General features: G+C 50.8%; 2 protein-coding genes across 8 annotated transcripts; one reads left to right on the plus strand and one right to left on the minus strand.

The window, feature by feature from the left end:
- Positions 1-806: 806 nt before the first annotated feature.
- On the plus strand, positions 807-29,511 carry TMEM106C (transmembrane protein 106C). 5 transcript variants are annotated; one of them, XR_012642819.1, is made up of 10 exons: positions 860-911; positions 1,662-1,870; positions 2,731-2,794; positions 3,975-4,134; positions 4,224-4,364; positions 6,275-6,324; positions 6,663-6,716; positions 15,931-16,032; positions 22,812-22,879; positions 29,430-29,511. XR_012642819.1 is itself a non-coding variant. In XM_074980276.1 (8 exons), exons 2-8 carry the CDS (start codon positions 1,690-1,692, stop codon positions 10,140-10,142), a joined length of 810 nt encoding a protein of 269 aa, XP_074836377.1. In that variant the 5' UTR covers positions 807-855; positions 1,662-1,689; the 3' UTR covers positions 10,143-11,773. The 5 variants fall into 5 exon arrangements, 3 of the variants coding, with proteins under 3 accessions (XP_074836377.1, XP_074836378.1, XP_074836376.1); XR_012642818.1 differs by lacking the exon at positions 29,430-29,511 and having other exon boundaries at positions 22,812-23,617; XM_074980276.1 differs by lacking the exons at positions 860-911; positions 15,931-16,032; positions 22,812-22,879; positions 29,430-29,511 and adding exons at positions 807-855; positions 9,983-11,773.
- COL2A1 (collagen type II alpha 1 chain) lies at positions 15,178-89,949 on the minus strand. 3 transcript variants are annotated; one of them, XM_074980273.1, is made up of 55 exons: positions 89,812-89,949; positions 88,130-88,225; positions 83,330-83,536; positions 81,550-81,566; positions 80,654-80,686; positions 80,487-80,519; positions 80,335-80,388; positions 79,547-79,648; positions 77,461-77,538; positions 76,610-76,654; positions 76,453-76,506; positions 72,336-72,389; positions 71,511-71,564; positions 70,249-70,302; positions 70,103-70,156; positions 67,659-67,703; positions 64,938-64,991; positions 59,281-59,325; positions 58,489-58,542; positions 56,006-56,104; positions 55,065-55,109; positions 54,740-54,838; positions 53,754-53,807; positions 52,109-52,216; positions 51,661-51,714; positions 50,361-50,459; positions 49,308-49,361; positions 48,224-48,322; positions 47,153-47,206; positions 46,475-46,528; positions 45,278-45,331; positions 44,405-44,458; positions 43,650-43,694; positions 42,432-42,530; positions 41,575-41,682; positions 40,817-40,870; positions 39,745-39,798; positions 38,481-38,534; positions 37,719-37,772; positions 37,440-37,547; positions 36,341-36,394; positions 35,923-35,976; positions 34,848-35,009; positions 34,646-34,753; positions 31,271-31,378; positions 30,034-30,087; positions 29,401-29,508; positions 26,905-26,958; positions 26,438-26,545; positions 26,002-26,055; positions 25,390-25,497; positions 24,354-24,642; positions 23,643-23,830; positions 18,439-18,681; positions 15,178-16,071 (listed from the first exon to the last, which is right to left on the minus strand). In XM_074980273.1, exons 2-55 carry the CDS (start codon positions 88,221-88,223, stop codon positions 15,925-15,927), a joined length of 4,473 nt encoding a protein of 1,490 aa, XP_074836374.1. In that variant the 5' UTR covers positions 88,224-88,225; positions 89,812-89,949; the 3' UTR covers positions 15,178-15,924. The 3 variants fall into 3 exon arrangements, with proteins under 3 accessions (XP_074836374.1, XP_074836373.1, XP_074836375.1); XM_074980272.1 differs by lacking the exon at positions 89,812-89,949 and having other exon boundaries at positions 88,130-88,362; XM_074980274.1 differs by lacking the exons at positions 83,330-83,536; positions 89,812-89,949 and having other exon boundaries at positions 88,130-88,362.
- Positions 89,950-139,336: the final 49,387 nt, after the last annotated feature.

Below are 139,336 nucleotides of genomic sequence, written 5' to 3' on the forward strand. Positions count from 1 at the left end.
GGAGTCTGCTCGGGGGTGAGCGACTGCACAAGGAGCAAGGGTCAGCAGTGACCTGGGGACAGGGAGGAGGAGGATCAAGCTGCGCTCTTGAGCCCGCCTCGGGGACTCTCCGAAGGCGACGGCATCACTCGCTGCATTCTGCGGGCAAAGTGACGTCCTGGGTCCAGGGAGCAGCAGGCAGCGCTGCCACGCAAGGCCCATAAGCGGGGGTGCGGGGCAGACCCGCAACGTGGAAACACGCCCCCTTCCCACTCACCCCAGGGCTTCCGCCCCTAAGCCCCGAGAGAGCGGCCTAAACGCACAGAGCGCATGCGCGCAGACACGCCCAGACCACGGCGCTTACGCCGGCACGTGCGCGATGACATCGGCCCCGCAGAGCGCCCTTCCCTTTTGGCGCGTGCGGAGGAAGCGCGGGACGGGGCGCAGGCGCATGCGTCCTGAGTGGGTCCCGCCCCGCAAAAAACACGCCCGCCTGGTGCGCATGCGCACAGTGAGGGCCCCACCCAGGCGCGGTTTGCCGTTACTGAGGGGAGGAACCGTCGCAACGCCCCTTCCCCTGGATTTTAATTACCTTGGCCCCGCCCTTTTGCGTCGCGCGTGCGCACCGTGCTTCGGGCGGGGGCTGGAAAAAGGGGCGGGTCAATGGGCATGGCGCGGCCTCATTTTCGCATTCTGTGCTCATGCGTACCATGGCTACCTCCCACCCACTTCTTTCCTGGGAGGGGCGGAGCTTCCCTTTGGGCCCCGCCCCCTCACGGCACGTCCAACGGCGTGAGAGCCCCCATAGTGACGCAAGCGTGAGAGGGCGCATGCGCAGTTCGGGGAGCTAGTTTGTCAGGGAGCGAGTTGACATAGGTGCGATGGGTCGAGCTGGGGTCTCTGAGGCAGCGGCTAAAAGGATGAATAATGGGGTGGGAGCCTGGGGGCCGTGACCTGAGGGGGGGGTGGGATGATGGGTGGGATAAGGGGGAGGTGTCTGAGGGGGCGGGGTAATGCGTGCGTGTGTGTGTGTGAGAGAGAGAGAGAGAGAGAGAGAGAGAGAGAGGGTGGTGAGATAATGTGTGTGTGTGTGTGAGGGGATGGGGGTGAGATAATGGGTGTGTGGGGGGGTGGGATAATGGGTGTGTGTGTGGGGGGGGTGGGATAATGGGGTGAGGGTGGGGTTTGTAAGAGTGGGGAGTTCTAGAAGCACTGTGAGAGGGTGTGCAGGTAATGGGGGGGCGGGGGTTCCTGGGGTTGGCCCTCAAAGGAGGGGTGGCAGGGTGGCCTTGCGGGGAAGGGAGAAAAGAGGTGGAATTGTGGGAACTTGTCTGTGGGGGGGTGTATCTTTCAGGATTGATGTAAGCAAAGCAGGTGGCATTAGATATCTTGCCTGGAGGATACTAGGGGGAATTTGGCCCTTTCAAGTGTGAGAGAGATCTGTGGAGGGTATTTTTCTTGCTTGAGAGAGTGGGTGAACAGGCAGAGGGGATTTTTGGGGGAATAGTCTTTAAGGAGGACTTTGTCATATGTGGATAGGAGAAGGCATACAGGGGTTGGGGGTAGGTCAGAGGGGATGAAGAGCAGCTTGCTCCTTTCTGCAGAAGTCAGGTAATCCAACAGGCAGGTCTAGAAGTCCTGTCTGATGACAAGCATTTATCTTATCACCACTTTTCTCCTAGGACATGCAGCAATACTTCACCTGTTGATATGGGCTGTCCACTTTCTCTCAGTGGTAATGCCTCTTCCAGGCAAAGAAGAGAGAATGATGAGGACTTGCTAGACAGCAGAGACCGTGAGGAAGACATTGCCAAGTTTCCATATGTAGAGTTCACAGGTCGGGACAGCATCACCTGCCCAACTTGTCAAGGCACTGGCTGTATTCCCACAGGTGACTCTGTCTATATTGAAACTTAAATCCTAAAGGGCGAGAAACCTACCTTATTTAGTAAATCTCCTGTTCATTTCAGGATCTGGTTCAAAATTTCCCTCTTGCACTTCAGAAGATATTTGAGAGTGAATTTGGCTGCCCTTGCTTGTTTCTCTTGTTCTGCTGCTGTTTGACTTAATGAACAATGGATGATTTAGGGTTATAATAATTGTAGGAAGTGGCCATGGATGATGGGTGTTTAACCTTAAGCATTTGAGTGAATTTCTCATATTAAACAGAAAAAGCTATTGAAGGAAAAATCTTTACATTCATCTCCTGTCTCCTAACCAGTTCCCAATAGAAAACCTGGATCTCTTCCCAAAACCTAAGCTCCTAAACAGTGTTTTTGAGATACCTGACTAACAAAGAAGATATTTCTTGGCCTAGGTGGTCTCACTATGGTGCCATCTGTCCCATGGTGTTCATCTCTTAGGCAAAGAAGCAATGAAACTATTTATCCAAGCCTCGACAGCTGGTAGCAGTGATGTTTTTATTGGGCACGACAGGAAGAAATGTGCTTTTCTAGACTATCTTGAGAGAGCATCAGTGCTTTTTTTGTGCTGGTACTTGACATTACTGAGTACCAGCACCTCAGCCAGCTGCAGCCATGGGGTTGGCTGAAGGTGGGGGTGGGCAGCCAGCTGAGTACTGGCTCCTCTTTTTTTAAAAATAAGAGGCACTGGAGAGCATGATTTTGAAATACTTGCCTGGAAACCTTTAGCACCTTTGATCATTTCTAATGCCCTCCGTTTTAAGGAGCACAATGCACAGTGACTTTGCAGAAGGTAGTACTGACAAAACTTTTTCCTTTCGTCTTCTAGAACAGGTAAATGAGTTAGTAGCGCTAATACCATACAGTGACCAGAGGCTACGTCCCCAGAGAACGTAAGTAGAGGCATTTGTTAAGACTCCTTTAGTTTGTTGTCTTTCTCATGAAGAATAAATGCAACTGCCCCTCATTTGGTGATTGGTTGTACTGCCACAACTAACTATTGCACTGACTCTGCATTTCTTTCTGTATTGCGGTTCATGTTCTAGTTAAATATAAGATAATACCATCAAATACACCTTTAGTGGTAACTAAATATTTCCCATTGACTGCCACTCTTGGAGTATGTGTGAATGCAATAGTTACTTAACCCCATGCACTTTCATATGTGTTTAAAAGAAACTCTGGCTTATTGACATCAGAAGTGCCAGACTTAAACAATAAAGGAGGGGGAATGACTCTGTAAATGCCACGTTTACATTTTTTGGTACACTCAATTCCTGTCTTTTTAATAAAATGTCTCAGTTGAAAGGGCTTTCAGTTCTTGATTTGAACCATTTAGATGTGTGATCCGATTAAGTGCTATTCTTACATGAATAACATTAAAAATTTGTGATATGTTTCTCCAGAGAAGCTCAGGTGCATTGTCTGATACTGGGGGAGGGTTTTATGTGTAACACTTGCTATTTTTCCAGGGAATCCTTTGTTGTTTCAGTCTTTTTGCCTTCTGGTTTTTAGGTAGTTTTCAGATAGCTGGAACTTCATTAGAAATAGCTGATGATCTAGTCTCTCATTGTACAGGAAGAAACACTGCCTATTGGGTGTAAACAGACACGCCAGGACTTGGAGAGGGAGAAGTGGGATAGTTCAATGGTTAGAGTACTAATCTAGGATTTGGAAGATGAGTTTATTTCCAAAATCTCCCACATACTTCCTCTTTGACCATGGGCATGTCACTTAACATCTCTGCACCTTGGTTCTCCATATATAAAATAGGAATGGTAGCTCTGCACTACAGTATGGGGTATTGTGTGGGAAAATACACTAAAGACTGTGCAGTGCTCAAATACTGTGTTTATGGAGACCATACAAGTAGCTTAGCTTCGTGTTTTCTTCATGACCGCTGCATACACTTGTTAAGCAACTGGGTCGCTTGTCCCTCTGTCTTAGATAATAGGGATAATATGCTTTGTACCAGCCGCAGAGCCTTCAACAGTTCCTATTTGGAGATTACCAATTTACAATCACATGTGCTCTATTAAGGCAAAGTGTGTAAAATAATCACATCTGTTGCAGGAAGTTCTACGTTTTGCTGTCTGTTCTGCTCTGCCTCCTGATTTCAGGACTAGTGGTTTTCTTCCTGTTTCCACACTCAGTCCTTGTGGATGATGAGGGCATCAAAGTGGTTCAAGTGTGGTTTGACCAGAAAAACTCCATTGTCATTCTTGCCATCACGGTAAAGTTCTGTGTAATCCCTTGAGTGAATTTGCTGCTGAACTCTGGAGAAATCAGATTCTTATGTATTGTCTGTCTTTTGTGATACAGACCACCCTGAAGATTAGAAACTCCAATTTCTATTCTGTTGCAGTAGCCAGCATAGCCAGCCAGGTGCAGTACATGAACACAGTGGTTGGAACCCAGCAGATTACCAATGTGTCCCACATTCAGCCGCTGAGCGACAAACTGGTAAGAGAGCCTTCTTGAGTACACACATCACATCTCATAGAGCTGGAAGGGACCTTGGGAGGTCATTGAGGCCAGTCCCCTGCCCTCTTGGCAGGACCGAGCACCATCCCTTATGGAAATGTTTGTTAATCTATTTGCCCCAGACCCCTAAATGGCCTTGTCAGGGATTGAATTCTCAACCCTGGGTTTAGCAGGCTAATCCCTCCTAGGGGGAGGGATAGCTTAGTGGTTTGAGTATTGGCATGTTAAACCCAGGGTTGTGAGTTCAATCCCTGATGGAGCCATCTAGGGATCTGAAGCAGATACATTTGAGGGGGGTGGAAAAAGATGGTGCTTGGCCCTTCTAGGAGGGCAAGGGACTGGACTCAGTGACCTCCCAAGGTTCCTTCCAGTTCTCTGAGACGTATACCTCCATTTATTTATTTATTTATTTTATGTGAGTGTGAATTGGGCTTTAAGCTGTAGAGACCACTGAGCATCCCATACTGCTGGCCATGCTAGCCTTTGGAAGTGACCCACAGCCAGACGGCTCCATCTGAGAAAGTTAGATGACTTATGGGGGAGGTGTCCTGTGCTAATGAGCGGGACGTTCTGCACAAAGAGACATTCTTCCTTCTTCTTCTTCTTTTCCCCCCTCTTTTTCCTGTTTCTGCAGTAACCGTATGGGGCTGATGGCTATGTTAAAGTGCAAATAAGAAGATAGTCACATTTCTGACCAGTTCCTTGTGAGGCTAAAACAACCTATAATCAGGAAAGAAAAAGCAAGATGAGTTAATAGGAATGCCGGGTCTACAGTACATATATTGATAAACACTGAAAAGTTGATGTAGTAACAGAGAGATAGCCGTGCTAGTCTATGTACTATCAAAACAAAAAAGCAGTCCAGCAGCACTTTAAAGACTAACAAAATAATTTATTAGGTGATGATTTTTTGTGGGACAGACCCCCCCACACTTACCGCTGTGATCTGAAGAAGTGGGTCTGTCCCACGAAAGCTCATCACTTATTAAATTATTTTGTTAATTTTTAAAGTGCTACTGGACTGCTTTTTTGTTTTGAAACGTTGATGGTGGCTTTAAAATGACTGAAGTTGAACTGGTCTTTTGAAAGGTTAACAAAGTAGGTGGGATGGAGCACTGAGAGTCTGGACAGTTGAGTCAACAAGTAATTGGAAAACACTAATATTGGGATCTAAAAGTCTTAGCGTTTGCCAAGTGATACAGCAATGGCCAACACCATCCAACCATGTACAACCTTTGGAACCAATACAAAGAAGTGTTATGCCAAAACTGAATCTCCTGTTCAGCTCTGGCAAAACTGTTGGACTCCAGGGGAAAATTTTTGAACTCCAGGGGGAAAAAGCTGAAAACAGAAGTTCTGGTGCGGGTAAATAGAGCTGATTTGTGAAGATTAAAAGAAGTGGTTTGAGTCCCGTGTGGTAGGTTGGTAGACAAATTTCTCCCTCTTCTAGACATTCACAGCATTGAGAGATTCATCAAAGTTGGTCAAATGAGATTATAATTTGAAGTATTGGGATAAAGCTAAACAAGGCCGAATCTAGGCTTGGAGGGAAACTTTCCTAACACACTGATGTGCTGATTAACCATCTGTGTTATGGCACCACTCTACCCAAGTCAAGAATCTCAGTTTACAGCACTGCTGGGTCCTGTCCCAAGGCAAATATTAACTGTGGTTACTCTGTTTCCTGACTCAGTGATAGTTGTGTGGATTAAGCTTTGGTGAAATAGTCTCCTTGAAACTGGAATCTCTTGTAGCTGTACTGAACAAAAGTACTGGAGATCATAATGAATAGGGAAGATGGACTTGGTCTGATAAAAATGGAAGTAGCCTTTAGTAGCTTCTGATTTGTTTATAATGTTTACTGAGCGTGGCCTTCCTTGTCTTTCCAGGTGAATTTCACTGTGAAATCAGAGATGGGTGGACCTTTCTCCTATGTGTAGTAAGGATTATTTATTGTTTATTTTCACGGTGCAGTCAAAGAATCTGCTTAATCTGGAAAGAAGTGAGAGCAACTGAGTCCTGTAGCTTTATTAAAAGAGTTCCTCATGATCAAAAATATAAGACCTGACAGGTCATTTACAGCACACTTTTCAAATATTGAAACAAACAACAACAAAAATATATTCTGGACAATTCAGTCAGATGAGACTCAGTGCAAAAAAAGGAGAGTTCTAGGATGCCTATGATTTTTTTTTTAAGTGCCTTCTAAAGTTTGTTATGAATCAAATTTGTTTGTCTTCTTCTTCTAATCTGTCTTTCTGTGTTGGTCTCTTACAGTTTCTTTTGTACGTTACCCAAAGTCAAGGTGCATAACATAGCAATCTTCATGAGGTATGTAATTTTCATATGCTCTACTGCATTCTGACTGGAATTGCAGTGATAAACTGCTAGCCTTATCTTAGACTTGAGTTCCTCCTCCACCAATGACATAGCAGGGACTCCAGTTTGGACTGCGGTCGTTTGCTCTGTGTAGTTCTTCCCAAATGTGCAGATTTCATTGTCAGGGTTTGATGTTTTAAGATACCAGTTTCCTTTTGGCTTTCACTGACATCTTTCATACTTTTTTTTCTATAGGTTTTCTGGGGTATCATTTACAGGTGGTATCTTTAAGTTTTTTGTTTAGCTGGACTATTTCTGTTGTAGTAAGTCTTTATCTGAGTGTGTCACAAACTGAACAGCAGAAGAGGAAGCTCTCTTGTTCAGGCTTGGTAACAGTGCAAAAGTTAAACCTATAGCATTACATACAAATTCCTTCTGATAAGTATCCCAAACTAGTTCCATGTGCCAGAGTCTGGCCGGTTGCTAGGAGATATGGGTGTCTAAAGTGTGGGTCCCTGTATGTAGAAGAGGACAGCTACTGTGGAGTAGGAAGTATGTCAAAGCAGATGATGAAGAAAGGAAACTTTCAGTGTCTACCATCATGTTACTTTGACTCTAGATGACCATCATGGAAATCTGTATGCTAGAAATGTATTCGTAGGACCGGAATGTACCTTGAGAGATCATTGAGGTCAGTCCCCTACACTCAGCAGGGCCAAGCACCATCTACACCACCTCTGAAAGGTGTTTGTTAAGAGCAGGTTAGAAAGTCTCCAGTGATTTGGATTCCACAAGCTCCTGGGGCAATTTATCCAAGTGGTTAACCACCTGACAGGAATTTTTCCTTAATGTTCAGCCTAAAACCCCCTTGCTGCAATTTTAGCCCCTTGCGTCTTGTCTTATCTTCAGGCATTAAGAAGAATAATTGTTGTCATCCTCCTCCTTGTAACAACCTATTAGATACTGGAAAATGGTTATGTCCCCTCTGTCTTCTTTCCAGATTAAACAAACCCAAATCTATGAATCCTTCTGTGTAGGTCATGGAGTTTCTTTAGACCTTTATTCAATTTTGTTGCTCTTCTTTGGATTTTTTTTTCTAGTTTCTCCACATCTTTCCTGAAATGTGACACCCAGAACTGGACACACTCTTCTAGCTGAGGCCTGAGTAGAAAAGAGGAATTACTACTTAAAACATTCCTACTAATGCATTGTGGAATGATTTTTTTTGTGCAACAGACATGTGACACTGTTAATTCATATTTAGCTTGTGGTCCAGGATGACCTTAGATCCCTTTCTGCAGTATTCCTTCCCTAGGCTGCCATTTTCTGTTTTGTATGTGTGCAACTGATTGTTCCTTTCTAAGTGGGATACTTTGCAGTTGTTTTCATTTAATGTCATCCTATGTACCTCAGGCCATTTCTCCAGTTTGTTCAGATAATTTTGGATTACATTTCTATCTTCTAGAGTACTTGCAACCCCCTCCTTTGTAAGTGTACTCTGCTGTTATCTAGATCATTGATGAAAATGTTGAACAGAATTGAACCCTGAACTGATTCCTGTGAACCCCATTTGTTATGCCCTTCCAGTATGACTGTGAACCACTGATAACTACTTCTTGGGTAGGGTTATCCTACCAGTTGTGCACCTACCTTACAGTAACTCCATCTAGGATGTATTTCCCGAGCTTGCTAATGAGAAGGCCATGCAAAACTATCAAATACCTTTCTGAAGCTTAGACATAGAATATCAATCTCTTCTGCTCCCTTCTTTCCTCCACCCCATCCATCCACAAAGCTTTCTTGACAGGTAATAAGATATCAGGTTGGTTTGACATGATTTGTTTGTGACACATCCGTGCCAACTATTTATCTTCCACGTTTGCAACTTGATTCCTGACTTATTTGCCCCATTACCTTTAGCAAATCTCACTCAGCTGTTATGAGTGCAGGTTGAATCTCTCTAATCTGGAACTCTCTCTCATGCGGTAACATCCATAATCCAGCATGATTTTTGTTAGATGACCACTTAACAATGGGTATGGCCAAGTTTCCCACGGTCCTATGAAGTGAGTTTACTGTAGCCAGTCCTGGCTGTCAATGTTCTGTGCTGTTTATCTCTAATTTATCACTAAATGGCTGTGTCTACACGAGCCAAAAACTTCAAAATGGCCATGCAAATGGCCATTTCGAAGCTTACTAATGAAGCGCTGAAATACATATTCAGCGCCTCATTAGCATGCGGGCGGCCGCGGCACTTCAAAATTGACGTGGCTCGCTGCCGCGCAGCTCATCCAGACGGGGCTCCTTTTCGAAAGGACCCCTCCTACTTCGAAGTCCCCTTATTCCTATGAGCAGATGGGAATAAGGGGACTTTGAAGTAGGCGGGGTCCTTTTGAAAAGGAGCCCCATCTGGACGAGCCGGGTCAATTTCGAAGTGCCGCGGCCGCCCGCATGCTAATGAGGTGCTGAATATGTATTTCAGCACTTCATTAGTAAGCTTCGAAATGGCCATTTCGAAGTTTTTGGCTAGTGTAGACAGACATAGCCAATGTCTACGAGCCTGGTAAGTAGTGGAAGTGTTGGTCAATGTTGTTTAACAGCATTACCTCCCATGGTTCAGCAAATTTGTTTGGCGCCAGTCTAGAGAGGTTCAGCCTGAATTTTGATTGACTGCAGAAGGGCTATTTAGGCAAGTAAGGGCTGCATGAATGAACCCTGTCTGCAGACAAAGAAAAACTGTGTAATACAGAAGTTGGGTAGGTTTTAATAAACAAATGGGCATATTTCCTCCTCTGTTCCATTAGCAGCAGTGAGGTCTATTCGTTTTGCCTTCTGTATAGCAGTGATTGCCATGTGAGTCTTTTTGGCATGGGCAGCATGAGCTCACTTTTGACTAGTGCATAGTCTGGTGTGGATTATTGCTTCTAAAAGTGAGTGTACTTTCAGGAGTCTGCTGGCCCCACCAGTGGTTAAGAATCAGAATAGTTAAAAATTAATTGTATAAGTTAGAAAATCTGATGCACACACACACAAGCAAATTCAGATAAAGAGGAAAATAAATCAACAAACTAATTAATAATCCTTCCTTATCTCCATTTATGTACCACCGTGGGTTATGTGTCCAAGATAGTCTGCAGGTTCTGAGAGGAAGAGGATAATTAAAAAAACAGTGCCACTCCCATTGCTTTCCAATCATTTCTTCTCCTGCTGTCTTCACATTTTAATAGGACAAATTTATTTAATTCACTTATCTGATCTAAACTGAATCTCTCTTTCAGGACATCAGTGAAAATATCATATATCGGTCATGTAACACAGAGCTCCTTGGAAACATATCACTATGTAGATTGTGGCGCTAATTCCACAGTTGTCCAGGCTCCTCGAGCTGTATCCTCCCCACCTACTCCAAATAGTGTAACCAAAGAGAAGATGCTCTGAATACATCTTAGTCAACTGATCCTACTCTTGAGGAAGTGATCGTGCAGACTGACTTTCATCATTAACTATATACCTGCAGGCAGGATCACACTTAACTTTTTTTTAAATGGAATTAAAGGGATCATTGCTCTCCATGGAGAAACTTGGAGTCAACAGGAGGTGTCTGGAAAGTATATGGCTTTTCATATTAATACATATGCAAACTGACTGCACTGATTACTTTTGGGCATCAATTTGAGAGCATGTCTGCTTATGATCCAATCTGATCCTCTCCAAAACATGCCAAATGCATAACAGTTGCAAAGATTTGCTTAGAATTTAACCCAGAAGAAATCAAAGGACTGTTTTAAAAAAAATCTTTCAGTGGAAAGACATATTGAAATACAAAGAAGGCTTCAGACTCATTGCTTTGGGATAATGCTGGGGGTTGAATTTTGCTGCTGCTTGGTTGGACTGTGCTCTATGTATTTTGTCCTTTTTGGACAAACACACTGTTTCAGTGAAACTCTTTTTGCCCCTTCTTGGCAAGATGGCGCTCATGTTTATTCCCTGAAGATGAAACTTGTGACCAATGCTTGATGAGAAAATAACAGGAGCTAACCAGCATATGTTCTCTGTGAGGGGCTGGTTTGCTTACTGACCATGTTACCTGAGCGTGTCCATTCATAGTATATCAAAACCTTATGTTGGTGACAGTTGTTTTAATAGATGCACCACTTCAATGGAACTGATTTCTTCGTATGGGCTACGTGGCTCTTGGTCCCTTTACCTGTATGCATTGCTATGAAGCTTCTCCTCTAGGTATATGTTGTATTTAAAGGCTGTGAGTTCTGACGTGAAGATGGGGAGTCTGTAACAAAGCAGTTAATCTGTGCATTTGCTGCTTTCTTTTAGCAGAAAGACTGTACCAGTTTGTAAGGACCACTATTTTAGAACAGCATTTTTGATACTTCTGTACATTTAAAGGAAGGGATTTAAAGATCATACATTTTCCTTGTGTAGCTTCTCGAGGCATTGGCTCATGGGGATTTAGCTGGTGTGCAGACTTGAGCCGATTTAACTTAATGGGAGTTGCCTATCTCAAATGCTCCTTTTAAATGTACAGTTTGTAGTTTAGTATGTATAATGGCCGGTTATCCCTGGTACAGAAGGCTAAGCACAATATATTTTAGTTTTAAATTCCTCTCTTCATACAAAGGTCAGTGATTCCATAGGCTCCTTCTGCACCAGACTCTTGCACGTCATGAATTCGGGGCTGTTAAATTCACTGTAATTCAACTCTGGGTCCCCACTTCTAAGGACTAAGTCAACTGGCAGCTTTCTCTATTTTAGAGGCAGTATGCTAGTGGAGTCTAAATTTGGAAAGGAAACTGATATCTCAGAATATTTTGTTGATGATAAAAGCTTGTTTGTTCTGACGTGAAGTAGAAAATGAACATTATTTTAAGGAAATGTTGTTGCTATTTTATAGAATTGCACTTTACTGGCAGAATTTTTAGAACTGAATCTTGAGTAGCAAATAAAAACCTGAGATTTATGTCTAAGAAGTGTTGTTTGAATGGAGTCATGCCTGGCTCTTTTCTTCTCCAGCATTTCTGTCCTGGGTCTTGAATGCTTTGTACTAACTGGCCTGATGTACCACTTTCTATTTCTCAGTTGACTGCTTTACATATTAGCAATCTGCAACACTAGCTGACTTGTATTACAGTAGAGGCTGGTGTCCTGAGGTGTGGATATGGGCCCCAGCAGGCACCACCTGTACAATCTCCTAAAGAGGGCTTAGGGCAATCTTTTACCACTCGAGGTGAGGCTGAGTTTTATGTTGGAGACAGGCTATACCTGCCTAGTCTGGTGTTCTTGCTCCTTACTCTAAAGCGTCTAGTGTAGCCCCCTGTCAGAGGCAGGATACTAGATTAAAAATGGACTGCTGGCTCTGGGTGTGGAGTCAGCAGCTCAGAGGGAACCCCCAGGTATGCGGGGCCGGCAACAGTTTACTCAGTAACTGAAACAGATAAGCTTGATGCATGTTGGTTAACCAACAAAATCTTACATCCCAACCTCCCACACCACTGAACTAACTGAAATATAGCACACTGTATAGCCCAGAGTGCCCTATGCCCTGCAGGTCAGGAAAATGTAAAGGAGACACTAAACACACAGCAGTTAGGACACCACACTGCCTACACTACAGGAAGCCTAAAGCCACACTTCCGCTGGTTGATTTTCCAGGGTTTTGTTTCGCGCATCCACAAAATGGCGCTTTCCAGGGTCAGAGTCGACCCCAGAACTCCATGTGAGCGGCAAGTGTACACCACCATTGTAGTCAACCACAATTGGTGTAGCTAAATTTTGTGTATCAGTGGTTAACTTCTATATCTAGTATAGATGTAGCTGAAGATGTGGAAGGACCATAACCCATTCCTGACATCTGTATCCTGAATCATTAGAAGGCATTCCACAGATGCAGCAGCTGCTACCTTTGGTCTACCCCTACCAAATGGATATTTCAGATACAGTATGCTCTGAATATGTGCCGGGGCTTGATCAAAATTGTATTCCTCTCCTGACATGGCAAGTCCAGAAGTGCCAGGTCTCAACCCTGGCACAAATCTTAATTTGTCTAACAATCATAAAAATGTTCAGGTTATGGGATCTAATGACAGTTCCCTCTTCCTAGCTGACTGATTCTGTCTCAAACCCCTGATGCACCTTCCAGCTACAATTACTGTCCTCTTTCCTCAGAATGTCAAAGGAGGCAAACCTATAATTTTCACCCACATTTGAGTCAGTGGGAAATTCCAAAGTTAGGGATGATTTTAGTGCTATCAACTTTCCCCCGCAGGCAGTAATTGAGGCTGATTAGTGGCTACAGGGTGGACCAAATTCTTCTCTTACATAGAGTTAGAAACACTTTTCATCTTTATCAGGAGGAACTCTTAAGTAGATCATGTTTTTCTGCATATCCCAGTTGGGCTTCAAGTTAGTAAAACTAGCTTAAACCATGACTTAAAAGCGAATTTTGGGTTCATATTTTCCTTCTCATTCCCAGGTGAGTAGTGTTCAGCCTCTAAACCAGCATGGGACCTACCTGATGGACTCTTGGTTCTTTTCTTGGCTGTGCCTGCTTGATGACTTTGGGCAAGTCATGTCCCCTTAGTGCCTCTCTCATTATTTTTAGGGATGTGGAAAGATCCTGTTCTCTTTTGTAAAGTGCTTTGAGAAATATTAAGTACAAGCGAGATGATACATCACTTGAGCTTTGTTGGTATAGGAGTAGCTAGAATCTACCTGCAGAGTTGTATATGATGTCAACATATGAGGCTAGCATAGCCCTTAACCCGTGCTAATTAAGTAGAACTCTCTCCCCAGCAAGGGCCTAGTCCACTGTGGAGTTCTTTAACTCCAAGTCTTTGCTTCATAGCTTTGATAGCCAAGTCTTTGCTATCAAGCCTTGTAAAGACCTCTTACTATGTTTGCTGACTTCACTGGGAGCCATTGTGTTTGTTTTTCTCTGGCTATGCATACACACCTCACTTGATGCCTTCAGATTTACTATCTGTAAGCAGTCTTGGTGTCTGGGTGCTGACATGTGGTTGTTTCTCCCATGGGGGCCTATTCCTTGGGGATCTGTATTAGAAGCATTTGGCATTTTAAAATGTCTTTAGAAATATATATTTTAAATCTTCCAAGCTGGCATTTTCAGTTTTCTTTTGAGAACAATTTAAGGCCCTGTCCTGTTAGGATGTATTAATCTGTATAACTTAACTCAGAACTAGCCATATTAAGATTGGTGCAGTATCACTAAGCCCAAATATTCAACAGTCATGAGTCTGGTCTTGAAAAATCATGGGACTTAAATACATTTTGGTGGGGTTTTTTTTGCTACCCTTCTGAGTTTTGTGCATTTAGTTTTCATATTCTTTATAGCTGTAAGTTATGTACAGGTTTAAAAAAGTGTCTCATGTACTCCCTGGAGTCCAGGAGCTGGCTTGTTGAGAGACACCCAAAAACTTCAGACTCGTTATTGAAAAAGTGTTCAGTGGCAACACAATTATGCAGGCAGGCTAAGCAGATTTGTAAAGCCATGCAACAGGAGTAGACTTGTTTATAGGGAGGGGGTGCGAGAGGGGATATCTCAGCTACAGGTATTTTTCTTCCAATTAGCAAACGCATTGCTTGGAAGGAAACTTGTTTTAATTAAATCATGAAATGAGAGCCATTTCAATTAATATTTTTAATTAAAAATTTTTATTTGTGTTGGCTTGTTTTGTCATGAAAGAACCCAGATATGATAAAACATCATTAACAAAGATTACATTGTAGGGCAGCAATTAATACAAATAAAATCAAATTTCACCAAAGGTGTCTTTTTAATAGGAAAAGCAGTCTGTCTTTAGTGGCGGGGGGTGGGGGGAGTGAAGTGCCGGGGAGAGAGATGGGCTGAGAGAGACAGTGGAGCAGAGTAGTTTCACAAGCTGTGTGCGTGGGGGGATGGCGGGGGGGGTTGGTCTCTATCGTGCTTCAGACTGGCATTGCAAAATGTCTATTTTACACATACGAAGTAGTGTAATACATAATTCCTTGGTTTCAGTTTGTTCCAGTCTTCATGGCCCCAGAGGGTCATTTGAAAGCAAGGCACTCTTGTAGATGGGGTGGGGTAGGATTAACAAGAGGTTGGGGTGCGGGACCAATCCACATGCTTAGTTTTGGAAATAAATGTTAAGAAACTTTAACTCGCTAGTGCCCAAGACCTTATTATGGCAAATGTTGTCATGTATATCCCATTCACTTGACAGCTACTGCAATACCAATTATATAAGACTTAGGGAAGATGTAACACAACTTGTCAGAGCAGGCTGTGTTAAGCTTGGCCTCCTTGGGCCGTTACTAGGTTCCCCCGCCTCTCTAAAACTTCCCACTAAACCTGCCACAGACAAGAAGGAGCACATGCCCAGAAGTCGCTTACTCAGCACCATTACCTTGTAGAATTATGATTTCCTTTGTGGAAATCTCACCGCTTCGGTGTTGTCTGCTCTTGTGATCAGTTTCAAGATTTTTTCCTTTTTTTTTTTTTTTTTCGTTTTTAAATTTTTTTTTAAATTTTTCTTTTTCTTTTTTTTTTTTGTGTGAGGTAGCTTAAAACCAGGGAAGTTTGAGATCAGATCCTAAAACTTCCTGTATCTTGGTTTGGAAAAAAAAATAAAATTAGCAAACTGAGAAAGGGATAAAGGGAAGGTGTTAGAAATGCTGGAAATTCCTATGGATAGAGACCCAAAAAAAAGAGAAACCGCTCAAATCAACGTGTACTTTCCAACAAAGTTTTTTATATCAATTGATGTTAAAAAATACAGACTTGCTTTACAATAATAGCACCATTTTTGATGTATTTTACACAGTACTCCTGCTGATGATGATAAACACGGGATGGGGAGAAAGATTGGTTACATCTGTATTTGGGACATCCATTTTGTAAGGAGGGGCCTTCATACCTGCCAGTTAGATTCCCACCTCCAGCTGACCCAACAGAGGCCTTACAGGAAGACAATAAATAAATAACACTGATTTTTATTTCGCAGTTGCCCAGTGATGGCTTTAGAAATAGACAATAGTCCAAAATGTAAGCGTGTGGATGTATGGCAATTTGGGGATTGAGTCACCCATTCAGTGCAGAAGTCATACAAGTGATTGGAAAGTACTCAGGTCCTTGGGGAGGGGGTTTGAATTGTTTTGGCTTTTTTTAATGGAATTGGACTGGATTTTTTTTTTAAAGTTTTTTTTCTTTTTACAGGAAGCAGACTGGCCCGATGTCAACACCAAACTCCTGATCAGCGCCACCAATGTCCATAGGTGCAATATCAATGATGGGCAGGCGTGAGGTCTTCTGTGATCGGTATTCAATGACAGTCTTGCCCCATTTGCCAGTGTGTTTCTGGGGACAGGAAACAAGAACAGAGATTACTAGATGTTGCCAGTGCCAGCGAAACATGCCTCTTCAGAACAGATTCCCAGTCTGGGGTAGAGTTAGAATTTCATATCCATGTTCTCAGGGGGTGTCTACGCTATGGGGACTCTTACAACACCAGCATAAGCAGGAGTGTAACATAATAGATTTCCTGGCGAGGAGGCACCATAGCGATAATCTGATCAGACCTCCTGTGTAGCACAAGCCCTAGAACTTCTCCCAAAATAATTCCTAGAGCAGATCAGCTAGTAGAAACAGACACCCTGGATTTAACAATTGTCAGTGATGGAGAATTCACCCCCCAGCCCCCTGCTGGTAAGTTGTTTCTTTGCTTGATAGCTGTCAGGATTAGAAAGAGGATATATACTCGCTACGGGAACAGCCCCTCCCCAGGTGGCAGGAGCTAAGCCAAGAGAGCTACAGCCTGTGGGCGTGTGGATTGGGCACACTCCAATGTGAGAGCTGTGTGGCCTTAAATTTTAAGTGTAGACTAGGCTTCAGCGATTTGTAGGGCCGGACACTCATGCAAGTTCATGTGAGTAAGCTTTTAAAGTGGGTCAGCTGGCATGAAATAGCGGCGTGAACACCCTTCTTCAGAATTCCTTTGAGCTTAATTCACCGTGGAAGTGAATTACTCTGATCACAGCAGTCGACACTACAGAGCCAATGCCAGCATCACTCCCTAGCACAGATGGCGTTATTCTGAGAGGAGGAAGAGTTCTCCTGGTATAGATGCATCTTCTCCCCGAACAATCTTAACTGTGTTGGTGGAATATCATATCTCCCAGTGTAGCTATAGCATAAGGGATTGTTAGTTTCACACCCCCACCAGGGTTCTCACTATTTTTTTCATGTATGGGTGGGATAAATTTTGTTATGTGCACCACAGCATGGGAGGAGGTGCACCACTAGGAGAAACGTGCTGGTGGCTGTGGGTGCTCTGCTAATCAGCGGGGGTGGGGCACCTGACTCTCTGCAGGGTGGCTACACAGTCAGATTACAGGAATTATAGATAGGCTGTTATCTATTTTAAATGCAGGCCATGTCTATTACCCATAGACTGTGTCTGGGCAAGGCCTAGCCCAGGGAAGGGGAACCTCTTCTGGGTGGGGGGGGGCACTGACCCACAGAAAAATGAGTGGGGTGGGGGCTACATAATTGAGAAGCAGAAAACCAGCCCAAACCCCTCACTTGACTAACAAAGAAGGTCAGTTCCCTCACACACCAGCCTCAGAGCCTGGGGGGGCCAGGGAATACATTTTGTGGGGCCCTCTAGGCTCTGGGGTGGAGCCAAACATCAGGGGTTTAGTGTGGGGGGGTGCTGGGAAGTGGGCTTGGGGTGCAGAGTCTGGGAAAGAGGGAGGGTACAGGAGAGGGCTGAGGATTGGGGGACCTGGGTCGGAGGTGGGTGCAGGAGTGGGTTGGGGTGGGCAATCTGGGCAGGAATGGGGTACAGCAATGGGCTATGAGTGGGTGCTCTGGGGAGGGAGTGGGGTGCAGGACTGGGCTGTAGGTGGGGTTCTAATCAGCAGGGGATGCAGGAGAGGAGTGGGGGTGTGGGTAGGAGGGAACAGCAGGAGCGGGCTGGAAATGTGGGGCCTGGGTGGGAGAAAGGGTGCAGGAGGGTTTGGGGTGCAGGGTCTGGATGGGTGGGGTTGGGGAGTCAGGGCGGGAATGAGGGTCTGGGCGGGCATGGGCGCAAGTTGTGTTGAGGGGCATGGAGTCTGGGTGATGGGAATGCTCACCGGTGTGTCACCCCAGGATTCACACAGCTCTGCACCCCCCACCCCATCCCCTACTCCCAGGCACCACCCTCTGATGTTCTGATGAACACCTCCAGGTGCTGCTACTGCTGCTGCCTTTCCCACTTCCCTTTCCCTGGCTGTGGGGATGACAGCCCCCCACCCCTCGACAGAGCTCACAGGCTGGATCTGGCCCTGGCTTGTCTGCCTCCAGACCTCAAAGCTCAGGGCTCTACCTGCCCCACCATTCTGCAGTCCAGATGCTAGGGTGGGGAACCCTGAGCCTCATGGTCAGGCAAGACCACAGGCTGGGAGTTCCCCACCCCTGGCCTAACATCATAGGTCCCCAATTTCCAAGAGGGGCATACGGACACCTGAGTTTTAATGTCCCGGAAACTGAGATGCACCAAATCACTGCTTTTGAAACTTTTCCCCCTAAAACACCCCAGTACCTTAGTTGCCCCATAAAATGGGGATAATGGCACCAAAGGAGCCTAGCTCACTATGAGGCATAATTAACTGATTTCTATAGCTCACTTTGCAGCCGCCTTACTGTATAAATCCTAAGCATCAGTAACTTCTGTCAGCTTACCGTGCAGCCATCTGCCAAGGCACTGTATGTGAATCTGCTGTTGCCTTCGGCTCTGATCTCAACATCATTGGATCCCTGTATCAGGATGGCTTTCTTCAGGTTGCCAGATGCCTCGTCCATGTAAGCAATGCTGTTCTTGCAGTGGTAGGTGAGGTTCTGGGAGCCTTCAGTGGACAGGAGGCGCAGGAAGGTCATCTGGATGTTGGCAGTGTTAGGGGCCAGGTTGTCATCTCCATAGCTAAACTGGAAGGGAAGAACCGAGGGGGTTAGTGAGTCTGGGTAGCAAAGGCTGTCAGCTTGGAAGGTGGAGCCAATCTCAGAACCATATTGAAGACAACCTCATTTCCCACTGTCTTTCAAGTGTGCTTGAGTAAGTATCTTCCCTGGGCTCCTGTGAAAACCTCAGCATGGTTAAGAAGAAATTCAGAAAGTTGCCATGAACTACAGAATCCGCATCCCACTGTTAACACATTCTAACGTCTGAAGGCACCTCAGCTCTAAGGGCCTTTGTGCTAACTGAGACTGAAAACTAAGCATAGAATCATAGAACACTAGGACTGGAAGGGACCTCAAGAGGCCATCGAGTCCAGCCCCCTGCCCCAATGGCAGGACCAAGTACTATCTAAACCATCCCTGACAGACATCTATCTAACCTGTTCTTAAATATCTCCAGCAATGGAGATTCCACAACCTCCCTTGGCAATTTATTCCACTGTTTGACCACCCTGACAGTTAGGAACTTTTTCCTAATGTCCAACCTAAACCTCCCTTGCTGCAGTTTAAGCCCATTGCCTCTTGTTCTATCCTCAGAGGCCAAGAAGAACAAGTTTTCTCCTTCCTCCTTATGACTCCCTTTTAGATACCTGAAAACTGCTATCATGTCTCCCCTCCATGTTCTCTTTTCCAAACTAAACAAGCCCAGTTCTTTCAACCTTTTTTCATAGGTCATATTCTCTAGACCTTTAATCATTCTTGTTGCTCTTTTCTGGACCCTCTCTAGTTTCTCCACATCTTTTTTGAACTGCGGTGCCCAGAACTAGACACAATACTCCAGCTGAGACCTAACCAGCGCAGAGTAGAGCGGAAGAATGACTTCTCGTGTCTTGTTCACAACACACCTGTTAATGCATCCCAGAATCATGTTTGCTTTTTTTCCAACAGCATCACACTGTTGACTCATATTTAGCTTGTGGTCCACTATAATCCCTAGCTCCCTTTCTGCTGTAGTCATTCCTAGACAGTCTCTCCTCATTCTATATGTGTGAAACTGATTGTTCCTTCCCAAGTGGAGCACTTTGCATTTGTCCTTATTAAACTTCATCCTGTTTACTGCAGACCATTTCTCCAATTTATCCAGATCATTTTGAATTATGACCCTATCCTCCAAAGCAGTTGCAACCCCTCCCAACTTGGTATCATCTGCAAACTTAATAAGTGTACTTTCTATGCCAATATCTAAATCATTGATGAAGACATTGAACAGAACCGGTCCTAACACAGACCCCTGCGGAACCCCACTTGTTATACTTTTCCAGCAGGATTGAGAACCATTAAGAACTACTCTCTGGGTACGGTTATCCAGCCAGTTATGCACCCACCTTATAGTAGCCTCATCTAAATTGTATTTGCCTAGTTTTTTTGATAAGACTATCATGAGAGACTGTATCAAGTGCTTTACTGAAGTCTAGGTATACCACATCTACTGCTTCTCCCCTATCCACAAGGCTTGTTATCCTATCAAATAAAGCTATCAGATTAGTTTGACAAGATTTATTCATTACAAACCCATGCTGGCTGTTTCCTCTTACCTTACCACTTTCCAAGTGCTTGCAGATGATTTCCTTAATTACCTGTTCCATTATCTTTTCTGGCACTGAAGTTAAGCTGAGTGGCCTGTAGTTTCCTGGGTTATTCTTATTCCCCTTTTTATAGATGGGCACTATATTTGCCCTTTTCCAGTCTTCTGGAATCTCTCCTGTCTCCCATGATTTTCCAAAGATGATAGATAAAAGCTCAGATACCTTCTCTATCAGCTCCTTGAGTACTCTAGGGTGCATTTCATCAGGCCCTGGTGACTTGCAAACATCTAATTTTCCTAAGTGATTTTTAACTTGTTCTTTTTTTATTTCAACTGCTAATCCTACCCGTTTCCCACTAGCATTCACTATGTTGGGCATTCCTTCATCAGCCTTCTCAGTGAAGACCGAAACAAAGAAGTCATTAAGCATCTCTGCCATTTCCAAGTTCCCTGTTACTGTTTCTCCCTCCTCACCGAGCAATGGCCCTACCCTGTCCCTGGGCTTCCTCTTGTTTTTAATATATTTGTAAAAAGCCTTCTTGTTTCCCTTTATGCCTGTAGCTAGTTTGAGCTCATTTTGTGCCTTAGCCCTTCTAATCTTTCTCCTGCATTCTTGTGTTGTTTGTCTATATTCATCCTTTGTAATTCTTCCTTGTTTCCATTTTTTTTATACAATTCCTTTTTTTATTTTGAGATCTTGCAAGCTCTCCTGGTTAAGCCAAGGCGCTCTTTTTCCATATTTTCTATCTTTCCTACACAGTGGGATAGCTTGCTTTTGGGCCCTTAATAATGTCCCTTTGAAAAACTGCCAGCTCTCCTCCGCTGTTTTTCCCCTCAGTTTTGCTTCCCATGGGACCTTACCTACCAGCTCTCTGAGTTTATCAAAATCTGCCTTCCTGAAATCCATTATCTCTATTTTGCTGTTTTCTGTTCTACCCTTCCTCAGGATTGTGAACTCTATGATTTCATGATCACCTTCACCCAAGCTGCCTTCCACCTTCAAGTTCTCTACCAATTCTTCCCTAGTTGTTAAAATCAAATCTAAAAGCATGGAAAAGTCAAAATGCTCTTGTTACAAATGAGTAGGGCATGGCTCATTTTAATTATGAGGCTTGATCTCAGAAGCAGCCATGGCAAAGTTACACTCAAGTAGAAAGTTGCTATAAAAATTTCCCACAAAAATGAGCTTATTCCTAATAGCTGGGCTACAGTATAAAGCACCAGATTGACAAAGGGATTTAGATGCATAGCTCCTACTGAAATACCTTATAAAGCTGACCCCGTCATGTTCTGCTACTAACTGGCATGTGTAAGAAAAACTCCTTTGCAGATTCTACTCTACTTACCAATTTCCTCCCCCATTCCCAAAGTTAGTATGTCTGTTTATGTCAGTGTGTGAGAAATGTATTGATTTTTTCAGAAACAGGTTGGCAAATTTCTCCAGGTGTTTTGGAGTGGAGGAGGGCTGGGCGGGGGAAAAGAGAATTGAAATTTTGATGACAATTTCCACTGAGGTCCAACTGAAATGTCAACCTGTAAGCTGAGCACTTGGGTGGCTGCCCAGCTGATCAGTAGAGTGTTTATGGCCACCCGCAGTGGACAGCATGTGTTTCTATTGATGGAACACATCTCATGCATCGGCGCATATAAAATTTATTCTGCCCAGGGATGGAAAAAATTAGAGGGAACACTGGTCTCAGGCCTCAGAGAAGTAGCTGTGTTAGGCTGTATCTTTGAGAACAAGAAGTCCTGTGGCACCTTACAGACTAATAGATATTTTGGAGAATGAGCTTTCATGGGCAAAGACCCACTTCATGCATCTGATGAAGCGGGTCTTTGCCCATGAAAGCTTATGCTCCGAAATATCTGTTAGTCTATAAGGTGCCACAGTACTTCTTGTTGGTTTCAAGGCTGTATTTTTAAAGGCCAGTAATTTAGGGGGAGGAGGGCCTTGATTTTTATGGGGTGCCCAAGTTGACATCTTAAAGAAGATTGATTTTTCAAAAGGCAAGTGCTCAAGATTCCTTGAGAATCAGGTCCCTGGGGGTGAGGAGGGCTTTCAGGCTGAACCTCTAAAATCACCACTCACTTTGCAAAATGTAGGGTGTGTCGTCACAGGGCTCCCTCCCCTGTACTTAATGAAAATTGGCTTATGAATCTGAAAGTCTGAATATGCAGAACTCGAAGATGCTTTATGCAGAGCAGGTCATGTGACATACCAACTTTACAGTTACAGTATCCTCAATCTGTATGTCCTATTTTTGTGCATGTATAACTCTTGTTTGTAAAGTTAGAAATATGAAATGTGGCTCTGTCTAAATACACTAATGAGGGCCGTTACTATGCCCAGGAACCTGAATAGATGGGTGATTAAGTCAATGACCTGTGAATAGAGTTCTTTGTCCTCTGTAAGTCCAAACTGTGGCTGGTCCTAGAAAGAAATATGCAACCTGGAGGTGGAGTCCATCTTGAACCTGGTATTTTTCCCTGGGGATGGGGAGCATGGAGCAATGGGTTCCTGCCCTGTGGGGAAGCCCACTTAAGCAACGGGAAATAATCAGTCTTTCATCTTCAGCTGATCTTGGGAACTGCCTGGCACACCCTAAGAGGATACCAAGAACTTCCAAGAAGCTGTAGACCCAAGTGAGAATAAATTCTAATTTGTAGCTTTTTACCTGAGGTAAGAACCATTATTGAGGGTAAGAATTTGCACTTAAGCTTCTTAGTGGATTGGCTCTAGCCAAGTGTTCTTGTTTATTTTTATTTCATAACTTACTTTGATCTGATGATTTTCACTTAAACCTTACACTTTGTACTTAATAAAATGCTTTTGTTTATTATAACATACAATACAAATAACTGTTACCTGGTCTGGGGGTGGTGATGGGGAGAAGCAACCACTGTGGATCTCTCTCTCTCATTGATAAAGTGGGCATACCTTGTGAGCTTTCACTGTAAAACTTTTACACAGGATAAGATGGATTTGTTTGAGGTTTTGGTCCCTTTTGAGTGTTGATTTTCTAGGTGCTAAGCCCTTAGAGCTGAGTCCTGCCAGAGCTGAATTAGTTCTGTGTCTGTTGCTCTCCAGAGGGTGGTAACCCCAACTCTGTGCCTTGTTGGGCAGGAGGACCAGAGGATCTGGCCCAGCAGGACAAGGTGGTGGGAAGCCCCAGGAGCAGGAAGGCAGGCGGCAGTGGCCTAATTAGCACACTGTGGGGGAAACCCAAAGGGACTTCTGTGATTCACCCCATCACACCTACTAAATACAACGTGAAACTGGATATAGAGATAAAGAAAAGGCCTGTTTCTTCAAAGAGACAATAGATCTCTCATCCTGCCCCTAAACTGAACTCCCAACAGAGGTCAGCTCCATGGTTGGTTTGAAACATTAACCACAGGTACTCACGTGGAAACCACCGTTGATGGTTTCTCCAAACCAGATATGCTTCTTCTCCTTGGTCTTGCTGGTCCACCAGTTCTTCTTGGGAATGCTGGATGGTTTGGGATACACACATGTTTCTCCAGTCTCCATGTTACAGAAAACCTTAATGGCATCCAAGGTACAGCCCTGGTTAGGGTCGATCCAGTAGTCGCCTGCAATGGTGGAAACATGGGAGGTTAGCATCTCGGAGCTCTGGGCGCAGTTAGCACTGACGGATTCAGCAGGGGGCTGTGACAGCAGGGTGAAGGGTAGAGGGTTGGTCAGGAATCAGGTACATCAACCAAGCTGCATGTTGGAGGTGAGCCCAGGAATAGAATAGCAGCCATGCTATAGGTATGGGGTGAGATGCACAAGCATTGTGTGTGCGTGGAGAGCCCAGGGTTGGAATAGCAGGTGAGCACTGCGTGCGTCAGGAGTGAGGTGCCCTGGGAGAGAAACTTAGCAGGGAGATCTCCAGTGGAAGAGAAGAGGAGCAGGGGGGTGGGACCTGAGGTCGTCGACAGAGTGGTGGGTGGGGAACTGTGCACCGCCCCCTGCCCGGACAATGCCAGAAGGGTCGGTATTTCAGAGGAGGCTGGCAGGGAAGGATTCAGAAGCTTAACCACCCCTGTTCCCTCCTGGCTCTTGTGCTGCAAGTTCCCATGCTCAGCGCGCAACCATCTGCCTGGCACTCACCGCTCTTCCAGTCGGGGTGGCAGAGTTTAAGGTCACGGCAGGTCCGGGCGGGGTTCTTCTTGGAGCCCTCGGGGCTGCGGATGCTTTCGATCTGGTTGTTGAGGGATTTCAGAGTGGCATCGACCTCGACGTCATGTTGGCGCAGGTCACTAGAGGCCTCGTCAGCTCGCATGTAGCGCATGGGGTCAGGACCTTTCTCAACCTGGCCCAACCCAGCAAAGGCTGACATGTCAATGCCAGGACCTGGGGGGCCGGGTGGTCCAGGGGGGCCAGGGTTTCCAGGGGGACCCTGCAAGGGGAGGGGAAAAAGATGATCCTTGTTTAGAATTCAGAGCCGATCTCCATGCTGCTGCTGTTCCCATTAACGCCCCCTCTCGCCATATTCCCCCATCAGGTTCAGCAAAGGGTAAGTCGTTGAGCTGATAAATGGATTCACCAGTCTCCTGATGCTTCTCGGCTAGGAGATTTAACCAGCAATAATAGCTGCAGAGATTAGATTGGGACGAGGGAGTCACAGTTGGGGGCGGGGAACTGAGATGACAGAGCCCCTTGTGACCAGGTTAGGGACACAGAGACGCTGAGGGAGAGAGATAGATAGTGGGGGGGATGGCGTTGCTGGGGGCAGAGTGGAGTGACAGAACCAATTAGCGGGATGATGGCACAAGTTGAAAATAGAGCCACCAGGTGTGAAGCGGGGTGACGGAGTTGGGAATAGTGGAATCGCTTGGGGTAGATTAGGATGATGGAGCTGCTCAGGGTAGACTGGAGAGACTGAACTACTCAGGATGGGGGTGTGGGGTGGGGAGATTATAATTGATGGAGCTGGAGCTGTCCAGCGTGCTGGAACCATGCAGGGCGGCTTAGGGTGATAGTCACACAGTACAAATGACATCAAGGTGTGTAAAGGGTCCTGCAGCTGTTTCACAGGAAAGGCCAAGCCTTTGGTGGAGCATGGGGCTATGAGATGCCCCCTTGGCCAGCGGGTCTGAATCCTTAAGGCCCAGGCTGGCAGCTCTGCTGGGGGCATGGTACTTACAGCAGGTCCAGTTTCGCCACTACGACCGCGAGGACCAGGAGGACCAATGGGACCAGGCATGCCGTTCGAACCATCTTTGCCAGAGGGACCAACAGGGCCTGGGGGACCCTAGGAAAGATTCACAAGGAGGAGTTGAGAGACAGGCTGTGCACGAATCACATTGCAAACTCAAAGGGCTCCGTGCGCTAATGAGGCAGCCAGGCTAATTCATATAATCATGCATTGGGCACCTAGGAATTTCTGTCCTCCCTCTGCTACATGCCATGGCCACTGAGAACTCAAGTGCTAAGGAGAATCTCCATCAGCTTTTAGCACTACAGGGGCAGTGACACATAGAACAGCAATTCTGATTCCATCCAGCATAGGGAATGTGTGTGTATGCACATCTCATGACCTGACATGGGGAGTATAAATTTCTTCATCCAAGTTACTAAAATCTCCCTTGAATTTCTTCTCCTCAAAGCTTGACTGGGGACTACAACCCAACGTCCTTTTCCCCAGTAATATTATCGTTTGCGGTTTGCTCAGCTTGGCTAAGCAAGTGACTATGACGTTTCACTTGAACCTGCACCACGCTCTCCTCCCCTCCTGCACTCCGGAAACTGGACTTACCCTGGGACCAGAAGGACCAGAAGGACCAGTAGCACCTTGATCTCCAGATGGACCCTGAAAGGGGGTGGAAACAGAACCAAATGGTCATATCTCAGCAGCTGGACAGCTTCCAGCTGGGGACAGGCAATCTCCTGGCCAGCCTCAGGATTTTGAATGGTGAATTTTGAACGAGCAGCCCAATTCCATGTGAGGCTTGGCCCAGTGGTGACCCTCTCCCCACCCAGTCATGCCAAGAGAAGCTGTCAGCTTCTCACGTGCCCCAAGGCCAGAATTGAATTGTCCAGATAAGAGCAGGATTCTGCTCATGTGGCCGAGGCAGGACACAGCCCATTGCCCCAGCATCCATCCTGCAGATCACCCCTGGTGCAGCACGTTCTCTCCAGAGCCCCATGTCGTGAGCTCAGGCAGAGGATGAGGCCCTGCTGCTGAAACTTACGGGAGGTCCTGGAAGACCCTGCAGACCAGTGAAGCCTCGGTGACCCTTCAGACCTCTCTCGCCAGCCTCTCCAGCTTCACCCTTGTCTCCGCGAGGACCCTGAGGACCCTGAGAGGGGGTGAAAGAGAAGAGTTTTTAGCCTGGAGCAGGAAAAGTCAAAGGCCAGGGCATGGGCCAGTCCATCAGGCCCGGCGCACTACGTGGAGACACAACATGCAACACAATCCAGTCCAGCCGGCCAGGCATAACACGGGCCATAATGTAGAGTGCCCGCATGAACATGCCACAAGCCCAGAATGCATCCCATGCAGCTGGATGCAATGCCAAGGCTGCACATCCCACAGGAATTCCAGGGAGAAATTCCCCTCCCACCGATATACAGCAGCTGGATTTCTAGAGGTGCTGAGCACCTGCGACAGACAACAGTGGAATCAGTAGACAACATATTCTTCGTGAGGATGACTTACCGGCATGCCACGTGCGCCTGCAGGGCCGGCGGGACCCATGGGTCCTTGTGGGCCCTAGAAAAAGGTAAAGGTTGGTTAGAGGCATCGTAACAACCCTTTGAATGAGTCATCCATGCCGAGGCACTAACGTACATAAACCAGTGGACGGGAGGGGACTTTAACCTCCCCAGAAAACCATTCCTGACTTGCAAGTTGTCATGCTGAAGCCAAATAACTTCAAAACCAGATTGCAACATGGACCTGCCAAACTGAAGTGGGCATGCAAATTTGACACTAGACAGCCCTCTCCTGATGGAGACACGGGACGGCTCTCTTGTTACGAAAATAGAAGTCCCGTGGCACCTTACAGACTAACAGATTTATCAGAGCATTTCATGGGCAGGGGGTTGGGGTGCAGAGGATGGGAGGGGGTGGGGGGTGCAGAAAGGATGCTGGCCTAGGGGAAGGCTGTAGGAGGGGGTGAAAGGTCTGGGAGGGAGTTGGTGTGTGGGAGGGGATGGGGTGAGGCTCTGATGAGGCACTTTCCAAGCAGCTTCTGGCCAGCTGCACTCTCAGGCAGGATTCCCTGCCTGCCAGAAGCCTCAGCCTACTGGCTGTTTCATGTGGTTCTCTGCACTTGGGGGTGAGAGGGCAGAGCTCCACATGCTGCCCCCCACCCCCCAGCAAAAATCTCTCAGCTCCCCCTGGGCAGAAACCAGCCAATGGGAGCTCAGAAATTGTGGTGCACTGCTCCAGCTCCCTGAAAAAAATCTCAGCTCCTGTTGGCCAGTTCCTGACCACTAGGAGCTGAGAGATTTTGCTGGGGGCAGGGCCAGCATGCAAAGCTCTCCCCCTTCTGCAATGCAGAGGGACACAGGGAGCAGCCAGCTGCTTTGAGTGGAGATGCTCCCTATCATAGAGGCGGACTGCAGGCTGGATTAAAAGGCCTGATGGGCCAAATGCAGCCCACGGGCCATATGTTGCCTGTCCCTGTTCTAGACTGTGATCAAGTCACCCCTCATCCTTCCCGCTGTGGAGCTAAGCAGACCAAGCTCCTTGTTGCTATCCCTATATGGCAGGTATTTTTAATCCTTTATTTATTCTTGTGGCTCTTCTCTGAGCCCTTCTCAATTTAGCAACATCCTTGAATTGTGGACTCCAGAAATGGACCTGGGATTCCCGCAGCACTCAAAGTAGTGCAAAACCAGCAATAAAATAAATCACTTTGCTTCTACTTGAGCATCCCTGGGTTACACACCCAAGGATCACATTAGTCCTTCTAGGTGAGAACTTCAGAACTTCTCAGGGCATCTGTCCACCCCATGAATTACCCTGGAAAAGTCATGGGAATTGAGCGTCCATATGTGCCCATGTGGCTTTGATCAGATCTCGGGTTTTTTATAGAGCTGGCTGCATCCCCCTGGCTGGGGGTGATCATTTCACCACCTTTTCTGCCTGGGATGAAGGTGATTTTTTTCTGATTTATTCATTATTTGAAATTTTGCAAACAGTTCTCACTTCTACACCTGGTTTGACAGCTGCTTACAGGGAAGACACCAAACCTGCTGCTGGAGTTGTGGCAATTGGGCACCCGGACCACCTAGTACTGGATCCCTGATACCACAATGTTGCCCTTGGAATTGCGAATCAGAAACCCATTTTCTGAGCAGATTCTTCTGCTGACACAGGTGGTTCCAGCCTAGCCAGCAAAACCATTTGCTGCAATGGTCACAGACAGCAAGTGGAATAGGGGACAGCCATATGGAATGTCCAGCCCACCTGAGCTCTATGCTTCATCCCGACAGCAAAACCCTGGGCTCCACTGACTCAATGACACATGCAGATTTCAGTCCCTGGAGAAAATCACCATCGCTGTTGTACAAGCAAAATCACTAGTCCACTGACTCTGAATGATACTTTAAATGCTCTTAAATCAGGGCATTGATGCTGCACGATCACACTATCTGAGGCTGGGTCTATGCTAGGCAAAGTAAGTCGACTGCAGATGTGCAATTCCAGCTACAGCAATTGTGTGACTAGAACAGACGTATCTGCACTCGGCTTATTTGGCCGTCCCTGTCGAAGAAGGTTCACAGGAGAAACTCTCCGGTCAACGTCCCTTACTCTTTGCATCTCGCGAGGAGCACAGGGCTTGACTGTGACCCAAGAGGTCGATTTCATGCTCCCTTACTAGACACAGGAAATTGAACCCCAGAAGATCAACCCTGAGTGGGTTGATCTGGGCTAGTGTAGACAGAGCCTTGGACATACTGAGAGCATTGCCTCTGGGTGGCGCTGCTGAATACTTAGACTTCTTCCTATACGCTAGATGGTTCTCCTGAATATTCAGCTGCCTTCTGTACACTGGAGGGTGCTCGTGAAAACTTGGAGCTCTGACACTGCTCTGGGTAGTACCCTCAAATACCCAGCACTTTTTCTGTACTGTCTGGACCACCAACCTTCCCCCGTGAGACCATTCACCCTTTGCTGCCTGCCTTTGTGGCAAGGAACACTTACAGAGTCTCCTCTGTCTCCCTGTTTGCCAGTTGGCCCAACAGGACCCGTGGAGCCAGGAGGGCCAGGAGCACCAGGAGAACCAACCGGACCAGTCTCACCTCGATCACCCTGCCAGGAGACACAGACACGGCTGTTAAGGTCAAGGCACGCTCCTTGCTTTGTTGCTGGAGGCTGAGCTGCCATTTAAGGACATCACTGTTCCCTCCTACCCTGGTTCCAGAGGACATTTCTGACCTGTGTTCTGCTGGGACAGGTGAGTGGCAAAGCACTAAGGAAAGGTCTGGACGGGCCAATGAGTGCCTTTGTGCAACATGAAACTGCCCCCCCCCCCCATGGCTGGACCATGGAAGCAGCCTGGCAGGGGCTCATTCAGCTACTGGCAAAGCACAGGTTCACTTCTGTGCAAACGCAGGGTCAAGTCGCCATCCTAGGCATAGGCCCCACCTGGCCCTGCTCCCAGCAGCCACCACCTCCCAGAACATGGCATACAATGCAGCCTTGACGCTGCTCCATGGGACCTCTTACTGTGGCATCTTATAAGACACCTAAGCCCTATGTCCCTGCTCAGGAGAATAGAGATGGGGGCAAGGGGCCCTAAGATCTCGGTTGAAAACTCTCTTTTGCCAAGCTCACCTTCACACCAGCTGCCCCATCTCTGCCAGGGGGGCCGTCAGATCCAGGGGTGCCCTGGGAATGAGAAGAGGAGAAGGTGATTCCTTGAATGCCTGTAAAGGGTTAAACCCAGAGTGAGTGGGTTCTCTGTGAGAGGCAGCCTGGTGAGCCAGTGGGAGAAAAGATGTTTCGTTTGAATTGAAGCAGTTGCCTTCTGAGAGAGTCTTTGTGTGCGGCTGAAGCAGAGAGACAAAGACCAAGCTGACTGATCTTAAGCAGGCTTAATCCAGTAAATATCCTGGCCACATCATAATCAGCATGTAGATATGTAAGTAGAATGGAAATGTTTAGTTAGATGCAATCAGGTTATCTTTATTTTGGATTTGGTGTGGGACTTTCTGGGCTGGTTGATGTATTTTTCCCCTGTACTCGAACTTCAAAGCTGAATCCCAGGGGGAAGTAAATCTCTGTGCTCTAATCCTGATGTTTTTAGTTGTTTTGTTATACTCAGTAACCAAGTATTCTTATTTACTTCCTTGGTACGTTTCATCTTTTGTTTTGCTCAAACATTACTTTTTTTTAAGGCAATTATTTAATTCCTGTGCCGTTGAGGACTGCCTGCCTAAATGCATACCTAGGCCAAAAGGTCAGCTATCAGATTACAGTTTAATTTCTTCTCTTTGTTTCCAAGTCTCCCACAAGGGAGGGGTGAAGCTTGGGGTTACTCCACAGGGAGATATCCAAGTGTGCCTTCCTGGCTTTTAAGGGGATTTCTCACTTGGTGGCGGCAGCAGTTCCCCACCAGGGTTAGAGAACTTGTAACCTTGGGGAGCCTTTTTTAAGTGGTGCCTATTATTTGTAAGGGTTTTGCTGGCCCCCACTTTCTGCACGCGGAGTGCCAGAGTGGGGATTAGCCCTGACAGATGTGAGCAGACCAGACAAAGGCGCTGGCAGCTGGTGGAACAAAGCTTCCCATGCAAGGCTTCTGTGAGTTCTAGGACCGGACAACAAGGAACCAGGGCATGAGGACTAGTGGGGTCACGTTCCTGGCCCTCCCCCCGAGGAGAGGGATCTGGGTTACACTGGGGAAAGGGAATCCATACACTCCAACAGGCAGCCATCACCAGAAGAATGGGATGAGGTTGAAGCATTAGAAGTGGCACTGATTCACACCCCAGCCTGGGGGCTCTTAGACTGTGAAACTGCATCTTCCTTTGTTGCCAGGCTGTCATTACTCTGAGCCAGTTTTGTTGCTTACCTCGCGTCCAGGTTCACCGGGAGGACCAGTCAGACCTGGGGGACCCACAGGACCAGGTGGTCCTCTGTCACCAGCACCTCCAGGGGCTCCTTGTTTGCCAGGTTCACCCTAAAACAGAAACAATCCAAGTGAGCTGATTCCCTCACAGCACAGGGGTCACTTTGGCACAGTCACTGTCTTGACAATTAACCCCACCCAGATCAGGATTATAAGGCCACGTCTACGTTACCTGGAAGATCAACCCACTCAGAATTGATCTTCCGGGGTTCGATTTCGCGTGCCTGTTAGGCACACAGGAAATCGACCTATCAGGGGTCGGCAGTTGACCTCTTGTACCCATTCCTCAGTGAGGATGGCCAGGTAAGTCAATTGCACATAAGTCAGATCTAGCTATGCAATTGCCATAGTTAGAATTGTGTCTCTGCAATTGACTCACTTTCCTAGTGTAGCCCAAGCCGAAGAAAGCCCAAAGCTAACCCCGTGAATTTCTGACCCAACTCAACCATTGACCTCAGTGGGCTTTGGAGCTGGCCCGAGCATCCTGCCTGCCTGAAAGTTTGCAAAGAGGTTCTCCTGCTGGAGAATGGTTTATTCTCAGGCCAGCCACTTGTGAAATCGGCCACTTAAGACAATGGCTGGCACTGCCCTGCCAATGGAGAGGCTCCCTTGTTTCGGCCGGTGTGTCTCTTGTGACATGGACTCCAAAGATGCTGCGTTCAGTAAGCCTCAGGGAGCCTCTGGGCCCAGGGTTGTGTGGAATAGGAGCTGTTGGAAATAGTCCATCGAAGTAGGTTTTTGGCCAGTGGAAACAATCAAAGGACATGCTGGAGACACACGTGAAAAAGTGCAGCATCCGTGTCAACACTTGGGAGAACCTTGCGCCCAGGTCCATCCCCAGTGGAGAATGGTAATCCATGAGGGAGGGGATGGGGAGCAATTGGAAAGGTCCCACCGCAGTGCAGACGAGAAGAGGCAGAAGAAAACAGCATCAAAAACTGTTCCACGCCCCTCCAACAGCTCCCAAGACCAGCCCCTTCTGTGATAAGACCTGCGGCTCCAGAATCAGGCTGGGCAGCCATCAGTGCACTCACAAACAGGAGGGTGACAGGAAGCCGCCATCCTCCTCGTTATCGAGTGACCGCCAAGAAGGGGTTTTGGACACAAAATTGGGGGTTTTAATGCAACAGCTTCATTCACCAAAACTGTTTTTGGCAGAAAAATCTGAATTTTCCCTCAAAAAACTGAAAGTCTGTCAGAGAGTGCAACAGCGAGTGGGGGGAGCAGCTGGCTTTTTTCCCCACTGCCTCTAATAGCGTTCAGTGTTGATGCTGAGGGGGGCAACTGAATTTAACACAGATCAGACCCAGAGGGGTGCTGAGCGTTGCTGGGGCACTCTTAACTTCCTCCCATGGCTTCTCAGGACTCAGCACCTTCCTGATCAGACCCTGGACAAACGTAACATGCAGGAGCTGTGTGAAAGCTCAGCCAAGATACAGTCAGATTCTCCACTGATTGGCACCTTGTGGCCAGGCAAGCTGCGTGCAAAGTGTAACTGTTGTGAGTTAGTGCGTTGCACGGGTGTTGGTGACAGCACCAGGAGCCAGGCAATGGAGAATGGGGGCCTCTAACATAATGGTGATCCCCATACAACTAATGGCTTGTCTGCACGTGGAGTAACCCTGCAGTGATCAATCCACTGGCCTTTGATTTATTGGGTCTGCTTAGACAAGATAAATTAACCTCTGAGCTCTCTCCCGTCGACTCCAATGCTCCACCAGGAAAAGTAGTCAGAGTCGATGGGAGAGCAGCCCCCATCGACTTGGAAGACACCGTCGTTAAGTACATTGATTTCAGCTGTGCTATTCACATAGCTGAAGTTGCGTAGATTAGCTCAACGTGTGTGTGCGCGTGTGCGTGCGTGCATGTGTATACATGTGCTAAAAGCTGGTGAGGTTTAGAACAGAAGTGTGTCCAGGTTTTAAAAATATGCATAAAACCATAAGAACAGCCATACTGGGTCAGACCAAAGGTCCAGCTGGCCCTCGAGCCTGTCTTCTGATGGTGGCCAATGCCAGGTACCCCAGCGGTAATGAACAGACCAGGTAATCATCATGTAATCTGTTGCCCATTCCCAGCTTCTGGCACACAGGGGCTAGGGACACCGTTCCTGCCTATCCTGGCTAATAGCCATTGATGGACCTATCCTCGATGAATCCACATATATCTGTGCTATAAGCCCAGTCCTAGACACTTCTAGGCATGGAGCTGACAAATGCAGATGAGGTGAAATTCAACACAAAGCCTAGGGACCATTCCAGATGTTCGCAAGCTCCACACAAGGATGAGAGTGGTGCACAAATTTTGCGTTATCCCTCAGCACAGGGGTGAATTTCCTCCCTGGTGTGTTAGTGAGTCAGTTTTTCATCAGCTCTCTTCCCCAGAGCTCATCCCAGACTTAAAATCTCCATGGTTCACAAGGAGGTGGGGATGCAGGGCAGAGTTAAGGATGTTTGTGGGACCTTCATGCTGAATTTTCTGATTTATCAGTGTTGAATTGTTTTAAGCTCCACAGTGCTAATAAGGTTGTTTTTGGTTTAAAATTCCCTCTCATCTCAATGTGTTTTTCTTACCCAAGGCTTCCTGACTTGGGAATCATGAACACATCTAGACATTTCATGATCAACCTCCCTTTCTTTATGGCTCTGTAGCAGAGCTGTCTCCCAGCATTATCTCATGTCACAAGGCCTCTGCCTCAGCTGGCTGCTCTGCCGAACAGGCATGATGTGGGTTTACAGGAAACAAATTAATGCTGAACTCACGATACCCAGCCAGGTGAGTAAAGCTCCTAATTATAGCCCGTCACAAAGATCTGAGGCAAACATTACCGAAATTAGACCCCTGGTGAGATTACCTGGGTTAAGTCAGTGACAACTTCCTTGTCTGAAGTGGCCCGCAACGGACACAACCGCCCGTTTATTATGGCCCACTGGGCCCTGATTGGCCTGTGCCTACTTCTGGCCTTTCTAGGAGCCTGGCGCTGCAGTTCTCACTGGTTTTGCCATCATGAGAGGCCTCTCTAGGCAACACCTGGCGGAGGGCTCTTCCCTTCCAGCAGGTCACCTTTTTTAGGGAAGGGTGCACCATGGTGGCAGAGAGCAAGACATGTCTGAGATGCTCCTCCACAGGCTGACGGTAAGGTAGGAACCCAGAACCATGGCTCTGCCCCAACCCTCTCACTTAACTCTCTCAGCACACGCATTTCATTTCACCTCTACAGAGAAACAAGCTGTACAAAGCCACTGCAGCTGCAGGGCACCAGGGACTTGATGAGCTTGGGTTCGACTGGCTTTGATGTTGCAAGGTAAAGCTACTTACCGAGGGGCCGGGCAGCCCTGGGAAGCCTCTTTCACCGCGCTGGCCGGGAAGACCAACAATACCTCGCTGCCCAGCCAAACCCTGAGGACCAGGTGGCCCATCGGGACCCTGGAAAACACAGACACAGGTAAAATCCAGTAGAGGCTGCGCTAGGAAATCACTGATGTGCAGTCAGGGACAGGCAGCGCGCGTGAAAACTTACAGGTGGGCCATCTTCTCCAGACTCTCCCTTCTCACCAGGGGGACCGGCAGGGCCTTGGAGACCAGGGTCACCAGCACGGCCTGGGGGGCCCCCATCACCACGGGCACCCTTGGGACCATCTTTGCCAGAAGCACCTGGTGGGCCAGGTGGGCCTGGGTTACCCTGGAAGAGAAGCATGAGGACTTTTAGTGAGAACAGAGAAAGTTCCTCTCCCTTGTAGCAAAGGCCAAGGAATAATTTTTATCTTCTCATCCATCAGTGAAGAGCTGTGAGGGGCCAGAGACCATTTGGTTCTCAGAGAATCCTGCCTGTTCGAGCTCTCACCACAAGACTCGCCAGCCCCTACATCTTCCCCTCCCATCTCATCACAATGGCTAACCATCTCAAAGTGAGGTCAATCCATCCCCAAACCAAAGGATAGCTAGTCCTGTCTTCAGTAGAGACCCTCCTGCTGTTGAGAGCACAAAGGACCAGGGAGCCTCATCTGGTCCCAGCAGCACATTGGTCTGGGGGAAAAAAGCCTCCAAAGTTATTAAAAGCTACGAAAGGGCAGAATCTCCCTGGTTCATCTGCTAGAAGTGTGGGTAGCTCTTTTGGTCAGTCCCTTGGTTCTCTTTGGAGCAGCGTGCTGGAGCTATAACAAACCAAGAGCACAGCAACAGCCAGCCCAGGTCAGATCAGAGGGTCCATCTCTACTGCAGTGTGACCTGTGCCAGCTGTGTTAGAGGGAGGCACATGAAGCCCTGCAGTAGGTTGCGAGGAACAAAGCTGCCCCTAGGAATGGGCCATCTGACCAGCCTTCCTTTCAACTTTTGCCATCTGCGTGCAGAATAAATTTTGTTACGTGCCCCAACGTCTGTGCGGAGGCACCACGAATAGAAACTCAGGCTGCTGGCTGTGGGCGCTCTGCTAATCAGCTGGGCGACATCTGAATTTCTCCTGAGCGGCCGCCCAAGAGCTCAGCTTACAGGGAACACTGCATCTATCCCTCTCCTGGACAGAGGCTGGCTTGTGCCCCATCGCCCTTTCAACACCCTGCCAAGGTGAAACCAAGGCTGGATACTGATGGACTTACGTTAGGGCCAGGAGGGCCGACACGTCCTGCAGCGCCGGGGAATCCGGTAGCTCCCTGGATGAGGGGAGAAATAGAAGCGTAAGCAGAGCGGCCCCTCCCGGAGAGGGGTGCGGTTCCCCACTGATAGCAGCCTGAGCTCTACAGGCCAAACGGTAGCTTCGTCCCAGAGAGGGCTGGCATGCAATGGAGCATTGCACAGTCCGGAGCTGGCGGAACGCACCGCTCAGTGAGTCAGTGCAAATGGCTGGCCAGCCAGCTGGGCCCAGGAGGCCGAGTCCTTCAAGACGACCGTGAGGATGGCTCTGCTTCTTTGCTGCCAACACAGGCCCAACCAGAACCCTTGCACAGCCCAAAGGAAGGAGCTGTACTGGGTTCTTGGTGCCCGTCTCCAAGCGGCCGAATGGCTGGAGATGCTTACCGGTGGTCCCTGTGCACCTCGAGCTCCCTTAGGACCAGTCACACCAGTGGGACCCTAAGAAATAAAGAGAGGCAGCTTAGTTCCTTCATGGACGCCAGGAAATCCACCCTGGGACTGGCCCTTTCTTCCAATGGGTGGGTATTTATCCTACACGGGGACAGGAGTAGCAGCTAGCCCCCCACCCACATGGTGCCTTCCTCCCTGCACCCAGCCCTGTCCCCTCTAGCGGTGGTTACGTGGGTGGGTGTGCGGCAGGTTGCAGCTGTGCATCCTCTAGAGGGCGCCCTTCACAGCTGGGCGTTTCAGGATGGTGTCGCCCATCAGAGGGGGAGGAAATAGACCTGGCTGAAACATCCCTAGGGAACATGTACAATGGGGAAGAGGACCTTGCTTGTGAGGGGGGCTCCAGGAGGAGGGCATTTTCCAGCCCCTCCAGCCCACAAGCTCCCAGAGGGCTTCGTGGCTGCAGCAGCCCTGCTGCCCTTTCTCCAGAAGTGGGAAAAGTACCCCCAAAGTTACTTGAGTAAAAGTGCAGCTGCTTTCACTTCTGGATACTTGAGTACAATCTTGATGTGACGTGTGTGTGCGCGCGCACGCATGGGTGTACTTTTACTCAAGTAGTTTTCCAGAGGGACACCAGTGACTTGTACTTCAGTACACTCCCCCCTCCCGCCCTGCAGCAGTGTGTTCACTCAAGTAACTTGCTGGGTACTTTTCCCACCTCTGCCTTTCTCCCTGGGGTGTGCCTGTCTCTGAGCCACTGGCTGGAATCTGGCCCCCTCTTTCCAGAGCCGGCTGCAGGGGGTTAGTCCAAACACCAAGGGCCTTTGCATCAGCCATGTCACACACTGATGAGAGGACTCAGCGTTGCTCCATGGACGCCAATGGAGTGCTGCAGACGAAACCAGCCCAGGACCTGCCCCTGTGCGTTACTAACCGCCGGGGGATTAAGAAAAGTCCATCTGAATCATGGAGCTTTCGGGTCGTGGACAAATTGTAGGTTCTGGTCGTTCAGGCCAGAGGAAAGGGCCTGCCCTATATTGTAGCTCCTCTTTGCAGTGGAGCTATGGGGGGAGGATCAGAGCTTTGGTTTACCAACCTGTGGGCCAGGGGCACCGGAAGGGCCCTGTGGGCCCGGGGCTCCAGCATCTCCCTTCTGGCCAGATTCTCCTTGTTCACCTTTTGCGCCGGGTTGGCCATCAGCGCCCTGCATCGGGGAGGGAAGAAAGAGCAACGAGGGTGAGCTGTGACCACGCTGGGAGATGGGTGCACAGGGCCAGGCACGCAGCACCATTGGCACTGTGAGGACAGGCACATCAAGGGGCAGGAGAGCGCGGGAGGCCAGACTACAAGGGTCAGCAAATGCAGCTGTACTCACGGGAGGTCCAGCAAATCCTGCAGGGCCAGGGGCTCCAGGTTCACCACGATCACCCTGAAACAGAAACGCCTGGTGATTAAATGGGGGCTCTGGGTACATGCAGGCAACATCCCAACCTGGGCACCAATGCTATGGGGCAGAGGGCATCCTTGGGCTTCGAAGTCTGTACAGCACCTAGCACCATGGTTCTCAAGCTCGTCCATTTTAGCATGACGCTACACCCCACCCCTTCAATTTGAACGCTTGGGTGGCTGCCCAGGAGAGATTCAGGTGCAGCTGATTAGCAGAGCACCCCCCAGCCAGCAGCGTGTGTTTCTATAGGTGGTGCACATCTGTATATGCCTTGGTGCACATAACAAAACTTATTCTGCCCAGTGATGAAAAAAAATTAGAGCCTCTCCCATCAGCTGGACCCCCAATGCCTATTCAGTAGGATGCTCATGACCCCTCGACCCCTGTTTGTGACCTCCACAAACTGGAGGTTGCCACCCCCGCCTGGCCAAGCACAAGGGCTGCTATCATCCCCATCTATCAGAGTGACATTGGCAAGAATGGGGAAGCTGGCGAGTGCCCTTGGGGTGGTCTCTGAATGGAGAGGAGCCCAGCGTTGGGTATCAGCAAACCAAAGCCAGGAAACCCAGGGCCATTAACATCCAACCCTGCATTGCGACCCTGCTGACCCTGGTATGAGCAACAGGCACAGCCTGGACCCAAGAGAACCCAAATGCCCATGCAAAGGAAATCTGTGGGCATCACACTTACCGGGGCACCGCGGGCGCCAGCAGCACCAGATGGTCCTGGGGGACCCGATTCACCCTAGACAGGAAGCAAGAAGAAAGATGTAGAAGCTACGGCAGGCCAGAAGCTGTAGCTCACCTGGGACTCTACCCAGCCTTGTCCAGGAGTCTAGGGGCAGCCCAGAACCTGGAACTGGTCCCAGTGCAAACAACCGGAGATTTCAGAGCATGGGACACGGGCTAATTGCTGGGGAATGGAGCAGAGGTGTGGGGGAGTGGGTGGGTTGGAGCAGAGACTCCTCATAGCTCCAGTATCTCAGAAACATGTAGATTTTAAAGGCAGGCAGGACCTTCGCATGCATCTAACGTGACCCCATCACCACCACCAGGGACTGCACTGAGCCCAGAACTTGTGCTGGGGCCTAGACAAGGATCGATCTGTTCCTTCTGCAATGCACGAATATGGCGTGAAATTTCCTCCTGCAAGCTTGGCTGTGCCCAGATCAGCTGGCCCCTCCCCAAAGGTCGGGAGAGCACACTCCTCTCTACCCACCACCCTGAAAATGTGGGGAGGCTGCTCAGGAGGAAATGTCTCTCATTGCACCCGTGACACACCCCTGTCAACCTCTCCCCTGACACCCTGAATCTGCCCCATGTGCTGTATCCTCCTCCCATCTAGACCCCAGCATGCACCCTGAGCCCCTTCATCCCAGAACCCCAGAACCCCAATGCCCCCCAGCTCCTTTGGGGCTCCAATTTCCTTTCCTAGCACTAAACTCCCCCCCATTTCCAGAGCCTTAGTCTACCACCCACATTCTGCCCATCCCTGAGCCCACTCCCATCACTGTGTTCTTCCAGCCTCCAAAGCCCTGCCCAGATTTCAAGCTCCACTGACATGCTCAAGCCACTCCTCCAGCTCCAAGCCCCACCCACACTCCCAAAGTCCAGCCCCCTCTAGCTTTCCCAGGCCACTTGTTCCCCCATATCCCTCCCATATTATAATGTATTGGCCGCCTCCCCCCTTGCACTGGCTCAGCAACTCCGCCTACAAGCCACAGCCCCATCCACAGCCCAGTGACCCTCCCGGCTGGGCCATGTCACTTGCAGGGTGCCTGGCTCCGCTGACCCGGTCTACACACAGCTAGGGAAGACACGGAGAAGTGCAGACTTCTGCCACTGAGAGGCTGGGAAATCCATGGGGTCTGAGCAGCTCAGGGTGCCTCCTCTCCCTTGTTGCACTGAGCCCCACTGCACCCTTCCAGGCGCAATGCAGAGCTCCTGGTTCTTACCTTCTCGCCGTTGGGACCAGCGGGGCCGGGGGGACCGATTGGACCTGTCAAACCCTGGGAAGAGGGAGAGGAGGGTGAGCAGATAGCGGTGAAAAGAAGCTGCTGCCCATGTGTGCTGAACACAGCCCAGCATGAACCTGGGGCTGGGTTAGTATTAGAGACTGAACCCAGAGTTTCTGGGGCATTGGCTGCTTTGCAGCACAAGCCTCCAAGCTGCGGATCGGTTTGAAAGAAGCCAGGGAGTAACAACCTTCTATCTGCTACAGCCAGACAGCTTCAACCCAACCAGTGTTGTTACCTCCCAACTGCTACCTAGATACAGCTTTGCCCGGCTACTGCCTGACTTCTCTACTGCTACAGCTCTCTGCCTACTATGCTGCTACAGTCAGACTGCTACAACCTGACTGCTGCAGCCCAACTAACATTGCTACAGCCTGACTGCTACTTAGACACAACTCTGCCTGCCTGCAACCTAGCTACAGCTCTCTGCCTACTACTCGACTACAGCTTGTCTGCTACTCTCCTAGCTTGACGGCTGCACAGCAACTACCTGCTATGCTGCTACAGCCGGACTGGGACAGCTGTCTTCTCCTTCACTACAGCTTGTCTGGTGCCCACCTAGCTTGACTGCTACATGGCTACTGCCTGTTATGTTGCTACAGTGAGGCTGCTGCAGCTTTCTGCCTGCTGCACTGCTGCAGCTCCTTGCCTGTTGCACTGCTCCAGCATTCTGATTGCGAATCAGCTCTTGGCCTGCAATCCTGTTACCGCCTGCCTCCCTGCAACAGTTCTGTCCGACTGCTACAGCTCTTTGACAGCTGTTACGCTGCAATGATTCTATGCCCAGCCAGGACAGCTTTCCGACTGCTGCACCGTGACAGCTTGTTCCCTGTCTGCTGTACTGCTCTGCTGGCCTCTTCACAGTCGCAGCCGTCTGCCTGACCTTTATGCTGCCCTGCAGATTATATTCCCCGTGTTATCTGCTCGCATAGCTAGACAGGCAGCCAGCCGGGAGGGTGCATGTTAACTCAGTCACCGGGACGGGCTAAGTAACATCTTGCCCTCTACTCACTCTTCCGCCATCCTTGCCGGGAGCCCCTTCTGGGCCTTTCTCACCAACGTCACCCTGTGGGAGGACACCAGAGAGAAGTCACCACACAGCCACTAGTGCGGCTGTAGCATCCCAGGGCAACTGTGCCCGTAAGCCCCTCCCCCACCCCAATCCGGCGAGGACAGCAAAGAGGTCCCAGGGAAGCCAAGGGCCAACCGGGGCTTGTACTGTTAGATCAGCAGATGGTCTCTTCTGCGCTGCACGGCACACAAACGCTTAGCGCCAGGGACCACAGCCCATCTGCCTTCCCGTGTGTCACAGGCCGCCCGTCACCTGGTGCTCTGCACCCAGTGACCAGAAGTAGAGCCCGGGATCACAGCACACAGGAGGTCAAACTACCACATGGCACAGGCCGGGCATAGGTGGGACTGAAATAGCAGAGAGCTTCCAAAGCTCTGATGGAAGCAGCTGATCTTGTGTCTTCTGGTCTGCGCTCTCTACACGAAGGTCGACATCCCCGAGGCCAAATACAGTCAGTGGTGGAGAGGTTCCCTCTCCCGCATCCCCCCAGCTGGCCCCTTCTTTGCACGAATGTGGCTGGATCCCTTAGCTCCACTGAAATCAATGGGGACAGTCCCCAGTGTCTATGGATCAGCATCATTACGTGGAAATGCTGACGCCCTCCATCGCGGTGGCCAGCTGGGAACCCAGCCTCACCTTGGTGCCTGTCTGGCCTGTGAAGTGCCCGACCCCTCTAGTCCCGGGAAGGCGCTACTCACCCTGTCTCCCTTTGGTCCAGCAATACCAGCTGCTCCCCTCTCGCCTGGCATCCCCTGCAGACCTGGGGGACCTTGGGCACCATTTGGGCCGGCAGGACCAGTTGCACCCTAGAGAGGAGAAGCACAGCTGGGTCACCGAGCGGCCGCATGCGTCTGGGCTCTGAGGGAGCTCCTGTCCCCCATCACTAGGCTCGGGGGGTGGTGGGAGTTGTCAGGATTCTCCACATTTCTCACACCGTGACCCTCTGGCCACCCCGGGAAGGGCCAGGCAGTCGCAACACTGACGTCATTCCTGGCCTCCAAGCTGAGATCTCATGGAGTGGAATTCCAGCTGCAGTGACAAGGTCCTTTCCCGCTGGCTGAGCTAACAAAGAAGGTGGACACACCTACTGCCCCCTTTAAGGGCAGCTGCAGGGGAGGGGCTGGGTGGGGGAAGCTACGCTCTGGGGGATGCGGCTGGGCCTGGAGGTAGGCCTCCCTCGTGTGCTGAGCTGCACTATTACAACACGCTGCTCTGTTCCAGGCTAGGCCAGGCCCCACCCTGGGGGGTACCTTCTCCCAAAGGGCAGAGCAGATGATTCAGTGTCCAGCCTTTGGGGGCCTTTCACATATGATTCCCACAAAGCTGCTGGGTCAGTTATCCTGGCCCACTCAAAGGGTAAGCTCTCATTCTGGTATGATGCTGCCCTGGGTGGGGATTGAACCCTGGGCCTCTGGAGGGGAGCCCCTGAGCCTTCCCAGCCAGAGCTAATAGCCCAGCTCTTGTAGGAGGCAGCAGCAGGTGGCAAAAGCTTTTATATGACCCAGCCCCTAGAGAGAGACAAAAAGCAGCTGGGTTACACAAGGGGACCCCCTACCTTGGGCCCATCGGTGCCAGGAGTTCCGGGCAGCCCTCGAGGGCCCTGGAGACCTTGGGAGCCTGGAGTGCCACGTTCACCTGGGAAGCCGCGTTCACCCTGGCATGGAAAGAGACATGGTTCAGGATTAGTCACAGCTGGGGACTGGCCAGGGCAATTAAAGGGCCAACGCAGTTATATCACACAGTGTCTCTCAGCAATGGTGTCCCATTACAACTGGGTTGTTGGTGCTGGCCTCTGCGTTCCACCCCAGAGGGGGTTGCATATCAACACCAGGTAAATGGTCTCTAGCAGCTGCCTGTGAGATGCTCTGGGATCACCTGGAGGGTGCTCTAGAAATGCCAGGAGTTAAACTGGGCACTCAAAGGTGGAGGCACCAAACCAGAGAGGTGGCTTTTGATCAGTTTGCCGCCAGCACCCTGGGGAGCTGGTTAGTGATGCTGTGGAGCTCAGGGCAGACGTTAGCAGTGATGCAATGATTTCCAGGGCTGCAATGGGTGATGGACCAAGAACAACAGCCTGGTCTTCGTGTTCTGTGTTTGTACCGTGTCTAGCATGATAGGGATCCAGCGCCATCCCTGGAGTGCCTGGGCACTACTGTGATACACCTCATAACTGATGTACAGCACCTGGCTCAATGGCGCCTTGTTCCATGAGTAGGGCTCCTGGGCGCTACCATAATACACCTAATAACTACTGTACAGCGCCTAGCACAACGGGGGGGTCTTCTCCCATGGCTAGGGTTCCTAGGCACGGCTGTAGTACACCTAATAACTAATGTACAGCACCTAGTACGATAGAGGTCTGATCCATGACTGGAGCTCCTAGGCATTACCATAATACACCTAATGACTAAGGTACAGCACCAAACACGGGGAAGTCCAGCGCCTCCCTTGGGTGCCTGAGCACTACCGTAATACTCTTAATAACTAAGCAGCGCTTAACACGATGGGGTCGTCTTCCATGCTGGGGGCTCCTAAGCGATACTGTAATGCGTGTAATAAGTACCAATAATAATGTACAGCACCTAGCTCAAAAAGTGTCCCCGTTAATGACCGGGGCTCCAGGCGCTATCATTGCGAATCTAGCAAACACTGTACAGCACTGAGCGCAAGAGTCCCCTGCCCCATGATGGGTGCTGGTGCTGCCGTAACCCACCTAATAAACAAATAATAAAAACCCAGCTGCTGAGCTTCCCACTCCGTGACCCGTACTTACCCTGGGACCCACGAGGCCAGGGGTGCCAGCTTCACCGGGGACACCCTACAGAGGCAAGAAGGGGGAGAAGGCAATTAGAGTCAGACCGGGCAAGAGAGCTCCCTTCTCAAGCCACAGGAGCACGACGGCCGTGCCTGCTTGCTCCAGTCTGCCCTGGGGGTGGCCAGAGGGGACTGGCTGCCATTTGATTCTGACTGGGAGGACTGGGCGGATGTGCAAATTGGTGGCCACATGCGAGCAGTGCTGGTTTCCAGCTAGTAGCTTCCAGGCGATGCAAAAGGAGCGGTGTTCCCTGTAAGCTCAGCGCGTGGGCAGCCGCCCGGTGCCGCCCAGCTGATTACCAAAGCGCCCCCCCCCCCGCAGACAGCCTGTGTTCTACATGACCCAGCCACTCGGGGGAGACAAAGAGCCACTGGGTTACACAAGGGGACCTACAGTGGTGCACATCTGCACATGCCTTGGCGCACGCAACAAAATTTATTCTGCCCCAAGAGGGAAAAATTTGGAGAGGGCACTGGCGGGGGACAGTCTGGGTCTGATGCATCGCAGGAACTGTCTGACTCCCAGGGTGGCCCCGAGATGGGGAGCACTGGGGAAGCGGAGCACAGGGAGCCTGAAAGCCCAAATCTGAGTGACCTACGGGCTTTGTCATTGACTGGCATTTCCCCACAGGGTGGCTTGAACCTCCCTGGCCTAGTGCTGGCACCTGGGGATGGGCAATGAGGCGCTCTGAGGACTTTAGGGTCTGAACTCACCTGATCTCCTGGCTTGCCACCTTCACCTGGAGGGCCTGGGGGGCCAGGGAGGCCCTGGAAAGAAGCAATGCAAAGAGATTAGCAGTGATCATTGGTTTCTCCTGCCCATGCTGCATTACAGACCTGGGTCTGTGGGACCCAGGCCTGTGGGGTCTGTGTTTCCACACCTGTCTTTGAGCACTGCTGCTGCATGAGAAACCTGGGTTTGCAACTGCAGAGCTGTGCTAATGCCTCCGCACTGTACTACACAGATCTTCTGACCCAGGCCTGCGCCTGGAGCTGCGTCCACACTGCAAAATGACCCTCCACCCTGCCTGGGGGGCAGGGCAGAGCCCAGGTCCTGCTGGCATGCCAGGCCTGGCATCCCAGCAGGACCTGGGCTCTGCCCCACCCCGAGTAGGGTCCTAGGACCCAGGAGCTTGCTGCCCTGAATCAGATGGATTTGTGTGTAGGCAGGAGTGAGGGATTGGGTTCAAACTGGAGTCACACCCAGGCTTAGTGTGCAGTGTGGACGTAGCCTCCGTCTCTGGGCTGTGTGGGCCTTGCTCAGCATGACCCAGCCACTAGGGGGAGACAAAGAGCCACTGGGTTACACAAGGGGACGTACCTTGGTGCACATGAGGAAATGCCTTGGTGCACATAACAAAATTTATTCTGCCCCAGAGGGAAAAACAGGGGAGGGGAGAAGGGGGACAAAGGGCCCAGCTGGGATCTTATCTGGCATCAGCTCCCGGAATCAGCCATCCTGCCAACACCAAGGCTGATGCTACAGCCTCCAGTGGAGAGACACTGCAGGCTACAGTTCCTGGCTGTTTAGGCTGTGGAGCTGGGTGTGGGGAAGGTATTTATAGGCGTGACCAGTCTCCTACTCACCTGGAAGCCAGAAGGGCCTGGAGAGCCCTGCTCACCTCTCTCTCCAGCAGGCCCCTGCAGAAGGAAGGGAGAACAGTGAGCATAAGCTACACCCAGTCCCAAGCCCAGATGTAGGATCCAAGGAGGCCCCCTTCCCCAGATGCAACCCCTTGAAGTTCCCCTATGTTAGCCCAACCAGGCCCCCGCCAGCAAAGAATTCTAACCCCAGAGCGACCTCTGGGGGCCACAGGTGGGTTCTACATTCCAACCAGATTCCCTCTCAACCTCCATCCCACCCCTGCTACAGGGAGAAGTGTGGACTGTTAACTGGCTGAGCAGGTATGCTATCCCAATGTTTCTCCAGGGGAGTACGTGTCCCCTTGGGGGTACCCCGAGGTCTTCCAGGGGTACATCAACTCCTCTAGCTATTTGCCTAGTGTTAGAACAGGCTACATAACAACTCGAGTAAAATCAGCACAATCTAGAAGTTCATTCAGACAATGACTTGTTTCTATCGCTTCATTTGCCTTATGCTGAAGTGTTAGGCACAGTATTTCTATTCCAACTCATTGACTGGATAATAAGTTGGTAGAAAGTCAGCAAGTTTTGGGGTGTTTTCGGCTGCTTTTGTAAGTAAGTCGTTTTTAAGTGAGGTGTAACTTGGGGTCAGCAAAACAAATCTGACTCCTGCAAAGGGTCCAGTAATCTGGACAGGTTGAATGGCACTTGTTTCAAGACCTCAGATTACCTTCGGACCATGTGTCTTAGCCGGTGGCATGTGTGCCCTTAGGGGGCCCGTGAGAGAAGTCTGGGGGTACTTGTAATTTTTTTGGAAAAGGGGTACTTTATTAAAAAAAAAAAAAGTTGAGAAATGCTGTGCTATAGGGTCTCCATATGGTAAATGAGACACGGGGAAGATCCCCGGGCTGGGTGAACTGGGAAAGGATCTTCCAGTCTGGGACAGGAGCAGGCTCCCTGAGTTTGCAGTACCTGGGCCAGTGGCAGGGCCTCCCAGCTTGGATAGGAGGAAACCCCCCAAACTAGTGTAATGGGGTCACCCCAGTGTGGATGGTTCTACAGGATACAAGTGCCTGTCAGGCGTCCTGCCCAGGTCCATCCCTGGATTATGACTGGAGACCAGCCTGGGTGATAAACCTCTAGCCCCCCCCACGTTCCCCACACTGATTTCTATATACTGAGGAAGCAGCAGGTACTCACGGCAGGTCCTGGTGGGCCAGCAGCTCCAGTCTCACCATCTTTGCCAGGAAGACCCTAGAGAGAAAAGACCCCCAGCCCCAGGACATTGCTCAGTGACACCTTTTTGGCTTCCAGGCTGCTGTGCTTTTAAAATTCCCCTCCCCATCCCTAGGGCCTCATGAACTTTCTCTGTCCCTGTTGCAACTGATTAGGCAGCAGTAGATTTGTCCATCTGCCCATTTATCCAACTGTCTGTCTGTCCAGCTGGGGTCTCACCTGGTCCCCCATATCACTAGGGCTTCGACGCACCCACCAAACTCCGAAAAATCAAAATGCTGCTCCCTGAGCGAGGAAGATGCCGAGTCCAGTACCTGGGGCAGCTCAGATGAGTCCCATAAGCTATATGACCCTCTTTCCTTGCATACAATGGAGCTCCTGATGCTGCCTGACCAGGTGAGACCCCTCCAAAAACAAGAGCTCTCTGCCAGCCAGGGGCAAAATCAGAAGGGAATCTCCCAGGAGTAATGTGGGGAACCCTGTAAGGGGGGATATATAAAGCCAGACTGGAGAGTCCCCCCATTACAGGTGCAATGGGGAAGCTCCCTTCAAAACAGACCAGAAGGAGTCTCTGATTCTGAGTTGCAGCAGTCTACAGGGGGGTTTTAATAGTGGGGGTGCAGGGGAGACAAACCCACTTACTCTCAGACCAGGGGCACCAGGCAGTCCCTTCTCTCCAGCTTTACCGGGTTCGCCCTAGGAGGAAAGGGAACACCCAGTGAATGAACAAGGCCCCCATGTCTGCAGGATGCAGTAGGTCACCTCTGCTAGCCGGTCCCTGCTTCTCTGCAGTGGCTCCTCAGCCTGACATTTTTTAGCTTGGAAAAAAGACCATTAAGGGGGGATACGATAGAGGGATATAAAACCATGACTGGTGAGGGGAAAATAAATAAGGAACTGTTATTTACTCCTTCTCACAACACAAGAACCAGGGGTCACCAAGTGAAATGAATGGGCAGCAGGTTTAAAACAAAGAATAGGAAATACTGTTTTCACGCAATGCACAGCTAACCTGCGGAACGCTTGCCAGAGAATGTCGTGAAGGCCAAAACTATAGTAGAGTTTAAAGAAGAACTAGATAAATTCATGGGGGTAGGTCCGTCAATGGCGATGGGCCAGGATGGGCCTGGAGGGTGGCCCTCGCCTCTGTTTGCAAGAGGCTGGAAATGGGCGACAGGGAACTGATCACTTGATGGTTCCCTGTTTGGTTCATTCCCTCCAGGGCACCTGGTGTTGGCCACTGTCGGAAACCAGGACACTGGCCTGGGTGGGCCTCTGGTCTGACCCAGTCTGGCTGTTGTGATCACATAAGCTGGCATCATGTAAGTGCGGTCCATGGAGTCGGGGCTAGCCCAGCCCTGGCCCAGCTAAGAAGCAGAACTGAAGAAATGGCAGCTTCACGGGGCACCTGGACGGCTTGGCACCCAAGGTCCTTTCTGCTCCAGGCCTCTCGTTCCTCCTGTGTCGTTCACAGCCTGATGCCTGACCCGGTGGTGAAGCTTACGACGCACTGCCCGAGGCCCAGGGCTGTGCATGTGTATACGGACCAGAGAGATGGACAGCAGGGTACATGGGCCTCAGAGGGCATGAAAATTCAAGGTGAGCCTGGGAAGCTTCTGCTATTGTAAGAACCTCGCCCTCCACACCTCCACCCTGGGCCGCACTGCCTGGGAGGGAGCACTGGAGGGTCCCACTGCAGGAACATGTACTTACGTTGGCTCCCTTAGGCCCTGGGAACCCCATGACGCCGGGCTGCCCGCGAACACCTTGTGGGCCAGGCGGGCCGGGGCGGCCGTCCTCACCAGGAGCGCCCTGCAGGGAGGCACAGAGGTTGGCACGTGAGCCGACGAGCTCCCCGTGGTGCTGCCGCTAGGAACCGGCGCCTCAGTGCCGGCAAGAGCGCGGGGTATCTCGACGGCAGGGGCGTGCCGCACTGCCGGCTTCGTTCCCGACCCCCAGCAAAGCACCCGCTGCTGAATCGAGGCCGTGCTGTTCCCTGTGCTACTGGGCACTGCCCTGGCCCCAGGGGGGCAGATTGCCAGGCGGCATTTCGAAAGTGCCCTGGGCACGCACCACGCACCCCTCCAATGCACCTGCTAACGCACGGCGTTAATGCGTCTCACCCCCAATGTCGCCCAAAGCACTGCACCCACTTACGAACCCCTCCCCCATCACAGCCCCTGCCCAGCACCCCCAAAGCCCCACACCCATGACCCATCCCCTCCCCCATCACAGCCCCCGCCCAGCACCCCCAAAGCCCCACACCCATGTAACATCCCCTCCCCATCACAGCCCCTGCCCAGCACCCCCAAAGCCCCACACCCATGACCCATCCCCTCCCCCATCACAGCCCCCGCCCAGCACCCCCAAAGCCCCACACCCATGTAACATCCCCTCCCCATCACAGCCCCCATCACTGCCCAGGCACTGCACCTGCTTCTTATCCCCCCGTCACAGCCCCCGCCCAGCACCCCCAAAGCCCCACACCCACTTAACGTCTATACCTCACACGCAGCCCCAGCCCAGCAGCCTGTCCATCATGGCCCCAAGCCAAACACCCCAAAAGCACTTAATAGCTTTTCCCCAATTACAGTCCCTACGCAGTATCACCCCTTTAATTCACCTCCAAATTGCAATAACCCCCAATGTCCAGTATGCGCACCCAGAAGCTGAGGGCCTGGCTAGTACCTCCCAAAACTCAGCAGCCAGCTCCTACCCCCTCCCCCAGCCTCCCCACCGCCGTAATTCAGTGTCCCCCACAGAGCCAAGCCCCAGCAGGGCCAGGAGCCTCACTTACCGAAGGGCCGACCTTGCCTTGAGGACCAGCATCACCCGGGCGGCCAGTGAGACCCTGTGTGCGGTGGAGAGGAGACCGGGTGTTAGGGTATTCCCGTGCGTCCCTGCTCACTGCTCTAGCTCTGCATTGGGGGTGCCTGTTTACTGGCCCTCAGGAGGCCCCAAAACAGCTGCTGGGTTGTCACCTGCACTGTTGGCCGTGGAGTTGCCTCTGCAGCGCCCTCCATAGCAGGGCCCTGATCGCAGCTGTGGGACCATCTCCCACGGTGTGTCTGGGCACCTGGGTCTGTTAGGTGCTACTGGACCCCAGAGGAAAAGAACTGAGCCTTTGTCATGTCAGGTGTGGGAATTATTCCCATGGCAGGGGCGCAGGTGGTGGATTCTCCATCCCTTGAGGTTTTTAAGTCCCGGCTGGACAAGGTCCTGGCTGGGATGACTTAGTGGAGGTTGATCCTGGTTGAAGCAGGGGGCTGGACTAGATGACCTCCTGAGGTCCCTTCCATTCTGTGGGAGTCTCAGTGGGGGAAGGGAAATCCCTCAATTCTTTGGCACAGTCAGTGTCCCTCTGTCGGTCCGCCCCATGTGGATCAGCCTCACCAATCAGTTACCCTAAAAACCCTGGAGGTTTGTTAAGTCCCGGCTTGACAAGGTCTTGGCTGGGATGACTTAGTGGGGGTTGATCCTGGTTGAAGCAGGGGGCTGGACTTGACGACCTCCTGAGGTCCCTTCCAGCCCTAGGGCTCTTGATATAAAAACACGACCGAGCTAAACCAGGTCCATTAGCCATGGGGCAGTAACAGAACCAACAGGCCTCATGCGGCCCAGCTCCTCTAAGAACCCCCGAATGAACGTCACCTATACAAAACCTTGCAAGTGGCTCCTCTGCTAATGATGCTGAGGGCGCTGTAGCGGCATGGACACTGGAACTTGGGGTTCCACTTCCCCTCCCCTGCACCCCCCATAATATCTCTTTCTCCCAACATCTTAACCCTTGCGGTCCCAGTTGCCGAGGCAACTTGGCTGGGAGCTGCTACCGCCTCCCCTTCATTCTCACCCTGGCGCCGGGCAGACCGGGTTCTCCAGGACGTCCGGGATCACCAGTGGCTCCTTTGGGCCCGCCAAGGCCGGCAGGACCACGCTCGCCAGGGGCACCCTGTGCAGGCATAAGGAAGACACGCGCATGAACCAACCCGGTTGGAGGGAGCAGGCAGCTGCACCATGACCAGTCTGGCTAGGCACAGGCTCGCTGACTGAAGAGGCCTTAGCGTGTGATTGCACAGGGGCCCAAATCAAGGAGGCTGAGGGCAGGTCTACACTTTCTCCTCTCAACCTCCCACTGCGGGGACGCCAGCAAAAATCGACTGAAAACTGCCGACTCCAGCTATGCGATTTTCATAACTGGACTTGTGTATCCTGAGGGGGGATTTGATAGCAGCCTCCAACTTCCCGAAGGGGGGCTCAAAAAGGGATGGAAAGAGGCTGTTCTCAGTGGTGACAGACGGCAGAACAAGGAGCAATGGTCTGAAGTCACAGAAGAAGAGGAGCAGGTTGGATATTAGGAAAAACTACTTCCCCAGGAGGGTGGTGAAGCACTGGAATGTGTTACCTAGAGAGGTGGTGGAATCTCCATCCCTAGAGGTTTTTAGGTCCTGGCTGGGATGACTTAGTTGGGGTTGATCCTGCTTGGGGCAGGGGCTGGACTCAATGACCTTTTGAGGTCCCTTCCAGCTCTGTGATTCTGTCCTAGATCGACATTTTTTCCCCCTAGTGTAGACCTGGCCTCAGGCTGCTGTAAGTTGGGTCGATCCCTGTGCAAAGGTGCACCAGCTCCCTAAGGACTGAGCCAGCCCAATCCAGGCTCTAAAGGCACTTGGGTGTTGAGTGAACAGGTCTCACTACCGTAGGTTTCCCCCTGCTGTAGCCTCCAATCCCCGCTCCTCTCCCAAACCCTCTACTTCAGAACCAAGAGAGCAGGGCAGGCTGGGAAATGGAGTCCACCGGGCAGCCCCGTGGCAATCTTACCTAGGAGCAAGGCATGCTGGGAAAGTAGGGCATATATAAACCCCAGCCAGGGGCTGAGAAGGGCAGGACACTGACTGTGCAGCTCTCTTCAGATAGAGCCCTGTGCCTTATGTGAGGGTCATCTGGTTTTTGCTCAGGAGCAGGTTGAGGGGCAGACCTCCTTCTGGGTGGATTGCACCAGACCCCAGGGCAGGGTGTCCCTCTGCCTGTAAATTCCAGCCTTTTCAGTCCAGCCAGTCAACCACCTCTCCTGAGTCCATGGCAGGCGACCTCTAGCTCGTGTGCGACCCACCGGATTCTGCCGAGTGAAGTGGGGTGGTGGTTTGACTCACCTTGGGCCCGGCCAGACCATCCTGACCTGGGAAGCCGCGGTTTCCAGGGGATCCCTAGGAAGGAGACAACAAGCACAGTCAGGGTGGCACCAAGGAATTCGGTGCCACGTGAGTCTAGGTGCCGTCCACTAGTTTCCTGGTACTGGCTGGGACCAGCGGAGCGAAACCCGCCCCAGCCCCACAGCTGAGCTCACACTGAAGTGGGAGTCCCAGGGCATGTGTGTGTGTTACACCCTGAGTCCCGTGTAGCGGACGAGCTGTGGACGTCAGAGGCTTGTACCACGATGGGCTGCTGATCCTGCAGGTCATCCACCTTTCCACCCCGGCCAGTCCCCTGTGTACCCCAGGGTTTGCGCCGTGGTGACTGTGACCAGTTTTCTCTGTTCCGTTCCAGGCCGCCAAGCCAGGGGCTGCCTCCAGCATCGGCCATGATGCTGTTCTCACTTACTCTCTCTCCAGGGGGCCCAATGGGCCCAGCTGCGCCGGGCTCCCCACGGGCTCCTCTCTTGCCTTCTTCGCCAGCTGGGCCGGGTGCTCCCTGCGGCCCTGCAGGGCCCTGTGGGGCGACACAAGGAAAGCATGCATTAGGCTTCCCCATCCTCTAGCACAGTGCAAGCACTGGCTGAGGTGTTTGCACTGCAGGAAGGCAGTGTTGCCTAGTGGGTAGGGCCTGTCCCTCAGAGCCAGGTGACCAGGATTCTATGCCCAGCTTTGCTGTGTGACTTTGAGCAAGCTGCGTCCATTGCTTCTACTACCCTCGGTCTGTTATTCCTATTGCAAGCTCCCCAAGGGAGAGACGACCTGTACAGCCCCGAGCACCCCGATCTCAGATCTTGTTTAATAATAGCTGCCCAGAAGAGGTCAAGGAAGGAGTCCAGCCAGATCCACCTCTCAGGCCGTTCTCCCTTCCTGTCTCCTTCTGGGAGGGCAGAGCGCAGATCTCAAGGGTTTGTGACTGGCAATCAGCCCCAGGGTCCTGCAGGGTGGGCCAGATCCTGGGCCCGTGTAAAGCGGAGGAGCTGGCCCCATGGTATTTAGGCTGGTCAGTGAGCAGTGGGAGAATCTTCTTGGCCTCACGAAAGAGGCAGAGGCGAAATACAACAGCAATGGCTGGCCCAGGGGCCAGGCAGAGGAAAGGCTCTTTAAACACGGGACAGCTTCTCTCTGTTGCAAAGCGAGCCGGGAAGCAGGAAGAGGTGCACCAGAGAGGACTACCCCAGCAGGGCCAAGGGATGGCCTCCCAACTATTCCCAGGGAAGGCAGCACGTCCTGGTGGCCAGAGCGCTGGACTAAAGCTCAGGAGTCTGTTCTGGGCTCTGCAGACGACGTCAGGCAATCCACTTCCTCTCTGTTTCCTCCTGCACTTGTTAGGACGCCAGTTCTTTGGGGTGGTATCTCCCTGCCGCTCACATTAAGACAACGCAGGGTTGGCCAGCCGACGGCTGGGGAGCCCCATGCAGCAATCTGAGCCATTAAACGCAGCTCCTCCTTGGACCCACGGGCCGGGAGCACTGTCTGCCGCTCGGCACGTGCGCCCAGCGCCGGGTGGGAGAATCACACGGTGGCAGCGGCTCCGGTGGATCACTGGCATCAAATTAGAGCGGGGGCTGGGGGCGGAGGGGGGGGTTAAGGGGGCCTGGCTTTGGGGGAGGGGTGGAGGTTAGAGTTGGGGGCTGGGGGTGCCTGGCTCTGGGGGAGGGGGAGGGCATTGAGCCTCTTGTTATACACTTATTTGTATCAATCCATCACTCAATACAAATAAATGTACAATTTGTGGCTCTGTGCCCTCTGTCCCTGGCGCCTCCTCCCGAGCTGGTTGGCCACCTCTGAGATAATGGCACAGGACGGGGCACAAGGCCCATGTGCCTACTGGCCCCGACGGGAGAGAGCAGGTCAGGGGGGATCCCGGCTCTGTTAGCGCCCAGGGCGTGGGAGGGGAAGGTGCTCAGCCCAGAGAACCGCAGGGTTAGTGCCGGGGGCACCTGGGGGCCCAGCTGCACACTGCTGGGCTGGTGCTGAGCGGCCCCAGGACCACGCATGGCGGAACGACTCAGCCCAGAGAGCACTTCCAGGCTGGCTCGCTGGACACTCACCGTTTCACCTTTGGGCCCTTGTTCGCCCTTGAAGCCTGCGACGCCAGGGTCTCCCTGCGGAGAAAGGGACAGCCTGACTCTTCGTCCCAGGGCACCAGCGCTCGTCGGAGCTCTGCCCGTGTGCCCATCCGGGGACGTTACTTGCATCGCCGCAGGCCACAACCACGGCTCACGGGAGGGCTTGGGAGCAGGCTGTGGTGTGGGGGAGGGGCTGGCACTGGGGGCAGGCTGTGGAGCGGGGGAGGGGTTGGCACTGGGGGCAGGCTGTGGAGCGGGGGAGGGGTTGGCACTGGGGGCAGGCTGTGGAGTGGAGGAGAGGTTGGCACCGGGGGCAGGCTGTGGAGTGGAGGAGAGGTTGGCACCGGGGGCAGGCTGTGGAGTGGGGGAGGGGTTGGCACTGGGGGCAGGCTGTGGAGCGGGGGAGGGGTTGGCACCGGGGGCAGGCTGTGGAGTGGGGGAGGGGTTGGCACTGGGGGCAGGCTGTGGAGCGGGGGAGGGGTTGGCACTGGGGGCAGGCTGTGGAGCGGGGGAGGGGTTGGCACCGGGGGCAGGCTGTGGAGCGGGGGAGGGGTTGGCACCGGGGGCAGGCTGTGGAGTGGAGGAGAGGTTGGCACCGGGGGCAGGCTGTGGAGTGGGGGAGGGGTTGGCACCGGGGGCAGGCTGTGGAGTGGGGGAGAGGTTGGCACTGGGGGCAGGCTGTGGCGTGGGGGAGGGGTTGGCACTGGGGGCAGGCTGTGGAGTGAGGGAGGGGTTGGCACCGGGGGCAGGCTGTGGAGTGGGGGAGGGCTTGGCACTGGGGGCAGGCTGTGGAGTGGGGGAGGGGTTGGCACCGGGGGCAGGGTGTGGCGTGGAGGAGGGGTTGGCACTGGAAGGAGGCCGGTGGGAGCAGCCCCCGGGGTGGCTGTGGTGTATGGAAGAGGGATGTAGCATTTCTTCATGCTCTGTGACACTTCCCCTGCTGGAGACCAGCTGCCCCAGGTTCTTACCGTCTGACCTTTGGGACCCAGAGGCCCAGTTGCACCTTGAGGTCCAGGCGGCCCCCGTGGACCAGGGAAGCCGGGGGCACCAGCAATTCCAGGAGCACCCTGTCAGCAGCACAGAGTCGGTGGCGGTTAGGAGCCACAAGGAAAGGCGCTGGCTGGCCCCTCTTCCCACAGCACAGAATCTACCACCTCCCCCAGCTCAGCGCACCCAGGCAGGGCTAATTCCCACTTGGGCTGGGCCAAAGGGACTGGTAACCCCTCCCGGGTGCTGCTGCAGGCTCCATCCACCCCACGGACGTCCCCACGGCCCAGAGCAGCTCCTACTCACAGCTGATCCTTTAGCGCCAGGGATGCCGTCAGTTCCAGGGTTACCCTAGGAGCAAGAAGATCAATGAGCAACTCTGGCCAACCCCTTTTTGCCGTGGCCCCCAGGGTGGGGGGCCCTATGGGGAGCAGCTGTATGACCCCCCAAAGAAACAGGAGCAAATTTGGCAGGGGGCTAATGACATAACATGGGGACCCTCTGGGGGAAGGCTGATGCCCTGCAGTGACAGGTGTCAATCAGCCAAACAGCTGGAGGGGCCAGAGCGAGCCCCGATAGGCTGCAGCAGGGGAAAGGCAGGGTTAGATGTATCTCAGGCCCTGGAGAGACAGTTCAGGTGTAGACAGGCGGAAGCTGGCTCTAGATTCCAACTGATCAGTCCCGGGGGGGACAGCTGGAGGGATGGCTCCTGACATAATGCAAGGAGATGAGATCAGGGCACGCTAACCCAGGAGGTAGGATGGCCTAGTGGAGAGTGCAAGAGCTAGGTTCCAATTCTGGCTCCTCCTGTGCCCCCTTGTGCCAGTCAGCTGGGCCCAGATCCTCAGAGGTGTTTAGCTCCCTAATCCCACTTGATTTCAGTGGCTATCAGAGGCCCAAAGAGCTTTAAGGATCTGGACCCGCAAGTCCAGCGTGCCTCAGTTTCCCCACTAGAAAGATAAGGTGCATCCTCCCCGTGCCACTCTTGGTGTGGGTGTGCATGCAACTGGCTGATTGGGAAGAGATGATACCAGAAGGGGGTGGGGGGGCATTTGGAGGCATTATGCTGGGTTGAGACCCTGTGCTCCTGAGCAACCGGGGCTCTCCAGGTAACTCATTACCCGCTCTGCGATTCTAGCCCTCACCCTGCATGAGGGCTGGCGATCAATCAAAGACAAGAACGTCCCATCCATCCCCGCCCAGCTAGGCTGGCCCTTTGGTGCCCTAGAAAGGGGCTGGTTACTTACAGGTGCTCCTGAAGGTCCGGGGGAGCCAGGAGTGCCAGATTCGCCTCGGGGGCCTTGGGCACCCTCAGGACCACGAGCACCAGTGGGGCCGGCTTCTCCCTGCAAAAGGAGATGAAAAGGATTAAAGAAAGCACAATCGCATGGGGGGAGGGACCCTCTTCGAACCCCCTGACCTGGGACTTCTCCATAGGTCCAGAGCATGTTAGAGGCCCTGACCATTTAAAGGAGGAACCGCCTGTGAAGGAGAGACAGTGTGGCTTAGTGGGTGAGGCGCTGGCCTGGAACTCAGGAGAGCTTGCCCCTATACCTGTCTCTGCCACTGATGGGTCAAATGACCCTGCCCATGTCACTTTCTCCTCCCATCCTTGATCTGCATGCTCCTCTGGGCCAGAGTCTGTGCAGCGCCCAGAACAGTGGGGCTGTGATCTCAGTGGGGTGTCTATATTCTAGCAGCCACTAACAACAACAGCCATCCCCTTTGCTTCCCAGCCTCACCCTCTGGTCACTCATGAAGCAACAGCCAAGAGGGTGGAGGGTGTGTGTGTGTGTGTGTGTGTGAACCTTTCTAGGGCGGACACAAAGAGATACCAGTGCACTAACCCCAGTCCCAACCCACTGCAGCGGCATCGCCTTTGCTGAGCGATTTATTGATTTTTCAAGTCTCTTCTTGGAATTAATAGACCCAGAGCTGAATAAACAAACTTCAAAGGCAGCTCTCTCCTCTCATCCGCCCCAGCTGCTTCGGGGAGGGGCAGCTCATATGTCCTTCTAGTGCCTCTGAGGAGCTGGTGCTGCTGCTCATTATGGGGATGATTATTACTGAAGGGCCATTGTCTGCGGTATCTCCATGGTGCCCTGAGCTGTCTGGTAACTGGGGAAACCAGCCCTTGGAGAGAATAGCCACCAAGAGCCAAAGGTTACACGCCTCACTGCATGGGGGATTCCCAGGGACATATCCCTCTAGATCTCTCTCCTCCTGGCTGATCTTACAGGCCTCCATGCATCTGATTAAAGAGATCCACTGGCCAGGACAGGTGCGTGGAAGGAGACAGGAGTTCTGCTGTTTCCCCCTCCACTGCACAGAGATGGCACTGGGAATTCTGCAGGGTGGAGGGAACTGCCTCTTCTCAGGTTGTCCTGGCACACTGGATGGTCATTTGTCAGCTGGATGCTTTGTATCAGGGCCTGATTGTATTGACTGTATTTGTTTAACAAGGGGCTTGATCCTGAGCCAGCAAAGTGGTTAAACACTAGCTCAGGGGCTGTCAAACTTCAGTGTACCCCAAGCCTCTTCTGGCAGCCAAAATTACTACACAACCCCAGGAAGGCGGATGAAAACATGAGCCCACCAGAGACCCACTGCCCCAGGTAGGGGCCAAGCCTCATCCCTGACACTTAGAAGGCTTCCTAACTTCAAGCCCTGGGAGGTTGGGCTTGGAATTTGGCCTCTGCCCCAAACCCCAGCAAGTGTAACACCAGCCCTGGCGACGCCATTAGAACAGGGTCAGGCTTCACAGTTGGAGAACTGCTGAACTAACTTAATTGTACGCTCATGAATTGGGCCCCTTGAAGTTAATAGGGTTGATGCACCTGCTTAAAACAAAGTAAGTGGTTTGCTGGAGCACAGCTGGCGCACTCAGCCCCGGGAGCCAGGACTGGTGCCTGGAAACAAACTTCATGGGCCCAGAGGAAACCGGCCCACGTGGGCATCCGGCTAATGAAAATCACACTGTATTACGGGTGTTGCCAGAGGAGAGAGTTCCGGATTAGCGAGATTCAACCAGTAGGGAGCCTGATTTCAAAACAAGAGCACTGATGGGCTGCCTCCCAGGAGGCCAATTAAGTCGGAATTATCTCTGCTGGGTACCCACGGAGCCAATTTCGAAATTAAATGGGGAGGAAGTTGGGGAAAGTGGCTCGTTTCGGCAGAGTTACTAGTTTGAGTGAAGTCTCGTGGCACCTTACAGACTAACAGATATTTCGGAGCGTGAGCTTTCGTGGGCGAAGACCCACTTCGTCAGATGCATGAGGCAGGTCTCTGCCCACGAAAGCTTCTGCGCCAAAATAGCTGTTAGTCTATAAGGTGCCACGAGACTTCTTCTTGTTCTCAAAGATACAGACTAACACGGTGACCTCTGTGATGCTTATTTCTAGTGGATGCCCCTGTGGTTCCAGAGTAACAACTTTTGCAGTGAGGACACAAGTGTCCCCCCGGCCCCAGGAAAAAAGGGGATTTTCCGCAAAAAAACCCCCAGTTTGGACAAGCCCAGAGTTTGTCATTTCCTCTCTTCCCATCGTTTCCCACTCACTCTTCCTCATCCCCTCTGCTTGCTGCTCCAGCGGGTGACCCCGACAAAACACGCCAGGCGGGAGGTGAGCGGAGGAACTGAAGCCCTCAGTGGGGTTTTGCTCACAAAAGGCCGGTGGAAGGGAGGCTTTTCTGGCTGGCTCCTTGCTCAGCCTGCCGGAGACGCAACACGTACCTTAGAGCCTGGGCCGCCGGGGAAACCAGGAGCTCCAGAAGGGCCAACGGGTCCCTGGGAACAGAGACGGAGAAGTTAGAGTCAGCCCAGAAGAAAGAGCAGCAAAGTTCAGCTTCAAAGGTCAATGGGGGGTGCTTGGACTGCAGCCCACAGAAGCCCGGACAAAGGGATCATTATTGGGTGGAGAGGGTCCTCAAAGGGTTAAAATCTAAACCAGAGGGCTCACAAGGGCTTGGGGGAGCTCTGGGGGATGTGCCTGGGCTCCTAGAGGGACTGGGGACACGAGCATGGCCCAGGGAGGTGCACCAGACATGGGGCACACACCAGCCCAAAGACAGTGGTGATCAATCCTACTCCATAGCAGCACAAGTGTAGCAGGCGAGTGGCCATCTCCTGGCAGGGGAATGCACCCGGGGGGTTCTCCTTGTGCAGCTCCCCCGCTGGGGAACCCACAGAACACGGTGAGCACCAGTGGAGGGTTCGCTATTTAAGGGGATACCGGCCAATTCCTACACTCCACTTCAGGAAAGGGGGAAGGGGCAATGGCTGGAGGGCGTATGATGGATCCATGCTTCTGGGGGGGCAAGTCATTTCTTTGGGACAGGCCCCAGCGTTTTGTACAGCGCCTGGCGCAGCTGCGCTTCGGAAGGGATGTGGAGGGAGCCCCTGGCTACGTGGGCAGGGGCCCGTTTTTACAGATATTTTTGTCCCTCCAGAACGCAAATGTTCCTGGGCAAAGACTGTCATTGTAGAAGACAGAATAAACATTTATACAGAAAACAAGGTACTTACAGGGGGGCCGGCCGGGCCTGGGAGACCATCATTCCCGCGAGCACCCTGTGGAAGCAAGGCCAGGGTCCGTTTAAATGGAGCAGGCCTGAATCTGCCCCCTTCTATTTTAAAAGAAGGCGGGGGAGCTGATTTTGACTCCTGTCCAATTAAAGCCCTGGGGGCAGATAGCAAAAGGAGCAGGGATTTTTGCAAGCCATTGGGGGCTGTTGCATTCATGCAGCAGATACAATTCTCTAGGGCTATGTCTATGTCTTTCAAAAGAGGCGTGCAAACGAAGGAAATCAAAAATGCAAATGAGGTGCGGATTTACATATCTGGCGTCTTATTTGCATATTCTTCTTTCGAAGAAAAGCAGCGTAGGCGAGGCTCTTTCGAAAGTAAACCCCATCTTTGAAAGAACCCTCCTCCCCTTTTTTTATGGGCAGAAGGGGGCCTTTCGAAGACGGGGTTGACTTTCGAAAGCGCCACGGCTACATTGCTTTTCTTCTTTCGAAAGAAGCTGTTTTGAACGCAGAATATGCAAACGAGACGCCAGCTATGTAAATTTGCACCTCATTTGCATTTTTGATTTCCTTCATTGGCATGCCAGTTTCAAAAGAGGAATGGTATCCACAGCCTGGGTATTACGTGGGCTGGCACACCAGGGTGTGGCCCCTAGGGGGCGCTGTGCAGGCATGCCCACCAGCACAGTATGGCTTCCTTTACCCATGTATTCTAACTATGGTGTAGAAGTCGGGGGGGGGGGGGGGGGGGGTGATGTCAGTCCCTGGACTACTGCCCAGCTGGTGTAAATCAGCTGTCACACCACAGAAGGAACTAGAGATGCGCCAATTTACACCTGCTGAGAATTTGGAGTTGCAAGGGCCTGATTTTGCTGTTTGCATGCTGGAATCACTCCCCTGACACCTGTAGAATTGCTCCTCATTTTCAGAATTTGGCCCGTCTACATCCAACAAGGCTTAACTGTGCATCCCCGCCACAAGCTGCTACTCCACAGCGAGTAAGTAGCTGAGCAGCCTCTGTTCCTTGCTGCACTACTCAGGGGCTGAGAAAGATCCAGGGATTTTAGCAAGCCAGAAAAGATCCAGACACACGCCAGGGGATCGGTAAATTAACCGGTGCCGGAGCATATAGACAGATTCCACTCACGCCCTGCCATGGCTCCCCTTAGCAGAGTCTGTGGGGTATTTTAGGCCCTGAATGGACACTAGGGGAAGGAGCCATGCTGAACTCAGAGGAAGTGCCCTGCTGCAGAGGCTTGACACCAGTGTGCATGGGAGCAGAATCAGGCCTTTGATGTCTCTGCGGAGCAGCTGTGCTGTGCACCAACAGCCAGCTGGAAAAGTGTCCGCGAAGGCTTGCAGTGAGGAATTCATTACCCAGAGGAGAGGGGGCATACGGCGGAAATGAGATGAAAGCCAGGACTGCTATGCCAGGAAATGTTTCTTCAGACTTAGATCTGCTTTGCTAGGCCTCAGCGCGAACACCCAGGGGAAACAAGAGGAGCCCCAGGATGGACTAAGCCCTTTATTGTGGAAAAACATCCCCACGTTAGCTGAATGCTGGGGACTGGACTGAAGGTGTGGGCCCTGGTCTGGCTCTGTGGATCTGTAGGTATAGCAAACCTACCACACTAAGGATCTAGAATTGCAGGCCCCAAACATCTAATTGTCATGAGTCAGGCCTCGAAAAGATGAGATTAGCTTAAAAATGATGAATTCTGGCTCTTTGTCTGCTAGTGTATCTTGCACTGAGTTCATGCTGTTAAACTCTACTCTGCAACCAGGCTGCCGAGAATCTTGCTGCTTTTTAAAAGGAAAGCCTCCCCTAGTCCCATGACTCTGGGATCTGGGGCTTTAAATGACAGCTGAGCGTCTCCCCTATTCCCATGACTCCGGGATCTGGGGCTCTAAGAAAACACCAAATATCACGATGAAATTGCCAGAGTCAGCAACACAGCGAAGGCTGACGCTGTGTGTGGGTTGAGTCCTGAGTATCAAAATCTCAGTTCAGACTGATGCTGAAATCTCTGCCAGCCTGGGCTGGTGTTGCTTGGACGGTTTCTGTTACAGACTTTGGTGTCTCTAAGGCAGGGAAGAGCCAAGAGCCAACCAGCCTGTGCCTGTTCCTCAGCTGTTTAGGAAATGCTAGCCTGGATCAGAGCAGGGACCTGGCTAACCCGGGATCCCGCCTCTAACAGATGCCAACAACAGCTGCTTTGGAGATGCAAGTGGTCCTCCAGGAGGTGGCTAATCCTCTATGTTATATAGGTACCAATCCCCCCACCAAGCTGGGGCCATCAGGGGAATTAAATCAATGAGTGATTGGCACTTAAAGACCTTTGAGCATCTGAATGTTTCCTCCAGACCCCTGGGTCACTGGCTGTCGGCTTAAGCCTGAATGCAACAGGGTCCCAGGGATCCACCATGTTCACCCACCGACATACGTTCCCTGGCAGGAGCAGCGGTTGGGGCTAAAATCTCAAGCCAAACTTCACCACCATTATAGGGGCCTTTCGTGTGCGCCGCAAATTGGGGAGGGGGATTTTATGTGACAGAGACTCTGTTACCAGCCCCCAGCTGGAAGCCCTGGGGACTTTTAGGAAGAGGCTGGAAACGTCCCCAGGCATGGCGGGCCTCCGCGGTATTGCACTGTGCACCTGAAGCCAGAGTTCTGCTTTGCAAGGCACCAATTGTGTATGGCTACGGCTCTGCCACGCCACGCAGAAAGCACCTGTATCTGCATGTTTGCCAAGTGGTGGCCAGAACGCCTGTACCTGCCGCTGTGTGATGCTTAGCACCAAACACCCGTAGCTATCACATTGGGAACGACAGCACTGAGCGCCTGTAGCTATCACTTTGTTAAGCTCTCCCATCACCTCCGGTTACACTACACACTGCACAGAGCACCTGTAGTTCGTGTACCCACTTTTGAAAAATATGGCACAGAGTCCCTGTCCCTTACACATTTCCTAAACACAGAGTTTTTCCAAAGCTGTTTTCCTGTCCCTGCCCTTCCCCTGCCTGCTTCCCCCTCCCCGCACGGGCCACTTTGCAGCCTGCTGAATGACCTTCACTCTTCGTATCATGCTGAAAGCGCAACGCCCCCTTGCTAGGCTGTGTGAACTCATTCCCACCCCTGCGTGCCGCCCGACCTACCCCCAGGGTAGACTCTGCTAGGCCGACAGAAGAATTCTCCCCCCGGAGGTGAGATCGCCTCCCTCGAGGAAAACACTCCCTCCAGCACTCTTGCAAGCTGCTTCACTACAACAGCGGTGGAGACGGCGCCTGTGATCTGAGCGTTAGGGTCTCTCACACAAGCAATGGGCTTGGACGAGAGCCCCTCAGCGCAGAAGGCTGCACAATTTCACTGGGCATTAAATATAATTGGAGATACACATCTCCTAGGCCTGGAAGGTCACCACGTCCAGTCCCCTGCCCTCTTGGCACGACCAAGCACCACCCTGGCATCTATTTGCCCAGATCCCTAAACGGCTTCCTCAAGGATGGAGCTCACCACCCCAGGTTTAGCAGGCCAATGCTCAAACCACTGAGCTGTCCCACCCCAGCCCTAGGCCCTCTGCCCAGGGCTGAGTTTCAACCTCATGGCATCCGCTCCACATGCCACAAAACAGCATGAGCACACCACACCCCTGCAGCCTGCACGCAGAGGTCCTGGGTCAGCTGCCCAGGGAGACACCAGGGTAAGTTGCGTCATGCAGCAGCGCTGCACAGCCAGGAGATGAAGCATTGTGAAAGCTCATTAGCAGCGCCCGACCCCCTGCAAGGGAGCCACAGTGGAGGAGGGTTGTGGGGAGACACAGGCTTTCTTTGTGTAAGTCGGCTAAGTGCCACTCCATGGGACAACGACCCACAACGCTGTGTGTGTGGGTTACACAGGGCCCCGCGCCGACTCCCGCAGCCGAGGCCCGGTCACGGTGGGGCAGGAAGGCGGATGCGGCAGGACCCGTTGCCCCCGCCGTAACTCAAGCTGTCACGCAGCACACGCCTCCCCAGGAACGCCTGAACTTAGCGCCAGCCCAGCAAACAAAGCGAGTGGGGTACGCAGGGCCCAGCAAGGCAGCAAGACACATGGGACACAACACAGCACAGAGACCACATTCATCACTAGTCTACAGAACAGGGTGCCCTCTGTGTAACCGGCTGGTCCGTAATAGCTGCAGAGCCCCCGGCTGCCACGAGGGGGTGGAAATTCACCAGGGAATTGCCTGAGAGCAGAGATCAGGTCAGCCAGCCCTATCCTTAACCCCGTCTCCTGTTACCTGCAAACTTGCACAGCCATCTTGCTCACATTCCAACAAGTGACCGCTTTGCCTTGGGAATCTGACGGATTGTTACGCAGCCGATCAGGAATCCCTCCCTCGTGCACAGCCGCTGATTTATTGGCATGCCCCAGTGAAGGGTCTTACCCACCCACCCAGTGTGAAAAGCCACCATCCAGGCACAAGGCCCTCGCTGTCTCCTGCCTGAGCAGGTTGGGTGGTTGGAGGAATAAAGTCAGATTAAATTTTCAAGAGAGTTGAGCAACTAACGTGCACCCAACTTACTTGGGCCATTTGAAGAACTATCTGCTCAGAAGGCCCCCTAAGCGGGATCTGAGCCGCTTGGCAATCTGCCCCAGGTACCGCAAACAGGGGGTTACAGAGTCATTTTGGAGGCGATTATATTTGATTATTTCTGACTTGGGATTTGCTGGGATTCTTCTCTTGTCTGAAGCACGGAAGAGTTTCTCACTCATGCAGGGCATCAGAGGTGGTCTTTACTGAGTGCTGATTGTAGTTTTTCCACTGGAATTTGTTCTTCTCCAACGGGAAATGCATTTTGATGCCATTTCGCCTAAAAATCTGCATTTTCTTCCACATTTTTGTTGACCCTCCCCCAAGCTGAACATTTTTAAACCAAAACATTTGGGTTTCAGGGCTTTTTGAGCAAAACCTGGTATTGTTTTGAGGAAAAGGAAAAAAAAATATTGTTTTAAAACTTCTCATAGGGAAAAAGGATCATTTTGGCTGTGTCTACACTTGCATTCCTCTTTCAAAACAGAAATGCAAATGAGGGAAATTGAAAATGCAAATGAAGCACTGATTTACATATCATGCTTCATTTGCATCATCTCGTTTCGGAAGAGATTCTTTCCAAAGGAAAAAGGAGGAAAAGTGTAGGTGAGGATCTTTCAAAAATAAACCCCAACTTAAAAAGAACCCTTCTTCCTGAAACAAAATAGGAAGAAGGGCTCTTTCAAAGACGGGGTTTATTTTTGAAAGATCCCCGTCTACACTGCTTTTTCCTATTGAATCTCTTCTGGAAAGAGATTATGCAAATGAAGCACAGGATATGTAAATCAGCACCTCATTTGCATTTCCGTTTCCCCTCATTTGCATTCTTCTTTTGAAAGAGGAGTGCAGGTGGAGACACACCCTTCCTGACCAGCTCTCCCCGTAGGAGAGGTATTGTGCAACTCAGGGAATAGGCCCCATCCCTCAGAGGGAACAGAGGATGTTTTGCTGTATGGGAGGAGCTGCAGGGTATTATAACGAAGGTCTTTTGTTATTACATTGCCCCGTTTTTCTTACACCTATTGCATAGCACGTGATTGCAGGGATGGGAAAGAGTATGGAAGGAAACTTCAACACTCACAGCAGCACCGGATGGGCCGGGACGTCCTCTTTCACCTGGGAGACCACGAGGCCCCTGTAAAACAGCAATGAAAACGATGAGGCTTATCTTATTACAGTCCTCTCTGCACACACCTCCTTGTGCTCTCAAGGTCTGCGGCACAGCACCTTTTTAGTTACAGCAGAATGAACTATGTGGGCACAGCAAAGAAATCCAGCTAAGCCTGATCCTTGGTTCTGCTTCTCCTGCGGCTTAACGCACCCTTCACACTCCCTGTATTCTGGAGCTGGACCACTGATATAAATTAAAGCAGCCCTGGGGTTGCTCTAGTTTTCTCTCTGCCTCCCATTGCCTCCTACTGGCCTGGAAACCTAGTAATGAAGGGTCCTCCAGCCACATCCCCTCTTCAACCTCTATTCTATGGGGCTGGGAGAAGAGCCTTTACATTAGCTCTACATTGATCTACATGGGGATGTGCAGCAGGCCCCGTGTCAAAGTAGGAGTGAGGTCTGGCTCCACGCACAGGAAGGGGTGGGACCAATGGCAGAAGGGGCGGGGCCTTGGGCATTCAGCCCTCAGCGCCACCTGGCCCATGGCACTGTGCCCCCGTCCCTCACTCCCTCACAGCCACACGCAGGGGCACCAATTCAAAGTAGCGCATGGCAATGGTCTCCTTTGCCCCACCCCACTGGAGGACCTGGTGGCCCCTTAGCACAGCTGGAAGATCTGGGTCCAGATAATCTAATCCCTGTTTGACAATGCAGTGTGGACATTCACGCAGAGGCTTGGACACGCCAAGTCCACAAGACCGGGTCCGACGGACCCAGGCTTAGCATGCAGTGTAGACGTACCTCTGGGGACTATATACAGCAGCATAAAGGAGCCCTGGCCCCAGCGAAAATCAAACCCAGAAACCCTCCCTTTGTGCTGGGGCCCTGCCTGGTATCCTGCACCTTCCGCTAGGCTGAGATGTCAGATGTTCTGCACATTTAGGGGAGTGCAAAAGCTTCCCCTGACAGCGAGGGCTCGTTTAGGGCTGGTTTTCTATGACACTGGCATCGGGCAGGGCTGCAGAGGTCCAGTGGCTGCCCCTTTGCCCTTCCGAGCACAGGATCGTTACAAATATCTACACAAACGTTAACAGAGGCAGGCGGATCCCCCGGCTAGACCTCTGCACAGTGAATCGGGACCTCTGGGTTCTATTCCCGGGCCTCCATGGGGGAGAGGGGAGCAAGTCACTACCCTGTTCTGTGCCTCAGTTTCCCCTCTTGTCTCTTTAGACTGTAAAGCCCAGATTTTTTCCCCTAAGTGCTAAATTCCTTTAAAAATGAGACTGAGGCTTCTAAATCAGTTAGGGGTTGGGATGCTCAGTGCAACAACAGCTAAATCCTTTTAAAAATGTAGGCCAAGGCTCTCTGTTCGGGCATGGACTACCCAACTCTGTGGTTATACAGCACCTGCCTGAGTGGGGCCCTGATCTCAGCTGAGCCCACGAGGTGATAAATAATAATAAGGCAAGAACATAAGAATGGCCATACTGCTCAGACCCGTGGTCCCTGGCCCTGTATTTTGTCCTGCAGCGGCATTATAACATCTTCTGTCCTATTATCTCTCCCTTTCCCAGGGGTTCTTCACATGGCGAGCTTCTTTTGAGGGCTGCTCTCCCCGGAGCGGATATTCTCAGAGGTCTCTTTTCATATGTACAGTTGGGCTTGCCCATTACTTTGCACTTATCCCCATGAGTTTTCACCTCCAATGGAGCAGAATGACCGTAAACAGCAACACCATATATATGTGGATGATAAATCCTGGAGAAGTCACTGCCCTACCATCCCTTCGTCTGTCTGGCCTGTTTAGAATACATGTTTTTTGGGATAGCAACCAGCACAGGAGGGCCCTGCTCTTGACTGAGGTTTGTACAGCACCTAGCACAACCAGGCTGTGAGCTCAGCTGAGGATTGTACAGCACCCAGCACAACCAGGGTGTGAGCTCAGCTGAGGTTTGTACAGCACCCAGCACAACCAGGCTGTGAGCTCAGCTGAGGTTTGTACAGCACCCAGCACAACCAGGCTGTGAGCTCAGCTGAGGATTGTACAGAACCCAGCACAACCAGGCTGTGAGCTCAGCTGAGGTTTGTACAGCACCCAGCACAGCCAGGCTGTGAGCTCAGCTGAGGTTTGTACAGCACCCAGCACAGCCAGGCTGTGAGCTCAGCTGAGGTTTGTACAGCACCCAGCACAACCAGGCTGTGAGCTCAGCTGAGGTTTGTACAGCACCCAGCACAGCCAGGCTGTGAGCTCAGCTGAGGATTGTACAGCACCCAGCACAACCAGGGTGTGAGCTCAGCTGAGGTTTGTACAGCACCCAGCACAACCAGGCTGTGAGCTCAGCTGAGGTTTGTACAGCACCCAGCACAGCCAGGCTGTGAGCTCAGCTGAGGATTGTACAGCACCCAGCACAACCAGGGTGTGAGCTCAGCTGAGGTTTGTACAGCACCCAGCACAACCAGGCTGTGAGCTCAGCTGAGGTTTGTACAGCACCCAGCACAACCAGGCTGTGAGCTCAGCTGAGGTTTGTACAGCACCCAGCACAACCAGGCTGTGAGCTCAGCTGAGGATTGTACAGCACCCAGCACAACCAGGCTGTGAGCTCAGCTGAGGATTGTACAGCACCCAGCACACTTCTCTCCCCCCCACCCCCACCAGGCATTGCTATAGTATAAATAACAATAAATAACTCACCATAGGACCCGGAGAACCATTCTCACCCGGTGATCCAGATTCACCCTAGAGCATAAGAGACAAAGAGAGTTAAGGCCCATCCTGTCTTTGGCGCCTACTCCTATAAAGGGGCAGAGGCAGGTCTAGAACACCCGCAAGGATAGGATCACACAATCATATACTCCTAGGGCTGGAAGGGACCTCAGGAGGTCGTCTAGTCCAGCCCCCTGCTCCAAGCAGGATCAACCCCCACTAAGTCATCCCAGCCAGGGCCTTGTCAAGCCGGGACTTAAAAATCTCCCACAGGTCAGTCACGCAGGCTGAAGAAATCCCCATGAAATGACCCCCAGGGGCCTCATGAGTGTTCACAGCTGTGAACAGGCTGGATTTGCACACCAAGCGGGACTGGCGGTGGGTGATTCTGGCAGGGGGCCGGGATGTTCACAGGGGCCCTGCTGAAGGGGATGGGAAGGGGCAAGGAACTGGATGAGGGGCTTCTACAGGGGAAGAGATGGATTAGATGCTGCCACTGGGGTATGGCACAACCAGGAGATCTATGAATGGGAACTACTGTGGGGAGGGAAACACGGATGCAACATTCAACCCCCCAGAGGCTGAGGCGGCTAGGAGAGATGCTCAGTAGGAAAGTGGCACCAGGGTGCAGGCCTGGGGAGACGGCTGTCCTGCAGGGTGGACAGCGGACGGCTGGGCGGGAGGCCTGGACAAAGAGCACCACCAGGTAGCACGTCACCATGGTTCCCTTATTGGCCCTGCCTTTGGCATCTTCCCAGCACCATATGTTAGGGTTGAAGGGAGCTGGTCTCTAGTACTGACACATTTATCAGCTCAAAGGCCTTAGACTGGTAGATTGATCAATTGATCTGTCTACCCAGCCTCACAACCATCCATCCATCCACACAGCATTTTATCTATCCACCCACCCATCCCCAATCTATCTATCTATCGATCTAACCCCATGGTATTTATCCACCCATCCATCCCAAGCGCTCTCGCTAGCTAGCACGCACCCAGCTAGCTAACCTAAAAGTTTCTCTAATATCAAGATCCATATCTGTCTATCTCAGGGGCAGATGAAATATGGCCCGCCGGGGCAGATGAAATATGGCCCGCCAGGCCAGATCCCGCCGGCAGCCCACTGGATCCCTCAGGCTGGCACCGTGCCTGCTGCAGGCTGCTCAAAGCCCAGACGCTTTGCACCCTGGCCCCGGCCTCTTGCACTATCCTCACAGCTTGGAACCAGCCCATGGGAGCTGCAAGGGTTGGGCTGGGGGTGGGGGCAGCATGTGAAGTCTCCCCAGCCTGGGGCGCTCAGCGCATGTCCCAGCGGCCGGCCACTTTGAGCCCTGGGGCTGCGGCGGGCAGGGAGTCGGTCTGAGGGTCCTGCAGAGCTGCTGGCCGGGAGCCATCTAGGTAAGTTCCTCCTGGCCAGGGCCTGCCTCTGGCACCCCATCCCCTTGCCCCAGGTCACCCCCCAAACCCTCTGCACCCGCCACCCCAGGTCACAACTCCTTCCCAGACCCCACACCCACTCCTACACCCTTCCCCAGGCCACAGTCCTCTCCTGCAGCCACACCCCCACCTGGACCCTGCACCCAGGCCACAACCCCCTCCTCCAAGCTACCTCCCAGACCCCACAGCTACTCCTGCACCCCAGCCCCTACCCCAAGCTCCCTTCTGCACCAGCCTCCCACCCAGCCCCCGCATTCCTTCCACAGAAAAGTGCAGTCCCGGACCACTTAACGAAATCTTGGAGTGGCCCCCATTCAAAATTTCTGCCCAGCCCTGATCTAGCCGTATCTACCCTCCTACGCTGAGTCAAAGCTTTGTAGCGTTTAAAGCCAGAAGGGGCCATTAGCATTATCCCTTCTGACCTCCTGGAGCTCAGAGGCATTTCACTCACCCACCCCTGTGCTGACAGCAACTGCTCGTGTCTGCCTACCGCACACCTTTCAGAAAGGCCTCTGCTCTTGAGTTAAAGACATACTCACCTACCAGTCCAGTCTCGAGATCCGTATCTAGGCAACAAACTGATTCTACCTCTCTCATCTGGTGGAGTCTGCCTTTCGTTATCGATCTAGGTTTCCACGCTGCCTTACTGAGGTGTTTGCCTGAAATGGCCGTCGGGATGAATGCCCGGCACACTTGCTGGTTGAGCTGAGTTACTCAGCTCACCTGTGCTCAAATCCAGGCTCTGCTACTTCTTTGCTGCATGACCTTGGTTAAGTTCCTTTATCCCACTGGCTCGCCTTCTATTCAGGCTGGGAGTTCCTCAGGCAGGTACTACCTTTCACTATGTTTTAATATGTACAGCGCCTAGCGCAGGGAAGCTCTGGTCTTGATGGTCCCCCTCTGGTCACTATCGCAATGCATGGAATAAACAGCAAAGCTAATCGCTTCCCAAAGAACGGTTTCATTTCAGGCTGGAGTCCAGTTAAACTCCTCACCTTAGCACCTGGAGCTCCCGCCTCTCCTTTGGCTCCATCTAACCCAGGGTAGCCCTAGGGAGAGAAGCAAAGTCACCATTACGCTCCCAACGAGCTGGAGCAAAGGGGATGCTCAAAGCTGTGCAAGTCATAACCCAGCTGCTTACTCGGTGCCCTTTGACTCCTGGGAGCCCCGGGGTTCCTGGGAAACCACGAGCACCCTAAAACAAAAGAAACCAGGGTCAGTCCAAAGGTCAGGGAGGGAGCACAGATGTGAGCAAACAGGGGTCAAGTTACCCAAGCACCCTCAGACTAGCTCCAGGAACAGGACTTATATATGGTTCTGATGGTGCTGTGTTGAGCAGGGTAAGTGAGGGGGCCAGATCAGACTAACCTATGGACTCAGATTATTAGAGCCCTATGAGGGTACAAAATTGATATCTGCCATCTGCACAGATGAGCCGCAGACAGCCTCGGCCACATCTGCGGACGTTGGTATCCGAAGATAAAAAGTAACAGCCTTAAATTGGCAAGGCTATTTGCAGGCTGGGGGGTAATATACCGAGCCATATTAGAGTAACAGAAAGGGCCGTGTAGGACAATATACAGAGCCATATTACAGCAATATATAGGGCCATGTAGGGTGACATATAGAGCCATATACAGTACTATACAGAACCCTGCAGGGTAATCTATAGAACTATATTAGAGACATATTTAGAGACACGGAGAGTAACAGAAAGGGCCATATTCGGGTAACATATGTAGAGTAATGTAGAGTCATATTAGAATGATACACAGGGCCATCTAGGGTAAAATATAGGGTGAATTACGGTAACATATAAGGCCATATTAAAGTAATATACAGGGCCATGTAGAGTAACATATGGGGCCATATTAAAGTAATATACAGGGCCATGTAAGGTAACACATAGGGACATATAAAGTAACATATAGGGACATATTAAAGTAATATATATGGCCCTGTAGGGTAAAATACAGGGCCAGATCAGGGTCACATAATAGGTGATATGTAAAGCCAGATCAGGGCAGTCTACAGGGCTAGATCCTGAGCAGGTGTAACTCAGGGAGCTATGTCGATTTAAACCATGGAGAACCGAGATGAGCTTGACCCCAAGCTCTGCCGCTGAAGTGCTGCACACGTTGGGGATGTTTGGAAATCCACTGTCACAAAGAGCCCCATCATCAACAGGCAGGGGCTGAAATCCGAGTCCAGCCCTGGGTCTGAATTTCACAGGCCCAAGCCCAGGCTGGTGGGGACAACCTGACAACAAAGATCACTGGGTTTCAGGGATTCCTCTCCCCCGACATCACCTGGTTGAATAACTCAGATGAGCCAGGCGGGGGGACTGTGGCCTTCCTGCCATGCAGTCACGCTGCCGTGACCCATCTGTCTTTGCCTCCATACCTGAGGGCCAGGAGATCCGCGTTCACCAGCTTTGCCAGGTTTCCCTGCTTCCCCCTGGGAGACACAGAGAGAGGAGAAAATCCTAGACTCATAGAATCCGAGGGCTGGAAGAGATGGCAGGAGGTTGTCGAATCTAACCACCTGCCTACAGATGGACTAACCCTAACTCAGCCATCCCAGCCAGGACTTTACCAAGCCAGGACTTAAAAACCCCTAGGGATGGAATTCCACCACCTCTCTCAGTAACGCATTCCAGCGCTTCACCACCCTCCTGGGGAATAGTTTTTCCTAATATCCAACCTACACCTCCCCCTTTGTAACTTTAGACTATTGCTCCTTGTTCTGCCATCTGTCACCAGCCTCTCTCCATCCTCTTTAGAGCCCCCCTTCAGGAAGCTGAAAGCTGCTATCAAATTGCCCCTTGTTCTTCTCTTCTGCAAACTAAATAAACCCAAATCCCTCAGCCTCTCCTCGCAGATCATATGCTCCAGCCCCCTAATCATTTTGGTTGCCCTCTGTTAGACCCTCTCCAATGTATCCACCTCCCTTCCAGACTGAGGGGCCCAGAACTGTATGCAATGCTCCAGATGTGACCTAAAATCCCTTAGCTGCCTTCCCAGTGACCTTGGAGTACAGCTCAGTGAAGAGAGAGCCAGAGGGCAAAACCCTGTGTGCTGAGCACTGACACATTCCGTTTGGCATCCTTGACTATCTGCCACTCGCTGTGGTTCACTGCAGGCCCAGGGCTCTGCCTACCCAACATGCCTTGATGTCAGTCTTGGCAGACATTGACAGGCAATAAACAAGCAGATACTGAATACTTACATCATCGCCAGGTTTTCCTGGTGGTCCGGGAGGCCCTCGGGGACCCATTGGACCCTAGAAAGACAAACAGTACGCGTGAGCCATGGGCGAGACAGGGAGGGAGTTCCCGTCACACGTAGGAGAGCACCAGAACCATTTTTATTGGCATTACCACAATCTCAGTCATCAAGGGGGTCTCGGGGCCTCAGAGTACAGGGTAACTTGGCTAACCAGCTTTGAAAGCAGCAAGGTCAAATGGAAACGACAAGTCTTTGCATTGGTACCTGCCTCTTTGCTGGGCTTGTGGATTGGAGTAAGGGCTCCCTCTACTGTTTTCCATTCAGGGAAGAATAAATTTGTTATGTGCATCCAGGCATGTACAGATGTGCACCATAAATAGAAACTCAGGCTGCCAGCTGTGGGTGCTCTGCTAATCAGCTGGGCAGCACTTGAATCTCTCCTGAGCAGCCACCCCGGTAAGCTGAGCACTTGGAATACTGCTTGGAGACTCCCAATACTCTGTCCTGAGGCTGAGCAGAGTTAAGGGGCATTTCCTCAACCCTTTCAAAAAAGACTGATTCATTCTGGCCCAGCTAAAATCAACCTCCATGGGAGCATGCATATGGCTGAATCCAGAATCACTCTTCATGGCAGAAACGCCTGGGATCGGGGAGCCCATCCCTGGATTCAGATGGCCAGCAAGAACTGGCAAGGGAAGAAATTGACCAGAAAGTCAGGGAAGACAGAAAAGTCCAGCTGCTTTCCCAAGCAGCCTGGGCTCTATGACACTCCCACTCTACACCTTTACCTCACCCTGCCCCACAGTGACATCACACCCAGGAAACAGGGTCAGGGTTGGCTGAACTGGGCTACAGGGCCCAGGAGCAAGGCATCCACAGCAGCCCGCGTGGCTCCTCCAATGTTCCCGCTAATTTATTCCATCCATGTGCAGAATAAATTTTTAGGTGCATCAAGGCATGTGCAGATGTACACCACCCATAGAAATACATGCTGGGCTCTGCTAATCAGCTGGATCACACCTGAATCTCTCCTGGGTGGCTGCCCAAGCGCTCAGCTGAGAGGGAACCCCGAGCTCTTCCGAGATTCCCTCTCCTGCCCTGGGGTTTGTGCAATAAACAGAGCTGTAGAACTGCCCTCTGCGAGACCGGCAGCTCTCAAAGGCTAACTGGCATTGGCCTGGATGGGAGATCCCCCAAGGAGAACCATGACTACTGTACAAAGCAGGGTCAGTGCACCACCAGGAAGTGCTCTTTTCTGTGCATCGACACTGAACTTATGGCCGGGCGCCACGCTGCCAGAGCTGCTCCACCACAACACAAACCACGAACCCATTAAAGACTCTGTGATGTGGTTCGTTACGCCATGACGGTGAACTCCCAGCTGCCACTCAGACCTGCTGCCTAGTGGCTATTCCTTCATCCCAGTTTTGGACTACCCCACTCAGCTCCCACTTGTAGGAATTGTATTTCACCCAGCTTCCAAAGACACAGCCCTACCCACGGAAGGAGGTTCCACCGCCTCGCTCATCTCCCCATCAGGCAGTTCCTCCTGAGGTTCATCCTAATGCCTCCTCCCTTGTTAATTGCCTCTGACTGCAAAGAGAAGGGCTGGGATGGGATTCTGATTCACACTCAGACCTCTGCTCACTGCCTGGGCCAGGAGAGTGCACATTTAGCTCCCTCCCGCTTGAAGGCTTCTTTGAACAGCTCGGCTGGCGTAACGAGCATCGGGCGCAGCAGGTGCCTGGCCTGACATGGGTGCGCTAGTTGGGGTGAACCCACAGAGCAAGTTATAAATAATATGTGGAGAAACACATCTCACAGAGCTGGAACGGACCTGGGGAGGTCACTGAGTCCAGTCCCCTGCCCTCTTAGCAGGGCCAAGCACCCTCCTTCTTTTAAATGTACTTGTGCTAAATCCCTAGATGGCCCTCTCAAGAACTGAGCTCAGAATCCTGGACTTAGCAGGCCACTGCTTAACCCACTGAGCTATTCCTCCCACCTGTTAAATCAGCCCCACCCACAGCTGGTGCAACTCAAAGTTGGCATCGAGGGCGATACATCAGCATAAGCCAGCTGTGGATTTGTCCTCAAAACTCTCGCTGATTGGAGGAGGACTGTGGCTCCTCTTTCCGGAGCGTCTAAACCACCGGAAACAAGAGCATTATACTCATGGGAATGGTGTGATCTCCCTGGCCGTCGCTGGACCTGCATATCTACAATCGACTTTAAGGTCTAGAGGAGAACTGGCCTCAGCCTCCTCTTCCAGCTTCACCACCCAGACCCTCAGTGCAGAGGCTACACAGGGCCGAAACGAACACTAAGCCCTGTGGTGTTCCACTAGGCAGGTTGCCATCGATTATAGGCAGGAGAGTCTCCTGCGTAGGGCACGGGCCCAAGACTCAGCCATCCCAGAGGCAGGAGTGGCTATTCTCACCTCTGCCACCGACTCCCTGGGTGGCCTTGGGAAGGTCACTTAGCCACCTCATCCTCCAGTTTCCCTGTGCTTAAAATTGGACATTGTTTTTCCTCTCCCGGTTTTAGGATACCCCTCCTTATTGTCTGTCCCAGGTGCTACAGTGACTTCAGCACATTGTGCCCCGCAGCCAATTTCCATGGAGCAGACCAGAGTGAGACAGCCACAGGCTCAAGGACCTAATTCCAACATCTGTGTAAATTACAGTGACCAGACTCCCCTTCTCCCTAAATACTTGCCCCCTATGTCTCCGTCACCATCACTTTGGAGCCCCTTTGTCTTGTTCCCACCCTGCCAAGCCAAGCGATCGACTGTGTACGGAGAGCGCTGTTATTTTACAACTCTCTCTCCGCCATCACAGCCACCAGCTGTGCAGCCTCTTCTGGGAGCAGTGTCAAAGCACACCCTTGTCAGGCCAGGCACCCCTCGGGTACTCCCCCCCGAGCCTGAGTCTCGTGGGCACTTACACCACCTGAGCTGTGCAAAGAAATCTTGAAGCGGGATGGAGTTAAATGGGCACCCACGTGGCCCAGACAATGACTAGGGCGTCTCAGTGTGAATCAGAATCCGTCCCACTGTTTCTCTTTCCTTTCTATTCATCACACCGATCCCCAGCCTCTTGTGTCTAGTGCCTAGATCTGAGAGTTTCCAAAGCCACCTTCAGGATCCCCAGCTCCCAGGCCCATCATCATTATCAATAACCGTGGGCTCAGCACCCGTGGGTGTTTGATGCCTCTCTCACTATTTCCTTCCATCCTTCCCTAGCCAGTGCGGAGTGGCTTAGTTTTTGTAGACTAGCTCCGCACCAAACTACTACATCATCTATCCATTCTCTGTGGGGTCGGCCTCTCCTATTTGAACCGTCCATTATGCCGAATACCAGGGTCTTGATTTTTCATTCATCGTTCATGGTGCAAATATGTCCAAATAGTTGTAGCTGCCGTTTTTTAAGGTTATCAATGTTTAAGGTTATATGAGGTTTCTTCCTCCACCAGGGAGGAAAAGGGGCAATTACCCCAAGGCCGTTGATACAAAAGGCCCCGGAGCTTCCAGATGTGGCCACAGCTACCGCAGCAGTGACTGCCAGAGCCCCAAGCCCTTTAAATCGTTGCTAGATCCCTGTGTGTCCTGGGCAGCGCTGATGGCTGGCCTGGGCGGGGTGGGGTGAGGGCACCATGGTCGGACAGTCTGAAGGCTGGCTGCCCTCAGCCTCACGCCCTCCACCTGAGGCTCTGAGGCTTCCAGGGGTGCAGACTCCCCTGCCCTTTGCCCAGGAGTTCAGCCAGGCTGTTGGCCCAGCTGCCCATCCCTGTTAGTTATACTGGGAACTGTGTGTCCAAATCTCTGAGACCCCTTTCGAACATCTCAGCCTGCCTCTCTGATCGCAGGCCAGCCTGTCAATCTCCCGGCTTCCTTTATCAGTGTTCTAACAGTGTGGACTCGGAGGAGGGGAGGTTTCTTCTAAGATCTGCCCCCACAGAAGCTGTCATCGGCGTCTCTGGGTGGACAGACTATTGGACTTCCTCAGGGCAGCTCAAACGCAGGTTTCTGGGGTGTTTGTGGGTGCAGCTGGGGTGTTGCATGTTTGTATGGGTAACAGAGGGGTTGATGTGTGCCAAAAACATAATCATGGGTTACTCACTGCAGTGCCGGGCTCCCCAGGCTCTCCAGGGTTGCCTTGAAATCCTTGAGGGCCCTGCAACAATACAGCAAAAGAGCCTCCCTCAGTCAAGCTCTATCTAGTCGCGCTCTCATTTCGCCCACCATGAGAGCTTGCTCCTAAAAGGGCAGGTACTTACAGGAGCTCCTGATGGTCCTGGAGGGCCTCGCGGTCCCATAGGTCCCTACATTGGGAAACCAAAAGCACAGTCACTACAGAAATCTCTACGTCCCCCCTCCACTCCCCAAGTGAATGGAGATTCGAGGTTTCAGCTGATGGTGCATAAAACAACCAAGGATCTTTCTCCCGCAGCAAGAGAGTATTTTGAAACCGTTCCTTTTATTTTCGGCCTCTCCAGAGGCATTGCTAAGAACTGGTTTTCTTTTAGCAGCTACTTGGAGGGGGCTGGGGGTGGGGAAAGCAGCACGCTTTCTCCTGGAACTTTGCCATGTTTACTAAGCCTTGCTTTTCATTTACTGCATGCCAAGAAAGGCTGGAGAGCAGAAATTTCCTGCTGGAAATCTTGTGGGATCTTGAAGAACAGTAGCTGCTGTCATGCATTCCTCAGCCCCTGGTCCAAAAGCAACAGAGACCAGCCCCTAAACAAAACGTCCTATAACTTTCCCTCCGGGAGAGTCTATTTAAACTATCTGGCGTGTGACTTGGGATGTTCTGGCACGCAGAGCGAAGACCGAGGCAATTAAGTCATCTTGGTGCTAAGTCAATCTTTGGTTACGCAATGACTTGATGGTAATTTTGGCCTGTAGCAGCTGGGATGATAAGGACAGAATCTCTTCGGGTGAAATCTTTGCTGTACTGAATTTCACCACCATGATATTTGATAATACCAAGGTGGGTTTTAATGGCCGGAGTTTTCAAGTCACAAAGGAACCCCCCAGCTCCTGCCAATTCCAACCCTAAATATCAGCCTCCTCCCATAGAGGCCACATAGTGTCCCAGTGGCTAAAAGGAATCAGAGAGCTGTCTTACCATAGGTCCCTGCATCACACCCATCTGAGCGCCACCGGCCTTCTCGTCAAAGCCCCCTGCCATCTGAGCAGCAAAGTTCTGCAAACAGGATCAGAGCACAGACACAGCTGAGTGGGATTCTTTTTACTGATCAGCCAAGACGTGGGATGCGGGGCTGCAAAGCCATCTCAGCTACTGATCTCCTAAAATGTTTTGTAAAGTATTAACATTGGGAATGTATTTGGATCCACTAGGAAAAACAGAGCAGCCACTGTCAGCGACAACCCAGAGGTTCCCTGTTGATAAGCAGTAGGTTCAATGTCTCAGAAACAATGAAAAATGAGGCTTTTTAGATCTGATACTTGGAAAACCTGACGCACGGCTTAAAGATTTGTTGGACTTCGATTTGCAGCAAAGATGCAAATTTTCCAACATTTTAAATTTCCTCAGGGTTATAACTTCACGGTCAGCCTCTTTATCCGGTGATATTCAGAGAGCAGAAATGTGTGTGAAGAGCAAGAAAAAAGTCGAAAAGACCAAACCATTTCAGTAGTCATGTCTGCTGCGTTTTAGAGTCTAACACGCAGTGAAGAGCTCGCTCCAAAGCCAGAAATCATTCTTACTTTGTTTTTATTTTTTAAAGGAACTTGCCAATGGCTTCTCTTAAATCTGACGAGTGATTCATTCATCTGAACAACCGGGAGATTAGAAAATGCAGGGGCAGTGAATCTAAAGCATTTGGGGTCATCAAAAATGCACCTTTCACTGAGGGGCCATTGAGTTAAATTAGCCCCAAACAATAAGGTTGCTCTTACACAAGATAAGGCCAACAAAAATGTGTCCTTGGATTTGGGTATCTACCAGTCTCCCGACCCCTACACCAACCTCAAACACTGCAAAGTTGGGCTGGGGCAGGGGTCTGCAACCTGCTGCTCCAGAGCCACATGCAGCTTTTTAAGGATTTCTTTGGGGCTCCTGACACAATAATTGCAAAGCTAAAAAAAAAAAAAAAAAAAATCCACCTGATTATTTTTGATAAAGGCAAATATCCTACAGGTAAACATGTATCACATTACAAATCATTGTGTGTGCACTGTTCTTAAACCAGGGATTACGAAAAGTATGGTTTGGGGATTGCCTCATAGTCATAGGAATTATTGAGCTTATTGCTGAATTTAAAAAAAAGTCTCTTCTTGCTATTATGGTTGCAGGCCTCTGGGCTAGTACATCAGAACCACAGAATAAAATTAACCAGGAACAGAAATGAAGTACAAGTTGCACCTCTGTAGGTGAGCACCCCTGGGACTTGACCAGCGCCAAATGAGAGAATTTGCCTGACCACAGGAGGTCAACATTGTCTAGCAACATTACCAACACTTCCACTGCTTACCGGGCTCTTAGAAGACATTCAGGGGTAAATTACAGCGCAATAACAGCCCAGAACCCTGAGAGCCAGGACTGGTGGCTGGAAGCAAACTTTATGGGACCCTGGGAAACTTGGGCATACCCATGACAAATTGTCATCCAGCTAAATAAAATCATGTCGGATTATGGATGTTGCTGGCTGAGCATGTGCTGGATTAGAGAGGATCAACCTGTACTAAACAATTTCCTTGTGGTATTTGCAGCTTTTGGGCTACAGACTAGGAACATTAGTGAAACGCTAAACATTCCCAAATAATGTCTGCTCCCACTGGTTGCAGCTGTGCATTAGTGCAAGGGGTCACCCTAGAGTGAAACTGACTAAGGACAGAAGTGAAACTGCCTTCTGAGCCAGTGGCTAGAGGAATGAAAGCCTTTGCTGATGCATGGCTGCACAGTTCCTAACACCAGGGAGAGAAGAGGGATTGGTAGCTACCAAACAGGTAACAGATAATGGCAGGGAAGATGCTAAAAAAATTTGTCTCAGGTTCTGAATAATTGAAAATATGATTTAATTAATTTTCATAGGAGCTCTCAAATGACACAGAAGTCCCATCAAATAGATGACTCCTGTTGAATTATATACAGCACTGGGACATAGTCAAAATGCCCTTTCAATGAGTCTGCGGAGCCACAGTCCTGGATGCAAAGGTTTAAAAAAAATAAAAACCCTGGGGATACTCACTCCACCAAGCCCAGGGGGCCCTGGAGGACCCGGGGGCCCTGGGGGTCCGGGGTTTCCAGGGGTACCAGGTTCGCCATCTCTACCCCGAGGGCCAGGAGCACCCTACACAGAACAAAGAAGAAAGGTAACCCCAGACAGGAGAAGCCACCTACAGTCTGCATACTTATTGCTGATCTGAATGACTCCTTGGAATGCCGAAGGCTCCAGGGCAATTATTAATTCCGTATCACTTGATAAATTGTAATCGACTAATTCTATATGCTCTATTACTGTTCTAGATCAAGCATAATTATTAATACAGAGTGGTGTTTTATGCATTGGGATGTCAATAGCCCACATTGTGCATTAATTACACATCACTAATTATTATAAGTAACTCATCAGTGACAAATTGTCAGTCATGAAGGACAGAGCATCCTTCTTATTCATACAGAGTGGTGCTTTATTAATCACAACTCACAGCCTATACTAATTGTTTTATACATTAATTATTATTAACCATATGATATGGTTATAGAGCTTAGTCACCGATGATATAGAATTGTAATGGAACCATGATGCTGAGCTATATCGAGGACTGGTCCCTGTCTGAGTCCCCTAGACATCATCAGAGATGGCAAATTTTCCACCCCACAGAAATTACAGTCTAAATCTGAAAGATTATTATTCACGTGTCAAGAGGTAGAAATATTAAAATGGGAAGATACCACACTGATGCTCCTGGAAATGTTTTAACCCTCTTTTTCCCCACTTCTCTTCTGTATTGATTGTTTTTTTCTTCAACTCACTTTTTCTCCTTTATCCCCACGGTCTCCTCTTGGTCCTTGTTCCCCTACGGGTCCCTGAAACAGGTGAGAGAAGAGGAGTTCAGTAGACTGTGAAGAATATTGTTTGGAGATCCACCCCCTCCAAACATCCAAAGTATGCAACAGCTCCTCACCTGTGGTCCGGGTGGCCCTCTTGGTCCTACAACCTGGGTGGGAGAGAGAGAAACGGAGGAAAACTTAGCTGAGAAGGGCACTCCCACGGGATTCTCCAGATGCACCTTGCCCACCCCGGGGAAAGAAATGAATGGAGGACATGCAGAAAACATGGATTAAAACTTACTTCTTTAATATCACCAGGTTCCCCTTTTTGTCCCTGAAAAGCAAAGCACTTGGAATTAGAACACGGATGATTCTGCCTACAATTGATGCATGTGATTAATGCATCTCACCCTCTGCCTTGCCCACTCCTAGACCCATCACAGAAATGCCTATAATTTCTATCCTAAGTGTCCAAAGATCCCTGCCAAGGACTGAGCAGAGCACTGCCGAGCACTTGGCACTGTAAGCCCAGAAATCACTGTCCCATTGAAAAGCAGTCCTGTAGCGTTTTAAAGACAAAGAAGCACTCACGTAGCACTTCCAAGACTAACAAAATAACGTATGAGGTGATGAGCTTTCATGGGACAGACCCACTTCTTCAGATCACCTTAAAGACAAGCCACTTTACTGATTAGGTAATGAGGTTTCATGGGTAGGACCTACTTCACCAGATTCAGAATTTGCTCCAGAATCTGAGGAAGTGGGTCTTACCCATGAAAGTACATTACCTAATAAATAAAATTGATAATCTTTAAGGTGCTACAGGACTGCTTGTGTGTGTGTGTGTGTGTGTGTGTGTGAAATTACAGATTAACACAGCAACCCCTCTGAGACCATGTCCAGCTGAAGTTGTCCCTATCCATTGGGAATAAGCTATGCCATAGAAACTCTGTACAAATGTGTCCACACTAGCCAGGTTGCACCGCATTGACTAGCCTGGTATAAATAACTTGTGCAGGGGTCCAATTCTGTTATCACATCCACCAGTCTCAAACTGGTATAAGGCCACTGACTCCAGCAAAGCCATGCCTGACTGACAAGAGTGTAAACTGAGAACAGAATCTGGAACGCTAGCACCATGAAACTGCCCAAAAGGAAAAATGTGTTGGTAATAAACAGGATGAACAAGGATCTCACCTTGGGGCCAGGTTGCCCTGTTGAAACGAGAGAGAGAAAGTGTCAGCACTGTGATGAAGCCTCTCATTTAAGCACCTCTGCAGACAAAGATGCGCACGACAAGGGACTGGATAAGACTCCAGAAAGGACTTCATTGGGGTAACACCTGTTTCTCCTCTATACCCAGCTGCCTGAGTATTGCTGTCACTGCTTTGCTTGTGTGGGGGGGGTAGGGGTGAATTGGCCAGCATTTCACATGTACAGGCAAAGCTTCATGCAAAGCATCACAGGATAATAGACTTCCAATTTGCTAATGGCAGGTGGCCAAAATTTCAGCTCCCTGGCGACCTAGTTGCTTTGCCCTCCCAGAAGGGACCAGGGCATGGTTATGAAGCAGCCAAAGAACAATGCATTCAGACAAGCAGGGTAGGTTAAAAACAAAACCCACACGCACCAAAAGCTTCTGAAGCCAACGTGCCAAAGACCCAAAAAGGCAGGAGTTAAAAAGCTGTGTTCAGCACATGTCCAAATCTGCCTGATTGCATTTCAGGGGAAAAGCTTAACGCTTGCTCTCAACCCTTCGCAGCCACTGGCAGGCTCGCCGGCCATTCCTGATTAACGAGGGGGGCCCAGAGGCAGCACTGAAAAGTAGCCTGTGCCAGCAAAGGGTTAAAAAAGGCAACTTCTGCTTTCAATGGGACCAGAACAGAGAAGGTCTTCAAAACAGCAGCGCTGGCCTCAGGGGAGGTACTTGGAACACTTCATGAATGGGAGTGAATTACACCCCAGACGGGGAGAGTTTGAGTATGTGGCCCTCTTTTGCAGCTGGGGAAACTGATTATTGCACCGTGAGTTTTTTACAAAGCCAGGCACAAAACTCTGATCTACACAGCGCCATGGCCTCTCCTTGGACAGTCATGACTGCCCGTGACCGCCCCCTCCTCCCCAAACTTGGTAGTTCTGCCATAACGTGGGTCATTCTGGAGAGGGTATTAAAATTCAAAAGCAAGGGAGTTTTGATCTTTGCTAGTACCAAAAGGCTCATTTTTATATCACAGCAGCAGAGCTCACCCTGCAATTTGTGATCCCTGTGTAATGGTTAAATGCTAAAAAAACCACCAAACCGATAAAAAAAAAATCCCATGCCCAATGTACTTAGCACTGTGCCGTTTCCGCCTTCATGGCTTAAAAACCTGCAGGCAGCGGCTTTAAATACAGTTTCTCTGGTGCACAGGAATTTGATTCATAGTCGGGGCAGAGATAGCTTTGGTGCTGTCTTGTGGCGTTGGGACAGACTTAGATTCCTTTAGAGTTGGTGCTGTTAAAGTAATCGCATATGTTAATTATCTTCTTTCTTGCCTGCGACTTGACCAAACTGTTATTTCAGACCAGAGGGGGAAAACGTACCTAAAAAAGGTACTTAAGTCAAAGTGCAGCTGCTTTGGGGGGATGTACTTAAGTATAAGTTACCGGTGACCCTCAGGCAAACGACATGAGGAAAGGTGTGTATACACACACACACACACACCCACCCCCTAAATTGTACACAAGTTTCCAGAAGTGAAAGCAGCTGTACTTTTATCAAGTAACTTTTTGGGTATATTTTCCACCTCTGTTTTAGACCTTCTATGCTCTAGGCAAAGAGATGGACCCAAACAAGTCCAGGAGAAGTGGCCTTTCCCAGTGAGGTCCCATGGATGTTCCCATCTTTTGCTGGGTGCTCATCCACTGGGGGAGCGACTAATCTTTGCAATTATCTTTGAGTAATTTATTTATGGAAGGGAAATAAATAAATTACGACCGCTGACAGCAGGTTGGTCAGTTGGGCAGATAGGGCAGCATTCTCCGAAGGGGATCTCAGGGCTGGGACAGTCTTTCATTTCTTCGCAGATTATCTCGTCGCAGAGGATGGTCCCCGTGTCACAGACACAGATCCGGCAGGGTTCGGGTTTCCACACATCCTTATCACTATACCTCTGCCCATCCTCCACACAGCTGCCTGCCTCCTCTGTGCCGAAGGGAAAGGAAGGGAGAGGGGGAATGAGACGCAAGAAGAAAACCCACAAGGGGAAGAGAGAAACAGGGTCATACCATCAGCATCAGTTAGAGCAACCCCATACCCATTGCAGTAGGGTAGAGAAATAACCGCCCAGTTTCATGGTCCAAGCCAGCTCCCTTGGTACAATGGATTCTCCCAACCCTCCCACAGGTCTGTACCCCTCTCCAGAAGCAGAGCAAAACAAAGATAGTTCTTTGACCTCCTCCAGTGGATACTATAAGGAAGAACTGTCTTGAAGGCCCACAGCCCTTGCGCTACTGAAGCTGCTGTAAAGTTCAAAGCTTCCTACCTGGCACTCACTTTGTTAATTTCCTATCAGCCTCCCTTTTGCTGAGTGAAACTGACCACACCGCTCTGCCTGTGAGTCAGGGAGAGTTCAAAGCCATGTCTGCATCTGACTTTGCCCACACTGAATCCAACCCTCTTATGCCTCCTCTGAGTCTGTCTACACTACAGAGTTATTCCAGAATAGCTTATTCCAGAGCTATTATGCCAAAATGAGCTATTCTTGAATAACATGGTTACATGTCAGAGAAGCCCCAAAGCTTATTCCAAAATAGTGTTGCCACACAACAGCAGAGTCTATTTCAGATTAGAGTCCCTGGAAGTTCTGCTTCTAGGGGTTCTAATCCGAAATACCATTCTACACAGTAGCTTTATTTTGGAATAAACTATTCTGGAATAGGTTATTTCAAAATAGTTCCTGTTCCCTGTCAACACAACCCCTATTCCAAAATACCTATTCCAGAATAGGCGCTATTCTTCATGGAATAAGGTTTAACAAATTGGAAATAAGCCATTCGCTATTTTGAAATTATTTAGAAGTAGTGGTTGCATTGCGTAGATACTTGCAAAGTTATTTTGAAATAGCGCCTGTTGTTCCAAAATAACTTTGCTGTATTGACACACTCTTAGCAAACCTCCATGTGTCTCTTTTCTACAGGAGCTGGTAGTGCACCAGGCCTATGCCAGGTTTCAGACTAGTTCTACACCGGTGTCATTTAATTGGCTCCAATGGAGTGACTCCAGATTTATACTGGTGTAGACAGGGAAGAGAAGCAGGTGTAGATTCCCTCTCTCAGCCCTGCCCAAAGGGGCAGCTTTACCCCAGTCTGTTTGTTCAACTCTCTCCCCCATCACTACACTGGAAAAAAATGGGAAAAGGGGGAAGAGAAAAGCAGCAGAGAAAGTTCTTTAAATGCCCCCTGGCCGCGTCTGGAATGCACGCTGCAGATGGAACCTGGTGACAAACAACGATCAACAGCCCTCGCTCGCTCTCTCTGGGCGAAGGCTGGTTTTCTAATCAAAACACCCTAAAGGAGAAGCCAACAGAAGAAAAGTCAAATCCATGAATGGCTCAAGTTGCCCAGGGATTTGCTGGGTGGAATTGCTGCAGTCTTGGGGGGAAGGGCTTTGGGGGGGTATAAAAATGCATGAAAGAACAAGCATCCAACTGTCCATGGAAAAGTTCATTGTAATATTATCCCAATTATAACACTTCAATAAAAGGAGATCTGGACAGGGGAGACCCATAAAAAACGTAAGCGCCTCTTTGGTATCTGATCCCCCCCCCACCCCAACACATTCCAGGTGAATGTCTGAAGCCCTGATGGAGGCCGTTGAGATGACAGCAGGGGTCTTTGTGCAAGGAACCTGGGCACCTTGGGGAGCCCAGGGGACCCTGCCTCACATGAATGGGCCTTTTCTTGCGCGCACACAGAGCTCGATTCAGGTTGCGCTGTTAGGAACCAGTTTAAATAAATAAGGGCAGCGTTTCAGCTCCATCTGGAAGCCATTGCTGCCAATCTCCCCTACGCAAACAAACGGCTCACAATGGGGAATTGAGTTTACCCTCCGTGGCCTGGAAAAAACTTTTGCAGATGAGCCTCCAGAAAGGGCTGGAGCCATCCGAACCCCAAAAAAGCTCCTCTCCTGGGAAATGGTGCGAGCCTTTGCTTTAGAGAGGACTACAGCCCACGGACTGGCCGGGTCATGCCTTGAGCTGCGCACCTCAAGAATCCAAGCACAGGAGGAAGGATGTTATTTAGTCTCAATTAGAGAGTGCAGACCAGACAGATGTTTAGAGGAGCCACACTGCTCTTCTGCTCTGTTTTCATCTGAAGAAGTGGGTTTTACCCACAAAAGCTCATAAATTGGTTAGCTTCTATGGTATGTCCACACAGCCGTGTTATTTCAAAATAAGTTATTCTGGAAGAGGTTTTCTGGAATAGCGCTCAGCTCTTTCGAAATAGAGCATCCAGCCGCAACAGAGCTGATTTTGGATGAGAAACCTTGGATGCGGTGTAGCATATTTCGAAATAGGCCCTATGCCCTGTCTGCACAGCCCCTATTCTGAAATAGCTATTTTGGAATCAGGGCTATTCCTCTTAGAATGAGGTTTACCAAATTTGAAATAAGCCATCCGCTATTTCAATGGGATGGTTGTATTGTGAGGACACTCGCAAAGTGTCGCTAGTTGGCTGCTCTTCCGAAATAACTCTGCTGTGTGAACACACCGTTAGGTGCCGGAGGACTGTTTGCTGTTTGCTAAGCTTTGATGTACAATCGACAGTCCAGCAGGGAGCTCAGCCCCCCTAAAGGAGACAAAAGACGGAATTAATTAACCGATCAGCATCATTTCATCAGGAGTAAGTAACAAGCAGTCCTGTGACACCTTAGGGACTAACAAATGTATGAGGTCATGAGCTTTCACGGGTAAAACCCTCTTCTTCAAAAGAATGGAAGAGGGTTTTTACCCACGTAAGCTCAGAACCTAAGAAATTTGTTAGTCTCTAAGGTGCCAGAGGACTGCTTGTTATTGGTGAAGCTACAGGTGAGCACAGCTCCCCGAGACTGGTTACCAGGAACAGGTACTGATTCCCCAACTCTGGCGTTCTCCTGGGAGGCATGTGGTACTGGGGCTTGGAACTGGACATGTTGCCAAACTACCTAACTTGAAGTGGTTCCCATCATAGACAGAGTTCACTCTTTGGTTCAGGGGCTGTCAGCAGCTGGGTTCCTGCTAATTTTTGCCGCCTGGGGTGGAATAAATTTTGTTGTGTGCATGTGCGGAGGTGCACCACCAGAAGAAACACAGGCTGATGGCTGTGAGCGCTCCATGGGCACTCTGCTAGTCTGCATGGCACCTGAATCTCTCCCAAAGTGCTCAGCTTATGGATAACCCTGCTCAGCACCCCCCACTATACTAATTATCCAGCCCCACTGGTATGTGGCCAGATGAAGGTGTCTCGCTGGGAAATCTTACACATTCAATCCTTTTGTTACAAACTCCGCAGACTGAACCCGGCCTAGCAACGCCTTTGCGCCTGAATGGAAGGAATTTCAGCTCCTTTTTGCTGGAATCTCAGGCTGGCAGTGGGAAACACAGCAAGGCCCAGCAGCAAGGAGGCATATTCAAGCACTCTCTCTCTCTCTCTGAAATTGATTTACAGTCTGGACCATATGGAGACAGAGATGGAATCTGAGCAATAGGAAACCTGCCCAAACAAGTGAAAAAAAAAATCCTTGCTACCTAATAAAGTTTCCAGCTTCCAGGCTGAACAATAAGCCAGACCAGATTTTTTTTTCCTGGGGTGGGGGGAAGGGCTGGCTGTGCATTGGACTTCAATGGCACATCCTGCTACAAGATCATCCTTCTGTTTCAAAGACTGGCAATTGCAAAAATAGGGATATGACGGGCGGGGGAGGGGGGAATGGAATCCTTCCCCGCTCCCCCCGCCGTCGCCTTCCCCTCGTTTCCCGGTTTGGGTTCAGATAGAGGGAGGGTAGAGAAGGGGTGGGGGAGCTGAACAATCTGTCTAGTGTGTCTGTCTGGAATGTCTCTCATCCTTCAGGTGGCCTCATCCGGGGAGGAGGAATTTCCTTTCTGATCCTTAAACAAAATGCCGAGTTAGCCCTGAAGTTCCTCGGCCCCTTGCACCCCAGCCCCACACGAGAAGGGGGCTGTGGGGCAGGAGGGGAGGGAAATTAGTGCACAAACGTCTTTCTTTGTAAATTTTAGCCTCTGGCTTGTCTGTCTCGGACTGTCCTCTTTGTCCGGCTCCCCCTGGGAACTGCCCACCCCACGCTGCTCGGCCGCCTGAACTCTTTGGCTGCGGCAGGAGGCAGAGAACTATTGCGTTCTCCCTTGGGTGGGTTCTGATCCAAGCTGGGTCTGCCCTTTTGAGGGTGGAAATCTTTGCAGAGGGGGGGCAAGAGCCAAAATAAGAGGCTGGGATTAATGAATGCCAAACTCCTCTAAGGCCACCAAAGCATGACAGTGAACAGAGCTCAACAGTGAGCGCAGGGGGCCGGATGCTAGAGCAGGTACAGAGGAGAAAAGCGCCAGTTTTCCAGGTCGTAAGGTACTTTTCTTACATCCACCTCACCTCTATACCGCTTGCTCCCACCACCCCATCATCCCTCCTGAAGCAGTGATTTCGCTCTCTGCCTCTCCCTCTTCCATAGCTGCCGGGTGGAGCCCTGGGCCTCTCAGGAGAAACAGCAAAGAGAGGGGGAAAAGGAGAAAAAGGTGCAACTTACGGATATCCTCCTCCTGACATCTGACCACTGCTAATAAGATGAGCTGGCTGGCTGCAAGCAGCAGGACAGTCCTCGAATGCACAGAGCGGCCCATGTCTAAATGTTAGACATGCAGGACCTTTGTGAGTGGAGGAGGCTGGTTCCCCAGGGACTACCGAGCCCTCATGCAGCCTAGTTCCCCCTCCTTGGCTGGGCCCCGCAGGAGAATCCAAGGTACCAAGGCCCCAGCAGAACCTCCGCACCGTCTGCTCTGGGCCAAGGCACCGCGGTTATATGGGCCCTCTGCCTTCTAGGAGCCGGTGTATATGCCCAGGCCTCAGTCCTCCCCTGCCCCCCAGCTGCGCTGTAACCTGAGCCCCGAGCCCCGTCCCCCGGGCTGGAGACCCCTCCTCCTGCCGGCGCTGGAGTGCAGCCCCGGAGCCAAAGGGGGCACGGAGCGAGGGAGGGGGCGGAAAGAGGGGAGGGCCCAAGGGGGCGCGGCGGGCAGTGCTGTGGCTCTGCAGACGCGCGCCGGGCAGGGGCAGCGGTGGGGGCCCCCGGCGCGCTGCGCCTCGCGGCTCCGCGCAGCTCCGGGGGGGAGGCGCTGGAAGCCCCGCTCCGAGGCGTGCGCGGAGCCGGGCGGGGGAGGAGACTTTGGGGGGGGGGTGTCTCCGCCGAAGTTCCCCGGGCCCGTGCGGGGCAGCGGAGAGCGATGGAGCGCGCCTCGCTGGGGCTCGGAGGGGTCTTCGGGTCCCGCGGGGCGCGGTGCAGCCCTCCCGCGGGAAGCTCCAGCACCCCCGCGCCGGGGCCGGTCAATCCGGTGTCGCTCCGGAGTGACACCGGGGTGCGCGGCTGAGTTCACACGCTGCTTTTCGCTGCGCTGCCTCCCAGCCCAGAGCGCGGCTCCCAGGGATCGCCCCCACCCCGCCCGGCCCCCCAGTCTTACCGGCAGCCCAAATCCTGGCCCCTCAGTGCCCCCCTTGCAGCGCAGGCCCCGACCCCCTCTGTGCCCCCCTTGCAGCCCAGACCCCGACCCCTCTGTTCCCCTCTTGCAGCCCAGACCCCGGCCCCTCTGTTCCCGCCCCCACAGCTCTCTCGCACCCCAACTCCCCGGCCCGCTACCCTGCGAGTGACGTGGTTTCTGGAGGGGATTTGCAAACAGAGGGTGTGGGGGGGGGGGATTTCAGATTAAATCCCATCCCGCTCCACGGGCCGGGAATTCCCTTCGCCCCGGCTTGTGCCCAGGCTGGTAAACACAGGTCTCGCCGACTGGGGAAAGTGGCGCGAGCAGACGAGAAAAAGAGATGCGCTCGTGCGCCCTGGCTCAGGTCTCTCTGCAGACTCGCGGGGAGCGCATCCAGGCTGGGACAGCCCCGGGGCTGAGGTCTTGCAGGAGGATGGGGCCGGGGGGGCGGGAGGAAGACTATGGGAGGGGTGGGAGAGGCCTTTCCCCTTGGTGCACAGTCAGCGCCTGCACCATTCTCTTGATCGCAGGGCGCGGATCCCAACGCTTTAATTCGGGGGGGGGGTTGTCATCCCCCCAGGGGGCTAACCGGGCGCGGGGGGCAGGAATAGGCGCTGCATAAGGCTCTGCAAGCCCCAGCTGCGGGGGGCTGCCCTGTGCTTTGCTGCTAGCCCTGCTGGGGCGGGGGGCCCTCTTTGCAACCCCCTAGCACCGCTGGGGGAGTTCCCAGGCTTACTACCCTGCAGCCGGGGGCTGGGGGCTACCCCCGGGAGTCAGCTGCCTTCGCGTCCCGATTCAGCGGCTGAGTGCAGCACGCGCGTAGCGGCTCGCTCCACGCGGGGCACCTGCCACGGGGAAGGGGGGCGGGGCCTCTGGCGCGCCCCGCCCCCTGCTGCCGCTCTTCTGCCACGTGCGCGTGGGTGTCCTGGGACGTCCGGGGAACGGGCCGGGCGACGGCTGCACCGACGGGCATTTGGAAGGGCCGGGGGGACGTGCACCACCTCCCCAGCCAATAGCAAGGGGAGGCGCCGAGCGCCCATTGGTGGAGGCGCCCAGCATGGGTGGGGCCATATTTAAAAGGAGCAAAGCCGCCGCGACCAGCATCTCAGCTCCTGGCCCGTCCCTGTGCCAGGGGTGCCGGCAGCAGCCAAGTTTTGCCCCTCGGCGACAGTATTTAAATTGGTCTCATTTGCATGTCTTTTGCATATGTCCGTAACTCTCTGCCAACCCACCCTGTGGACTCAGCTGGGGCTGAATGAGGGCCTCTATTTATAAACAGGACATCAGCAAGGCAGGCTACCCACCCACACCCGGCAACGTGACTTTGAAATCCAGCGGTCTGTGCATCACCAAGACTCATCCCTGAAAGCCAGGTAAATTCAAACGCCGCCCCCCTTCCTTTATACAAATATTTTTCCCTACAAGAGTCCCTCTTGGTGAAGCAGAATGCGCTGGGTATTTCACTCTACCTTGTGCACCTCTTCCTTCCCTAGCTCTCTTGTGTGCGTGGAATATCAACAGCTCTAGGACTGCTTACCTCTGGGAAGTGAACTAGGCTGTGAACAGATCAGCAATTGTGTGTTTGTGGTTTAGGGGGAAAGTGCAAAGCCAAACCAGGTCTGGAGACCACTTTTTTACTGGGCTGCTTCTGACAGATCATTCAAGGAGCTAGTCCTCTTGGTGGGCCATAGAGAGGGTTAAAATAGTTGAGACAGAAAGAAACCTGAATCTCCTAAGAGCTCTCGCATCCAGCTGCATCCTCAGGTGGCCTGGACAATTGCTCTGCCATTTGAGGGCCTGGAGTGGAGTTGAGTAGAAACGATTCAGAGTCATTTGACTTGGCGAAGATACAGACCAGGGCTCCCTCTAATTTTTTTCCATCTGGGGTGGCATAAATTTTGTTCTGTGCACCAAAGCATGGGTAGATGTGCACCGCCAATAGAAACACTTGCTGCCGTCCGTGGGTGGATGTAGGCGCTCTGCTTATCAGCTGGGTGGTGGCACCTGCAGAGTGAGGGGGATTTGATAGCAGCCTTCAACTACCTGAAGGGGGATCACAGAGAGGATGGAGAGAGGCTATTTTTGGTGGTGATGGCAGAACGAGGATTAATGGTCTCAAGTTGCAGCGGAGGAGGTCTAGGCTGGAGAGTAGGAAGAACTGTTTCACCAGGAGGGTGGTGAAGCACTGGACTGGGTTACCTAAAAAGGTGGTGGGATCTCCACCCCTAGAGGTCTTTAAGTTCTGGCTTGACAAAGCTCTGACGGATGATTTAGTTGGGATTGGTTCTGCTTTGAGCAGGGGGTTGGACTTGACCTCCTGAGGTCTCTTCCAACCCTATGATTCTAGCCACGCTCAACTGGCTAAACAGCCATATGTGGCTAACATGTTGGACACCACAGCTCTACAAGTTACCGAATGCTAGTATGATACAGTCCCCTGCAATAGCAGGGGTCCATACTCCATATCCCTTTCAGTCCTATAGTCCTGCTTTTTGATACTTTGTGGAAATGTTCAGCTCCAGCAGTCAAGGATTTTAGCACTATCTGTGATCAAAGTGAGGCCATCAGCAGAGCATACTGGTGTACAGCCAGCAATGTGTGGCCCATAGACTGCCTTCAGCATCATAAGAACATAAACGTAAGACGATAAGAAAGGCCATTACTGGGTCAGACCGAAGGTCCATCTAGCCCAGCTTCCTGTCTGCTGACAGTGACCAGTGACAGGTGCCCCAGAACAGGTGGACCAAAGACAACGATCAAGCAACTTGTCTCCTGCCATCCATCTCCAGCCTCTGACAAACAGAGGGCAGGGACACCATTCCTGCCCCCTGGCTAATAGCCTGTTATGGACCTGGCCTCCACGAATTTATCTAGCCCTCCTTTGAACTCTTATAGTCCCAGCCTTCACAGCCTCCTCTGGCAAGGAGTTCCACAGGTTGAAAAAGAACTTTATTTTATTATTTACTTATTTATCATCATTTTTTATTTTTCATAGAATGCTTTAAAAATGTCTATTGGCCACGCCTTGGAGTTTAGCTGCTTGATATTTCCACCCATCCTCTTTCATTTGCTGTAATTTGACTTGTGCCCCCTGCTTCGCTCGAATATATGCTGATTTCCTGCAGGCCTTTTCTTTATCGTTGATCCAAGCCAGGTGTGTCACATGCATTTTATCAAGAAGAGCTTGGGCATCTCTGTCCTTGTCATCAAACCAGGCCTTGTGCCTGCGCTTTTGAAAATCGAGGATCTCGGCGGCCATTCTGTAGGTTGTTTCTTTGATGTTAATCCAATTATCATCAACAGAGGGTGGCCATTCTGGGCCTTCGTTGCTGATGTCTAAGGAAGCATCAAGATGGCGTCAAAAGAGCGTTTGTGTCTTGGGTATTTCAAGTTTACCTGCATCCAACTTTCTTCAGCATACAGCAGAATGATGATGCTTTGACGGACAAAGGTTCAAGGAGACAACATTGCGTACCATGTAGTGGTCACAGTAGGAGTCCGTGCTATGCTCTGCATTAGTCAACTTGACATCAGAAAGATCTCTTTGTTTTGTGATGAAGCAGTCAACCATATGCCAATGCTTAGACCGAGGGTGCTTCCACATTGCGTTGTATTTGTTCGCCTGTTGGAAAAATGTGCTTGCAATAGCACGTTCATGCTGCACACGGTTTGAAGAAGGAGAGTGCCATTTGAGTTCTCACTTCCAAAGCCATGATGTCCAGCCACCTTTGGCCATGTGGTGTAGTCCTGACCAACTCTAGCATTAAAATCACTGAGAATATATAGCTTGGATTTATAAGGTACTGAAGACATCACTGAATTCAGGCGAGCGTAGAAAGCCTCCTTTTCAACATCTGTGGCAGTCAAAGGGGGTACACATGCACTAACAAGTAACAGGCATTGTCCCTGCCTCAGTCTAAGCTTTATGGTTATAAGGCAAGGACTGATGGCATGCGGCTCAGATTCAAGCTGGGGGACTAGTGACATCCTGATGGCGAAGCCGACTCCTGCTTGCCTTAGACGACCCTTAGGGTAGCCCACACAGTAATATGAATGGCCTGCTCCAACCTCTGTGAACTGGCTGGTACTAGAAATAGGTGTTTCGCTTAAAGCTGTAACTTCACTGTTACAACGTGCAAGTTCTCTACCCATGATTGCTGTCCTGCATTCACGGCGATCCTGGCAATCAAGAAGAGTACATAGGTTCCAGGAGGCAAAGTGTAGTTTCTGTTTAGTTGTTGATTTTCCTTTGTGACTGCAAAAATTGGATAGCCAGTCAGTTGCGGTTAACTGACAGGGAGTAATTGGAACAAGCCGTAGTTAGGGATTGTTGGCTCTTCCCCTCTTTTTTCGAAGAAAGCAGCTCTGTCCCTAAATAGGGCTGCTTTGACACCTAGGCACTGTACGGAAGCTGCTGTTCCAGATCAGCAGACAGACGACCATCCCACCTGGGCCATCTACATGCAGGTTTGTGGCTAAATGCTTCCAGTGGTCTCCACCACCTGCCTCCCATATCCCTTGCCATAGGATTTTCATCAAGAGGTAAATCTGTAGCATCAAGAGAGATACCTTTCCGTGTGAATGGATTTAAAAGTGCACTTGGCTTGAGAGTTACAGCCCCACTCTCTCCTCTCACACCAACCATCGTGCACCGGCACAAGAACTGCGACATGTACACTGGAGGGAGAAAGCATAGATCTGAGATCAGTTTCCTTCTCCTATGTGCCTAAAAAGGCTCAGAGAGCTCAGTCTGCCTTGGTTTCCCTTCTCCTAGGGACTGCTGGTCCATGGTGCCATTTTCTGTATTATTCGGCGCAACCCCCCGCGATCGCTTCACAGAGGGCTTCCTCAATCTGCCATCCTGAGGATGTGCCCAACTCAGTAAAACTCCAGGATGAGGAGCACGCAATAAAAAACTGGTTAAGGGGATTCCACGGGGTGGGGAATGAGTCATACTGAAAGGTGACCTGTCAGACAGGGAGGAGGTTACCAGTGAAGTTCTTAAGGGACTGATTTTGGGACCCAGCTGATGTCACATTTTTATTAGTGACCTTGATAGAAAAAGTTGGAATGTATTCATAAAATCTGCAAATGACACAAAGCTGGGAGATATCACCAGTACAGCTGAGGACTGGAATCATATGAGAAGACTCAGTCATGCTGTGTTTAAGGTTAGGACAAGACCTTTAGGTAAGGTCTTTACAGCAGCTTTTCAGATCTATTTGAATAGTGTGAAGCACAACTGGGTTCCTCTCCATGCCTAGAAAGTACTGTGATAGAAACACTAGTGCCCAGTTCTTTTCACCAGTAAATCTCAAAGCAGAGCAGTGTCCTTGCCCTCATTTTGCAGATGGGGAAACTGAAGCACAGAGCAGCAAACTGACTTGCACTAGGGAAGTGGTTCTCAACCTAAGGTCCTCAGACACCTGGGGGGTCAGTGAGGGTATTGCAGGGGGGGCATGAAAAAAAAGATAAATAAAAATAATCATAGAAAATAAGTTGTAAATAAATGGAAAAGTTACAATCAATTATTATTTTTAAATGAAATATCTTCCAATAATATTACTGATTGAAGTCCAAAAAATCTATGTTGTGGTTTCCTTTTTTATTTAATGATGGAAAATGTGCATAGAGGCTAGAACTGTCTTTGATGCCGGGGGGCCGTGAATGGTTTAAGGGGGAGACTGGGCATTCGCAGTAATGAAAAGTTTGGGAACCACTGCACTAGGTCATCCAAAAGGTAGAACCGGATCTAGACCACAGATCAGCCAGATCCCAGGCCGGAGTCTGTAACTATTAGGCCACACAGCCTTCCCAAGAATAATTACATGGATTCAGCCTACCCCGCCATTTGCTTTCTGAGGGGTATCTAGCTGTTTTCTCAGAAGCCCCTGTTGGAGGCAGGCAGTAGGATTAGCTGGACCATAGTTCCAAACCAGTCTGACAATTCCAGCCATTCCAATGATCCTTATGGAAATGATCGCTTCTCGACATCGCAGGGGAAGCGGGCGTTTGTGACTTCGCCCAACACACCGGAGTTATGCTGGGAGCCTCCGAAGCAGGACACTGCATCCCTAAAAGCCCAGAGGGAAAAACAATCCCTATGTTGTCCTGTCCGGGAACTTCCGCCAAAAATAACCCATGAGGATCTCTCATTAAAAATGCCGGTGCGCACTCCCCGTGTTTGCCCAGTGCGGCTAAAACAGCCTGATCAATAAATCAGCAAAGCCATTTCACTAACTTTCCTGGAGCCATGTGTGCTGCCAGCCCACAGAGCTCCGAGGTCCACCCATGCTGAGAATAGCTGTGGCTCTCTGCTCTGCACAGCTACCTTTGAGCGTACCCCAGGCTAGGTGGTTTTGTTTGCTACTTTTAGGCCTCTCTAGCCTGTCATTAGGACACACCAAGATCCTCTGGGATCTTCAGGACAGGGACGTGCAGCAAAGGGTCGGTGGGAAAAGCTGGTTTCTTACTGGATTTGCAGGGCTCCCCTTTGGCCTGGCTCCGGCTGAACTGGGGAGGCTTCAAGAAGGGCCTTCTGCTTTATTTTACAAGGCGGATGATGGGAGAGAGGAAAATAGCCTTCGTGGGTTTGGGGGATGGGGGTGGCAAAGGCTGATCTTTATCACACAATGCTACAGTGCATATAACTTGCAAAGCGTTGCTTTGCTGCTGCATAAGAGGGGAAGGGGAAAGAGTGGTTTTACAGTTAAAACATTGGACTGGGGTGCCAGTCAGGTGCCAGCTGATTAGCTGAGTGCCCACAGCAGGCAACATGTGTAGCTATGTGTGGTATACATCTGTCCGTGACTTAGTGCACATGACAACAGTTATTCTACCCCTAGATGGGAAAATAATTAGAGGGCGCTCTGGTTGAAAGCCTGGTTCCTTGTGTGACCTTCAGCAAAACATTCAGCGTGTGTCTACACTGCAGATAGACACCCACGGCTAGACTGTGCCTGCTGATTTGGGCTTACTGGGCTCAGGCTGCAGGGTTGTTTTATTTCAGTCTTCAAGGCTTGTGAAAGGAGGGAAGGTCCCAGAGCTTGCTCTGTAACCTGAGCCTGAAATCTGCACTGCAATAAAACAACCTGTTCTCCCTGCCCCGGCCAGCCGTGGTGTTTTACTTGCAGTGTAGACATACCTTAAGAGGCTGGATTTTCCTAGCACTGACAATCAGGTGCCCAAATCTCCCAGGCTGCTTGGCAAATCCCACCTTTATGATAGGGCCGTACTGCAATCAAGGGAGGTGACTGCAGCTCTTTGATGTTTTGGGGCTCACCCAGAACAGGATGAGGTTCTGTCACCGCCTGCTGTGTAACCTAGGGGCAGAGTTCCCTGTCAGCTTGGGCGGCCGCCCAGGAGAGATTCAGTTCCCACCCAGCTGATTAGCAGAGCACCCACAGCCACCCCAGGTGAGCAGCATTTGTTTGTATTGGTGGTGCACATCCACACGTGCATGGGTGCGCACAATAAAATTTATTCTGCATGAGATGGAAACTGTTAAAAAGAACCCCGCCTGGGGGGCGGTCTTTGCACTATGCAGCCCTGGCTTAATTCCCTGGCCTGCACAAGGTCCCACCCTGGTCGCCCCCGCAGCCTTGTTACTCCGTGAAGGGTGACACCAGCCATTTTTCCAGTCCGAAGTCTCCCCCAATCGGTCCCCCACCACCAGACTGCCCCCCCCGGTTTGTCACACCTGAAAGTGTGAAACTAGCCCCCCCGATTATCCACTTTCTTCAGTGCACAGCAGAGACTGACATGGGATAAAACTGAACCAGACTCAGGAGAAGCCACAAAGTCAAATGGGCATCGTAGCTGTAGTAGGATGGGCCAGCTGTGTGAACAATTACCCAGCCTACCGATGCTGTGGCAGGTGGGCAGATTTCCCAGACACCCTCCTCCCCGCTCCCCATGATTTAAAAGGGCTCAGGGCTCCCAACCACCATGGCTTGGAGCTCCCAGACACCACCACAGGCTGGAGTCCCAGCCCCTTTAGCTTGCTGATGGAGCCCCTCACAGCATGGTATGGACAGGGGAGAAAGGTCAAATACGGCAAACCTAGTTTGTACGCTGTGTTGTAATTAAAATAGTATCTTTGAAAATGTAGAAAACATACAAAATATTTAAATGACTAATATTCTATTATTGTTTAAATGTGCATTTAAAACTGCATTTAAATACAACTATTTTTTAAATCTTGCAATGAATGGCAATTAATATGTTACAGCCTTTGGCAGTCGTAGCCCTGTTTAAAGTCCATTCAGGCGGGAGGGATAGCTCAACGGTTTGAGCATTAGCATGCTAAACTTAGAGCTGTGAGGTCAATCCTTGAGGAAGGCCATTTAGGGGACTGGGTGAAATAGCTTTTTATTTCATCTCTTTAAGATGGATAGAAAACTGGCTCGACAGGCAGGCCCAACAGGTAGTCCTCATTGAATCGGTGGCTGGTTGGCAGTCGGTTTCAAGTGGAGTGCCCCAAAGATCAGTTCTAGGGCCACTATTGTTCAACATCTTTATTAATGACCTGGATGAGGGGATGGATTACACCCTCAGTAAATTTGCAGAGTACATTAAGGTAGGGAGGAGGTTAAGTAGATACATTGGAGGGTAGGGATAGGGTCCAGACTGACCTGGACAAATCGGAGGATTGGGTCAAAAGGAATTTGATGAGGTTCAAGGACAAGTGCAGAGTCCTGCCCTTGGGACAGAAGAATCCCAAGCAATTACAGGCTGTGGACCAACTGGCTAAGGAGCAGTGCAGCAGAAAAGGACCTGGGGATTACAGTGGATGAGAGGCTGGATATGAGTCAACAGTGGGCCCTTGTAGCCATGAAGGCTAATGACCTACTGAGGTGCATTAGGAGAAGCATTTCCAGCAAATCTAGAGAAGTTATTATTCCCCTCTACTCAGCTCTAGTGAGGCCACATCTGGAGTATTGTATCGGAGGGGTAGCCGTGTTAGTCTGGATCTAACAGCAACGAAGGATCCTGTGCCACCTTATAGACTAACAGAAAAGTTTTGAGCATGAGCTTTTGTGAGCACAGACTCACTTCATCAGATGCTGGTCTTTCCAAGCATTGATTTCCAAGACCAGTATCTGATGAAGTGAGTCTGTGCTCACGAAAGCTCATCTGGAGTATTATGTCCAGTTCTGGGGCCCCCAGCAAAGAAAGGATGTGAACACATTGGAGAGGGGTTCAGCAGCGGGCAACGAAAATGGTCAGGGGTCTGGAGCACGTGACCTATGAGGAGAGGCTGAGAGATTTGGGCTTATTTAGTTTGCAGAAGAGAAGAATGAGGAGCGATTTGATAGCAGTTTTCAACTTTCTGAAAGGGGGCTCTAATAAGGATGGAGCGAGGCTGTTCTCAGTAGAGACAGTTGACAGAATAAGGAGCAATGGTTTGAAGTTATAGAGGACGAGATGTAGGTTGGATATTAGGAAAAAACTACTTCACCAGGAGGGTGGTGAAGCACTGGAATGGGTTGCCTAGAGAGGTGGTGGATTCTCCATCCCTAGAAGTTTTTAAGTCCTGGCTGGGATGATTTAGATGAAGTTGATCCTACTTTGGGCAGGGGGCTGGACTCAATGGCCTCCTGAGGTCCCTTCCAGCTCTAGGAATCTGTGATTCTATGAGATGCCAGCCTCTGATGGCCCCTGGACAGAGAAATGTGTGTTGGGGGGAGGGGGCTGTTTCATGCTCCTGGAGGGGGCGGGGCCTCAGATGGAAGGGGCAGGGCCAAGGCCTCCAGTGTAAGGGGTGGGGCTGGGGCATCCAGCCCACCACACTGGCCGAAGACCAACTAATTACAGGCTCATTAACCAAGGAATGTCACCAGATGGCCAGTGATCACACGGACACCAAAATCTTCAATGGTGACACACAACCACCAGGTGTGAACATAGTCACACAGATGAACCTCCTGCCAGACTGTCTGAAGGACCCAGCTGGAGATCAGTGTTGGGGGCACTTGATCTCCAAGAAAACTACTTTCCTTTGGCATCTTCCATGTTGATGCTGATCCTTGGCATAGGCCTGCTGCTTAGCAAGGCTTATGTGAGCCATAGCTTACCTCTCTGATCCCATCCTGGCTCAGAGACCATTTAACTGCAGGCAAAGGTTTCCCAAAGCCAGGCAGGTTCCAGCATGCAAACTCCTTTCCCCTTAACTCTCAGAGGAGTGGAAGGATTTGGTAGAGTTGCACCTGGAGCCGTTTGTCATCTACAATGATCCTCAGCTCTCTGCTTCCCTTTCAGCTTCTAATGGGCAGCTGGTTCCTCCGGGATGTCACATTCTGGAGAAGCTAAGCTGCACACCCCTGGGCCATGCATTCCTGATCCATCGCCTCCAAGAAGGAATTCACCCGTGTTGTATAAAGCCTCTGCTCAGTCCAGTCCAATGCAGACGTAAGTTCTGTAGCTTTCAATCGTCATCGCTGGGTTTCAAGTCCTGTGACTTTCTGTAAGCATTGGAACAGTAGCTCTTGTTTACAGCTGTAGCTTTGTTCTATAGGGTTGTGTTTTGCTTCATGAGCCAATTTCTCTCTCTGAAGTGAGCTTTCCTTTGTGTGAATGAGGAACATGTGAATGTGGGCATGGGCCCTGAAGCTAGCCTGTCTGGATAACCAGTTGCCAGCAGCACCTGGATGGTCAGAGAATAATAGGAGCTGAGCCCTGCAACAGAACCCACGCACAGAAAGAGTCCCCATCAAGAGGATGACTCATGGTCAGACAGAGGTGGGACAGTGGGACTGGACTGAAGCATATAAAAGACGGGTGCAAAGCTATAGGAGTTATTTCTTCTCTGCATCTTGCCATCATCTTTCTGCAGGAGTTTGTCTTGGCTGGCTGGGAGGCAGGAGGAGGCCAACAGCCCTTGCTCTGTGCCCCCTCCCTGTACAAATAAATTCTTTTTCTTCTATTTAGTTTGTCACTTTTTCCCCCCTCCCTGGGACTTATAAACTGTGAATGAACATAGAGGGATCTTCTCAGTGGCTGCCCAAAGACTACATTAAAGGCCTGTCTCCCTCGGCTTTGGAGGGCTCTGGGTCAGGAACTAAAAGAAGTAACTCTCTTTCTTCAAGAGTGAGGGTTGTGGTTCTTCCACAGCAAGCAAGCAATAGGAGGAAGTCACTACCAGTGGGTAGCCATGGTTCTTCCCTCTGGGGGCATTTAGCTGCTGCTAGCCTGGACCCAGCGACAGACCAAAGGATGGGATGCTGCAGCAGTTGTGTCTATTCAGAGGTGGCTGGTGATGGCTTTTTCACTAGGGGTGTGCAAGATTTAGCACAATCCAATCAGCACAAGGGCCCATGCAGCTCAGGATCCTGTCTCTGATAGCGGCTGGAGATTGTGGCAGAAAACCCAGTGAGAGTTAATAATTATGAGGTCTACCACAGGGCTGCCCTGTGGCAACATATACCACAAGGGCAGCCGCATGGTGCATTTGACGGTTTGGGGGGTGCTGCCTGCCTCGTGTGTGGTCTCCCCTAGGTACCACGACCTAGAACTGAGTCCTGGGGGGTTCCGAGGGCTGCACAGCTGCTGGGGAGCGGCTACCATTTGCCAAGCAGTGGGACTCTTGGGAAGGTGCCGGAGGGTAGGGGAGTCAACAGGAAAGATACTCGACTGGCTCAGCACTAGCAGGGGGGATCTGACCTGCAGACGTGGTACCAGTAACACGGACGGCCCTGCATTGTTGTTTGAATCGCAGTAGCAGAGCAGTTCACAGGGCCTGAAGTGACATTGTGTTCCTCTGCCACACTGCCAGATTCAGAGGGGGCCGGAGGGGAGATTGTCCTCAGCCCCGCCCCCTCTAGGGCATGGATCCAGGCCTCCTCCCACCTTGGCTTCCAGCCCCACAGCCCACCTGCACCCCCACCCACCAAAACCTGAAATGACGCCCCTGCCTATTATATAAAAAGTCACCATAAGTGAAAGACAAAAAGACCGAATTAGCCCACACCAGAGTCTTCCTGATTTAACCAAGTGCTGTGCTGAGAACACGTCCAGAAATTAAGAGGCTCATGGGACCAAAAAAATCAAACTGTCAACTCTGGTGGGTCCAAAATTCAGTGTCCCTCTGGAAAACGACTTGAGTACAAATACATACATATCCTTCTTGTACTCAAGTACCAAGAAGTGAAAGAGGTGCACTTTTACTCAAGTAACTTGGGTACTTTTTCCATGCCTGGTGATGCCACCGGGACATTTAAGAGCTGAGCAAATACTTGAGGTTTCAGTTTAAGGGCGGAAAGAGATTGTTTTTTGTTGTGGGCTGGTTTTAATTCATCACCTGCAGATCTCAACAGGGTTTACCCCGGAAGTCACGGTCATCCTCTCTTTACAACTGGGGAAACTGAGGCAGCATGAGGACATGCTCAAGGTCACAGGCTGAGTGAGGTGTAGGAGCCAGGCCTTCTGAAAGGCAGTATGGAGTGCATCCCACTAGGCTGCACTGCTAAGACTTGTTGGGGGGGATTCTAAATCAAAGCAGCCTGGAATGCAGTCCCCATTGCCTCGCCGTTCCCGTAGGCTTGTCCTCCGAAGAGATCCAGTGCAGAATCTGCTCCCTCGTCTCAAACTCTTGTTCTTATCTCTCGTTAAAGAAAAGGCCCCAGCGGTGCTGTGGTGATGAACGACGCTCAAGTTAACGAGCTCCCCTCCGCCTTTGGGACAAAACGCAGCAAAAGCTAATCTGAAACCGAGCATTTATTGAGACTGGAACATGTCATCTTAAATGCCGAGATTACGCAGGCATTTCCCAAACACCAGCCTTACTGGGCCCAGGGAGGCATTGGAAGGCAAGTGGTAAGAGCCCTGATAACAGCTGACATTCCTCACCGTCAGCCTGCGAGCTGATCGAAATTTTAGCCTCAAAGCTTTTTTGGCAATGGAAACTAGAGGCATGGGGGAGGGTTGAGCAAATGAAAATTTCCTTGTGTGATGGGGTTCAGGGGTCCCCAAGCTCTGCACCCCATCCACAGGCAGGAGTGACTCTCACTCAGCAGGTAGAACAGCAGGTTTATTAGCCAACAGGGCACGGTGTTGTCCAGAGGAGTTAGTACAGCAGGCAGAGACAGCCAGTCCAATCCAGACTGGGGAGTGGAGGCCCTGAGGGGCCCCCAGAGCCAGGGCCTGGCCCCCTCCTTTGTCTCTTTTTCTCTCCCCCAGCCCAGACTCACTGCTTTCCCACTCCCAGTTTCAATTCAAACTCCTCAGGCTTCACCTCCCACTCTGTCTGCAGCCCAGAGGTGTCACCTGGGTGCCTCGGTTACCCTCAGCAGGAGCCCCACACCCTCTAAGAGCTGCTCAGGTACACACACGTATGCCCCACTCCATCAGACACAGTAAGCTCCAGAGCTTCAACTTTTTCCGGCTTTTGTGGACCCAACCCCCTAGGGAACATTGTGTGCCAAAAATGTTGGCTTTTATTTTGTTTTGGATAAGAAAAGTCCTGAACTAGGACTAGAACCAAGTTAATTCGGGAAACTTCGGCATCTCACTAAGGCAAGAGTGGGCAAAAAATCAGCCCTGGGGGGCCAGATCCAGCCCACCAAGCTTTCCTCTCTGACCTTACCTGCTGATGAGCAGAGCATGCGTACTTACAGCCAGCAGCATGTGTTCAGCTGCTGTGGCAAGGCTCGTCTTGCTCCTGGGCTCCCACCCTCTGTTTAGTCCACTGCCCCCCCAGCCAGGATACCGTTGCCCTTCTTGAGACATGGGGTGGTGGTGTGGGGGGAACCTGGGCCCCACCCACTTGTTCCAGGTTCTGGCCCAGGGACCCTGTGTGGCTGCTAGTGGTGGGTGAGGGCTCCCCTTGTTATGAGCACCACAGCTCTTCCCTGGGCCACTTCCCCAGATGATTCCTGCCCCCGTACCTCCTCCAGGCAGCAGCAGCGGCGGCGGCAGCAGTAGGCTCTCCCTCCTGGTTTGGCCTCCTCCTGTGTGATCAGTCTGCTTGACCTTACACCAGATCTCAGGGCCTCCTGGGCAGGGCCTTAGCCCCTTGCAGCTGAGCACCTCTCTCCTCCCCGGTGCTTCTAGAAAAGCCCCTTTTTCCTCTTTTCCCTTACTTACTTACTTACTTACTTACTGCCCCGCCCCGCCCCGCCCCGCCTCGCCTCCGTGCTACTGGGCAAAGGGTTCTTTTAAAAGCAGGCTTAAGTGGGACCAGCTGGCCCCAATTGGCCCAGGGCGGCTTCCTCCCCAGCTGCTCACACTCTGCTCGTTTGCCAGCCCTGCTTTTCTCTCTGGTACTCACCCCCTGCCAGCCTTACCCTGTCACACTGCCCACCTCCTACCTCGTTCCGTCTGCAGCCGAGCAGCTCCTAGGATTTGCCTGCTAGCTGTGTGATGGGGGAGCGTGAAGATGGCGAGGGTATTGCTGAGGTCAGCATGTTCCCTAGCTCTGCACCCCATCTCTGTAGTGCAGGGAGCGGGAAGATGGAAACACACAGCGGAGCTGGTCCAGTCTGAGGCATGGATGGTAAACGACTCGGGCGTTCAGAGCTGGGGAGACAACAGATTTCCCTTGAAGAGGCAGAGGGCAGCTTCTCTCCGAAACTTACCCAGCAGCAGCTAGAACACACACTGTCACGGTCACACACACACCCAGTCACTCCCACAAGGTACGCTCCAGCACACGCTCAATCTGTGTCACAAGGTCTCTCTCACACGCACACAAAGGGTGTGTCTCCGCAGCAGCCTTACTTTGAAATCAGCTATTCCACAAGAGCGTATTTCAAAATAATACTGCTACCCGCCAAATGCATTTCGAAATAGCACTCGGCACACAGCCTAGGGCCACGCAACCAACCGCAGGGGCAAAGTGGGCAGTGCCGTCACTGGCGTTGTGCCAGAAAAATGACTCCCTGGAGTGTTAATGCAGCAAACAGCTTGCTGTTGTGAGCTGCTATTTTTGGGTGACCGCCTGTCCCGTTTCTGGTGGGACAGCCCCATGTTTTGGGTGCCGTAAAGGTGTACGGATTTATTTTCAAAACAGGGCTAATTGTCCTACATTTGCAGGGGTGGGGAAAGGCTTTTGCCCAGTTCCCACCATGCACCAGAACAGCTGCGGCCTAGTTCCTGGCTCCCTGCAGCTGATGGGAGCTGGGATCCGGACTGGGGGTTCTGGCTCCTGCTACTCACGGGAGCTGGCCCCGCATGGCTGCTGCCTGGCTCTCCTGCAGAGAGCTGGGAGCCAGCCTGGCATGGCTGCCACCTGGCGCCCAAATCCCTGAAGCATAGGGAGACAGGAGCCCACCCACATGGCTGCCACCTGGTTTCCGGCTCCCTAGACCTTGGTGGAGCCGGGGGGAACCACCCTTCCTCTCACCCCACATCTCTCTGTCCCATATTTGGAATAGGGAGCTATGGTCACCCTACACTATTTTTCACTGATCGCCTTTTGCACCAGCAACGTGGAGAAATTGGAGAAGGTCCAGAGAAGAGCAACAAGAATGACACAAGGTCTAGAAAACAAGTTCTGAAGGAAGGCTGAAATAATTGGGCTTGTTTAGTTTAGAAAAGAGAAGACTGAGGGGAGACAGGCCAGCAGCTTTCAAGAACCTAAAACAGCGTCACAAGGAGGAGGGAGAAAAATTATTCTCCTTGGCCTCTGAGGCGAGGACAAGGAGCGATGGGCTTAAACTGCAACAAGGGAGGTTTAGGTTGGACATTAGGAAAAACTTCCTACCTGTCAGCGTGGGTAACCACTGGAATAAGTTGCCTAGGGAAGTTGTGGAGTCTCCATCGCTGGAGGTGTTTCAGAGCAGGTTAGATAGATGTTTATCGGGGATGGTCTAGATGGTGCCTGGTCCTGCTGTGAGGGCAGAGGGCTGGACTCGGTGACCTCTCGAGTTCCCTTCCCATTCTAGTGTTCTATGATTCTCTGGCCTAGGAGACCATGAGAGTCAGTGGCAGGAGAAGGGGGTGATTTTTACCTTCATACTCCTCCTAAGGGATCCTCGCCAGCCCAGATGCCAGGGCCAGGCTTTATACCGTCAAAGGATCAGCTTATTTCAGGGTTTTCTAGTCATCTGGGCTGGCTCACACATGGCCACTTTCGCTTCTGGGAAGCAAAGGGAGAGGGAGGACGGGTGCGGGGGCTCGTTTTAAAAGGCCAGTGTGCTGATTTATTTATGTTGTGCGCACCTTGGTCTGCTGCTAAAATAACCTGCTGGGGAAAAAAAAAAAAGAAAGAACCCACATCATCTCAGAGTGGAAAGAAGCAGCTTTTTGTATCCAGCCAGGCCACTGTCCACCTTCCCCTGCATGGCAAGGGAGGATCTAGCCAGGTAAACAGCCCCAGCTGGGTAAGAGGCAGAGACATGCCACTTGCAAGGTAGTTAAAGGGATCCCTACACACACATGCTGGAATGTGGGATGGGGACAATGGAAGAAATGCCACCAAACCAGGTGTACCTTTCGGGAGCCCAGACACCCGTTAACTCTTCGAAGGTCCAGGCCTGCTGATGGCGACGAGGGGGTTTCCAATGGGAAACTTCAGCCAGGTAACATATTGTCTGAACCTGTCATCGTTCACCACTTTGTGGGCTAAAGCCTCAGCTCGTGTGAATCAGCCCAGGCCAGTGAAGTCAACGGACCGCACCGATGGTCCCCGTAAGCCGGGGCAGCCACTCAGGAAAGACGCAAGGGCTGCTCAGCTGAATAACAGAGCGCCCACAGGTAAGTTTTGTATTTCTCTTGGTGGTGCACATCACACATTCCTCGGTGCATGTAAACATGTATTCTGCATATGCATGGAAAAGACAAGACCACATCAGTCCAGCAGAGAGGGGTCTCCCTAATCTACAGCAGCAAAGATCTGGCCCCTTGACTCCAAAGAGCCGGGGTGATTTACACCAGTTGAGGAGCTGTCCCCACTGACGCCAACAGCACTATGGTGAGTCGCACCAGCCAGCAAGTCACTGTGACACTTATTCATGCCAGCTGGGGAATCTGACCCTGCTGACTGCAGTGAAGCTGTGCTGATTTACGCCAGCTGCAGATCTACCCCATTAACTCAGGGAGAGTCATGCCAATTTACACTAGACAGGAATCTGCCTTATTGAGTTCAAGGGTGGCGAATTACTCTTGATCTATGTCAGTGTAGAGGGCAAAAATTTGGCACGATGGGCCTGATTCTTTTTTTACACCTGTTTTACCCCAGCACAACTCCATTATGCCAGATGCCCCAGCTGGTGCAATTTAACCAGAGCACCCCTGCATTCAGTGTACCAGAGCCCCAGGTGGTGCAAATCAGCATAGCCCTATTGCATTCAACAGACTAGCTCCCTTGCTGGGGTAAATCACAACAGCACTGATGGAGGCTGTGACAGAGTGGGGTGTGTGAGGATTTTATCCCCCTGTTTAGGTGTCATGTGTTTCCTGATGCCCTGAAGTAACACGAGGTGGGTGCATCAGTTTCCCTAAGCACAGCATCAGTGCATAGTGGTAAAGAGAGGTCCAGTGTGATAACGTCTCTCCTGTAAATCAGTGTTTTCCAATTTTATTTGGCCCTGGAACCCTTTTAAACGCAAAAGAATTTTGCAGAACCCGCTTCCCAGACTCCGCCCCCCTCAGCCCCAACCTGCCCCACAACCCCCCACATTAATCAGCCTCAACCCCAGATGAGCCCCCAGGACTAACCCATATGTGGCCCTGGCTGGGGAGCCTATGCCAGGGAGCCATGTGTGCCCAGCAGAAGGAAGGCTGGCCTGGAGGTACCCTGCTGGTAGGGGTCAGGGGCTGAACAAATGATGTAGCCCAAGATGCTTTTGAGGGGGGGGGGGGTGTGTGTGTAAAGCTTTTCAGTACATGAAAACCCAGACATTTCCCTCCCCCAGGCTGTCAGCCCGATACGGCTTGTTCTCTTAACCTCCGATTTCCCTGTAAAACATTTCCTCTGGCCTAACAGACAAGCCTGAGAAATGACAGGTAGAAAGGAGCCTTGTGAAGAAAAATAAAATATCGCGCTTCTAATGGAAAGTGTCTCACAGTCCCAACCCTGCAAGAACTGGCGGGACTCCAAGAAATCAATCCTCTTCCAACATTACTTCAGCAGCAGAATGGAATGTGCTCCTGGATCAGCGGCGTGTGCTTCTGAGCAAGCCCTAAAACAATGAGGAAAGGGAGCAAGAAATAGATTAACAGGCTGCCCCAGCATGCAACCTTCTCCAGGGCCAGCGTAGTGGAAACTAAGTTGTTATTTAATTTTCAGCAGCAGTGTGGTCTATTGGACAAGACCCCAGACTGGGAGACATACATTTGAATCCCAGGGCTGCTGCTCACACTGAGCCAGTCACTTTCTGACCCGATTCCTCTGTTTTTACATCCATGGCTCTCCACACATCTGCACAGATCTGTCCCCAGACACAGCCAGGGAGTCCAGGACGAGCTCTCGTTATGTGGTCACGAACAGTGTTCCCTCTCATTTCTTCCCTCTGTGGGTGGAATAAATTTTATGTGCACCGAGGCACGTCAGGATGTGCACCTGCAATAGAAACACACACTGCCAGCTGTGACCACTCTGCCAATCAGCTGGGTAGCACCTGAAACTCTCCTGGGAAGCTGCCCAAGCTTTCAGTTTACAGGCAACGTGTCATGAGTGAGTCCTGGGTCCCTCGAGGGGAAGCATTACTCCTTTCCCATGTTCGTGACTAGATTTCCCTTGCATGCTGAAGGTCTGATTCACCCCTATTCATTCCAGTTTTACACTAGTGTAACTCCCTTGATAGTGAGACTGTGTCTACCCTTGCTTGACAAAACTTTTGCCGCTCACTCCTGCCGACAAAGCGAAAGGCCCGCCTGGTGGGTGGAAGTGTTTTGTCGGCAACAGCGCCAACAGAAAGCATTCACGCACACTGAATCAGTTCCAGTGGGTGGAAATCAGCCTCGCTCCATTGACTTTAATGGGGTAATGCTGATTCACACCAGCTGGCTACATCCATTCCCACCAGCTGGTGAGCTGGCTTATCGATTTTGTTGGAGGAACTCCTCCCATTTACATCAACTGAGGGCTGGGGGGAGGATTTTGCCCATAGATTTCAGTGGACCAATCCCGATTTGTACTGGCACTTGGACTGTAGAGAGAGGTCAAAAGGTCAAATTTCGGCACTCCACCTTGGAAAGGTTGCCTACCGGCCCTAGCCATATGGGGCCAGATCCATTCCTGGTTTCCATCTCTGTGATGCAGCCCTTGGAGCGACACCATTCTTCTACAAAGCTGGCAAACACAGAGACCGTATTTGAACTTGGTTAGGTCAGCTCTTGCTGCAAAAAACAGGCCCATGCTTGTTCATGATGCCTCTGAACTTGGGAAAGTTCAGCTCCAGCCCCAGATATGGCTTGTCTCTTATGTCAGCTGCAGTCTTCCAGCCTTGTTCCGTCCTCATCACAATGCAGACAGGCATTTGGCTTTTCACTTAAGGCTCCATTAACAACCCGCCCCCAGTGCTTGCTTTACTGACAACTTTCTGACCTTTAACAAGCTTCCTAAATATTTCACTAAGGTGCTGTTGATTTTGCCAGGTTCCTTGGAGGAAGGTAAGGGGAATATTCAAACAAGGGGGTCATGTGGTCCCCAAAGGGCAGTTTCATTGGCTTGCTCATTTGTTTTTTGTAACCCAGCGCCTCCAGCGTCAACGGGTCGAACGACACGTGGGTTTCTCTCCACTCAACCTAAAGGCTTTATACCAGGGGTCAGCAACCTTTCTGAGGTGGCGTGCCGAAATTTGACCTTTCTGTACTCTCCGAGCGCTGGTGACACTTTTTAAAGTCACTAATAGTCCTACTTACAACAGCTTCATTAATAAATAAGAGGTGGAGCTTTACCATGTAGATGGCGGTTGGGAGCATTAGCTGGTCCTGTGTTAATCCACAGGTGGCCTAGCTTTGAGTAAGCTCCCAGCTGCACGGGGAAGATGGGATGGGGCTGAGCTCCCACCTTGCGTACCGATGCAAATCGGCTCACATGCAACTCTTGGCACCTGTGCCATGAGGCCCTGACCCCTGCTTTATATTAGAGCTGAATGTGGCTCAAATGCAACAGATACTGGAAAGATGGCTGGCTCACCCCTGCAATGTATGTAGTTGTCCCGTCTCCTTCCTAGCATCTTCCTCGCTGGGAATCAAAGAGGATACAGCCTTGGCTGCTTTTGTCTCAAAAAAAAAGGAATAAGTGGCATTTGCTCTGGAAATGAGTAGAAATGGGAAGATTACAGTGGCAATAGGATTGGCCTACAATTCCTGACCACAGAGCTACTGCCCTCGAGTGTTCAAACCACCCACCCTCACCCCCCAAGTCATGATGGGATTAATCCACCCCCAAGGGGTTTTTTTCTTGTCACTTGTGCAGCCCCCAACCCAAAAAAGTTTCTCTACCCCTGCTGTAGACAAACAGTAAATTCAGAAACCTTCAGTCTATACCTGGGGTGGGAAAATGCCTGTTGAGGGTTTCATTCCCCCTGGACTGGCTCCTTCACAGGCTCTAATAGCTCTGGCTGGGCTTTTTCATTTTTAAGTTAACTAGCCTGACAAAGCCCTGGCTGGGATCATTTAGTTAGGGCTGGTCCTGCTTTGGGCAGGGGGCTGGACTGGATGACCTCCTGAGGTCCCTTCCAGCCTTGGATTGTATGAAGCACAGACAGAGAAGAGGGCTACGAAGAAGCAGGTAGGTGGACAGAGACTCAATATTGCCCCAAATTTTCAGGGGCAGAATGCAGCTGCGTGGTCTGCATATGGGTAAGGATAGCTCTGGGCCCTGGCATTCCTGAGACCAGCACCACAAGCCTGATGCCATCAAAGGACAGGAGATTCAGAAAGCTCCATGGACAAAAGGTGGAACCAGTCCAGTGGGTATAACGCCAGACTGATGAGCTCTTGCTGGCCATGCGCATGGTACGCCGCAGCTTGGGTGCTGAATATGGCTTTGCTGCTCAATTTGGACAGGACTTTTACTGCTGCATTAGCCAGAAGTGGGAAAAGTACCCAAAAAGTTACTTGAGCAAGAGTGCAGCTGCTTTCACTTCTGGATACTTGAGTACAATAAAGATGTCACATGTGTGTACACATACTCACACTTTTACTCCTGTAGTTTTCCAGAGGGAGCCCAGTGACTTCTGCTTAAGTACATCCCCCCACGACCAAGCAGCTGTACTTTCACTCAAGTAACTTTTTTCACAGAGCTTGCCTAATGCAGAACGAAATGCTGCTGTAAAAACCAAGGGACTTAAAAACCACCTCACTCCCTTCCCTGCGCCCATGGCTATTTTCAACGTGGCCTTGGTTTGGGGCTTTGTTGCTTGACCGATACGTCTCTGCTCTGCAAAGCAGCAGAGGGGATAATACCTGACAGTGGGAAACCTCAGATTTGTTACAGGAAAGCTGCTGCTATAGGTACAGGGAACCAAATACAGCCCATGCCTGTGCAGTGCTGGAGCAGGAGATGCAAGTTGGTCATTTATAGAAGACCGTTAGAAATATGGAGCCAAATCCCTAGTTGGTGTAAATGAGCCTTGCTCCACTGAAGTGCAATGGGATAATGCTGATGTGCACCAGCTGGGGAAGTGGCCCATTGGCTCCAAAGGACCTAGGATCAAGTCACACCAGCTGTAGACCTGGCTTAAGACTTACCAACCAGCCATCCGTAAACAGTTACTGGGTCAGGAAGAGTTTGGGGTTTTTTGGCTGAATGTATTTGCAAAGCTTCAATCTGCTTCTTTATCCCCTCAACATATTTTCCTCTTACTCAGCTGGCGCAGGCTTTCTGCAAAGGGGGATGCTGTCATTTTTAATGCTGATGTAAAACAAGCTCTTTAGCCAATGGAATGAAATGACAATGGCTATGCCTCACTGGGTAACGCAACTCCACCAGGGCTCAATGGGGCTGCCGGGCGGAGAGAGAGGGGATATTATTTTCATTCAGTCTGTGGTTAGTAAGGATCCCAACCCCCCAGCTCCCTCCGGGAGGGAGGGCATGAAAAGGCAAGTCTTTGGAAAAGGTAGCGCTCAACAAAGAGGCCCATTGAGTTTGCAGGCTGGAGTTTACTGGATAGACGGCAAAGCCCAGGCAGCAGTAACCTGCCTTCGCCTCACTCGAGGCAAGAGACTTCAGACTGAAAATAACCTGGACATTCCCCAGGGACAAAAAGAATAAACAATGTGAGAAGCTGGAGTGTCCTCCACTCCCCCGCCCATTCACTTCAGTCTCCTGCTTCATTCCTTAGGCCCTTCTTAAAATGTCAAGGGGTGAGGGGGACAGACCCCCATGCCACTGAGAGGCGGTTGGAAAGGCCATTCGCAGCACATAGAGGTTTGAGTGTGGTTCGTGGACAATGCCCCTTTCTGATAGGATTAGCCAGGCCTTCACCCCTCTCCAATTTACATGCAACCATCCGAGTGACCTCATGTATTCTGCCTTGGGCACCGCCTCTGCAGTTAGTAAGAAAACGGGATGCTAGCTCCTTGTGTTCCACCCTCGTAAATCAGGAGTCCCCCTGCAACAGTCATGACCTCGACTTCAGCAATCCTGAGACTCTTTGTTTTTAAGTTATACATTTGGAGTTCTTTGCCAGCTGTGGCAGAGTTTACTGTACATTCTAACCCCCAAAGCTCTCAAATAACCAGCATTTTAATCATAAGTAACATTTAGTTACATTTTCCACAAGTACACGATAGTGAAAGCAAATACAGATAAATACAGCAAATGCAGTATGAGTTTACTACTGTTGTTGGTAATTGTAGTACTCTAGATATTAAGAAAAACAAAAATGTATGTAATCTTGTTTTTCTTTAGTGTTATGCATTGCTAGATATATCTCCCTTGTATCCAGAATATACGACTATCCGGCAACCATCCAGTCCTGGGGCTGCCAGATATGAAGGAGTTTACTGTATTTGCCCATGGGATGCAGTAGGAATCATGTTTACTAGCTTTGCTCTATAGCTGCAAGGTCTAGAAACTTACATTTAAAAACAACAAATGCTGAGATTTGCCCCTGCCCCCTGATCCTATTGCTCCAGGAGCTGGGGCTTGAAGAAATATACTGCAACAGTAAATATGAAATGGCGAGAATGAACAACCGGGCAGTCAGCAGAACTGACAGACTTGAAGCATCCCTCCCACCACCTTATCCAGGAGCCTGGCAAGAGGGGACGGGGCCTCGGCCTCAGGGAAGAAGGGGCAGGGCAGGGCGAGGGGCAGCCAGCTCTCAGCCCCACCTGGAGAGCACCACCTAATCAAAACATCCTGTGATCCCCAGCAAACCAAGCAGGACTAGGTTTTGTAAAGGTTATGTTTAATAACGGGAGCTAGATACTAAAATGCCTTTAAAAGTTTCTTTTGGACTTTTTGTGCCTCAGTTTCCCACCTGTACAATGGGCTGAGTAACAGGGGGATAGATCTCTTTATGATGCCCTGTTGTGTTCCTTCCTTCTGAAGCACCTGGCAATGGACGTTGTTGGAAGACAGGATACTGGCCTAGATGGACCTTTGATCTGATCCAGTACGTGCCCTGTGTAGCTAACAGCACAGCCCTGCTCAGAGAGGAATTGTGAGGATAAACACTGAGATGCTCAAAAACTATGGCTAGTGGGGGCCACAAACACATGAACTCAGTTTAGCTTCTTTGGCCAGTACCACCACTTAAAAAAAAAGCACAGATGAGTTAGACACAGATTCTCCATCGCTGGAAATCAAGATTGCTCTGAAGGCTCCACTTGAAACTGAGGGCTTGGTGCAGGAGTCACTGGGAGAGGTTCTCAACCTGCACAGAGGAGGTCAGAGTAGGTGACCACACTGCTATGTTAGCAGAACCACGTCCATGCACGTGGCACAACAAAACGACTTCACGCAGGTTTTGGAGGAGATCAAATGGAATATACTTGTGTTGCAGTGAAAAAAAACAAACAATGGCTTGATTTTTCCAGCACACTTTGCAGGACTCAGATTGCAGGATCCAAAACTATAGAGGAGAAAGGAAGCGACTTTCTCCCGCACAGTTGTTTTTACTATTCCCCCCCGCCCCCCTTCTTAAAAGCAGGTGCTCTCACCCCTACTCTAGGGCAACTTCAAGCATTGCCTCAACTTAGAACCTGAGCGCCTTTAAAAGTCAGCTTGGCTCCACCCTTCTGACCCTGGCTGCTTCTTCCATGCTTTCCATCTCTGGAGATGTGGCCCAGAATCTGTCCCATTGTTTGCAGGGATTTCAAATGTTGGTTTGCACCTGGGCAGGGATCAGCCAGCTCGCAGAGGAGAGGCCTCGCAAAAACAACCAACCTCTCCCACTCTGCAGATCTGGTAATCCTGTCTGAGAATATTGTGATTTCTGAAACGCTCCTGCCACCCCCTGTGGAGCACTGGGCTGCATCTGCAGGCAGCCACCGGCAGCTTTCGGCAACACAATTAGAACAGCTCAGGAATTTTTCAGTGACATGTTTTTCCCTCTGAAAAATATGCAGATTCATCAAAATGAAAACTGCTTGCAACGAGGGGTTGTTTGCAGCAAATCCCCACCCCCTGCCCTGGAAAAAAAAAAAAGGGAGTTTTTTTGTAGGGGGCAAAAAGGTTGTGAAGTTACATTTAAAAAAGAAACGTTGCAATTTTTCCAGTTCAAACCAAACTTCCCATTGTGGAAGTTAGCTGAGTTGGAAAGAGGAAGGATCCAGTGTGAAATTGAGACAAAAACATTTCAATTAGCTTAAACTGGGAAAAAAAGAAAAACAGCCACATTTTTTTCAGGTCTCAAAACTGAGATTTCCACTTGCTGTGGACCAAACAGCCAAATTCTCAGAAATATTTACAATATGGGAGAAAGTTTTGGAGCCTGCTCTAAACTCCCCTCCCTGACTCGGGCACTCTGCTGGTTTGTTTGATCCTCCTCACACTGGAGTAACCAAGTCAGGGAGGAATTTCCTTTCTTCTGCTATAAGCTACGGGCTCAGGGCAGACATGCCGAGTGACATATTCAGGCCTGAGTTATGCAGGAAGTCAGAGCAGAACGGTCTATTCTGGCTTTAGATTTTTAGGCTTCTTGGTTTATTTTCTCTATAACCTTCCCCACAGGTGCCAACTTCCTAATTTCCCCACCCTCTGCCCCAGGCCCTGCCCCTTCCTGCTCCCTCCACTCCCCCGTGCATGCCCTGCCCTTCCCTCGCCCCCCACCCCGCTTTTCTCCTCCCCCCAGCACCTCCTGCCCACCTCTGAGCTGCTGATCAATGGCAGGTGCGGGGTGCTGGAGGCAGGGCCCACCAGCTGGTGCTGTAGGTACCTCTGGAACACAGATGAGTCGGTGCCTGTGCCATTCCTCAGGAATTTATGCATAAAAAAATATGCTAGTTGAGATCTATTCCATAGGGTAAACTGGACCAGCTCTCGAGAAGCCAGCATGGGGTTAGCTCTGTTGAAGTCAAGGGGGCTGTGCCGCTTCCCACTAGCCAGGGAGCGGCACGAGTGTTCGGAGTAGATACAATTTGCCAGGACACTCTGGCTGTTTTGAGCCACCCTGGCAACCTAAAGCAGCCATAAGGGCACATCTACACAGCATCTAGTTGCGCACGGCGAGCCTGTGCCAGCCAGCTCAGGATAGAATCCTCATAGGTGGCTAGAATGGGATGGGACCTTAGGAGGTCTTCAAGTCTGGTCCCCCTGGCCTCACAGCAGGGCCAAGCACCATTTAAGCCATACCCAAGAGATATTAGGAAAAACTACATCACCTGGAGGGCGGTGAAGCACTGGAATGCGTTACCGAGAGAGGTGGTGGAATCTCCATCCCTGGAAGTTTAAGTCCTGGCTTGAGAAGGTCTTGGCTGGGATGACTTAGTTGGAGTTGATCCTGTTTGAAGCAGTGGGCTGGACTCAATGACCTCCTGAGATCCCTTCCAGCCCTAGGATTCTATGAACACTGATTTTCCTGAGTGGCTATTTATCTGCTTTTTGTAGCTAGCTGCTGGTCTCTTGTCTGAAATTTAGATTGGAGCAAGGACGTTTTCCTGGTTGTACAATGCCCAGTGAATGGGACCTGGCTGCTTTGTGCTACTCCCAAGACCAACGGGGAAAGCTGAATGTTTCTAATCAGGAGGACCAAGCGCATCAGAAAGGACCTGACTCAGATCTTATTCTCAGTAGTGTAAAGCAGAAGCAAGCTTCCTTGAAGCCAGTGCCATTGCCACAGTGGCAGAGAGAGAGGACACTTCAGACTGGCTCAGGAACAGCCTGAAGACTGAAACAATCAAGCTCAAAAGGTATTTAGACTCCCAACTTCTGCAATGAAAGTTAGGAGCCTAAATGCCCAGTCTTGCCCAAGGATTGGTACAGCAAAGCCCCAGTGGCCAGGCCAGAGGTTACAGAGTTACTCAGGATGAGGAATGACAAGAAGAGGTGCTGCTAATGGGAAAAGATTAGTGGAAATTAACGAGGAATTTCATGCAATCTCACCCAGCTGGCAGACGCCGTCTGGTTTGGGCCGACACAGTCGGGGAGCAGGTCTATTGGGCTCTCTTCCTGGGGTGACTCAGCTGAAAGCAAACTGCCCTCCAGGCTTCATCACATCACAAACGGGCCTGCACAGCCACGAGCGAGCCTAATGTGCATGGGGCCCTGGCTGCTGTCTTTTGCCTCTGCTCTCAGGCTGGGTCCCTCTAGCGTTAGAGCAGGGCTGACATGCACGGAATATTTCTCACACCCTAGAAACGCAGCAGCATTTCTTTTGTCCACACCGTTGGGCAAAACGGATGACAAACGCACTGCTACTTCGGGGAGTTTATTCTCCCAGCCCGACAGTTACGCAGCAGTCATCATTATGGAGACTACGAAGCGCTTAGCTGCGGGTATGGCCTCTGAAAAGGCGAGGTTTGAATTACGCTAGGCTATTGAGGGGCAGTGGTGTTCAGTGGTTAAGGCAGCATGATCCTGCGGTGTCAAATGCTGGCTGTTCAGCTGCCCTGTTGTAAGCCCTTCCCGTTGCTGTTTCCCGCTTTGTCTATGCGGAGGGGCGGTTGCTGGAGGCACTGTACCTCTCTGCCCTGTGCAGGTTCGATTCCCCCGGGCCACACAGACCTTGGGTAAGTTCCTTAACCTTTCTCTGCACCTCAGGTCCCCGGTTGCACTGGGGTGGGGGGGAGGGGTGGCTATTCATCTTCTCTATAGGGACTGCGAGCTCTTTGGGGCAGGGACAAGTCTACATTACAGTCAGGATGGGACTGCAGCACACCTGGATGGGTTCAAGCCAGTGCTTGGGTACCAACAGCTGCAAAGTCGTGGCAGTGCGAACTAGCTGCACCTGTGTGTACCAAGGCAGGGATGAGACTTTGCCAGGCCTGCAGGGATGTGCTGTCAGAACCCCCCGTGGCAATCTAAGGGCCCAGAGCTCTGGCCATTGCTGAAGCAGCGGCAGCTGGCCGCCCCAGGCCCTTTAAAGTCTCTTAGCCCCAGGGCAGCTTCTCCCTGTTCACCTCCCATCCGTGGCCCTGCATGGGACCATAACCCCAATCTGCTGTATCTTTGCCGCTACCATTAGTCAAGGTGGGTAGACTTAACCCGACAAGCCTGTATACCAGGAATGGGCAGCTCCAAGTAGCAGGTGGGTCTAATGAGCAGCCCCCTCATTTCAGTGAGCCACAGAAGTTCACAGCCCACTGGGTCTCTACGCGAGGCCCTACAGACCCTCTCCCCCCAATGCTTCTCACATGGGGGCACACTTATCTGCTCCTCTCAGAGCTGGGACCCGGAACCCCATGAACAGCTGATTTGCAGGGGTGGGGGGGGGGCGGGAAAAAGCAGGGATGGAGCGCAAATCAGGCAATTTGTGGCTGACAGTCCTGCTAGGGAAAAGCTTTGGTGTCCTGCTACATGAGAGGCACATGGGGAAGGGGGACAGACGGGCACCCCACAGGCTGCAGGGGGCACCCCAGTTGCCCACCCCTGCTGTACAGTGTCTAATCCACTGAGACCTGGATCTCAGCTGGCTCCTGCCATAAATAAATACAATCATGCCCCTACACAGGGGATTAACACAAGGCATAAGCTGCGCCCTGGGTCAGCTGGAGGAGGATGTGGCTGACATGTTTCTGAAGCCTTATCACTTTCTACAGACATGCTTGGGACCAAGGGAGGAGGCAGAGAAAAAAAAAACAGGGGCAGACAGAGACCAGCTTTAACACTCCACCCTGTCTTCAGCCCAGCTCCCTTGTGCCTTCAGCTGCTGCAGTCAAAGGGGGTTTTGTCTGAGTCAGGAGGGCAGGATCAGGCCCTTGCCACTGATCCACCAACATAAACACCACCCAAACAGACAGTGTTTTCATGGTGCATTTCTCATCCAATTCCAATAGCAACAGCAAGCGAGAGCCAGATCCCAGGTCTCCCCGCCTCCGTGAGCGACACCGGGAGGGAAAAAACTGAATGAGGAGGATGGAGACAGCGGGTCTGTACAGCAAGAACGGCCCTGGGATGAAGGGGCGGATGGGGACTCTAGACTTCAGCCCTCAATTCCCAGCACTGCAGTGTTGTGTGTGCGCCTTTAGTCAGCCCCCCCTCCCACTTGTAAAATGGGGCTTTCAGGACTTCCTTTGCCTGTCCAGATGGCAAGCCGTGCATGGCAGAGATAGTCTGGGTAGCACTGGGCTTGGCTGGACCCTTTAAGTGACATCAATACCTTCATCTGGCCCCTAACCCTTTCCCACCCATCCTGGCTCTTCCTTGTAGGCTTTAGTGGCACAAGGACCCACTGTGGTCCTTTGACCGTTTGCACATGCCCACCCATGCCCTTATAGGCCTCCTCATCTCTGGCGGAGTTACCGAAGCCATGATTTAAAGACTGTTCCAGAGAAGCCACTATTTACACACATTTAAACCTGCAAGTGACCTATGCCCCGTGCTGCAGAGGAAGGCGGAATACCCCACCGGGTCTCTGGCCATCAGACCCAGAGGAAAAGTCATTCCTGACCCCAAATATGGAAATCATTTAAAGCCTGAGCATATGGGCCAGACAGACAGCTGGGGAAGAATTCTCTGTTGTCGGGGCAACATGTGTTGGAATGGGGGAAGCAAGGGGCACATAACCCCCCCAAATGCTATGGGCACGGAGGAAGGGGGTCTAGCTGGATATGCACTTATGGGTGTGGCCAAGTTTCTCAGGGTCCCATAAGTGATAGGTGCACCTCCTTGGTTAGTGACTGTATTGTCGTATTTGAGCAGAATGTACAGCAAGTCACAGCCCAGGCTGTCACGGGAGTGCACCTGTTTGCAGCCTAATGGAATTGCTTGTTAACTTCTTTTTCTTCAGAATGAGCTAACAGACGCTGCATGATCCAAGGCAGCTCTGCTTCATTAACCGAGGCCTAAAATGTCCACAAGATAAAAAGGAGGCCTTGTCCAAATGAAAATCGCTGCTGATTTCTGGCAATCATCCGCCATTCCTACGTCAAGAGGAAATGGGCAGACCTGAACTCACCCACCAGGACAAGGAATTGAGTTGGATTAACTCACGACCTTCCAGATGGAATATTTGGAAGGGTTCAGTCACTCACCCCCAGGACCAGATCTGCAAACAAGACCAGTGCGTTGAGGACTGTTTCAGTGTGGGACTGATCTGTAATAATATTCTGTATCCTGAGCTGGAGCAGGGTATTCGAACTTCCAGGATGACCTTATTGATCCAGCTGGCATCAAACAGGATGGGGTGTTTATTCCTTACCTGGAGTTTCCCCAATTCATGAGGTTCGTGCAAGGAGAGCACCAGCATGGTCCCAGCTCAGCAGCCTCCCACGGGCCAACAGGAGAAAAACCAAGACAGCGGCCTTCTTCCAGACCCAAGTGATGGAGTGGTTTTGTCAGGCTTCAGGTAGAGCGCTCAAGATAACACTATACCGGTAAACAGCCTGCCTGGGAAAGGAAGGGGTTGAGTCCAGGCACCATCTGGGGAATTGTTGCTGTAAGAGAGGAAGTTACTACTGAGCACCAAGCTAAGGCAAATTACTTGTTGCCTCTCTGGCCAGCAAGAAGTCTCACAAGCAATTCCCTCAGGCACTCCAGCTCCCCTAGCAACACAATCAGTGTCTCTCCTTCCACAGATGAGACGTTATGAAAATCCATCTCACCAAATCCACACAGATTCTTCCAGAAGGACCAGCTACATGCCCAGATCAGTAGACTTAGATCTTTCCCAGAACAGCACACTGTGCCAATCCTTTAGAGTCTAAAAATCTGAGTTTATTAAGAAAGAAATAATAGGGCAAGAATGGAATTGTTAAAGCGATCATTTGCATACATTAAAGTTCTTGATGCAGGCTGCAGCAGATGGAATAGGTTGCTATAAGAACAGCCGTACTGTGTCAGACCAAAGGTCCATCCAGCCAGTATTGTGTCTGTCAACATTGGCTAATGCCAGATAGATCACTTGATTGTTACCCGTCTCTGGCCAGCCATCTCCAGTCTCTGGCAAACAGAGGCTAGGGACACCATTCCTACCCATCCTGGCTAATAGCCATTAATGGACCTAACTTCCATTAATTTATCTAACTCTTTTACACCCTGTTAGAGTCCTAGCCTTCACAGCCTCCTCTGACATGGAGTTCCACAGGTTGACTGTGCGCTATATGAGGAACTGACTTTTAAGCCTGCTTCCCATTAGTTTCCTAACCCTTCATCGTAACCTGCAGTAGCAAAGAGCAGCTCTCATGGTTTCAGAAATGGTCTCATTTTGCGCTGCTTGGTGAGGATTAAACCTCAGCTGTGTCATATGCCAGCCTCAGGTACAGTGGGAAACAAAGAGAAACACCAGCATCGTCTGCTCACTGTTTGAGCTCTTCAGCCCCTGCATGGCTGAGAGCAGGGCCCCCCTAGGTCATTGTTATGCCCTCATTGCATGGCCCTTCCAGCTGGCCTGCCTTGGGAAGGGTTTGTTTAACAGATCACCTAGTGTCCTGGGAGCAGTTTGCAGCTCAGGCTGTAGGAAAGTTCTCACCTTTCTCTGGGTTGTTCTGTCTTTTTTTTTTGGTACAGAGGAAGCAAATCAAGACAGGAGCAAAGCTGGGCTTGCTTCAGGACGGTCTGCATAGGCAAATCCATGAGATGAACATGAGACCTGACGCTGTTCTGACTCTAGGAGGTTATGGGAGAAGGGGAAGAGGAGCTGTATGGGGAGGAGCTGGGGAGAGATGTTGTTTGACCCTTCCCCACCAAAATTAAACACAGAGCGAGGAATGAAAACCCTCCCCACCCCAACACGTCAGACTGTGTTTCACCTAGCCCAGGTCTCTTCTGTTTCAGCTCTGAGCGCCTGCTTCTTCAGGAGCTCCAGGTGACAGCTGAGAGCCCTGGAAGCCAGGAGGTACGCTGTACCCTTTGTTCCCTGGGAACCTCGTCAGACTGCAGGCCTGCTTCCCCTCTGCCCTCATCTGATTAATACCAAGAGGAAACAATGCACTGGGGTGAGATAGTCCAAGAGCACCCAAGTGATTCAGGAAATCAGGTCTCCTTGTGTACCTAAAGAGAGAGGCGTTTGGAAGAATTTACTTAGGATTGAAATCAAACAAACTCCCAGCTTGTTTTATCTGCAAATACCAGAGCATGTGGGAAAAAAAAAATCTGCCCTTGGAATCTTCAAGGAGCCAAAGTTCTGGAGAAAGTATTGGAAATGCCATCTCCTTCCCGTAACTTAATCCTCTATATCGGGGTTCTTAACCTGTGGGGCATGGCCTCCCCAGGGGACATGCAGAGGGGATACAGGGATGGTGTGAGGTGCCACCCAGAAAATTTCATCTTAATTATGTCTTGATTGGTTCATTGATTAATTTGGGGAAGGCCAGGAGGTGTAAACATTAGGTCCACTTTCAGGGGAGGTGCGAGGGTGAAAAAGTTAAGAACCTCTGCTCTATAGGTTCATTTCATTGGGTTGTCCATGGTTAGGGTTCATTCATGTGTAATCAGTGCGTGATGAATAGATGTGAACTGTGGGTACAAGTGTGGAACTATGTAGGCTATTATAAGAGAAGATTGAGGAGAATACATCAGGGGTGTGCAAAGCAAGGGGGACAAAGCATGATCAGCTTCTGGGTCTCAGGCTCAAATATGTTACTAGTTTTAGGGGTGTGTATTCCCATTTATACGAGGTGTAATAAAGTCTTTATATAAATTATTATTTTTTCTTCTTACTCATGCTGACAGGTTCTCATATGAACATAAACCAAAATTTCCAGCAGTTTGGATTACATTAAACAGGTTGGGGGTGAGGGCTGCTAATTGCAGAGATGAAAAGTGGGGACCAGTGTAAAATGTTTGCTCGCCCCTGGCGCAGATCACTGGTAAGAGGGAGTTAAGTAAGTAAAATAAGGCTGTGAAATATGGCTTAGCTGAAATTTGACAGGCTTGTGAGCTTTATCAGGTGTTAGACCTGAAAGAGGCTGACCTTGAGGTAACCCTGTTCTGGTAACGTTGTGAGACTACTATATATGAGGTCTTAGAGTCTAACCATAGAATTCCAGGTCTGGAAGGAACCTCAGGAGGTCATTTAGTCCAGCCCCCAAAGGTCATACAGGTGTATACCAGCCAGGACCATCAAATCTGATCTCTTGAACAGCACAGGCCATTGGACCTCACTCATCCACACCTATGATGCGGGGGTAGCCGAGTTAGTCTGCAAGAAGTCCTGTGGCACCTTAGAGTAACATTATGTAGCATAAGCTTTTGTGGGCAAAGACCTGCTTTGTCAGATGCCAGAGTGTGGGGTTCTAGAGGAGGATTTAACTATATGGGCTCATGAAAAGGAGGGAGTCCCAGAACTGATAAGGTCAGTTCAGTCACAGAGGATGTGGCCCATCTTCAGCAGTTAATGTGGAGCTGTGAACATCAAGAGGAGAAACCAGGTCAGCTGAGCTACTGAAGTCCTCAAATCATGATTTAAAGACTTCAAGCAGCAAAGAAACCTCCCTTTACGCTACTTGCAACCTGTGAGTGAACCAGTCTGCCTTCTTCTGCAGCAACTCCCCAGGTTTTCTGCCACTCTGAAATTTCTTTCCCAACCCCAAATATGGCAAACATTTGGGGAAAAAGTGTCACCATATGCCCATCAAAATGGAAAGAGGTCAGACTGTAACATCATGAGAAATTCTGCAATGATTGCCAGAATTTGCGGTGCTTATTGATGTCAGTGTTAACAAAGATAAGGGGAACTAAGGGTAGGTCTACACAGCAGTCTCATTTCAAAATAACCTATTCAAGTGGACTGTGGGGGTCCAGATTAGGGAGAAGGGTCTGAATCCTTCGTGCAGGTGTAGCGCTTTGGGCACGAGATTAAAATAGGCTTCCTGGCACAAAGTGGCGGGGTCCTTCAGGAGACCCTTCCCTGAGGACCAGCTGTTGAGCAACCCATCCAGCTCTGTGGTAACCTGGGGAGCTGAAGTAGAAAAACCATTCTTGCTCAGACTTGCCAGCAGGGAGGGGCGGGGCAACGGCAGAGGGATTCAGCCTTTCAAAGGGGCCCAAAGCTCCTGGACACCGTTAAATTAGCAGTTGCTGTGGTTGGGAGCTCTGGACTCTGAAATGCCACAGGAGAGTTACTCCACAGGACAAGTCCCTGCTCAAGGTGGTGCTGAGGTGCTCTTCACTCAGCCAAGGACCAAGATGGGTCCCAGCATCAGGTGACCTAAACACATGTCCTGGGCAGGGTGGGGAAGGGGGACTTAGCCCCTCCTACAGACATGGGAAGCAAACCCATTTATAGATCATTGTCCTTATTCGGGAGCTATCAAGTTTCTGAAATATCCTCAATGGCCCTCCCTTAGGTCTATATTAAAAAACAGGTTTATACTTTGTATTTTTAACTTCAGATACAGGAATAACACATGCACACAGACTATACACAGTCAGCAAATTACAACGTTTCAAATTGTATCTTACATGAAATATTTTGCATAAATTTTCCAGTCATGCACATAAGCACATTTCCACAAGAAATGTGGACAGCCCCCATGACGAAGTCCCTTCTGTAGGCACATCTGAAGAGGCAATTTCTTTCATCTCTCCCACCTCACTTCTGAAACATCTGGAGCAGGCTAGACATTGGTCTGACTCAGTTCTTAGGTACATATTGGAATGGATATGCCAGATACTAAACAACCTGCCTTTAAATCCCAGTCAGATCAGACACTCTCCTGGTTGATACTGCAAATGATTTAATCTACATCCAACACAGGGTCCTCGAGCACAGGTTACCACCAAAGCTAGGTTTGCAGGGCTTTCATACTGGCTCAAAATAAAGCCATTGCCCCAGGACTGGAGCTGAAAGGGGCAGATGCTTAGCAAAAATAGCAAGAGGTGATGGGGAGCAGGGCTGCACAACACCCATCCCACCTGTGCCATAGGCAGGCCCTGCCCCTCCCCTGCTCAGCACCCCTACTTCCCACCAACCAACTGGGTCAGGGATTGCAGGGCATGGCAGTGGCATCTCCCCTCACAGCACCAGCAGCAGCCTGCTCTGCTTCCCTCTGCTGTGCCTTCTTGGCCCACTGAGCCCCACTTCTCTGCAGGCATCAGAAGCAACTCCCCACAGAGAAGCAGGGCTCAGTGGGCTGCCACTCACCCACTGCTCCTGCCCTAGGATTCTAGTTGCTAAATAAGCCAGGTTAGAGGGCTCAGAACAGGAGAAACTGTTTGGGAAAAGTAGGGGGAGGAAGTCAACCGTCAGTGGTCTGTTTTATCCAGGAAGTCAGACTAGAATGATCCTTCTGGCCTTGAAATCTACAATTCTAGTTTTGTTTTTAAAAAACAGTCTGGTTATGTAGAGCTCAAATAGGCTTATGGCTATGTATGTGGTCTCCTACATGCCTATTTTAGCCTTTATTTAGAATTGCAGGTCTGATTCTTAGTCTGCCTCAAGGTGCTTTTACTCCAGGCTAACTTCAATATTTCAGCCTATGTTCACGGGTCTCAGAGACAGGAGGATCCAACCCGGCGCATTTCAGTGGTGAAGGCAAAAAAATAGGGCACAAGGAAGTTTGTGTTCAAAGAGAATTAGAAATACGCAGACTGCAAACTAGGCTTAAAGCAACCCAGGGGAGGTTAAATAAACGGCCGTGCTGGAAAGAGAAGATCTGATTCATCACTGTGTTAGCTCCAGGTTCTGTCAGTCTACTTCTATGGCCCACCTCCCTGAAGAAGCTGAACATTTTACAATAATGGCTACAACAAGGGAACGGTTTTAGATGAGTCAGTAAATTCCATACTCATCTGCTCTATTGGAAAAACGTTGGCATGCTGAAACCAAAGTTTTTCATGGGTACATTCCGGTTCCAACTCAGACCTTGTAGTGAGATGTTTCTCATACTTACAGTGGCCTTTCTGGTCAACAGTAGAGGGGGTGAATAACCCCAGGGAAGCCAAAATAGCCTATGGGGAGGGAATGCCCCTGATGTGTAGGAGCGCCAAGCTGTAGGGTATTGCTCTACCCGATTCTGATCGGGAATCAACTCCGTGGGTTCCCCAACACTGGTGGATCAGCCATTCCAGGGTGGATCTTTCAGTCTCTCCTACTGGAGCTGTCCCCCTTGGAATAAAGGATTAAATGTTCATTGGGCTAGGGAGTCATTGGATTCAGCTGTTCTCCACCATTCCATGAAGTGCACCTTGGCTCCTCCAGAGAAGGTCTCACCCCCTTTCCCCTCCCTTCTTTTTTGCAGGGGAGGGGGTACAAAGCCACAGTTTCATCCTGATGCAGATGATCACAGGAATGGCCCAACTGCAGAGATTACATGGCTTCCTGAAGGTCGGCTCAGCCACAGGCTCTCTAAGAGCCATACCCAACCCCTAGAGCTTCAGTACATCACCCGCAGGACCCATCTTCTAGCCATTCTATGCTGCTGGCAAGAGGCTGACATCTGCCTAGCCAGTGCACAACAGGAGGACATCGTGAGGAACCATGCCCAAGAAACAGGGTGGGAACCACATCCAGCTGTCCAGTTAACTAAGGGTGCAGAGAAGAAATAGTGGAGGTACCAGTGGATTGCACCCTCAGCAAATTTGCAGAGGACACTTGGAGGGTAGGGATAGGGTCCAGACTGACCTATACAAATTAGGTAATTGGGCCAAAAGAAATCCAGTTAGGTGCAACAAGAAGTGCAGAGTCCTGCCCTTGGGAGGGAAGGATCCCAAGCACTGTTACAGGCTGGGGACCAGCTGGCTAAGTAGCAGTGCAGCAGAGAAGGACCTGGGGATCACAGTGGATGAGAGGCTGGGTATGAGTAAACACTGTTCCCTTGTAGACAAGAAGTGTAGTGGCCTATTGGGGTGTATTAGGAGAAGCATTACCAGCAGATTTACAGAAGTTATTATTCCCCTTTACTTGGCACATCTGGAGTATTGCATCCAGTTCTGGGCCCCCCAGTATTGAAGGGATGGGGTTGCATTCGAGAGGTCCAGCAGAGGCCAACCAAAATGATTAGGGGGCTGGAGCACATGACCTGTGAGGAAATGCTGAGCGATTTGGGTGTATTTAGTTGAATATTAAGAAAAATTATTTCCATACAGGAGGGTGGTGAAGCACTGGAATGCGTTACCTAGAGAGGTGGTGGAATCGCCACCCCTAGAGGTTTTTAAGTCCTGGCTTGACAAGGTCCCGGCTGGGATGATTTAGTTGGGGTTGATCCTGCTTTAGGCAAGGGGCTGGACTCTATGACCTCCTGAGGTTCCTTCTAGCCCTCAGATGCTATATTTATATATTATATCCCCAGATCCCCACCCCCCATGGAGGGTGAGTGACCAAGCTGACCTCATGTTAGTGGGGAGAGAGGCAGGAGGAGATCTCAGGGGTTGGGAAGGCCAGATCAGAAAGGAAAATGCCAGTCAGTGAGTGGACCCCTACCTTGACAGCCAGGTGTTCTGGACAACCTCATTTCCCTCCAAAGCTGATGTGGGAAGAAGGCTCTCAGTCTATGGGAATCAGGCTAGCTGTACATGGCACAAAGAGCCCAAACCTCTTAGGCACTGTCCATAGGTGCATTTTCCTGGCCATATCCCAGCCCGTGGGCCTCTTCTATATAAGGGAAGAGGTCTTTCACAAGGGCCATTTATTGCCATGAGAGACAGAGCTGCCTGCAAGACAGGCAAGAGACCTGCCTTTGTAATCCACCCATCTGCCTGCCCAGAGGCAGAGCCCACAAACATTCCACTAGCTGGAATAACATTTGAAGAAGCAACTCCACGTTGTTATTGGAGAACAAGGTTGGGAGCGAGGTCGGAGCTGCACATCTGCCCTGGCACGTAAACAGCAGAGCTGTGTGATCCTGCTGAACGAGTCCCTGAATCAGCTGTCGGATGGAGGAAGGGCAAGGCATGAGAGCATCACCTTGCTGAGAAGTAGGTGTGCCATACCAGCTGGGCAGCAGGAAAGGGGAAAAGAACCTGGGGGGCCTCTCTGGTGAGCCATGCTTTTCCTATTGGTGCATTTGAGCCCTCCATCTGATCCTGCAGTCATAGCCTTAAAGTGGTCCAGGGCTGGGCCATGCACAACAGAACACACCTAAAGACATCAGCTGAGATTTTTCATCATCAGGTGTATCAACACAGCAAAATTATTTTGCTATAAACAGCCACTGTTTCAAAATAACTTTGCCCGCATCTACATGAGTCAACCGCTATTTGGAAGTCATGCCAAAATAGATGCCTTATTTCTAAATTGGTAAACCTCATTCCATGAGGAATAGCGCCTATTTCAAAATAGGGGCTTTGAAGATGAGGAATAAGGGCTGTTTTGACGAAGTATCCCAGTATAGTTTGTTTCAAAATAAGGCTGCTGGATAGACATGGTATTTCAGATTAGATCTTCCAGTAGCTCTAATCCAAAATAGCGTCCCCACAAATAAGAGACCCAATTTCAGAATAAGTTTTGCTGATTTTGGGGCTCTCTTTAGTGTAGATGCTTTACTCCAGAATAACGTCAGGATAACTCTGTAGCATACACATAAATCGCATTTTGCTAGAACTTGAGCAGCGCCTGGCCCATGGGTGAATTTTCCCCACGTGCTTCCTGTGATGCTGCAGTTACCGTATGGAAAAATGGTGTAAACGTTTGCAGGTTGTCACTTAAAATCCTAAGGGTTTCTCTGGTCTTGCAGTCAGGCTACAGGGGTTTCTCTGAAGTGTGGGATGTAGGTTTTTCAGTAGGCAACCTAGTGGGCTTGCTATCTTAGGGAGCAGCCTGCTTTGTCCCTCTCTGAGGTTTTAAGGTTATGGATTTTAAGAAATAAAACAGTGCACTGTTGCAACTTTAGGGGGTGGGGGATAGCGTATTGTCTGTTTGCAGCAAACTTCTGTTTTCATGCCATAGAACATGGCAAACAAAAAAAAAAAAACCCCACCTTTCACAAGGGAATTGTGCTCCCCGTTTCATTTAAAAGAACGCACCACAACAAACGACCAGATTGTAATCTCACTTTTCCAGTATAGATCCCATTAACTTGGTTGAAGTTATTCTCAATTTACATCAGCTAATGAATTCGGCAACTATCCCGACAAGAACACATCCCCTTCTGTTTACACACAAGGAACACAGGCACCCCAGTTTGCGTTAGTAACTGGATTAGCAGATTTCTTTTTAAGACACCAAGAACGGAAGTTTCAGTGAGCAGAGGACCAGTGGCCTCAACCGCATCTCAGGCTTTTTATGATAAAGCAGCTTCCTGTCCTCCAAAGCATCAGTTTAATTAGTCAACAAACAACTTTGTATGTGTCTCCAACTTTGGGGCTTTTAAGGGTATCTCCAGTTCCTTACTGAGCCAACAGTCACTGAACTAAATGGAATACAAATAATTAGCTCATATCATTCTTTTCAGCCACAAGCGCACCATGCATTACCCCAGAGGTAAGTATCATTATATCCATTTTACAGATGGGGAACCGAGGCACTCTACAAGGTTGTGACTAGCCCAATGTTGTCCAACAGAGCTAGGGGAAGCAGCTTTCGCACTTGAGTCACAGTTTGGTGCTCTGACTGCTAAACAATACCACTTCAATGGAGGTTTCACCAATCAAAAAATATTAACTAAAAGTCCTCTCATCTATATTTTAAAAGCTATTTATTGGTATGTGTAACCCAGCATGACTCACCACCATGGCATCTCCAACTGGTCACTCACTAATTAACTCCTTAGCCTCTGGAGAGCTCACTTCAGCCCAGCTTCTTCCCCACTGTTACCAACTTATGTCAGCACCTGCATCCCTTGCAGGCCACAGGACCCTTCTCTAAGGTGACTGCCCCAGGGCAGCACCCCACACATTCTCTGAAGTCCTCCCCTCCCAGAGAACCCAAAACTCCCATACCCACCTTACCTCAATGACCCACTGAAGGTCTTCATTTAGCCCCTTACCTCAGGGGTAAACTGCAGTCTGAGGTGGCCACTCATCCGTGGCAAGGAGGTTTTGGACCTGCTGCCTTCTGCTACCCCACCCTAGTAGCCTCAGGCCTTGTCACAGGCCATGCAGCCTGGGAGCTTGGGCAGTCAGAGCTCCCTCAGCCTGCTTGTGTGTTTGAGGCTTTCTTAGCAGCCAAGTCCCTCATGCTCAAGCAACAACCTTCACCCTCTGCCTCTCAAACAGCCCTCATTTACACAGGCCCAGCTGGACCCTAATTAGCTGCAACCCTAATTGTCAGCTAATTGTCCCAGCTGCTGGCTCTCTCAGCCCCAGCCCTCTCTCAGGGCTGAGTTTAACCCTTTTCCTGTCAGAAAGGAGCAACCGCCCCCTTACAGTACGACAGCCACAACTAGAGGCCTCAGAGATGGGGCCCATTGTGCCAAGCACTGTGCAAACACGACAGAGACTGTCCTGGCCCCCAAGAATGAAGTCTCAGTAACAGGCTTGGCTCTGGAAAGCTAATCCCTATTAACTTTCCAAAGTGGATTATTTAAACCACATTAGCCCCTAGTGTGAACACTCTCACTCAGAATTAGGGCTTATCTCCCTGGCACCACAGTGTAGCTTAGGGGAGTAACACCCTCTGACTGCCCTGTGTAGCTCTTGTTGGCATGAACTATAAGACACCTGATCACAAGCTGTCCTGTGGCACCTTAGAGACTAACACATATATTAGGGCATGAGCTTTTGGTGGGTAAAACCCACTTCATCAGAGGGATTTGGAGTGGATTAGGTTTAGGTTTCCCTGGTCACATTGATATGGTCCCCTTTCAAACAGGACTGTGCAACCACACATGAGGCACCTGGAAGAGCATGAAGCAGGATCTCCACAGGGGCTGTCCGGGCTCCAAAAATCACACCCTCATAGTTCAAACTGCGGTGCTGGATAGACAAGCTCTTAAAGTGGACTTAATTCAGTTTTGCTTAGTTCACTTTCAGAAAGGAATTCAGGGACACCGAATCATTCTCATGAATGCAAGCATCCTCCCAGGCGTTTAATGTGATTTAATTAGCGCCCCCCCCCCCTCCGGCCCCGTTTAGATTCACACCTTTAGTTAATTCAGATTCATTGTCCCCAGCGTCCCCATGTAGACAGACCCATTCAGCACTGAGGGATGACACACTGACCCCCTTTGCGTCCCTAGTGCAGGGCTCCACAACTAATGTGCCGCGGCACACTGGTGTGCCGTGAAGCGGCGCTAGTGTGCCTCGCAGCTGAGCACTGGGAGTCCCGTCGGCCGCTCTGCGTGTGCACCCCACCGCTTGGTGGGAGAAGCATGTGGCAGCGGCGGCTCTGGGGCAGTGGCAGCAGCAGTTGTGGCAGCTTTGGTGAGTTGCCGGCATCAAGTTAGAGTAGGGGGAGGGCTGGGGTGTCTGGCTCTGGGGAAGGGGTGGGGGACTGGGTTAGAGCAGGAGCCTGGGGGTGTCTGGCTGTGAGGGAGGGGTGGGGGCTTGGGTTATGTCTATTGGATGTGCCGTGTAATTATAGCGAGTGCTGAAGCGTGCCACGAGGTAGTAGAGGCTGGTGAGCACCGCCCTAGTGGTCAACTCAATATGTTTCGGGCTCTTGGTTCCACAGGTAGAACAGCTCCCATGGGACACACCATTCCTGCGATCCCTGTGGCAGGTGTCACCTTCAGTTCCATCTAGCGGTGGGACACCAGCCGTCACTCTGGCAAATCGCCTGTATTCAGCACGGAGGGTAACGCTCTTCAGGGAGCAGCAGACCTAAAGAAAAAAAGGATGTCCTGCCCCCACTCCCTCCATATGGTTGGATGTTTAAAATACTGAGCTATTCAGTCTCTTCTGAGCTCCACTTCCAGTCCCTTTGAAATGCCATTTCCAAAGGCCACCTATTTGTGGTGGAAAAGGGCCAGGTAACTGGCAGCTGGAAGGCTCCCAAGGCCCAGACTGTGGTGTCCTGACCAAGCCCCGTGCATTCACACAAAGAGGCCTTCTGTCTCTCTCCATAGCCGGCTGAAGAATGCTGCGGAACGCACGCCAGCCAGGCCCTCGGCTGAGCCAGCTCGCAGAGGGTCCTGTGGCTTTAACGGTGACTGGGATAATTTGAAACAAACACTGCCCCATGACACAGCAAGATGCTGGAAGGTGAGAGAACAGAGTCTGGGGGTGCACAGATAGGAGCACAGGATGGATCTACTGGCGTGTGGGAAGATGCCGGCTGCATAAGCCAGGGAAGATAAGGTAAGCGTGGCCCAGTGGAAGACCCTGGTAGGAAGGAGGTCACAAAGGGGGACCAGGCACGGAGCAGAGAATAAAGGCCATGCACTTTTCTCTGCAGCAAAGGCACCGTTTCTCCCAGCCATGTGCTGGAGCTATAGGGGCCCATAGGAGAGAGCGTGGCCTGACAAGGCGGGGAACAGCAACAGTGACTTTAAGCCACCTTTGGGCAACCTGCAGCCGGGGTTGGCTGGGGCATCATTTAGGGCAGATATGGGCTGCCATTGGGCTCTGGCGCAGCTCAAGAGCTATGTGCACTATGGAAGAATCTGGGCTCCTTAAGGCTCCTGTGCTATCCCTGCAGTTCTGCACCGCTCCCTTCTCCCTCACGGCGCCTATGTGGCCCAGAAGGCAGTCACTCTGCACCTGCTGAACGTCAGGTCTCTCAAGGTGTGAAAGCGGGTGACCAGCACTTCAGGCACTCAGTGACTCGCCCACTTTTGGAAATCTTGGCTACCGTTTAAACTAGGCCCCACCGGGAACCCTGAGGCCGGAAGTTCCCACCGTTGTCGTCCGCTCGTTATACCACAAGAGCATTATGAAAGAACCACTTACTCACAAGTAAGCTCAGAGAGCTACGTCTATTAACTGCACGTGGCCAGCAAGGACCAGCGATGTACACCAGCTACTGGTGCGCTGGCTTCTGCAGCAGCGGAGCTTGAGCTTAGATATCTATTAGGAACAACTGTCTAAATTGGGAACAGGCATTTTTTGGGACAGAAACCCCAGCATGGGCAGCTGGAGAAGGCCCAGCTGAGGAACGCAAGCCCCAGGCCTGCCCTTGATGCCCGAGACCCTGCCCCTTCTGCTAACGATCCGCCCCTTCTGCCCCACTCCCATGGAACCAAGCACCTCTGACCCCAGTCTGATCTTCCTGGCCACCTGGAGGGCTGGCTGGGGCCGTTGTGCTGCCACCCCAGCCTTCCCCAGCAGCCAGAGAGATGGGCTGCAGTACGGCACCCCAGCCTGTGCAGGGGCTGGGGAACGCAGGCAGTTTTGAGAAGGCAATGCCTTCCCTGGGCTACCTAACCCACGGCTCGTGAGCCCCAGTCAGAATGGCCGGGGATTATTTGATCCTTCCTCCATGCAGGAGCCTTGATGACCTCCTGAGGTGGCTTCCAGCTCTACCTTGCTACAATTCTATGAAAATTTACAACACAGTGAGCACCATTCTGGGACTCACAAATTATTTAAAGGGATGTTACCCTCCTTCCACAAACTAAACCCAACTGGTCTGGTTTACACTTAAGACTTAGAGTCATGCTCAGGGATGTGAAAATCCAAATTCCCGCATGATACAGGTTGAAGCTCTCTAATCCAGCACCCTTGGAACCCGACTGGTGCCGAGAGAGAGAATTTGCCAGACCATGGGAGGTCAGTATTGTCTAGCAGCACTACCAACACTTCCACAGCTTACTGGGCTCTTAGAAGGCATTGAAGGGTAAATTATAGCAAAATAACAGCACAAAACACTGCGAGCCAGGCCTGGTGGCTGGAAACAAACTTTCTAGGACCATGGGAAACTTGGCCACACCCGTGCTAAGTGGTTGTCCGTCTCCCTAAAATCACACCGGATTACCAATGTTGCCAGATGAGAGAGTTCCGGAATAGAGAGGTTCAACCTGTATACCTCTGCTGAACTAGTGTAGATGCAACTAGGTTGATGCAAGAGTATTTCTGTTGTCCTGGCTACCATCACTCAGGGAGGTTTTATTCCTATAGCAACGGATATGATACATCCGCACAACCAGGTTCTATTGTCATGGCCCTGGTAATGTAACCATGCCGCTATAGTCCCCCTAGTGTAAATGTAGCCTTATAGATAAGAAGAATTCTTGCTTTCTAGTGTGCTACAGTGTTTAAAGCCTCATTTCTGGGTTGCATCTACAGCCAAGAAATACAGTGTAATAACTAGAGTCGCTTGACATTTTTCATGTAAACTTTTTTTTTTTCGGTTAAAAAATTGCAGGTTTTTCCCCAGTCGAAATGAATATTTTTATTTTAGTCCCCATTGTCTAGACACTGGGCATTTTTCAGTGCACATGTGGAATTCTTTGTTTAAAAAAAATCAGGTTTTTGGGTTTTGATTTGTTATTAAACCAAAAACAATATTTTGAAAACGGAGCTTTAGTTGGTTTTCAGATAATGTGAGAGCCCACCCTGCCCCCGAGAATAATGGAGAAGCTGCACCCCTTCCCTACTGAGAACACATGGTTTATCCCTTCCCCACCACCGTCACCTGTGACAGCAATGGATGCTGATGGGGACTGAGTGCTTTAGAAAACTGGACCATTGGCCTGAGAGTCTCAGCATCCCTCCACTGAACCGTGCTACTCCCCGAAAAGAGCAATTGCTCTGCAATCTTTACATTCCTGTTATTGCTTCCTGCACCAAGACATTACTTTGACAGGACCCTTACAGATACCTCCACTCAGGGTGATCAGATGCATTAGCAATCCCAGTTTCCTCATGTGCAAACAGGCACAGGAAAAATGAGGAGCATTGACCATAGCTAAAGCTGGACAGGAAATTTTTGTGGCAACAACTCTTTGTTAGAAAATGCCATTTAAACTAAACTAGCATTTTTCTCTGCATCACATCGATTTTGATGATATATCATTTAAACATATTTTGAAGTTCTTGCAGCATCCCAGGTTATGTTTCAAAACGATTTTTGTTTCCAAATGTATTGCATTTTCTCTTTTTAAAAGGTCTTGGCCAAAATTCAGTGTTTTGAATTAATCCAAAGAGAATATGCCAGGTAACCCCATGTGATTATTTTTAAAATTTCTTTTCATGCAAAATTGAGGCTTCAGGATCGAACAAAACCTCAGAGTTCTTTACAAATAGAAAATCTTTTCCAACCAGCTTTCCCACATTCCCCTCCGTCGCCTATCACTGGTTTGACTTACCTGATGGTGATTTAATAGCTTGACTCCCTCCTCTAATAGGTGCAGGACTTTCACCATCTCTAGCCCTGCATTCTAGACCAGCTGTTTGGAATGTGATCAAATAAGTCAGCGGGGCTGTGAGTCCTAATGAACCCCCGTTGCTACAACCTGAACCAATTAGGAGCAAATTGCATGGCCTCTGCAAACCCGTGAGGTTTGGGTATTTTCTAAATCAGATGCTAGAGCAGCCCAGCAGATATCAAGGGGGCTGGGATCCTGGCCAGGCATGACACTTAGCTCAAAAGTCTCCCCAGGCTACTACGGAGATTATAAGATTGTGCAGAAAGCCAAGCCAAGAGGGAAATAATTAGGAATAATTACAATCAAAAGCTCCCTGGAACGTGTCTAGTTCTCAACTGGAAAACAAATGCAGGGATTGAGCTAGATCCAGGTCCAATACAGTTTCAAGCATCATGGATGTGACATGAAGAGAATTTCCCAGGATCTGACTGTCTTTTATTATGGTAGGTAGGTAGACATCTTTCAGTCTGCACAGACTATGGATCACGCCCTTTGTAGTTTCAATAATAATAGTAGTATCAGGCATCAACTGAGATCAGGGCTCTACCGTGCCAGGTGCTGTACAGATAAAAGGCAGCCAATGGTCACCGCCCCAACGCAACTCCCAAAAGCTCGAAAAAAGACAAAGGCATTCTATGGACTGATACAATATTTTTTTAACGAAACAATGTTTTTTAAACACCTTGGCTTTGTCTACCCTTCAGAGTTGAGAGCCCTGCTGTGGGTTTACAACACAGTAACTTGCTGCTCTCACGCTCGGGCGGGAGATGTATTTTTACACACCCAGGAGCCAGAAAGTTACAGTGTAGTAAAATGCCCGTGTTGATTTAGGCCTAGTCTTTATAACCCTGCTTCATTAGTAGGATGGAGGCCCCTGAGGGTTCTATTATGCAGATCCCTGAACAGGCATTCCCTACCCCAAAAGACCTTTCAATCTACACAAAGGAGAGCCAGGGAAACTGAGGCACAGCGAGCAGTGGCAACTCCCTTATAGAGGCAGGCCAGGTGTCCTCTGTCTGTGTTTTCCTGCTGGGCCCCATTGCCTAGTAGCCTGCAATTAGCTAGCCTCTGTGAGCAGGTGACAAGGACTTGCACTGAATTCACAGAGCTGGCCAGCAGAGGAGACAGAGGCCTGGGAAAAAAAATCAAGTTCTGTGCAAAAACGGGTGAGTGACTTCTTGATCCTTAACAGGGCTGGGGAGGAGAGGTGGCTTTTTCAGGTGATCCTGCATTCCAAGCATTCCAGATGGGATGGGAGGGGTAGGGGGGTTGGAAATGGCCCCACCTCTGCAGTTATCTCACCAGAGCTCAAACAGGCACTGTGGTGTGACATGCCAAGAAGCAGGCTCTGAGACAGAGGGGCTACTATCCGGGCCTCCCTGGAAATCAAGACACAGCTAATTATGGCCCCCAAGAGGTACCGTAATGCAGAAGGAATGGTCAGCGTGCTGTCTGCATCTCACATTCCTTGCAACCCTCGGCTAACCTCCAGGGCTGGGGTGGAAGGTAACATGTGGCGGGAGGGAGACGGGTTTACCTTTTTTTATTTTTTAAATAATCAAAGGCAAATTTCTATTCCAAAGCTTGCCAGGCCCCTAAAAAGCTGCTAGATCTGGGAAGAGTAAATTATAACACAGACAGTTTGGCTGTGCGCTTGTCCTGCAGTGGTTAGAGCATTGGCCTTGTAAACCTGGGGCTGTGAGCTCAGCCCATGAGGGGGCCTTTTAAGGGTCTGGGGCAGCTTAGATCAAAGAAAACAATCAGTCAGGGATGGTGATAGTCCTGCTGTGAGCTCAGGAGACTGGACCCAATGACCTCTCTCGGTCCCTTCCAGCTCTATGAATAGGGTGTGAGAAAGGAAAAGTTCACTTGACCTAGGCAATAATGACTCCTCAGGGTTCCCTTCCCTCCCCAGCCCTAAGTACCATGAGAACTGGTGGCATATTCCAGCAGCTGGGCTCTGAATAGAAAAAAGGCGATGCACTCCCATTTCAGCTAGTCCTAAATTCTCAGCCCCAAGATCTGGGCAGAAAGCTGGTGCAACTCTCATTGCTGGGACAGGGTAAAACTTGAAGGGAACCAGGGATTGTGGGAGGTGTCCCTTTATTTTTTTGCCACCTGGGGTGGAATAAATTTTGTTATATGCACCAAAGTACACATAGATGTGCACCACTAATAGAAATACAGGCTGCTGGCTGTGGGAGTGCGCTAATCAGCTGGGCAGCACCTGAATCTCTCCTGGGTGGCTGCCTGAGCACACAGCTTACTGATGGGGGCCTTAAGACATTTGGTAAGGGAAGGGGGCTCTGAAGGGAGACTGTGAATAGATGTCCCCTGGAAACCTAAACCCCTCCCGAAGCCGGTCAGACTCTACAGGGTTTGGGAAGGTTTAGTGACAGTTTCTCGTAATGGAAGCTGAGTCCTTTCAGAGGCCTGGCCGCAGCTGTGGGTGCTGAGAAGTTAAACCTCTTATCACGGTTACTTCTAATTTTTTTCCATCCGTGGGCAGAATAATTTTTGTCCTGTGCACCAAGGCATGTGCCGATGTGCACCACCAATAAAACCACATGCTGCCAGCTGTGAATGCTGCAGACAGCACCTGAATCTCTCCTGAGCAGCCGCCCATGCACTCAGCTGACAGGGAACCTTTCCTGTAAACCAGAGTGCTTTTTAAAAGTCCAGCCCCCACAGGGCCAAACAACAGCAGCCTTCCCATTTTAGCAGAGGCAAAGAGGTATACGTATATATCTCATAGTGCTGGAAGGGACCTCCAGAGGTCATCAAGTCCAGTCCCCGTCCCTTTTGGCAAGGCAAGCACCACCCCTGACAGATTTTTTTTTTAAAAAAATCTATTTGCCCCACATGGCCTCCTCAAGGATTGAGCTTACAACTCTGGGTTTACAAGGGGCAATTTGTATCTCAGAGTTAGTTTTTTTTTCCCAAGCAGACCTTGGTTAACATGTGTCCTTGAGCAGAGTCAGTGTTTATTGCATCAGTGACAAACCCTGCCATCCATCTGTAATGCCAACAGCCCTGGGTCACCAGCCCCAGGAACAGAACCTGGGAGTACAGGGCCTAAAACCCTGTACTCTACCACATGAGCTACAGGTCAGCTGGCTCTCAGCTGTGGCTGTAAAGCAGAGACTTCACTCACCCCAGATGAGGTCTCAGTACCTCTAGATACTACATATGCGAAGGGAGATGCCCACCACAGTCTTCATTCCAGATCATTAGACTGTTAGAGACCAGAATGCTGGCCTCCAAGTACCTTGGAGATCAGGAGTGAGGCCTTGGGCTGATATTCTCTGGGGAGCCATGATAGGGACGAGGCGGCATGTGCTTTCAGTATCCAATGTTACTGAGGCACCCACAGTGTCCTAGGAACGGATGGGTTCATGCCCAGGTGTCGTGCATTGCTATAGTCCAGTAGTTTTTCAACCTGTCCTCCAAGGAACCCAAAAGGTCCTCAGGCTCTGTCTGAGGGACCCAAGAAAGATTTTTATTACCATAGGATGAAGGCTTTCAGCGTGTGGACTGGAGACACTTGGAAGAACACAGCCTAGGTCTAAATTTCCTGAGGGGCCCGCACCTCCCGAAAATGTTAGAGGTCTGCAAATAAGAGCAAGGTGAGAGAGAACAAAGGCACGAATAACCAAGGTCAAGTGTACTCAGGACTCTGTATAATTGCTACCGCTGGCTGGCCCCATGTGCTCCTATTAACCTTAATTTAAAGTATTTAAGGCATTAATAGTCCCCTGTTACTGTCCCATCTCAGCAGTGCCTTTATCCTCCCCGCACCACTGTGAGATAGGGCAGGGGTCTTTCCCCTCCCCTCCAGCACAGGTGAGGCACAGACACGTTACACCAGCAAGGTCTGGGGGAAGGAGCAGTTGCACAGGGGTCAGCTGTTTCAAAGGGGCCTGGACCGCCAGCTGCTGCTGCTAATTTGGCCATGGTGGTGGCCAGAGCTCTGGGCCCCTTTGGATTACCAGGGCAGCCCTGCTCTGCCACGCTGCGTGGCTGGGAGCAGGGGAAGGTGGCAATCTGAGCGCTAGGGCCATGCTGGCCCTGCCCTAGCCCCAGGCTGCATCCCTTCTGCCCTGGGCTCCTCCCCTTCCAGGGCGTGGCGCCAGCCCCCCCTCCCACCTTGCCCTGCGTTGGCCGTTCACCCTGCTGCCTCTAGCTGGAGGCAGACCCATGCCCCAGGTCACACAGTACAGAGCACAATCCTGGCCCAGCGAGTGCTTGGCTTGTGCTGGAGTCTATGGGCTACCTCGACCGGCAATTAGCAACCAGAACAATTCCCTAAGGAGTCTCCATCCCTGGCAATTTTTTAAATCAAGGCTGGATGATGTTCTCAGAGATGGCCTCTAGGAATTATCTGGAGGCAGCCAGAGCTGTCCTGGGGTGGGGGCAGGGCCTGGGGTAACCCCCCACCGGTGTCCCAGGCCCTGCCCCTCCCCTGCTCCATGGGATGCCTGGGGTGGCCACGGCGGGGCTCCCAAAAGCGTGGGGCCTGGGGCAGCTGCCCTAGTTCATCCTACAAATGGGAAGGTCCCTCTGGCTTTGACAGCTATGACCCTAAAGGCCACTCAACTCAACATTTATTGCACCAAGATCCCCCTTTTCTGAAGCTGTATCTTCCCCTTCCCCCTTCTATGGCAACGTGGGAGGGATGTCCTGGCCCTCTCACACCTGTTCATGAGTCCCAAGGCCATCACAGGCTGTAGAAATGGTGCTTCTCTCTCTCATACCTCCCTATGTTTTCCAAGCAATCCTTTCAGACACAGAGCATCTGTGTCCCTCCCGACCGTATAAATCTATGATTTAGTTTATAGGAACTCAACCAATTATTTAGCTATTGGAAAATATGGAAAGGGTGCTGTTTTTTTAAAGTTTACCTAACAATATGAATGCCAATCGTAACATCCAGCCTCTCCCTGTGCCGCATAAATGTAATTTTTGTCTCAGGGATGGTTTTTTTTTTTTTTTCAAGCAGACCTTGGTTAATGCTTGTCCTCGAGTGGAGTCAGTGTTTGTTTCAACTGTGACAAACCCTGGTGCATGGGAAGAAAAGGAGGTTCTGGTTGATATGTTGCAGTCAAGAGTTTGAGTGGTACGTGTGGTAGGACAAGGAGCAACAGTCTGAAGTTACAGAGGGGGAAGTGTAGGTTGGATATTAGGAAAAAACTATTGCACCAAGAGGGTGGTGAAGCCCTGGAATGCGTTTTCCGAGACAGGTGGTGGACTCTCCATCCCTGGAGGTTTTTAAGTCCTGGCTTGATAAGGTCCTGACTGGGATGATTTAGTTGGGGTTGGTCCTGCTTTGGGCAGGGGCCTGGACTCGGTGACCTCCTGAGTTCCCTTCCAGCCCTAGAAGTCTATGATTCTGTTGAAGGAGTTGCTTCCTGCTCTCAACTGGGTCATTCTGAGTGCTGCTGCTGAATCTGCTACAGCCATCCGGCAAGAAGGAAAATTGTTTGTAATCCTTGCTGCATTGGCATGGAGACTCCGTTCTCTGGTCCTACCATGATCAGTTGAGAGAGACATCGGTGCGTGATAGGAAGGACCCGAACTCCAGCAAACTTTGTGATCTATTTTGTACAAGCGAACTGTATGAATCCAAGGGATAGATTCCCCTTCCC

Source organism: Carettochelys insculpta, chromosome 29, assembly GCF_033958435.1.
Source record: "Carettochelys insculpta isolate YL-2023 chromosome 29, ASM3395843v1, whole genome shotgun sequence".
NCBI classification, from domain to species: Eukaryota; Metazoa; Chordata; order Testudines; family Carettochelyidae; genus Carettochelys; species Carettochelys insculpta.

Coding starts and splice junctions, on each gene's coding strand:
- TMEM106C (XM_074980275.1), top strand. Junction 1,871..2,730: donor CACTGGCTGTATTCCCACAG/GTGACTCTGTCT, acceptor TTCGTCTTCTAG/AACAGGTAAATGAGTTAGTA. Junction 4,365..6,274: donor AGCCGCTGAGCGACAAACTG/GTAAGAGAGCCT, acceptor TTGTCTTTCCAG/GTGAATTTCACTGTGAAATC.
- COL2A1 (XM_074980273.1), bottom strand. CDS start 88,223: ATGGGCCGCTCTGTGCATTCGAGGACTGTCCTGCTGCTTGCAGCCAGC. Junction 53,808..54,739: donor TGGGTCCCAAAGGTCAGACG/GTAAGAACCTGG, acceptor CTTTCTCCGCAG/GGAGACCCTGGCGTCGCAGG. Junction 49,362..50,360: donor CCGGTCTGCCCGGCGCCAGG/GTGAGAATGAAG, acceptor CACCGCACACAG/GGTCTCACTGGCCGCCCGGG.